Below are 144,179 nucleotides of genomic sequence, written 5' to 3'. Positions count from 1 at the left end.
CCTAAACCTGTAACCTAAACCTCATAACCTAAACCTGTAACCTAAATCTCATAACCTAAACCTGTAACCTAAACCTCATAACCTAAACCTCATAACCTAAACCTGTAACCTAAACCTCATAACCTAAACCTCATAACCTAAACCTCATGACCTAAACCTGTAACCTAAACCTCATAACCTAAACCTGTAACCTAAACCTCATAACCTAAACATCATAACCTAAACCTGTAACCTAAACCTCATAACCTAAACCTGTAACCTAAACCTCATAACCTAAACCTCATAACCTAAACCTCATAACCTAAACCTCATGACCTAAACCTGAAACCTAAACCTCATAACCTAAACCTCATAACCTAAACCTGTAACCTAAACCTCATAACCTAAACCTCATAACCTAAACCTCATAACCTAAACCTGTAACCTAAACCTCATAACCTAAACCTGTAACCTAAACCTGTAACCTAAACCTCATAACCTAAACCTCATAACCTAAACCTGTAACCTAAACCTCATAACCTAAACCTCATAACCTAAACCTCATAACCTAAACCTCATAACCTAAACCTCATAACCTAAACCTGTAATCTAAACCTCATAACCTAAACCTCATAACCTAAACCTCATAACCTAAACCTCATAACCTAAACCTCATTACCTAAACCTGTAACCAAAACCTCATAACCTAAACCTCATAACCTAAACCTGTAACCTAAACCTGTAACCTAAACCTCATAACCTAAACCTCATAACCTAAACCTCATAACCTAAACCTGTAACCTAAACCTGTAACCTAAACCTCATAACCTAAACCTCATAACCTAAACCTGTAACCTAAACCTCATAACCTAAACCTCATAACCTAAACCTGGAACCTAAACCTCATAACCTAAACCTGTAACCTAAACCTCATAACCTAAACCTCATAACCTCAACCTGTAACCTAAACCTGTAACCTAAACCTCATAACCTAAACCTCATAACCTAAACCTGTAACCTAAACCTCATAACCTAAACCTCATAACCTAATCCTCATAACCTAAACCTGTAACCTAAACCTGTAACCTAAACCTCATAACCTAAACCTGTAACCTAAACCTCATAACCTAAACATCATAACCTAAACCTGTAACCTAAACCTCATAACCTAAACCTGTAACCTAAACCTCATAACCTAAACCTCATAACCTAAACCTCATAACCTAAACCTCATGACCTAAACCTGAAACCTAAACCTCATAACCTAAACCTCATAACCTAAACCTGTAACCTAAACCTCATAACCTAAACCTCATAACCTAAACCTCATAACCTAAACCTGTAACCTAAACCTCATAACCTAAACCTGTAACCTAAACCTGTAACCTAAACCTCATAACCTAAACCTCATAACCTAAACCTGTAACCTAAACCTCATAACCTAAACCTCATAACCTAAACCTCATAACCTAAACCTCATAACCTAAACCTCATAACCTAAACCTGTAATCTAAACCTCATAACCTAAACCTCATAACCTAAACCTCATAACCTAAACCTCATAACCTAAACCTCATTACCTAAACCTGTAACCAAAACCTCATAACCTAAACCTCATAACCTAAACCTGTAACCTAAACCTGTAACCTAAACCTCATAACCTAAACCTCATAACCTAAACCTCATAACCTAAACCTGTAACCTAAACCTGTAACCTAAACCTCATAACCTAAACCTCATAACCTAAACCTGTAACCTAAACCTCATAACCTAAACCTCATAACCTAAACCTGGAACCTAAACCTCATAACCTAAACCTGTAACCTAAACCTCATAACCTAAACCTCATAACCTCAACCTGTAACCTAAACCTGTAACCTAAACCTCATAACCTAAACCTCATAACCTAAACCTGTAACCTAAACCTCATAACCTAAACCTCATAACCTAATCCTCATAACCTAAACCTGTAACCTAAACCTGTAACCTAAACCTCATAACCTAAACCTGTAACCTAAACCTGTAACCTAAACCTCATAACCTAAACCTCATAACCTAAACCTCATAACCTAAACCTCATAACCTAAACCTCATAACCTAAACCTCATAACCTAAACCTGTAACCTAAACCTCATAACCTAAACCTCATAACCTAAACCTGTAACCTAAACCTCATAACCTAAACCTCATAACCTAAACCTGTAACCTAAACCTCATAACCTAAACCTCATAACCTAAACCTCATAACCTAAACCTGTAACCTAAACCTGTAACCTAAACCTGTAACCTAAACTTGTAACCTAAACCTGTAACCTAAACCTGTAACCTAAACCTCATAACCTAAACCTCATAACCTAAACCTCATAACCTAAACCTCATAACCTCATAACCTAAACCTGTAACCTAAACCTCATAACCTAAACCTCATAACCTAAACCTCATAACCTAAACCTCATAACCTAAACCTGTAACCTAAACCTCATAACCTAAACCTCATAACCTAAACTTGTAACCTAAACCTCATAACCTAAACCTCATAACCTTAACCTCATAACCTAAACCTGTAACCTAAACCTCATAACCTAAACCTCATGACCTAAACCTGTAACCTAAACCTCATAACCTAAACCTGTAACCTAAACCTCATAACCTAAACCTCATAACCTAAACCTCATAACCTAAACCTGTAACCTAAACCTCATAACCTAAACCTCATAACCTAAACCTCATAACCTAAACCTGTAACCTAAACCTCATAACCTAAACCTCATAACCTAAACCTCATAACCTAAACCTGTAACCTAAACCTCATAACCTAAACCTCATAACCTAAACCTCATAACCTAAACCTCATAACCTAAACCTGTAACCTAAACCTGTAACCTAAACCTCATAACCTAAACCTGTAACCTAAACCTGTAACCTAAACCTCATAACCTAAACCTGTAACCTAAACCGCATAACCTAAACCTCATAACCTAAACCTGTAACCTAAACCTGTAACCTAAACCTGTAACCTAAACCTGTAACCTAAACCTCATAACCTAAACCTGTAACCTAAACCTGTAACCTAAACCTCATAACCTAAACCTGTAACCTAAACCTGTAACCTAAACCTCATAACCTAAACCTCATAACCTAAACCTCATAACCTAAACCTGTAACCTAAACCTGTAACCTAAACCTCATAACCTAAACCTCATAACCTAAACCTGTAACCTAAACCTCATAACCTAAACCTGTAACCTAAACCTCATAACCTAAACCTCATAACCTAAACCTGTAACCTAAACCTGTAACCTAAACCTCATAACCTAAACCTCATAACCTAAACCTGTAACCTAAACCTCATAACCTAAACCTCATAACCTAAACCTCATAACCTAAACCTGTAACCTAAACCTGTAACCTAAACCTCATAACCTAAACCTGTAACCTAAACCTGTAACCTAAACCTCATAACCTAAACCTCATAACCTAAACCTCATAACCTAAACCTCATAACCTAAACCTCATAACCTAAACTTCATAACCTAAACCTGTAACCTAAACCTCATAACCTAAACCTCATAACCTAAACCTGTAACCTAAACCTCATAACCTAAACCTCATAACCTAAACCTGTAACCTAAACCTCATAACCTAAACCTCATAACCTAAACCTCATAACCTAAACCTGTAACCTAAACCTGTAACCTAAACCTGTAACCTAAACTTGTAACCTAAACCTGTAACCTAAACCTGTAACCTAAACCTCATAACCTAAACCTCATAACCTAAACCTCATAACCTCATAACCTAAACCTGTAACCTAAACCTCATAACCTAAACCTCATAACCTAAACCTCATAACCTAAACGTCATAACCTAAACCTCATAACCTAAACCTGTAACCTAAACCTCATAACCTAAACCTCATAACCTAAACTTGTAACCTAAACCTCATAACCTAAACCTCATAACCTAAACCTCATAACCTAAACCTGTAACCCAGCGGTTCCCAAACTTTTTCAATCAGGCCCCCCTTGGGTAATTGGAAATATTTTCGAGCCCCCCCTAACCCGGTCCCCACCTAGATTGATATAATTAATTGTATTGTTACACAAAGGTGAAAAAGGAACACAATAGCCACAAACTGGTTTAGTCTGGTCTTAGAGTACTGGGTCTGGGGAAACACAAAAGTCAAAAACTGCTCTAGATGGCTTGGTCCATCTCGGGAGAAAAGAGTGCAATCAGGTCTTTGTAATCATTTAAATGTGTCTGTTGTCTAGCCAATGTCAAGCTTCAAGTAGAGAAACTGGTTTCATTGTGTGTTTACAAGAGGAAATTAGTTTCTATAGCTTTGCCCTAGATATCTGAAGTTTGAATCTTAAATGTAGAAAATGTCTTTTACATTTATTTTATTTTTTCCCCCTCCCATATTATTTCTGCGCCCCCCCTGCAGTACCCCCGCGCCCCACTAGGGGGGCGCGCCCCACAGTTTGGGAAACGCTGCTGTAACCTAAACCTCATAACCTAAACCTCATAACCTAAACCTCATAACCTAAACCTGTAACCTAAACCTCATAACCTAAACCTGTAACCTAAACCTCATAACCTAAACCTCATAACCTAAACCTCATAACCTAAACCTGTAACCTAAACCTCATAACCTAAACCTCATAACCTAAACCTCATAACCTAAACCTGTAACCTAAACCTCATAACCTAAACCTCATAACCTAAACCTCATAACCTAAACCTCATAACCTAAACCTGTAACCTAAACCTCATAACCTAAACCTCATAACCTAAACCTCATAACCTAAACCTCATAACCTAAACCTGTAACCTAAACCTCATAACCTAAACCTCATAACCTAAACCTGTAACCTAAACCTGTAACCTAAACCTCATAACCTAAACCTCATAACCTAAACCTCATAACCTAAACATCATAACCTAAACCTGTAACCTAAACCTGTAACCTAAACCTGTTACCTAAACCTGTAACCTAAACCTGTAACCTAAACCTCATAACCTAAACATGTAACCTAAACCTGTAACCTAAACCTCATAACCTAAACCTGTAACCTAAACCTCATAACCTAAACCTCATAACCTAAACCTGTAACCTAAACCTGTAACCTAAACCTGTAACCTAAACCTGTAACCTTAACCTGTAACCTAAACCTCATAACCTAAACCTATAACCTAAACCTGTAACCTAAACCTCATAACCTAAACCTGTAACCTAAACCTGTAACCTAAACCTCATAACCTAAACCTCATAACCTAAACCTGTAACCTAAACCTGTAACCTAAACCTCATAACCTAAACCTCATAACCTAAACCTGTAACCTAAACCTCATAACCTAAACCTGTAACCTAAACCTGTAACCTAAACCTCATAACCTAAACCTCATGACCTAAACCTCATAACCTAAACCTGTAACCTAAACCTGTAACCTAAACCTCATAACCTAAACCTCATAACCTAAACCTCATAACCTAAACCTCATAACCTAAACCTCATAACCTAAACCTCATAACCTAAACCTGTAACCTAAACCTCATAACCTAAACCTCATAACCTAAACCTGTAACCTAAACCTGTAACCTAAACCTCATAACCTAAACCTGTAACCTAAACCTCATAACCTAAACCTCATAACCTAAACCTGTAACCTAAACCTGTAACCTAAACCTCATAACCTAAACCTCATAACCTAAACCTCATAACCTAAACCTCATAACCTAAACCTGTAACCTAAACCTCATAACCTAAACCTCATAACCTAAACCTCATAACCTAAACCTGTAACCTAAACCTCATAACCTAAACCTCATAACCTAAACCTCATAACCTAAACCTCATAACCTAAACCTCATAACCTAAACCTCATAACCTAAACCTGTAACCTAAACCTCATAACCTAAACCTGTAACCTAAACCTCATAACCTAAACCTCATAACCTAAACCTCATAACCTAAACCTCATAACCTAAACCTCATAACCTAAACCTCATAACCTAAACCTGTAACCTAAACCTCATAACCTAAACCTGTAACCTAAACCTAATAACCTAAACCTCATAACCTAAACCTGTAACCTAAACCTGTAACCTAAACCTCATAACCTAAACCTCATAACCTAAACCTGTAACCTAAACCTCATAACCTAAACCTCATAACCTAAACCTCATAACCTAAACCTGTAACCTAAACCTGTAACCTAAACCTCATAACCTAAACCTGTAACCTAAACCTGTAACCTAAACCTCATAACCTAAACCTCATAACCTAAACCTCATAACCTAAACCTCATAACCTAAACCTCATAACCTAAACCTCATAACCTAAACCTGTAACCTAAACCTCATAACCTAAACCTCATAACCTAAACCTGTAACCTTAACCTCATAACCTAAACCTCATAACCTAAACCTCATAACCTAAACCTCATAACCTAAACCTCATAACCTAAACCTGTAACCTAAACCTGTAACCTAAACCTCATAACCTAAACCTGTAACCTAAACCTCATAACCTAAACCTCATAACCTAAACCTGTAACCTAAACCTGTAACCTAAACCTCATAACCTAAACCTCATAACCTAAACCTCATAACCTAAACCTCATAACCTAAACCTCATTACCTAAACCTGTAACCTAAACCTCATAACCTAAACCTCATAACCTAAACCTCATAACCTAAACCTGTAACCTAAACCTCATAACCTAAACCTCATAACCTAAACCTCATAACCTAAACCTCATAACCTAAACCTCATAACCTAAACCTCATAACCTAAACCTGTAACCTAAACCTGTAACCTAAACCTCATAACCAAAACCTCATAACCTAAACCTGTAACCTAAACCTCATAACCTAAACCTCATAACCTAAACCTGTAACCTAAACCTCATAACCTAAACCTAATAACCTAAACCTCATAACCTAAACCTCATAACCTATACCTGTAACCTAAACCTGTAACCTAAACCTCATAACCTAAACCTCATAACCTAAACCTGTAACCTAAACCTCATAACCTAAACCTCATAACCTAAACCTCATAACCTAAACCTGTAACCTAAACCTGTAACCTAAACCTCATAACCTAAACCTGTAACCTAAACCTGTAACCTAAACCTCATAACCTAAACCTCATAACCTAAACCTGTAACCTAAACCTCATAACCTAAACCTGTAACCTAAACCTCATAACCTAAACCTCATAACCTAAACCTGTAACCTAAACCTGTAACCTAAACCTCATAACCTAAACCTCATAACCTAAACCTGTAACCTAAACCTCATAACCTAAACCTCATAACCTAAACCTCATAACCTAAACCTGTAACCTAAACCTGTAACCTAAACCTCATAACCTAAACCTGTAACCTAAACCTGTAACCTAAACCTCATAACCTAAACCTCATAACCTAAACCTCATAACCTAAACCTCATAACCTAAACCTCATAACCTAAACTTCATAACCTAAACCTGTAACCTAAACCTCATAACCTAAACCTCATAACCTAAACCTGTAACCTAAACCTCATAACCTAAACCTCATAACCTAAACCTGTAACCTAAACCTCATAACCTAAACCTCATAACCTAAACCTCATAACCTAAACCTGTAACCTAAACCTGTAACCTAAACCTGTAACCTAAACTTGTAACCTAAACCTGTAACCTAAACCTGTAACCTAAACCTCATAACCTAAACCTCATAACCTAAACCTCATAACCTCATAACCTAAACCTGTAACCTAAACCTCATAACCTAAACCTCATAACCTAAACCTCATAACCTAAACCTCATAACCTAAACCTGTAACCTAAACCTCATAACCTAAACCTCATAACCTAAACTTGTAACCTAAACCTCATAACCTAAACCTCATAACCTAAACCTCATAACCTAAACCTGTAACCCAGCGGTTCCCAAACTTTTTCAATCAGGCCCCCCTTGGGTAATTGGAAATATTTTCGAGCCCCCCCTAACCCGGTCCCCACCTAGATTGATATAATTAATTGTATTGTTACACAAAGGTGAAAAAGGAACACAATAGCCACAAACTGGTTTAGTCTGGTCTTAGAGTACTGGGTCTGGGGAAACACAAAAGTCAAAAACTGCTCTAGATGGCTTGGTCCATCTCGGGAGAAAAGAGTGCAATCAGGTCTTTGTAATCATTTAAATGTGTCTGTTGTCTAGCCAATGTCAAGCTTCAAGTAGAGAAACTGGTTTCATTGTGTGTTTACAACAGGAAATTAGTTTCTATAGCTTTGCCCTAGATATCTGAAGTTTGAATCTTAAATGTAGAAAATGTCTTTTACATTTATTTTATTTTTTTCCCCTCCCATATTATTTCTGCGCCCCCCCCTGCAGTACCCCCGCGCCCCACTAGGGGGCACGCCCCACAGTTTGGGAAACGCTGCTGTAACCTAAACCTCATAACCTAAACCTCATAACCTAAACCTCATAACCTAAACCTGTAACCTAAACCTCATAACCTAAACCTGTAACCTAAACCTCATAACCTAAACCTCATAACCTAAACCTCATAACCTAAACCTGTAACCTAAACCTCATAACCTAAACCTCATAACCTAAACCTCATAACCTAAACCTGTAACCTAAACCTCATAACCTAAACCTCATAACCTAAACCTCATAACCTAAACCTCATAACCTAAACCTGTAACCTAAACCTCATAACCTAAACCTCATAACCTAAACCTCATAACCTAAACCTCATAACCTAAACCTGTAACCTAAACCTCATAACCTAAACCTCATAACCTAAACCTGTAACCTAAACCTGTAACCTAAACCTCATAACCTAAACCTCATAACCTAAACCTCATAACCTAAACCTCATAACCTAAACATGTAACCTAAACCTGTAACCTAAACCTCATAACCTAAACCTGTAACCTAAACCTCATAACCTAAACCTCATAACCTAAACCTGTAACCTAAACCTGTAACCTAAACCTGTAACCTAAACCTGTAACCTTAACCTGTAACCTAAACCTCATAACCTAAACCTATAACCTAAACCTGTAACCTAAACCTCATAACCTAAACCTGTTACCTAAACCTGTAACCTAAACCTCATAACCTAAACCTCATAACCTAAACCTCATAACCTAAACCTGTAACCTAAACCTGTAACCTAAACCTCATAACCTAAACCTCATAACCTAAACCTGTAACCTAAACCTCATAACCTAAACCTCATAACCTAAACCTGTAACCTAAACCTCATAACCTAAACCTCATAACCTAAACCTCATAACCTAAACCTCATAACCTAAACCTGTAACCTAAACCTGTAACCTAAACCTCATAACCTAAACCTCATAACCTAAACCTGTAACCTAAACCTCATAACCTAAACCTCATAACCTAAACCTCATAACCTAAACCTGTAACCTAAACCTGTAACCTAAACCTCATAACCTAAACCTGTAACCTAAACCTGTAACCTAAACCTCATAACCTAAACCTCATAACCTAAACCTCATAACCTAAACCTCATAACCTAAACCTCATAACCTAAACCTCATAACCTAAACCTGTAACCTAAACCTCATAACCTAAACCTGTAACCTAAACCTCATAACCTAAACCTCATAACCTAAACCTCATAACCTAAACCTGTAACCTAAACCTGTAACCTAAACCTCATAACCTAAACCTGTAACCTAAACCTCATAACCTAAACCTCATAACCTAAACCTGTAACCTAAACCTGTAACCTAAACCTCATAACCTAAACCTCATAACCTAAACCTCATAACCTAAACATCATAACCTAAACCTGTAACCTAAACCTCATAACCTAAACCTCATAACCTAAACCTCATAACCTAAACCTGTAACCTAAACCTCATAACCTAAACCTCATAACCTAAACCTCATAACCTAAACCTCATAACCTAAACCTCATAACCTAAACCTCATAACCTAAACCTGTAACCTAAACCTCATAACCTAAACCTCATAACCTAAACCTCATAACCTAAACCTCATAACCTAAACCTCATAACCTAAACCTCATAACCTAAACCTGTAACCTAAACCTCATAACCTAAACCTGTAACCTAAACCTAATAACCTAAACCTCATAACCTAAACCTGTAACCTAAACCTGTAACCTAAACCTCATAACCTAAACCTCATAACCTAAACCTGTAACCTAAACCTCATAACCTAAACCTCATAACCTAAACCTCATAACCTAAACCTGTAACCTAAACCTCATAACCTAAACCTGTAACCTAAACCTGTAACCTAAACCTCATAACCTAAACCTCATAACCTAAACCTCATAACCTAAACCTCATAACCTAAACCTCATAACCTAAACCTCATAACCTAAACCTGTAACCTAAACCTCATAACCTAAACCTCATAACCTAAACCTGTAACCTTAACCTCATAACCTAAACCTCATAACCTAAACCTCATAACCTAAACCTCATAACCTAAACCTCATAACCTAAACCTGTAACCTAAACCTGTAACCTAAACCTCATAACCTAAACCTGTAACCTAAACCTCATAACCTAAACCTCATAACCTAAACCTGTAACCTAAACCTGTAACCTAAACCTCATAACCTAAACCTCATAACCTAAACCTCATAACCTAAACCTCATAACCTAAACCTCATAACCTAAACCTGTAACCTAAACCTCATAACCTAAACCTCATAACCTAAACCTCATAACCTAAACCTGTAACCTAAACCTCATAACCTAAACCTCATAACCTAAACCTCATAACCTAAACCTCATAACCTAAACCTCATAACCTAAACCTCATAACCTAAACCTGTAACCTAAACCTGTAACCTAAACCTCATAACCTAAACCTCATAACCTAAACCTGTAACCTAAACCTCATAACCTAAACCTCATAACCTAAACCTGTAACCTAAACCTCATAACCTAAACCTCATAACCTAAACCTCATAACCTAAACCTCATAACCTAAACCTGTAACCTAAACCTGTAACCTAAACCTCATAACCTAAACCTCATAACCTAAACCTGTAACCTAAACCTCATAACCTAAACCTCATAACCTAAACCTCATAACCTAAACCTGTAACCTAAACCTGTAACCTAAACCTCATAACCTAAACCTGTAACCTAAACCTGTAACCTAAACCTCATAACCTAAACCTCATAACCTAAACCTCATAACCTAAACCTCATAACCTAAACCTCATAACCTAAACCTCATAACCTAAACCTGTAACCTAAACCTCATAACCTAAACCTGTAACCTAAACCTCATAACCTAAACCTCATAACCTAAACCTCATAACCTAAACCTGTAACCTAAACCTGTAACCTAAACCTCATAACCTAAACCTGTAACCTAAACCTCATAACCTAAACCTCATAACCTAAACCTGTAACCTAAACCTCATAATCTAAACCTCATAACCTAAACCTCATAACCTAAACCTCATAACCTAAACCTGTAACCTAAACCTCATAACCTAAACCTCATAACCTTAACCTCATAACCTAAACCTGTAACCTAAACCTCATAACCTAAACCTCATAACCTAAACCTCATAACCTAAACCTCATAACCTAAACCTCATAACCTAAACCTCATAACCTAAACCTGTAACCTAAACCTCATAACCTAAACCTGTAACCTAAACCTCATAACCTAAACCTCATAACCTAAACCTCATAACCTAAACCTCATAACCTAAACCTCATAACCTAAACCTGTAACCTAAACCTCATAACCTAAACCTGTAACCTAAACCTAATAACCTAAACCTCATAACGTAAACCTGTAACCTAAACCTGTAACCTAAACCTCATAACCTAAACCTCATAACCTAAACCTGTAACCTAAACCTCATAACCTAAACCTCATAACCTAAACCTGTAACCTAAACCTGTAACCTAAACCTCATAACCTACACCTGTAACCTAAACCTGTAACCTAAACCTCATAACCTAAACCTCATAACCTAAACCTCATAACCTAAACCTCATAACCTAAACCTCATAACCTAAACCTCATAACCTAAACCTGTAACCTAAACCTCATAACCTAAACCTCATAACCTAAACCTGTAACCTTAACCTCATAACCTCATAACCTAAACCTCATAACCTAAACCTCATAACCTAAACCTCATAACCTAAACCTGTAACCTAAACCTGTAACCTAAACCTCATAACCTAAACCTGTAACCTAAACCTCATAACCTAAACCTCATAACCTAAACCTGTAACCTAAACCTGTAACCTAAACCTCATAACCTAAACCTCATAACCTAAACCTCATAACCTAAACCTCATAACCTAAACCTCATAACCTAAACCTGTAACCTAAACCTCATAACCTAAACCTCATAACCTAAACCTCATAACCTAAACCTGTAACCTAAACCTCATAACCTAAACCTCATAACCTAAACCTCATAACCTAAACCTCATAACCTAAACCTCATAACCTAAACCTCATAACCTAAACCTGTAACCTAAACCTCATAACCTAAACCTGTAACCTAAACCTCATAACCTAAACCTCATAACCTAAACCTCATAACCTAAACCTCATAACCTAAACCTGTAACCTAAACCTCATAACCTAAACCTCATAACCTAAACCTGTAACCTAAACCTCATAACCTAAACCTGTAACCTAAACCTAATAACCTAAACCTCATAACCTAAACCTGTAACCTAAACCTGTAACCTAAACCTCATAACCTAAACCTGTAACCTAAACCTGTAACCTAAACCTGTAACCTAAACCTCATAACCTAAACCTGTAACCTAAACCTGTAACCTAAACCTCATAACCTAAACCTGTAACCTAAACCTCATAACCTAAACCTGTAACCTAAACCTCATAACCTAAACCTCATAACCTAAACCTGTAACCTAAACCTGTAACCTAAACCTGTAACCTAAACCTCATAACCTAAACCTGTAACCTAAACCTGTAACCTAAACCTGTAACCTAAACCTCATAACCTAAACCTGTAACCTAAACCTCATAACCTAAACCTCATAACCTAAACCTGTAACCTAAACCTCATAACCTAAACCTCATAACCTAAACCTGTAACCTAAACCTGTAACCTAAACCTGTAACCTAAACCTCATAACCTAAACCTCATAACCTAAACCTGTAACCTAAACCTCATAACCTAAACCTGTAACCTAAACCTGTAACCTAAACCTGTAACCTAAACCTCATAACCTAAACCTGTAACCTAAACCTGTAACCTAAACCTGTAACCTGTAACCTAAACCTCATAACCTAAACCTGTAACCTAAACCTGTAACCTAAACCTGTAACCTAAACCTCATAACTTAAACCTGTAACCTAAACCTCATAACCTAAACCTCATAACCTAAACCTCATAACCTAAACCTCATAACCTAAACCTCATAACCTAAACCTCATAACCTAAACCTGTAACCTAAACCTCATAACCTAAACCTGTAACCTAAACCTCATAATCTAAACCTCATAACCTAAACCTCATAACCTAAACCTCATAACCTAAACCTGTAACCTAAACCTCATAACCTAAACCTCATAACCTAAACCTGTAACCTAAACCTCATAACCTAAACCTGTAACCTAAACCTAATAACCTAAACCTCATAACCTAAACCTGTAACCTAAACCTGTAACCTAAACCTCATAACCTAAACCTGTAACCTAAACCTGTAATCTAAACCTGTAACCTAAACCTCATAACCTAAACCTGTAACCTAAACCTGTAACCTAAACCTCATAACCTAAACCTGTAACCTAAACCTCATAACCTAAACCTGTAACCTAAACCTCATAACCTAAACCTCATAACCTAAACCTGTAACCTAAACCTGTAACCTAAACCTGTAACCTAAACCTCATAACCTAAACCTGTAACCTAAACCTGTAACCTAAACCTGTAACCTAAACCTCATAACCTAAACCTGTAACCTAAACCTCATAACCTAAACCTCATAACCTAAACCTGTAACCTAAACCTCATAACCTAAACCTCATAACCTAAACCTGTAACCTAAACCTGTAACCTAAACCTGTAACCTAAACCTCATAACCTAAACCTCATAACCTAAACCTGTAACCTAAACCTCATAACCTAAACCTGTAACCTAAACCTGTAACCTAAACCTGTAACCTAAACCTCATAACCTAAACCTGTAACCTAAACCTGTAACCTAAACCTGTAACCTGTAACCTAAACCTCATAACCTAAACCTGTAACCTAAACCTGTAACCTAAACCTGTAACCTAAACCTCATAACTTAAACCTGTAACCTAAACCTCATAACCTAAACCTCATAACCTAAACCTCATAACCTAAACCTGTAACCTAAACCTCATAACCTAAACCTCATAACCTAAACCTGTAACCTAAACCTCATGACCTAAACCTGTAACCTAAACCTCATAACCTAAACCTCATAACCTAAACCTGTAACCTAAATCTCATAACCTAAACCTGTAACCTAAACCTCATAACCTAAACCTCATAACCTAAACCTCATAACCTAAACCTCATAACCTAAACCTGTAACCTAAACCTCATAACCTAAACCTGTAACCTAAACCTCATAACCTAAACCTCATAACCTAAACCTCATAACCTAAACCTCATAACCTAAACCTGTAACCTAAACCTGTAACCTAAACCTCATAACCTAAACCTGTAACCGAAACCTCATAACCTAAACCTCATAACCTAAACCTGTAACCTAAACCTGTAACCTAAACCTCATAACCTAAACCTCATAACCTAAACCTCATAACCTAAACCTCATAACCTAAACCTGTAACCTAAACCTCATAACCTAAACCTCATAACCTAAACCTCATAACCTAAACCTGTAACCTAAACCTCATAACCTAAACCTCATAACCTAAACCTCATAACCTAAACCTCATAACCTAAACCTGTAACCTAAACCTCATAACCTAAAGCTGTAACCTAAACCTCATAACCTAAACCTCATAACCTAAACCTCATAACCTAAACCTCATAACCTAAACCTGTAACCTAAACCTCATAACCTAAACCTCATAACCTAAACCTGTAACCTAAACCTCATAACCTAAACCTGTAACCTAAACCTAATAACCTAAACCTCATAACCTAAACCTGTAACCTAAACCTGTAACCTAAACCTCATAACCTAAACCTCATAACCTAAACCTCATAACCTAAACCTGTAACCTAAACCTCATAACCTAAACCTGTAACCTAAACCTGTAACCTAAACCTGTAACCTAAACCTCATAACCTAAACCTGTAACCTAAACCTGTAACCTAAACCTCATAACCTAAACCTGTAACCTAAACCTGTAACCTAAACCTGTAACCTAAACCTCATAACCTAAACCTCATAACCTAAACCTGTAACCTAAACCTGTAACCTAAACCTGTAACCTAAACCTCATAACCTAAACCTCATAACCTAAACCTGTAACCTAAACATCATAACCTAAACCTCATAACCTAAACCTGTAACCTAAACATGTAACCTAAACCTGTAACCTAAACCGCATAACCTAAACCTGTAACCTAAACCTGTAACCTAAACCTGTAACCTAAACCTCATAACTTAAACCTGTAACCTAAACCTCATAACCTTAACCTCATAACCTAAACCTCATAACCTAAACCTGTAACCTAAACCTCATAACCTAAACCTGTAACCTAAACCTCATAACCTAAACCTGTAACCTAAACCTGTAACCTAAACCTGTAACCTAAACCTGTAACCTAAACCTGTAACCTAAACCTCATAACCTAAACCTGTAACCTAAACCTCATAACCTAAACATGTAACCTAAACCTGTTACCTAAACCTGTAACCTAAACCTCATAACCTAAACCTGTAACCTAAACCTGTAACCTAAACCTGTAACCTAAACCTCATAACCTAAACCTCATAACCTAAACCTCATAACCTAAACCTGTAACCTAAATCTGTAACCTAAACCTCATAACCTAAACCTCATAACCTAAACCTGTAACCTAAATCTGTAACCTAAACCTCATAACCTAAACCTCATAACCTAAACCTGTAACCTAAACCTCATAACCTAAACCTCATAACCTAAACCTGTAACCTAAACCTGTAACCTAAACCTCATAACCTAAACCTGTAACCTAAACCTCATAACCTAAACCTGTAACCTAAACCTGTAACCTAAACCTGTTACCTAAACCTGTAACCTAAACCTGTAACCTAAACCTGTAACCTAAACCTCATAACCTAAACCTGTAACCTAAACCTGTAACCTAAACCTGTAACCTAAACCTCATAACCTAAACCTCATAACCTAAACCTCATAACCTAAACCTCATAACCTAAACCTGTAACCTAAACCTCATAACCTAAACCTGTAACCTAAACCTCATAACCTAAACCTCATAACCTAAACCTCATAACCTAAACCTGTAACCTAAACCTCATAACCTAAACCTCATAACCTAAACCTCATAACCTAAACCTGTAACCTAAACCTCATAACCTAAACCTCATAACCTAAACCTCATAACCTAAACCTCATAACCTAAACCTGTAACCTAAACCTCATAACCTAAACCTCATAACCTAAACCTCATAACCTAAACCTCATAACCTAAACCTGTAACCTAAACCTCATAACCTAAACCTCATAACCTAAACCTGTAACCTAAACCTGTAACCTAAACCTCATAACCTAAACCTCATAACCTAAACCTCATAACCTAAACATCATAACCTAAACCTGTAACCTAAACCTGTAACCTAAACCTGTTACCTAAACCTGTAACCTAAACCTGTAACCTAAACCTCATAACCTAAACATGTAACCTAAACCTGTAACCTAAACCTCATAACCTAAACCTGTAACCTAAACCTCATAACCTAAACCTCATAACCTAAACCTGTAACCTAAACCTGTAACCTAAACCTGTAACCTAAACCTGTAACCTTAACCTGTAACCTAAACCTCATAACCTAAACCTATAACCTAAACCTGTAACCTAAACCTCATAACCTAAACCTGTAACCTAAACCTGTAACCTAAACCTCATAACCTAAACCTCATAACCTAAACCTGTAACCTAAACCTGTAACCTAAACCTCATAACCTAAACCTCATAACCTAAACCTGTAACCTAAACCTCATAACCTAAACCTGTAACCTAAACCTGTAACCTAAACCTCATAACCTAAACCTCATGACCTAAACCTCATAACCTAAACCTGTAACCTAAACCTGTAACCTAAACCTCATAACCTAAACCTCATAACCTAAACCTCATAACCTAAACCTCATAACCTAAACCTCATAACCTAAACCTCATAACCTAAACCTGTAACCTAAACCTCATAACCTAAACCTCATAACCTAAACCTGTAACCTAAACCTGTAACCTAAACCTCATAACCTAAACCTGTAACCTAAACCTCATAACCTAAACCTCATAACCTAAACCTGTAACCTAAACCTGTAACCTAAACCTCATAACCTAAACCTCATAACCTAAACCTCATAACCTAAACCTCATAACCTAAACCTGTAACCTAAACCTCATAACCTAAACCTCATAACCTAAACCTCATAACCTAAACCTGTAACCTAAACCTCATAACCTAAACCTCATAACCTAAACCTCATAACCTAAACCTCATAACCTAAACCTCATAACCTAAACCTCATAACCTAAACCTGTAACCTAAACCTCATAACCTAAACCTGTAACCTAAACCTCATAACCTAAACCTCATAACCTAAACCTCATAACCTAAACCTCATAACCTAAACCTCATAACCTAAACCTCATAACCTAAACCTGTAACCTAAACCTCATAACCTAAACCTGTAACCTAAACCTAATAACCTAAACCTCATAACCTAAACCTGTAACCTAAACCTGTAACCTAAACCTCATAACCTAAACCTCATAACCTAAACCTGTAACCTAAACCTCATAACCTAAACCTCATAACCTAAACCTCATAACCTAAACCTGTAACCTAAACCTGTAACCTAAACCTCATAACCTAAACCTGTAACCTAAACCTGTAACCTAAACCTCATAACCTAAACCTCATAACCTAAACCTCATAACCTAAACCTCATAACCTAAACCTCATAACCTAAACCTCATAACCTAAACCTGTAACCTAAACCTCATAACCTAAACCTCATAACCTAAACCTGTAACCTTAACCTCATAACCTAAACCTCATAACCTAAACCTCATAACCTAAACCTCATAACCTAAACCTCATAACCTAAACCTGTAACCTAAACCTGTAACCTAAACCTCATAACCTAAACCTGTAACCTAAACCTCATAACCTAAACCTCATAACCTAAACCTGTAACCTAAACCTGTAACCTAAACCTCATAACCTAAACCTCATAACCTAAACCTCATAACCTAAACCTCATAACCTAAACCTCATTACCTAAACCTGTAACCTAAACCTCATAACCTAAACCTCATAACCTAAACCTCATAACCTAAACCTGTAACCTAAACCTCATAACCTAAACCTCATAACCTAAACCTCATAACCTAAACCTCATAACCTAAACCTCATAACCTAAACCTCATAACCTAAACCTGTAACCTAAACCTGTAACCTAAACCTCATAACCAAAACCTCATAACCTAAACCTGTAACCTAAACCTCATAACCTAAACCTCATAACCTAAACCTGTAACCTAAACCTCATAACCTAAACCTAATAACCTAAACCTCATAACCTAAACCTCATAACCTATACCTGTAACCTAAACCTGTAACCTAAACCTCATAACCTAAACCTCATAACCTAAACCTGTAACCTAAACCTCATAACCTAAACCTCATAACCTAAACCTCATAACCTAAACCTGTAACCTAAACCTGTAACCTAAACCTCATAACCTAAACCTGTAACCTAAACCTGTAACCTAAACCTCATAACCTAAACCTCATAACCTAAACCTGTAACCTAAACCTCATAACCTAAACCTGTAACCTAAACCTCATAACCTAAACCTCATAACCTAAACCTGTAACCTAAACCTGTAACCTAAACCTCATAACCTAAACCTCATAACCTAAACCTGTAACCTAAACCTCATAACCTAAACCTCATAACCTAAACCTCATAACCTAAACCTGTAACCTAAACCTGTAACCTAAACCTCATAACCTAAACCTGTAACCTAAACCTGTAACCTAAACCTCATAACCTAAACCTCATAACCTAAACCTCATAACCTAAACCTCATAACCTAAACCTCATAACCTAAACTTCATAACCTAAACCTGTAACCTAAACCTCATAACCTAAACCTCATAACCTAAACCTGTAACCTAAACCTCATAACCTAAACCTCATAACCTAAACCTGTAACCTAAACCTCATAACCTAAACCTCATAACCTAAACCTCATAACCTAAACCTGTAACCTAAACCTGTAACCTAAACCTGTAACCTAAACTTGTAACCTAAACCTGTAACCTAAACCTGTAACCTAAACCTCATAACCTAAACCTCATAACCTAAACCTCATAACCTCATAACCTAAACCTGTAACCTAAACCTCATAACCTAAACCTCATAACCTAAACCTCATAACCTAAACCTCATAACCTAAACCTCATAACCTAAACCTGTAACCTAAACCTCATAACCTAAACCTCATAACCTAAACTTGTAACCTAAACCTCATAACCTAAACCTCATAACCTAAACCTCATAACCTAAACCTGTAACCCAGCGGTTCCCAAACTTTTTCAATCAGGCCCCCCTTGGGTAATTGGAAATATTTTCGAGCCCCCCCTAACCCGGTCCCCACCTAGATTGATATAATTAATTGTATTGTTACACAAAGGTGAAAAAGGAACACAATAGCCACAAACTGGTTTAGTCTGGTCTTAGAGTACTGGGTCTGGGGAAACACAAAAGTCAAAAACTGCTCTAGATGGCTTGGTCCATCTCGGGAGAAAAGAGTGCAATCAGGTCTTTGTAATCATTTAAATGTGTCTGTTGTCTAGCCAATGTCAAGCTTCAAGTAGAGAAACTGGTTTCATTGTGTGTTTACAACAGGAAATTAGTTTCTATAGCTTTGCCCTAGATATCTGAAGTTTGAATCTTAAATGTAGAAAATGTCTTTTACATTTATTTTATTTTTTTCCCCTCCCATATTATTTCTGCGCCCCCCCCTGCAGTACCCCCGCGCCCCACTAGGGGGCGCGCCCCACAGTTTGGGAAACGCTGCTGTAACCTAAACCTCATAACCTAAACCTCATAACCTAAACCTCATAACCTAAACCTGTAACCTAAACCTCATAACCTAAACCTGTAACCTAAACCTCATAACCTAAACCTCATAACCTAAACCTCATAACCTAAACCTGTAACCTAAACCTCATAACCTAAACCTCATAACCTAAACCTCATAACCTAAACCTGTAACCTAAACCTCATAACCTAAACCTCATAACCTAAACCTCATAACCTAAACCTCATAACCTAAACCTGTAACCTAAACCTCATAACCTAAACCTCATAACCTAAACCTCATAACCTAAACCTCATAACCTAAACCTGTAACCTAAACCTCATAACCTAAACCTCATAACCTAAACCTGTAACCTAAACCTGTAACCTAAACCTCATAACCTAAACCTCATAACCTAAACCTCATAACCTAAACCTCATAACCTAAACATGTAACCTAAACCTGTAACCTAAACCTCATAACCTAAACCTGTAACCTAAACCTCATAACCTAAACCTCATAACCTAAACCTGTAACCTAAACCTGTAACCTAAACCTGTAACCTAAACCTGTAACCTTAACCTGTAACCTAAACCTCATAACCTAAACCTATAACCTAAACCTGTAACCTAAACCTCATAACCTAAACCTGTTACCTAAACCTGTAACCTAAACCTCATAACCTAAACCTCATAACCTAAACCTCATAACCTAAACCTGTAACCTAAACCTGTAACCTAAACCTCATAACCTAAACCTCATAACCTAAACCTGTAACCTAAACCTCATAACCTAAACCTCATAACCTAAACCTGTAACCTAAACCTCATAACCTAAACCTCATAACCTAAACCTCATAACCTAAACCTCATAACCTAAACCTGTAACCTAAACCTGTAACCTAAACCTCATAACCTAAACCTCATAACCTAAACCTGTAACCTAAACCTCATAACCTAAACCTCATAACCTAAACCTCATAACCTAAACCTGTAACCTAAACCTGTAACCTAAACCTCATAACCTAAACCTGTAACCTAAACCTGTAACCTAAACCTCATAACCTAAACCTCATAACCTAAACCTCATAACCTAAACCTCATAACCTAAACCTCATAACCTAAACCTCATAACCTAAACCTGTAACCTAAACCTCATAACCTAAACCTGTAACCTAAACCTCATAACCTAAACCTCATAACCTAAACCTCATAACCTAAACCTGTAACCTAAACCTGTAACCTAAACCTCATAACCTAAACCTGTAACCTAAACCTCATAACCTAAACCTCATAACCTAAACCTGTAACCTAAACCTGTAACCTAAACCTCATAACCTAAACCTCATAACCTAAACCTCATAACCTAAACATCATAACCTAAACCTGTAACCTAAACCTCATAACCTAAACCTCATAACCTAAACCTCATAACCTAAACCTGTAACCTAAACCTCATAACCTAAACCTCATAACCTAAACCTCATAACCTAAACCTCATAACCTAAACCTCATAACCTAAACCTCATAACCTAAACCTGTAACCTAAACCTCATAACCTAAACCTCATAACCTAAACCTCATAACCTAAACCTCATAACCTAAACCTCATAACCTAAACCTCATAACCTAAACCTGTAACCTAAACCTCATAACCTAAACCTGTAACCTAAACCTAATAACCTAAACCTCATAACCTAAACCTGTAACCTAAACCTGTAACCTAAACCTCATAACCTAAACCTCATAACCTAAACCTGTAACCTAAACCTCATAACCTAAACCTCATAACCTAAACCTCATAACCTAAACCTGTAACCTAAACCTCATAACCTAAACCTGTAACCTAAACCTGTAACCTAAACCTCATAACCTAAACCTCATAACCTAAACCTCATAACCTAAACCTCATAACCTAAACCTCATAACCTAAACCTCATAACCTAAACCTCATAACCTAAACCTGTAACCTTAACCTCATAACCTAAACCTCATAACCTAAACCTCATAACCTAAACCTCATAACCTAAACCTGTAACCTAAACCTGTAACCTAAACCTCATAACCTAAACCTGTAACCTAAACCTCATAACCTAAACCTCATAACCTAAACCTGTAACCTAAACCTGTAACCTAAACCTCATAACCTAAACCTCATAACCTAAACCTCATAACCTAAACCTCATAACCTAAACCTCATAACCTAAACCTGTAACCTAAACCTCATAACCTAAACCTCATAACCTAAACCTCATAACCTAAACCTGTAACCTAAACCTCATAACCTAAACCTCATAACCTAAACCTCATAACCTAAACCTCATAACCTAAACCTCATAACCTAAACCTCATAACCTAAACCTGTAACCTAAACCTGTAACCTAAACCTCATAACCTAAACCTCATAACCTAAACCTGTAACCTAAACCTCATAACCTAAACCTCATAACCTAAACCTGTAACCTAAACCTCATAACCTAAACCTCATAACCTAAACCTCATAACCTAAACCTCATAACCTAAACCTGTAACCTAAACCTGTAACCTAAACCTCATAACCTAAACCTCATAACCTAAACCTGTAACCTAAACCTCATAACCTAAACCTCATAACCTAAACCTCATAACCTAAACCTGTAACCTAAACCTGTAACCTAAACCTCATAACCTAAACCTGTAACCTAAACCTGTAACCTAAACCTCATAACCTAAACCTCATAACCTAAACCTCATAACCTAAACCTCATAACCTAAACCTCATAACCTAAACCTCATAACCTAAACCTGTAACCTAAACCTCATAACCTAAACCTGTAACCTAAACCTCATAACCTAAACCTCATAACCTAAACCTCATAACCTAAACCTGTAACCTAAACCTGTAACCTAAACCTCATAACCTAAACCTGTAACCTAAACCTCATAACCTAAACCTCATAACCTAAACCTGTAACCTAAACCTCATAATCTAAACCTCATAACCTAAACCTCATAACCTAAACCTCATAACCTAAACCTGTAACCTAAACCTCATAACCTAAACCTCATAACCTTAACCTCATAACCTAAACCTGTAACCTAAACCTCATAACCTAAACCTCATAACCTAAACCTCATAACCTAAACCTCATAACCTAAACCTCATAACCTAAACCTCATAACCTAAACCTGTAACCTAAACCTCATAACCTAAACCTGTAACCTAAACCTCATAACCTAAACCTCATAACCTAAACCTCATAACCTAAACCTCATAACCTAAACCTCATAACCTAAACCTGTAACCTAAACCTCATAACCTAAACCTGTAACCTAAACCTAATAACCTAAACCTCATAACGTAAACCTGTAACCTAAACCTGTAACCTAAACCTCATAACCTAAACCTCATAACCTAAACCTGTAACCTAAACCTCATAACCTAAACCTCATAACCTAAACCTGTAACCTAAACCTGTAACCTAAACCTCATAACCTACACCTGTAACCTAAACCTGTAACCTAAACCTCATAACCTAAACCTCATAACCTAAACCTCATAACCTAAACCTCATAACCTAAACCTCATAACCTAAACCTGTAACCTAAACCTCATAACCTAAACCTCATAACCTAAACCTGTAACCTTAACCTCATAACCTCATAACCTAAACCTCATAACCTAAACCTCATAACCTAAACCTCATAACCTAAACCTGTAACCTAAACCTGTAACCTAAACCTCATAACCTAAACCTGTAACCTAAACCTCATAACCTAAACCTCATAACCTAAACCTGTAACCTAAACCTGTAACCTAAACCTCATAACCTAAACCTCATAACCTAAACCTCATAACCTAAACCTCATAACCTAAACCTCATAACCTAAACCTGTAACCTAAACCTCATAACCTAAACCTCATAACCTAAACCTCATAACCTAAACCTGTAACCTAAACCTCATAACCTAAACCTCATAACCTAAACCTCATAACCTAAACCTCATAACCTAAACCTCATAACCTAAACCTCATAACCTAAACCTGTAACCTAAACCTCATAACCTAAACCTGTAACCTAAACCTCATAACCTAAACCTCATAACCTAAACCTCATAACCTAAACCTCATAACCTAAACCTGTAACCTAAACCTCATAACCTAAACCTCATAACCTAAACCTGTAACCTAAACCTCATAACCTAAACCTGTAACCTAAACCTAATAACCTAAACCTCATAACCTAAACCTGTAACCTAAACCTGTAACCTAAACCTCATAACCTAAACCTGTAACCTAAACCTGTAACCTAAACCTGTAACCTAAACCTCATAACCTAAACCTGTAACCTAAACCTGTAACCTAAACCTCATAACCTAAACCTGTAACCTAAACCTCATAACCTAAACCTGTAACCTAAACCTCATAACCTAAACCTCATAACCTAAACCTGTAACCTAAACCTGTAACCTAAACCTGTAACCTAAACCTCATAACCTAAACCTGTAACCTAAACCTGTAACCTAAACCTGTAACCTAAACCTCATAACCTAAACCTGTAACCTAAACCTCATAACCTAAACCTCATAACCTAAACCTGTAACCTAAACCTCATAACCTAAACCTCATAACCTAAACCTGTAACCTAAACCTGTAACCTAAACCTGTAACCTAAACCTCATAACCTAAACCTCATAACCTAAACCTGTAACCTAAACCTCATAACCTAAACCTGTAACCTAAACCTGTAACCTAAACCTGTAACCTAAACCTCATAACCTAAACCTGTAACCTAAACCTGTAACCTAAACCTGTAACCTGTAACCTAAACCTCATAACCTAAACCTGTAACCTAAACCTGTAACCTAAACCTGTAACCTAAACCTCATAACTTAAACCTGTAACCTAAACCTCATAACCTAAACCTCATAACCTAAACCTCATAACCTAAACCTCATAACCTAAACCTCATAACCTAAACCTCATAACCTAAACCTGTAACCTAAACCTCATAACCTAAACCTGTAACCTAAACCTCATAATCTAAACCTCATAACCTAAACCTCATAACCTAAACCTCATAACCTAAACCTGTAACCTAAACCTCATAACCTAAACCTCATAACCTAAACCTGTAACCTAAACCTCATAACCTAAACCTGTAACCTAAACCTAATAACCTAAACCTCATAACCTAAACCTGTAACCTAAACCTGTAACCTAAACCTCATAACCTAAACCTGTAACCTAAACCTGTAATCTAAACCTGTAACCTAAACCTCATAACCTAAACCTGTAACCTAAACCTGTAACCTAAACCTCATAACCTAAACCTGTAACCTAAACCTCATAACCTAAACCTGTAACCTAAACCTCATAACCTAAACCTCATAACCTAAACCTGTAACCTAAACCTGTAACCTAAACCTGTAACCTAAACCTCATAACCTAAACCTGTAACCTAAACCTGTAACCTAAACCTGTAACCTAAACCTCATAACCTAAACCTGTAACCTAAACCTCATAACCTAAACCTCATAACCTAAACCTGTAACCTAAACCTCATAACCTAAACCTCATAACCTAAACCTGTAACCTAAACCTGTAACCTAAACCTGTAACCTAAACCTCATAACCTAAACCTCATAACCTAAACCTGTAACCTAAACCTCATAACCTAAACCTGTAACCTAAACCTGTAACCTAAACCTGTAACCTAAACCTGTAACCTAAACCTCATAACCTAAACCTGTAACCTAAACCTGTAACCTAAACCTGTAACCTGTAACCTAAACCTCATAACCTAAACCTGTAACCTAAACCTGTAACCTAAACCTGTAACCTAAACCTCATAACTTAAACCTGTAACCTAAACCTCATAACCTAAACCTCATAACCTAAACCTCATAACCTAAACCTGTAACCTAAACCTCATAACCTAAACCTCATAACCTAAACCTGTAACCTAAACCTCATGACCTAAACCTGTAACCTAAACCTCATAACCTAAACCTCATAACCTAAACCTGTAACCTAAATCTCATAACCTAAACCTGTAACCTAAACCTCATAACCTAAACCTCATAACCTAAACCTCATAACCTAAACCTCATAACCTAAACCTGTAACCTAAACCTCATAACCTAAACCTGTAACCTAAACCTCATAACCTAAACCTCATAACCTAAACCTCATAACCTAAACCTCATAACCTAAACCTGTAACCTAAACCTGTAACCTAAACCTCATAACCTAAACCTGTAACCGAAACCTCATAACCTAAACCTCATAACCTAAACCTGTAACCTAAACCTGTAACCTAAACCTCATAACCTAAACCTCATAACCTAAACCTCATAACCTAAACCTCATAACCTAAACCTGTAACCTAAACCTCATAACCTAAACCTCATAACCTAAACCTCATAACCTAAACCTGTAACCTAAACCTCATAACCTAAACCTCATAACCTAAACCTCATAACCTAAACCTCATAACCTAAACCTGTAACCTAAACCTCATAACCTAAAGCTGTAACCTAAACCTCATAACCTAAACCTCATAACCTAAACCTCATAACCTAAACCTCATAACCTAAACCTGTAACCTAAACCTCATAACCTAAACCTCATAACCTAAACCTGTAACCTAAACCTCATAACCTAAACCTGTAACCTAAACCTAATAACCTAAACCTCATAACCTAAACCTGTAACCTAAACCTGTAACCTAAACCTCATAACCTAAACCTCATAACCTAAACCTCATAACCTAAACCTGTAACCTAAACCTCATAACCTAAACCTGTAACCTAAACCTGTAACCTAAACCTGTAACCTAAACCTCATAACCTAAACCTGTAACCTAAACCTGTAACCTAAACCTCATAACCTAAACCTGTAACCTAAACCTGTAACCTAAACCTGTAACCTAAACCTCATAACCTAAACCTCATAACCTAAACCTGTAACCTAAACCTGTAACCTAAACCTGTAACCTAAACCTCATAACCTAAACCTCATAACCTAAACCTGTAACCTAAACCTCATAACCTAAACCTCATAACCTAAACCTGTAACCTAAACATGTAACCTAAACCTGTAACCTAAACCGCATAACCTAAACCTGTAACCTAAACCTGTAACCTAAACCTGTAACCTAAACCTCATAACTTAAACCTGTAACCTAAACCTCATAACCTTAACCTCATAACCTAAACCTCATAACCTAAACCTGTAACCTAAACCTCATAACCTAAACCTGTAACCTAAACCTCATAACCTAAACCTGTAACCTAAACCTGTAACCTAAACCTGTAACCTAAACCTGTAACCTAAACCTGTAACCTAAACCTCATAACCTAAACCTGTAACCTAAACCTCATAACCTAAACATGTAACCTAAACCTGTTACCTAAACCTGTAACCTAAACCTCATAACCTAAACCTGTAACCTAAACCTGTAACCTAAACCTGTAACCTAAACCTCATAACCTAAACCTCATAACCTAAACCTCATAACCTAAACCTGTAACCTAAATCTGTAACCTAAACCTCATAACCTAAACCTCATAACCTAAACCTGTAACCTAAATCTGTAACCTAAACCTCATAACCTAAACCTCATAACCTAAACCTGTAACCTAAACCTCATAACCTAAACCTCATAACCTAAACCTGTAACCTAAACCTGTAACCTAAACCTCATAACCTAAACCTGTAACCTAAACCTCATAACCTAAACCTGTAACCTAAACCTGTAACCTAAACCTGTTACCTAAACCTGTAACCTAAACCTGTAACCTAAACCTGTAACCTAAACCTCATAACCTAAACCTGTAACCTAAACCTGTAACCTAAACCTGTAACCTAAACCTCATAACCTAAACCTGTAACCTAAACCTCATAACCTAAACCTCATAACCTAAACCTGTAACCTAAACCTCATAACCTAAACCTCATAACCTAAACCTGTAACCTAAACCTGTAACCTAAACCTGTAACCTAAACCTCATAACCTAAACCTCATAACCTAAACCTGTAACCTAAACCTCATAACCTAAACCTGTAACCTAAACCTGTAACCTAAACCTGTAATATAAACCTCATAACCTAAACCTGTAACCTAAACCTGTAACCTAAACCTGTAACCTAAACCTCATAACTTAAACCTGTAACCTAAACCTCATAACCTAAACCTCATAACCTAAACCTCATAACCTAAACCTGTAACCTAAACCTCATAACCTAAACCTCATAACCTAAACCTGTAACCTAAACCTCATAACCTAAACCTGTAACCTAAACCTCATAACCTAAACCTCATAACCTAAACCTGTAACCTAAATCTCATAACCTAAACCTGTAACCTAAACCTCATAACCTAAACCTCATAACCTAAACCTCATAACCTAAACGTCATAACCTAAACCTGTAACCTAAACCTCATAACCTAAACCTGTAACCTAAACCTCATAACCTAAACCTCATAACCTAAACCTCATAACCTAAACCTCATAACCTAAACCTGTAACCTAAACCTGTAACCTAAACCTCATAACCTAAACCTGTAACCTAAACCTCATAACCTAAACCTCATAACCTAAACCTGTAACCTAAACCTGTAACCTAAACCTCATAACCTAAACCTGTAACCTAAACCTCATAACCTAAACCTCATAACCTAAACCTGTAACCTAAACCTCATAACCTAAACCTCATAACCTAAACCTCATAACCTAAACCTGTAACCTAAACCTCATAACCTAAACCTCATAACCTAAACCTCATAACCTAAACCTCATAACCTAAACCTGTAACCTAAACCTCATAACCTAAAGCTGTAACCTAAACCTCATAACCTAAACCTCATAACCTAAACCTCATAACCTAAACCTCATAACCTAAACCTGTAACCTAAACCTGTAACCTAAACCTCATAACCTAAACCTGTAACCTAAACCTCATAACCTAAACCTCATAACCTAAACTTGTAACCTAAACCTGTAACCTAAACCTCATAACCTAAACCTCATAACCTAAACCTCATAACCTAAACCTGTAACCTAAACCTCATAACCTAAACCTCATAACCTAAACCTCATAACCTAAACCTGTAACCTAAACCTCATAACCTAAACCTCATAACCTAAACCTCATAACCTAAACCTCATAACCTAAACCTGTAACCTAAACCTCATAACCTAAAGCTGTAACCTAAACCTCATAACCTAAACCTCATAACCTAAACCTCATAACCTAAACCTCATAACCTAAACCTGTAACCTAAACCTCATAACCTAAACCTCATAACCTAAACCTGTAACCTAAACCTCATAACCTAAACCTGTAACCTAAACCTAATAACCTAAACCTCATAACCTAAACCTGTAACCTAAACCTGTAACCTAAACCTCATAACCTAAACCTGTAACCTAAACCTGTAACCTAAACCTGTAACCTAAACCTCATAACCTAAACCTCATAACCTAAACCTGTAACCTAAACCTGTAACCTAAACCTGTAACCTAAACCTCATAACCTAAACCTCATAACCTAAACCTGTAACCTAAACCTCATAACCTAAACCTCATAACCTAAACCTGTAACCTAAACATGTAACCTAAACCTGTAACCTAAACCGCATAACCTAAACCTGTAACCTAAACCTGTAACCTAAACCTGTAACCTAAACCTCATAACTTAAACCTGTAACCTAAACCTCATAACCTTAACCTCATAACCTAAACCTCATAACCTAAACCTGTAACCTAAACCTCATAACCTAAACCTGTAACCTAAACCTCATAACCTAAACCTGTAACCTAAACCTGTAACCTAAACCTGTAACCTAAACCTGTAACCTAAACCTCATAACCTAAACCTGTAACCTAAACCTCATAACCTAAACCTGTAACCTAAACCTGTAACCTAAACCTGTTACCTAAACCTGTAACCTAAACCTCATAACCTAAACCTGTAACCTAAACCTGTAACCTAAACCTGTAACCTAAACCTGTAACCTAAACCTCATAACCTAAACCTCATAACCTAAACCTCATAACCTAAACCTGTAACCTAAACCTCATAACCTAAACCTCATAACCTAAACCTCATAACCTAAACCTCATAACCTAAACCTGTAACCTAAACCTCATAACCTAAAGCTGTAACCTAAACCTCATAACCTAAACCTCATAACCTAAACCTCATAACCTAAACCTCATAACCTAAACCTCATAACCTAAACCTGTAACCTAAACCTCATAACCTAAACCTCATAACCTAAACCTGTAACCTAAACCTCATAACCTAAACCTGTAACCTAAACCTAATAACCTAAACCTCATAACCTAAACCTGTAACCTAAACCTGTAACCTAAACCTCATAACCTAAACCTCATAACCTAAACCTCATAACCTAAACCTGTAACCTAAACCTCATAACCTAAACCTGTAACCTAAACCTGTAACCTAAACCTCATAACCTAAACCTGTAACCTAAACCTGTAACCTAAACCTCATAACCTAAACCTGTAACCTAAACCTGTAACCTAAACCTGTAACCTAAACCTCATAACCTAAACCTCATAACCTAAACCTGTAACCTAAACCTGTAACCTAAACCTGTAACCTAAACCTCATAACCTAAACCTCATAACCTAAACCTGTAACCTAAACCTCATAACCTAAACCTCATAACCTAAACCTGTAACCTAAACATGTAACCTAAACCTGTAACCTAAACCGCATAACCTAAACCTGTAACCTAAACCTGTAACCTAAACCTGTAACCTAAACCTCATAACTTAAACCTGTAACCTAAACCTCATAACCTTAACCTCATAACCTAAACCTCATAACCTAAACCTGTAACCTAAACCTCATAACCTAAACCTGTAACCTAAACCTCATAACCTAAACCTGTAACCTAAACCTGTAACCTAAACCTGTAACCTAAACCTGTAACCTAAACCTCATAACCTAAACCTGTAACCTAAACCTCATAACCTAAACCTGTAACCTAAACCTGTAACCTAAACCTGTTACCTAAACCTGTAACCTAAACCTCATAACCTAAACCTGTAACCTAAACCTGTAACCTAAACCTGTAACCTAAACCTGTAACCTAAACCTCATAACCTAAACCTCATAACCTAAACCTCATAACCTAAACCTGTAACCTAAACCTGTAACCTAAACCTCATAACCTAAACCTCATAACCTAAACCTGTAACCTAAACCTCATAACCTAAACCTCATAACCTAAACCTGTAACCTAAACCTGTAACATAAACCTCATAACCTAAACCTGTAACCTAAACCTGTAACCTAAACCTGTAACCTAAACCTGTAACCTAAACCTCATAACCTAAACCTGTAACCTAAACCTCATAACCTAAACCTGTAACCTAAACCTGTAACCTAAACCTGTTACCTAAACCTGTAACCTAAACCTCATAACCTAAACCTGTAACCTAAACCTGTAACCTAAACCTGTAACCTAAACCTGTAACCTAAACCTCATAACCTAAACCTCATAACCTAAACCTCATAACCTAAACCTCATAACCTAAACCTGTAACCTAAACCTTATAACCTAAACCTCATAACCTAAACCTGTAACCTAAACCTCATAACCTAAACCTGTAACCTAAACCTGTAACCTAAACCTCATAACCTAAACCTCATAACCTAAACCTGTAACCTAAATCTCATAACCTAAACCTGTAACCTAAACCTCATAACCTAAACCTCATAACCTAAACCTCATAACCTAAACCTCATAACCTAAACCTGTAACCTAAACCTCATAACATAAACCTGTAACCTAAACCTCATAACCTAAACCTCATAACCTAAACCTCATAACCTAAACCTGTAACCTAAACCTCATAACCTAAAGCTGTAACCTAAACCTCATAACCTAAACCTCATAACCTAAACCTCATAACCTAAACCTCATAACCTAAACCTGTAACCTGAACCTCATAACCTAAACCTCATAACCTAAACCTGTAACCTAAACCTCATAACCTAAACCTGTAACCTAAACCTAATAACCTAATAACCTAAACCTCATAACCTAAACCTGTAACCTAAACCTGTAACCTAAACCTCATAACCTAAACCTCATAACCTAAACCTCATAACCTAAACCTGTAACCTAAACCTCATAACCTAAACCTGTAACCTAAACCTGTAACCTAAACCTGTAACCTAAACCTCATAACCTAAACCTGTAACCTAAACCTGTAACCTAAACCTCATAACCTAAACCTGTAACCTAAACCTGTAACCTAAACCTCATAACCTAAACCTCATAACCTAAACCTGTAACCTAAACCTGTAACCTAAACCTGTAACCTAAACCTCATAACCTAAACCTCATAACCTAAACCTGTAACCTAAACCTCATAACCTAAACCTCACAACCTAAACCTGTAACCTAAACATGTAACCTAAACCTGTAACCTAAACCGCATAACCTAAACCTGTAACCTAAACCTGTAACCTAAACCTGTAACCTAAACCTCATAACTTAAACCTGTAACCTAAACCTCATAACCTTAACCTCATAACCTAAACCTCATAACCTAAACCTGTAACCTAAACCTCATAACCTAAACCTGTAACCTAAACCTCATAACCTAAACCTGTAACCTAAACCTGTAACCTAAACCTGTAACCTAAACCTGTAACCTAAACCTGTAACCTAAACCTGTAACCTAAACCTCATAACCTAAACCTGTAACCTAAACCTCATAACCTAAACCTGTAACCTAAACCTGTAACCTAAACCTGTTACCTAAACCTGTAACCTAAACCTCATAACCTAAACCTGTAACCTAAACCTCATAACCTAAACCTGTAACCTAAACCTGTAACCTAAACCTGTTACCTAAACCTGTAACCTAAACCTCATAACCTAAACCTGTAACCTAAACCTGTAACCTAAACCTGTAACCTAAACCTGTAACCTAAACCTCATAACCTAAACCTCATAACCTAAACCTCATAACCTAAACCTCATAACCTAAACCTGTAACCTAAACCTTATAACCTAAACCTCATAACCTAAACCTGTAACCTAAACCTCATAACCTAAACCTGTAACCTAAACCTGTAACCTAAACCTCATAACCTAAACCTGTAACCTAAACCTGTAACCTAAACCTCATAACCTAAACCTCATAACCTAAACCTGTAACCTAAACCTGTAACCTAAACCTGTAACCTAAACCTCATAACCTAAACCTCATAACCTAAACCTGTAACCTAAACCTCATAACCTAAACCTCACAACCTAAACCTGTAACCTAAACATGTAACCTAAACCTGTAACCTAAACCGCATAACCTAAACCTGTAACCTAAACCTGTAACCTAAACCTGTAACCTAAACCTCATAACTTAAACCTGTAACCTAAACCTCATAACCTTAACCTCATAACCTAAACCTCATAACCTAAACCTGTAACCTAAACCTCATAACCTAAACCTGTAACCTAAACCTCATAACCTAAACCTGTAACCTAAACCTGTAACCTAAACCTGTAACCTAAACCTGTAACCTAAACCTGTAACCTAAACCTGTAACCTAAACCTCATAACCTAAACCTGTAACCTAAACCTCATAACCTAAACCTGTAACCTAAACCTGTAACCTAAACCTGTTACCTAAACCTGTAACCTAAACCTCATAACCTAAACCTGTAACCTAAACCTCATAACCTAAACCTGTAACCTAAACCTGTAACCTAAACCTGTTACCTAAACCTGTAACCTAAACCTCATAACCTAAACCTGTAACCTAAACCTGTAACCTAAACCTGTAACCTAAACCTGTAACCTAAACCTCATAACCTAAACCTCATAACCTAAACCTCATAACCTAAACCTCATAACCTAAACCTGTAACCTAAACCTTATAACCTAAACCTCATAACCTAAACCTGTAACCTAAACCTCATAACCTAAACCTGTAACCTAAACCTGTAACCTAAACCTCATAACCTAAACCTGTAACCTAAATCTCATAACCTAAACCTGTAACCTAAACCTCATAACCTAAACCTCATAACCTAAACCTCATAACCTAAACCTCATAACCTAAACCTGTAACCTAAACCTCATAACATAAACCTGTAACCTAAACCTCATAACCTAAACCTCATAACCTAAACCTAAACCTGTAACCTAAACCTCATAACCTAAACCTGTAACCTAAACCTCATAACCTAAACCTCATAACCTAAACCTGTAACCTAAACCTCATAACCTAAACCTCATAACCTAAACTTCATAACCTAAACCTCATAACCTAAACCTCATAACCTAAACCTCATAACCTAAACCTGTAACCTATACCTCATAACCTCAACCTCATAACCTAAACCTGTAACCTAAACCTCATAACCTAAACCTGTAACCTAAACCTCATAACCTAAACCTCATAACCTAAACCTCATAACCTAAACCTCATAACCTAAACCTGTAACCTAAACCTGTAACCTAAACCTCATAACCTAAACCTCATAACCTAAACCTCATAACCTAAACCTGTAACCTAAACCTGTAACCTAAACCTCATAACCTAAACCTCATACCCTAAACCTCATAACCTAAACCTGTAACCTAAACCTCATAACCTTAACCTCATAACCTAAACCTCATAACCTAAACCTCATAACCTAAACCTCATAACCTAAACCTGTAACCTAAACCTCATAACCTTAACCTGTAACCATAACCTGTAACCTAAACCTCATAACCTAAACCTCATAACCTAAACCTGTAACCTAAACCTCATAACCTAAACCTCATAACCTAAACCTGTAACCTTAACCTGTAACCTAAACCTCATAACCTAAACCTGTAACCTAAACCTCATAACCTAAACCTGTAACCTAAACCTCATAACCTAAACCTGTAACCTAAACCTGTAACCTAAACCTGTAACCTAAACCTCATAACCTAAACCTCATAACCTAAACCTGTAACCTAAACCTCATAACCTAAACCTCATAACCTAAACCTGTAACCTAAACCGGTAACCTAAACCTGTAACCTAAACCTCATAACCTAAACCTGTAACCTAAACCTCATAACCTAAACCTCATAACCTAAACCTCATAACCTAAACCTCATAACCTAAACCTGTAACCTAAACCTCATAACCTAAACCTCATAACCTAAACCTGTAACCTAAACATGTAACCTAAACCTCATAACCTAATCCTCATAACCTAAACCTCATAACCTAAACCTCATAACCTAAACCTGTAACCAAAACCTCATAACCTAAACCTCATAACCTAAACCTGTAACCTAAACCTCAAAACCTAAACCTCATAACCTAAACCTGTAACCTAAACCTGTAACCTAATCCTCATAACCTAAACCTCATAACCTAAACCTCATAACCTAAACCTGTAACCTAAACCTGTAACCTAAACCTGTAACCTAAACCTCATAACCTAAACCTGTAACCTAAACCTGTAACCTAAACCTGTAACCTAAACCTCATAACTTAAACCTGTAACCTAAACCTCATAACCTAAACCTCATAACCTAAACCTCATAACCTAAACCTGTAACCTAAACCTGTAACCTAAACCTCATAACCTAAACCTCTAACCTAAACCTGTAACCTAAACATGTAACCTAAACATGTAACCTAAACCTGTAACCTAAACCTGTAACCTAAACATGTAACCTAAACCTGTAACCTAAACATCATAACCTAAACCTCATAACCTAAACCTGTAACCTAAACCTGTAACCTAAACCTGTAACCTAAACCTGTAACCTAAACCTCATAACCTAAACCTGTAACCTAAACCTGTAACCTAAACCTGTAACCTAAACCTCATAACCTAAACCTCATAACCTAAACCTCATAACCTAAACCTGTAACCTAAACCTGTAACCTAAACCTGTAACCTAAACCTCATAACCTAAACCTGTAACCTAAACCTGTAACCTAAACCTGTAACCTAAACCTCATAACTTAAACCTGTAACCTAAACCTCATAACCTAAACCTCATAACCTAAACCTCATAACCTAAACCTGTAACCTAAACCTCATAACCTAAACCTGTAACCTAAACCTCATAACCTAAACCTCTAACCTAAACCTGTAACCTAAACCTGTAACCTAAACATGTAACCTAAACCTGTAACCTAAACATCATAACCTAAACCTCATAACCTAAACCTGTAACCTAAACCTGTAACCTAAACCTGTAACCTAAACCTGTAACCTAAACCTCATAACCTAAACCTGTAACCTAAACCTGTAACCTAAACCTGTAACCTAAACCTCATAACCTAAACCTCATAACCTAAACCTCATAACCTAAACCTGTAACCTAAACCTGTAACCTAAACCTCATAACCTAAACCTCATAACCTAAACCTGTAACCTAAACCTCATAACCTAAACCTCATAACCTAAACCTGTAACCTAAACCTGTAACCTAAACCTCATAACTTAAACCTCATAACCTAAACCTCATAACCTAAACCTCATAACCTAAACCTGTAACCTAAACCTCATAACCTAAACCTCATAACCTAAACCTGTAACCTAAACCTCATAACCTAAACCTGTAACCTAAACCTCATAACCTAAACCTCATAACCTAAACCTGTAACCTAAATCTCATAACCTAAACCTGTAACCTAAACCTCATAACCTAAACCTCATAACCTAAACCTCATAACCTAAACCTCATAACCTTAACCTGTAACCTAAACCTCATAACCTAAACCTGTAACCTAAACCTCATAACCTAAACCTCATAACCTAAACCTCATAACCTAAACCTGTAACCTAAACCTGTAACCTAAACCTCATAACCTAAACCTGTAACCTAAACCTCATAACCTAAACCTCATAACCTAAACCTGTAACCTAAACCTGTAACCTAAACCTCATAACCTAAACCTCATAACCTAAACCTCATAACCTAAACCTCATAACCTAAACCTGTAACCTAAACCTCATAACCTAAACCTCATAACCTAAACCTCATAACCTAAACCTGTAACCTAAACCTCATAACCTAAACCTCATAACCTAAACCTCATAACCTAAACCTCATAACCTAAACCTGTAACCTAAACCTCATAACCTAAAGCTGTAACCTAAACCTCATAACCTAAACCTCATAACCTAAACCTGTAACCTAAACCTGTAACCTAAACCTCATAACCTAAACCTCATAACCTAAACCTGTAACCTAAACCTCATAACCTAAACCTGTAACCTAAACCTAATAACCTAAACCTCATAACCTAAACCTGTAACCTAAACCTGTAACCTAAACCTCATAACCTAAACCTCATAACCTAAACCTCATAACCTAAACCTGTAACCTAAACCTCATAACCTAAACCTGTAACCTAAACCTGTAACCTAAACCTGTAACCTAAACCTCATAACCTAAACCTGTAACCTAAACCTGTAACCTAAACCTCATAACCTAAACCTGTAACCTAAACCTGTAACCTAAACCTGTAACCTAAACCTCATAACCTAAACCTCATAACCTAAACCTGTAACCTAAACCTGTAACCTAAACCTGTAACCTAAACCTCATAACCTAAACCTCATAACCTAAACCTGTAACCTAAACCTCATAACCTAAACCTCATAACCTAAACCTGTAACCTAAACTTGTAACCTAAACCTGTAACCTAAACCTCATAACCTAAACCTGTAACCTAAACCTGTAACCTAAACCTGTAACCTAAACCTCATAACTTAAACCTGTAACCTAAACCTCATAATCTTAACCTCATAACCTAAACCTCATAACCTAAACCTGTAACCTAAACCTCATAACCTAAACCTGTAATCTAAACCTCATAACCTAAACCTGTAACCTAAACCTGTAACCTAAACCTGTAACCTAAACCTGTAACCTAAACCTGTAACCTAAACCTCATAACCTAAACCTGTAACCTAAACCTCATAACCTAAACCTGTAACCTAAACCTGTAACCTAAACCTGTTACCTAAACCTGTAACCTAAACCTCATAACCTAAACCTGTAACCTAAACCTGTAACCTAAACCTGTAACCTAAACCTGTAACCTAAACCTCATAACCTAAACCTCATAACCTAAACCTCATAACCTAAACCTGTAACCTAAACCTGTAACCTAAACCTGTAACCTAAACCTCATAACCTAAACCTGTAACCTAAACCTGTAACCTAAACCTGTAACCTAAACCTCATAACTTAAACCTGTAACCTAAACCTCATAACCTAAACCTCATAACCTAAACCTCATAACCTAAACCTGTAACCTAAACCTCATAACCTAAACCTGTAACCTAAACCTCATAACCTAAACCTCTAACCTAAACCTGTAACCTAAACCTGTAACCTAAACATGTAACCTAAACCTGTAACCTAAACATCATAACCTAAACCTCATAACCTAAACCTGTAACCTAAACCTGTAACCTAAACCTGTAACCTAAACCTGTAACCTAAACCTCATAACCTAAACCTGTAACCTAAACCTGTAACCTAAACCTGTAACCTAAACCTGTAACCTAAACCTCATAACCTAAACCTCATAACCTAAACCTCATAACCTAAACCTGTAACCTAAACCTGTAACCTAAACCTCATAACCTAAACCTCATAACCTAAACCTGTAACCTAAACCTCATAACCTAAACCTCATAACCTAAACCTGTAACCTAAACCTGTAACCTAAACCTCATAACTTAAACCTCATAACCTAAACCTCATAACCTAAACCTCATAACCTAAACCTGTAACCTAAACCTCATAACCTAAACCTCATAACCTAAACCTGTAACCTAAACCTCATAACCTAAACCTGTAACCTAAACCTCATAACCTAAACCTCATAACCTAAACCTGTAACCTAAATCTCATAACCTAAACCTGTAACCTAAACCTCATAACCTAAACCTCATAACCTAAACCTCATAACCTAAACCTCATAACCTAAACCTGTAACCTAAACCTCATAACCTAAAGCTGTAACCTAAACCTCATAACCTAAACCTCATAACCTAAACCGCATAACCTAAACCTGTAACCTAAACCTCATAACCTAAACCTCATAACCTAAACCTGTAACCTAAACCTCATAACCTAAACCTGTAACCTAAACCTAATAACCTAAACCTCATAACCTAAACCTGTAACCTAAACCTGTAACCTAAACCTCATAACCTAAACCTCATAACCTAAACCTCATAACCTAAACCTGTAACCTAAACCTCATAACCTAAACCTGTAACCTAAACCTGTAACCTAAACCTGTAACCTAAACCTCATAACCTAAACCTGTAACCTAAACCTGTAACCTAAACCTCATAACCTAAACCTGTAACCTAAACCTGTAACCTAAACCTGTAACCTAAACCTCATAACCTAAACCTCATAACCTAAACCTGTAACCTAAACCTGTAACCTAAACCTGTAACCTAAACCTCATAACCTAAACCTCATAACCTAAACCTGTAACCTAAACCTCATAACCTAAACCTCATAACCTAAACCTGTAACCTAAACTTGTAACCTAAACCTGTAACCTAAACCTCATAACCTAAACCTGTAACCTAAACCTGTAACCTAAACCTGTAACCTAAACCTCATAACTTAAACCTGTAACCTAAACCTCATAATCTTAACCTCATAACCTAAACCTCATAACCTAAACCTGTAACCTAAACCTCATAACCTAAACCTGTAATCTAAACCTCATAACCTAAACCTGTAACCTAAACCTGTAACCTAAACCTGTAACCTAAACCTGTAACCTAAACCTGTAACCTAAACCTCATAACCTAAACCTGTAACCTAAACCTCATAACCTAAACCTGTAACCTAAACCTGTAACCTAAACCTGTTACCTAAACCTGTAACCTAAACCTCATAACCTAAACCTGTAACCTAAACCTGTAACCTAAACCTGTAACCTAAACCTGTAACCTAAACCTCATAACCTAAACCTCATAACCTAAACCTCATAACCTAAACCTGTAACCTAAACCTGTAACCTAAACCTGTAACCTAAACCTCATAACCTAAACCTGTAACCTAAACCTGTAACCTAAACCTGTAACCTAAACCTCATAACTTAAACCTGTAACCTAAACCTCATAACCTAAACCTCATAACCTAAACCTCATAACCTAAACCTGTAACCTAAACCTCATAACCTAAACCTGTAACCTAAACCTCATAACCTAAACCTCTAACCTAAACCTGTAACCTAAACCTGTAACCTAAACATGTAACCTAAACCTGTAACCTAAACATCATAACCTAAACCTCATAACCTAAACCTGTAACCTAAACCTGTAACCTAAACCTGTAACCTAAACCTGTAACCTAAACCTCATAACCTAAACCTGTAACCTAAACCTGTAACCTAAACCTGTAACCTAAACCTGTAACCTAAACCTCATAACCTAAACCTCATAACCTAAACCTCATAACCTAAACCTGTAACCTAAACCTGTAACCTAAACCTCATAACCTAAACCTCATAACCTAAACCTGTAACCTAAACCTCATAACCTAAACCTCATAACCTAAACCTGTAACCTAAACCTGTAACCTAAACCTCATAACTTAAACCTCATAACCTAAACCTCATAACCTAAACCTCATAACCTAAACCTGTAACCTAAACCTCATAACCTAAACCTCATAACCTAAACCTGTAACCTAAACCTCATAACCTAAACCTGTAACCTAAACCTCATAACCTAAACCTCATAACCTAAACCTGTAACCTAAATCTCATAACCTAAACCTGTAACCTAAACCTCATAACCTAAACCTCATAACCTAAACCTCATAACCTAAACCTCATAACCTTAACCTGTAACCTAAACCTCATAACCTAAACCTGTAACCTAAACCTCATAACCTAAACCTCATAACCTAAACCTCATAACCTAAACCTGTAACCTAAACCTGTAACCTAAACCTCATAACCTAAACCTGTAACCTAAACCTCATAACCTAAACCTCATAACCTAAACCTGTAACCTAAACCTGTAACCTAAACCTCATAACCTAAACCTCATAACCTAAACCTCATAACCTAAACCTCATAACCTAAACCTGTAACCTAAACCTCATAACCTAAACCTCATAACCTAAACCTCATAACCTAAACCTGTAACCTAAACCTCATAACCTAAACCTCATAACCTAAACCTCATAACCTAAACCTCATAACCTAAACCTGTAACCTAAACCTCATAACCTAAAGCTGTAACCTAAACCTCATAACCTAAACCTCATAACCTAAACCTCATAACCTAAACCGCATAACCTAAACCTGTAACCTAAACCTCATAACCTAAACCTCATAACCTAAACCTGTAACCTAAACCTCATAACCTAAACCTGTAACCTAAACCTAATAACCTAAACCTCATAACCTAAACCTGTAACCTAAACCTGTAACCTAAACCTCATAACCTAAACCTCATAACCTAAACCTCATAACCTAAACCTGTAACCTAAACCTCATAACCTAAACCTGTAACCTAAACCTGTAACCTAAACCTGTAACCTAAACCTCATAACCTAAACCTGTAACCTAAACCTGTAACCTAAACCTCATAACCTAAACCTGTAACCTAAACCTGTAACCTAAACCTGTAACCTAAACCTCATAACCTAAACCTCATAACCTAAACCTGTAACCTAAACCTGTAACCTAAACCTGTAACCTAAACCTCATAACCTAAACCTCATAACCTAAACCTGTAACCTAAACCTCATAACCTAAACCTCATAACCTAAACCTGTAACCTAAACTTGTAACCTAAACCTGTAACCTAAACCTCATAACCTAAACCTGTAACCTAAACCTGTAACCTAAACCTGTAACCTAAACCTCATAACTTAAACCTGTAACCTAAACCTCATAATCTTAACCTCATAACCTAAACCTGTAACCTAAACCTCATAACCTAAACCTGTAATCTAAACCTCATAACCTAAACCTGTAACCTAAACCTGTAACCTAAACCTGTAACCTAAACCTGTAACCTAAACCTGTAACCTAAACCTCATAACCTAAACCTGTAACCTAAACCTCATAACCTAAACCTGTAACCTAAACCTGTAACCTAAACCTGTTACCTAAACCTGTAACCTAAACCTCATAACCTAAACCTGTAACCTAAACCTGTAACCTAAACCTGTAACCTAAACCTCATAACCTAAACCTCATAACCTAAACCTCATAACCTAAACCTGTAACCTAAACCTGTAACCTAAACCTCATAACCTAAACCTCATAACCTAAACCTGTAACCTAAACCTCATAACCTAAACCTCATAACCTAAACCTGTAACCTAAACCTGTAACCTAAACCTCATAACCTAAACCTCATAACCTAAACCTCATAACCTAAACCTCATAACTTAAACCTGTAACCTAAACCTCATAACCTAAACCTCATAACCTAAACCTGTAACCTAAACCTCATAACCTAAACCTGTAACCTAAACCTGTAACCTAAACCTCATAACCTAAACCTCATAACCTAAACCTGTAACCTAAATCTCATAACCTAAACCTGTAACCTAAACCTCATAACCTAAACCTCATAACCTAAACCTCATAACCTAAACCTCATAACCTAAACCTGTAACCTAAACCTCATAACATAAACCTGTAACCTAAAACTCATAACCTAAACCTCATAACCTAAACCTGTAACCTAAACCTCATAACATAAACCTGTAACCTAAACCTCATAACCTAAACCTCATAACCTAAACCTCATAACCTAAACCTGTAACCTAAACCTCATAACCTAAACCTGTAACCTAAACCTCATAACCTAAACCTCATAACCTAAACCTGTAACCTAAACCTCATAACCTAAACCTCATAACCTAAACCTCATAACCTAAACCTCATAACCTAAACCTCATAACCTAAACCTCATAACCTAAACCTGTAACCTATACCTCATAACCTAAACCTCATAACCTAAACCTGTAACCTAAACCTCATAACCTAAACCTGTAACCTAAACCTCATAACCTAAACCTGTAACCTAAACCTCATAACCTAAACCTGTAACCTAAACCTGTAACCTAAACCTGTAACCTAAACCTCATAACCTAAACCTCATAACCTAAACCTGTAACCTAAACCTCATAACCTAAACCTCATAACCTAAACCTGTAACCTAAACCTGTAACCTAAACCTCATAACCTAAACCTGTAACCTAAACATGTAACCTAAACCTCATAACCTAAACCTCATAACCTAAACCTCATAACCTAAACCTCATAACCTAAACCTGTAACCAAAACCTCATAACCTAAACCTCATAACCTAAACCTGTAACCTAAACCTGTAACCTAAACCTCATAACCTAAACCTCATAACCTAAACCTGTAACCTAAACCTCATAACCAAAACCTCATAACCTAAACCTCATAACCTAAACCTCATAACCTAAACCTCATAACCTAAACCTGTAACCTAAACCTCATAACCTAAACCTCATAACCTAAACCTGTAACCTAAACCTCATAACCTAAACCTCATAACCTAAACCTCATAACCTAAACCTGTAACCTAAACCTGTAACCTAAACCTCATAACCTAAACCTCATAACCTAAACCTGTAACCTAAACCTCATAACCTAAACCTCATAACCTAAACCTGTAACCTAAACCTGTAACCTAAACCTCATAACCTAAACCTGTAACCTAAACCTCATAACCTAAACCTCATAACCTAAACCTGTAACCTAAACCTGTAACCTAAACCTCATAACCTAAACCTCATAACCTAAACCTCATAACCTAAACCTCATAACCTAAACCTGTAACCTAAACCTCATAACCTAAACCTGTAACCTAAACCTCATAACCTAAACCTCATAACCTAAACCTCATAACCTAAACCTGTAACCTAAACCTCATAACCTAAACCTCATAACCTAAACCTCATAACATAAACCTGTAACCTAAACCTGTAACCTAAACCTCATAACCTAAACCTCATAACCTAAACCAGTAACCTAAACCTGTAACCTAAACCTCATAACCTAAACCTCATAACCTAAACCTCATAACCTAAACCTGTAACCTAAACCTCATAACCTAAACCTCATAACCTAAACCTCATAACCTAAACCTCATAACCTAAACCTGTAACCTAAACCTCATAACCTAAACCTGTAACCTAAACCTCATAACCTAAACCTCATAACCTAAACCTGTAACCTAAACCTGTAACCTAAACCTCATAACCTAAACCTCATACCCTAAACCTCATAACCTAAACCTGTAACCTAAACCTCATAACCTAAACCTCATAACCTAAACCTCATAACCTAAACCTCATAACCTAAACCTCATAACCTAAACCTGTAACCTAAACCTCATAACCTTAACCTGTAACCATAACCTGTAACCTAAACCTCATAACCTAAACCTCATAACCTAAACCTGTAACCTAAACCTCATAACCTAAACCTGTAACCTAAACCTCATAACCTAAACCTGTAACCTAAACCTGTAACCTAAACCTGTAACCTAAACCTCATAACCTAAACCTCATAACCTAAACCTGTAACCTAAACCTCATAACCTAAACCTCATAACCTAAACCTGTAACCTAAACCTGTAACCTAAACCTGTAACCTAAACCTCATAACCTAAACCTGTAACCTAAACCTCATAACCTAAACCTCATAACCTAAACCTCATAACCTAAACCTCATAACCTAAACCTCATAACCTAAACCTGTAACCTAAACCTCATAACCTAAACCTCATAACCTAAACCTGTAACCTAAACATGTAACCTAAACCTCATAACCTAAACCTCATAACCTAAACCTCATAACCTAAACCTCATAACCTAAACCTGTAACCAAAACCTCATAACCTAAACCTCATAACCTAAACCTGTAACCTAAACCTCAAAACCTAAACCTCATAACCTAAACCTGTAACCTAAACCTGTAACCTAAACCTCATAACCTAAACCTCATAACCTAAACCTCATAACCTAAACCTCATAACCTAAACCTCATAACCTAAACCTGTAACCTAAACCTCATAACCTAAACCTCATAACCTAAACCTGTAACCTAAACCTCATAACCTAAACCTCATAACCTAAACCTCATAACCTAAACCTGTAACCTAAACCTGTAACCTAAACCTCATAACCTAAACCTCATAACCTAAACCTGTAACCTAAACCTCATAACCTAAACCTCATAACCTAAACCTGTTACCTAAACCTGTAACCTAAACCTCATAACCTAAACCTGTAACCTAAACCTCATAACCTAAACCTCATAACCTAAACCTGTAACCTAAACCTGTAACCTAAACCTCATAACCTAAACCTCATAACCTAAACCTCATAACCTAAACCTCATAACCTAAACCTGTAACCTAAACCTCATAACCTAAACCTGTAACCTAAACCTCATAACCTAAACCTCATAACCTAAACCTCATAACCTAAACCTCATAACCTAAACCTGTAACCTAAACCTCATAACCTAAACCTCATAACCTAAACCTCATAACCTAAACCTGTAACCTAAACCTGTAACCTAAACCTCATAACCTAAACCTCATAACCTAAACCTCATAACCTAAACCTGTAACCTTAACCTCATAACCTAAACCTCATAACCTAAACCTCATAACCTAAACCTCATAACCTAAACCTCATAACCTAAACCTGTAACCTAAACCTCATAACCTTAACCTGTAACCATAACCTGTAACCTAAACCTCATAACCTAAACCTCATAACCTAAACCTCATAACCTAAACCTCATAACCTAAACCTGTAACCTAAACCTCATAACCTAAACCTCATAACCTAAACCTGTAACCTAAACCTGTAACCTAAACCTCATAACCTAAACCTGTAACCTAAACCTCATAACCTTAACCTGTAACCTAAACCTCATAACCTAAACCTGTAACCTAAACCTGTAACCTAAACCTCATAACCTAAACCTCATAACCTAAACCTCATAACCTAAACCTCATAACCTAAACCTGTAACCTAAACCTGTAACCTAAACCGGTAACCTAAACCTGTAACCTAAACCTGTAACCTAAACCTCATAACCTAAACCTGTAACCTAAACCTCATAACCTAAACCTCATAAGCTAAACCTCATAACCTAAACCTGTAACCTAAACCTCATAACCTAAACCTCATAACCTAAACCTGTAACCTAAACCTGTAACCTAAACCTCATAACCTAAACCTCATAACCTAAACCTCATAACCTAAACCTCATAACCTAAACCTGTAACCAAAACCTCATAACCTAAACCTCATAACCTAAACCTGTAACCTAAACCTCATAACCTAAACCTCATAACCTAAACCTCATAACCTAAACCTGTAACCTAAACCTCATAACCTAAACCTCATAACCTAAACCTGTAACCTAAACCTCATAACCTAAACCTCATAACCTAAACCTCATAACCTAAACCTGTAACCTAAACCTGTAACCTAAACCTCATAACCTAAACCTCATAACCTAAACCTGTAACCTAAACCTCATAACATAAACCTCATAACCTAAACCTGTAACCTAAACCTGTAACCTAAACCTCATAACCTAAACCTGTCACCTAAACCTCATAACCTAAACCTCATAACCTAAACCTGTAACCTAAACCTCATAACCTAAACCTCATAACCTAAACCTGTAACCTAAACCTCATAACCTAAACCTGTAACCTAAACCTCATAACCTAAACCTCATAACCTAAACCTCATAACCTAAACCTCATAACCTAAACCTGTAACCTAAACCTCATAACCTAAACCTCATAACCTAAACCTCATAACCTAAACCTGTAACCTAAACCTGTAACCTAAACCTCATAACCTAAACCTCATAACCTAAACCTCATAACCTAAACCTGTAACCTAAACCTCATAACCTAAACCTCATAACCTAAACCTCATAACCTAAACCTCATAACCTAAACCTGTAACCTAAACCTCATAACCTTAACCTGTAACCATAACCTGTAACCTAAACCTCATAACCTAAACCTCATAACCTAAACCTCATAACCTAAACCTGTAACCTAAACCTCATAACCTAAACCTCATAACCTAAACCTGTAACCTAAACCTGTAACCTAAACCTCATAACCTAAACCTGTAACCTAAACCTCATAACCTTAACCTGTAACCTAAACCTCATAACCTAAACCTGTAACCTAAACCTGTAACCTAAACCTGTAACCTAAACCTCATAACCTAAACCTCATAACCTAAACCTCATAACCTAAACCTCATAACCTAAACCTGTAACCTAAACCTGTAACCTAAAATGAAAAAATCTGGCTATGTCTATGCTCACTGCCCTCCTCATCTCTGCCACGGTGTTGATCCTGTTTGGCTGCTGTATTGTCCCTTGCATTAGAGGCCTGACCCAGCGACTGATTACTGCGGCCCTAACCAAGGTTGATGCTGGAACACAGATGCAATTACAAATGCTTATTGCTGAGCAGCAGCAGTCGCTGTTAGAGGGTGAGGAGATCATGGATCATGATACAGGAGTTGAAGATATGTTGTGATTATGGAGGTTTGTGAAGTAATGGTGTAAATAAAGGCATTTGCGGTCTACGACCCATCTCACCATGTCTGGCTACAAATTCTCTGTAATGGTCATAATTTTGTTTAATGACCAAAGGGGGGATTTGTTGGGAATTTGTATTAAAATAACTAGAAGTGATAAATCATGTACTATGTGCTCATTTAAATAATATGTGACTGAGGTCAGTTGAGAACAATAGGAAGGTCACGCAAAGCCAAAAGAGAGGTTCTGTTTTTGAGCGACAAGAAAAAGACAAGCTCCTGACTAAAAGAAAGTTTTATGATTCAAACTGCCTGTAAAATTACTTATTTTTACCTATGTGCTAACAACCATTTTACACCTGCTGTTATGATATTCTATTTTTCGGTACTGATTTTATACTTTCATAACTAATGATTAATGATAAGTCTATTCTTCTATACTATATTTTAACTTGTTAATCGAATCCTAAACTCATAGGACTGTGTTCAAATGTTTTCACAAGCTATTCTGATACACTGAGGCCACATACCTAACTAAAACACTTGCTCGCAGCTGCAACGGATTTTGTGCTGAGAATTGGAAAACTACCAGATAGGGGGGGAGGGACAACCCAGCCCCAAATGTTAAATCAAATGTATAAAGGACTATGTACCAAGGCTAGACGGGGCTCTTGTCCGGTGAAGCTTCGGCAGTTAACCAGCTATACTGGCCTGCGGACGTGAAGCTAGATAGGACCCCTTTCCATGGAATGAAATGCTATCGTTTGCTGATGCTATTGTTTGCTGATGTGCTCGAATAAATATTCTCTTAAAGAACAGTTCAGTAGTGGTGCCGAATATATGATTGGATCATTTTATCTTAGGAGATATATCAAGGACGTCTCGTTGAGATTAAACGAACTCGCTTGTGAGTGACAACTCAATTAAATCAATTCTGGAGAAGTTGATCGCCTTACATTAGGGTTAGGGTTAGGGTTAAGGTTAGGGTTAGGGTTAAGGTTAGGGTTAGGGTTAGGGTTAAGGTTAGGGTTAGGGTTAAGGTTAGGGTTAGGTTAGGGGAATAAAAGGCTCTGCTTGCCCGAAGGCTCGCAGAATGCACGGGCACACTAATCTTTTAGTTTTTTTCTCTACTTTCAGATCTTTGTTCAGATTATGTCGTCGACCATCCACAATCCAAGGATCTCCGGCTTCAGAATTTCAGTACGTATCCAGGTAAGCACCCATTTTAACTGTATTTTTTATTTTATTTTATTTACTTTTTTCAGGTTCTATCGGATCGCAGGTAAGTGTTTATTTCCTTTACAGATTTTTTTCAGGACTGGACTGTACATATTAAATGAGAGGTAAGTTTTTATATTTCATTTAAACCACTGGGTGAAATTGTGTTTAGTTCTTTAATCCAGTGTCTTTCCCTCATCATTCTCTGTCTTTTTGACCAACAGGTTTCAGATTCCAGGCCTACAATCAGGAGATTCTCCCTACCATGATCTCTAAAATGTTCATACAGTAGGGTGGATTCCTCAATACGATTTACCCTGTAAAGGTGCTGTTTTAAACGTTCACAAAGTTTGTTCTTAGTTTCACCAATGTACCATTTAGAACAGACCCCACATTTTATTCCATATACCAGGTTTGAGGACTCCAACTAAATGGAACATTCCAGATTGGAGCCCCTTTGTCTGTATATATGTTCGTAATGTATTTTGGTGTTTTTAAATGTCTTTTTAGTTTATTTTGTTTATCGCTTTTTAATGCTACATGTACTAGCAAATCTTTTATATTTGTATTCCTCCTAAAGGCTGCAATAATTTTAAAACCCACCAACGGTTCGACGATATCTTGAGTCCTTTTAAAATTACTTTTAATCATTTTATTAAGTTCCATCGAGGATGGGGAGAACATGGAAACAAAAGGAATTATCCTGCAATTGTCCCCTTCTTTTGCAGGTCTATCCCCCCTGCTGAAGTTTTGCTGGACCTCAGCTTTGATGGTCCGGAGGAAAGTTCTCCCATAACCCCTCGATCTGAGGACCTTGAAGAGGGTCCTCGTGGCTGACTCCGCATCCTCCTCTGCTGTGCAAATTCGCTTGAATCTGATAAGCTGCGATTTCACTATTCCCCTAAAGGTATGTTTGGGGTGATAGCTAGACTTGTGCAACAGCGCATGGGTATCTGTGGGTTTAAAATATACTCTTGTGCCCATACTATAACCCCCCTCTCCTCTCTTAATAAACACCTCTGTGTCCAAAAACTCGATTTTCTCAGGTTGAATATTGAATTTTACAGTGATTGCCTGATGATGCGTGTTCAGCACATTGATAAAAACCTGGAAGTCCTCCCTTGTGTGGCTCCAGATGCCAAAAATATCGTCCAAATAACGGACATACAGTGCTGGGAGTTTCGGGCATTTGGGGAAGACAGTCCGCTCCCAATCAGCCATATAAATGTTGGCATACGCAGGGGCGAACTTCTTCCCCATGGCTGTCCCATGTACCTGAAGGAAACATCTGGAATCAAAGACAAAATCGTTTCTAGTCAACCCTAACTCTAAGAGATGGAGAAGAGCCTCATCTGGTCTAGAAGGGTCTGGATGGTCGTTAAATAGCTCCCGCACCGCTTTGAGCCCCAATGGGTCTCTATGGTTAGGGTTAAGGTTAAGGTTAGGGTTAAGGTTAGGGTTAAGGTTAGGGTTAGGGTTAAGGTTAGGGTTAGACTGTCCCTGTAATCTCTATGTGTGATGTGTGGGACCAGGCTGTTTATTCTGATAATAACCAGCTTGTTAACATTCAATTTCTTTAGGAGTTGTTTAAACTTGAACTCTGTATTTACACTGTGTTGCCCAGTCAATAAACATGTTTCCTTATGACTTCTAACTTCTCTGGGCGTGAGACACACGCATTTCAACCCGTTCACAGACCGTAAGCCCAATATTGCTAGCTTATAGCAAAGAGTCTGGCTAATTAGATGGTAGACTCGCCAGCCAATGAGGGGGCTCTTCAGTATTGCCCTGCCTTCCCCTACCATCCTAGGTTTCGCAAATTCACGTCCGGGAGCGGGGATTTTAAACCTCCCTGGCTAAAACCTGTAATTTTGGCTCTACAAGTGTTAACATGTCACACCTGAGCAGTGCCACAGACTGATGGACTCCATGCCACGCCGCATTGCTGCAGTAATCCAGGCAAAAGGAGCACCAACTAAGTATTGAGTGCTGTACATGCTCATACTTTCCATGTTCATACTTTTCGTTTTCTGAGATACTGAATTTGGGGTTTTCATTAGTTGTCAGTAATAATCATCAAAATTAAAAGCAACAAACACTTGAAATATATCAGTCTGTGTGGAATGCATGTATACATTATACAAGTCTCACTTTTTGAATGGAATTACTGAAATAAATCAACTTTTTGATGATATTCTAATTATATGACCAGCACCTGTATATATAACACTAGTCCAGTGGGAATATATATATATATATATATATATATATATATATATATATATATATATATACATGTATAATAGTGCTTAAGAGAGTAATTCACCCTCAAAGTTTTCACACTTTTCACAGGCAGGTAAAGGATGGGAACAACAGCTGGTTAACTCCACCCCCAACCACTCCCCCAGGACAACCACTCCCCCATTACACTACCTGTCATTATCTACCTGTCATCTGTTAGAGGGGTTGTCAAATAACCCTCAGGAAACAAACTTGCAGGGCTGACATGTTTAAATTGCTAAATAATAATAATAATAATAATAATTCAAGATTCATTCTTTTTTATTGCCATGTGTGCCAGAGGTTTATTACATCCCATTATACAAATACAAGAGAGTGACATTCTTATGGCTTTAGTTCCAGTCGACATTGCAGCAGCAAGAGAAAACATAATGGCAATATTTATAATAGGAAACAAGGCAAGATGCAATTGAGCAATACTACAATATTAGCAATAATAATAGAATAGTACAAAATGATAACGTTGTGTCCGTGTGTACGCATTTATCATTCCAGTCTATAAAGTATCTAGTGGGACTTGGAGGGCGTGTGATGTTTTGTGTTTTGTGTCTCATCAGAACAGAATTCTCTGATCTTCTCCAAAAGATATTTCAGCCTGGCCATGTCCAGATGTCTGGGTATCAAAGCTGTAATAAAATAGAATTGCTAATACAGTGACCATGAGTGCTGCTCACTCGTAGTGCTGCTAACTCGTAGTATGTGGGAGCCTTCGTAAGTAGCCACCCAGATGCTTTTGCCAGTCGTAGCTTTCGACATGCACTGTGCCATCCTCCAGTCCTATAAGCTGAAAATACTATCCTATAAGCTGAAAAAAGCTGATTTGAAGGTGTCCAGGGTAGGGGCGTTGAAGGTGTCCAGGGTAGGGGAGTTGAAGGTGTCCAGGTTAGGGGCGTTGAAGGTGTCCAGGGTAGGGGAGTTGCGGATCACTGTGGGGAGAGAGTTCCAGAGGGTGGGAGCTGCCACACTGAAGGCTCTGTCTCCGAAGGTCCGTAGGTTGGTGCGGGGGGGTGGAGAGCAGACCCATGTCTGAGGACCGCAGGTTCCGGGATGGGGTATGTTGGCAGAGAAGGTCAGATAGGTACTGGGGGGCGCAGGCATGGAGGGATTTGTAGGTGAGTTGGAGAACAAGACGGTGGATTTGGTGACGGATTTGATGTGTGACTGGAAGGAGAGGGTGGAGTCAAGGATGACACCCAGGTTGCAGACTTCGGGAGTTTACGGGAAAAATTGTGTGACTTTAGTAAATAAAATAGATAGTTCAAGTAGTAAAGTGGCTGTGAGGTTAAGTTTTAGGTAGTCTGTATACATGGGGTGTGCTTGGGGATGATAGTCAATTGTCTACAGCAGGCTTGTTCATGAGCCTGATCGCCTGGGGGAAGTAGCTGTTGGTTAGTCTGGGGGAGGGATATGGCCTCTCTCCTGTGTGTATTCTCTGGTGTCTCTTTAGGTGTCCTGCATGATTGAAACTATGCCCACACTGGGAGCAGTGATATGGCTTCTCTCCTGTGTGAATTCTCTGGTGTCTCTTTAGTTCATCTGCCCGACTGAAACTCTTCCCACACTGGGAGCAGTGATATGGCTTCTCTCCTGTGTGAATTCTCTGGTGATGTTTCTTTAGGTCTCCTGCATCACTGAAACTCTTCCCACACTGGGAGCAGGGATATGGCTTCTCTCCTGTGTGTATTCTCTGGTGAATCTTTAGGTGTCCTGCCTGACTGAAACTCTTCCCACACTGGGAGCAGGGATATGGCCTCTCTCCTGTGTGTATTCTCTGGTGACTCTTTAGCCGTCCTGCCTTACTGAAACTCTTCCCACACAGTCAGGGCTCGACAGTGCGACCATTTCACTCGCAATTGCGACTAAAAATACATCTGTGCGACTAGAGAAATAAATTCACGAGCACACTGTGCGAGTACAGTTTTTCTTTTCTTTTTTTATTCTAAAAATAAATCTGCGCGAACCGTGTGGCCACATTTTAAGCCGTCAGCCAGCCCGCTACGACCACGGGAAGTCATGTTAAAAGTGAAGTTACTTCTGTTAAACTGGCGCTAAGCTAACATCGCTAATCGCTAACTCCCTCCTGGGCCTTAAAGAGACAAGCGCCCTTTTCTCATCTCAAGCTTCATTAGCTTCATTAGCTCACCACATCTACAGATTTGGTCCCACACACTCCAGATTTGAACCCAAGGTTACAACCAGGGTTAACTACCCAGGGTAGAAAGTAGAAAGCTCTCAGACCTTCAGAACCCATTGAAAGTAGTGGAGGTACTCCAGAAGTCCAAATGCATCTCTAACCCTAGGAAACCCTAGGAAGCAAGTTGCCTAATGGCATGAAAATGCAACATGTTGTACTTGAGTGTGGCAGAGAGGTGGGACCCCCGGGGATGGTGGTGTGCTAACAGCTAGCCGCCGCAGAGGCACCGTGCTGGGCTGGCCACCTCCACATGTCACCACCCCGGGCAGCATGGGGCTGGGGACTGGTCATCTGGATGTGGGGTAGTTTAATACCCCTAGATGTGGAGTTGTCTGGCCACCGTGTGTGACTGATGTAGCCTGACCCAGCAGCAGGGAGGTGGGCAGCATGGAGACAGACCTCTGCATGGCCTGGCTGGGCTGCTAGCTGACAGACCTAGCCCTAAAGCCTGGCTGGGCTGCTAGCTGACAGGCATGACATGGATGAATGAATGAACATGCTGCTAACCAGGAGAACTTGACACAGCTAGTTACCATAATACAATGCCATCAACTCTGCGTCTAGTAGGGCTGTAGGCATGGGCCAATGTGTGATTTTGGTGCAAAAATGGCAAAATCACTAATAAAAATGTGTTATAATAAAACATTTCACTGTGCTCCTAAATGTCTTTGTGTGCCCCTAAATTTTTTCATTTAGGAGCACATGTGCTCCTAGTGAAAAAGGTTAGCGTAGAGCCCTGGGATATGGCTTCTCTCCTGTGTGTATTCTCTGATGGAGTTTTAGGTTTCCTGCCTGACTGAAACTCTTCCCACACTGGGAGCAGGGATATGGCTTCTCTCCTGTGTGTGTTCTCTGGTGACTCTTTAGTACATCTGCCCGACTGAAACTCTTCCCACACTGGGAGCAGGGATATGGCTTCTCTCCTGTGTGTATACTCTGATGGAGTTTTAGGTTTCCTGCATGACTGAAACTCTTCCCACACAGGGAGCAGGGATATGGCTTCTCTCCTGTGTGTATTCTCTGGTGAATCTTTAGGTATCCTGCCCGACTGAAACTCTGCCCACACAGGGAGCAGTGATATGGTTTCTCTCCTGTGTGTATTCTCTGATGGAATTTTAGGGATCCTGCATCACTGAAACTCTTCCCACACAGGGAGCAGTGATATGGCTTCTCTCCTGTGTGTATTCTCTGGTGAATCTTTAGGTATCCTGCCTGACTGAAACTCTGCCCACACAGGGAGCAGTGATATGGCTTCTCTCCTGTGTGTATTCTCTGATGGCTCTTTAGGGAATCTGTCCGACTGAAACTCTTCCCACACTGGGAGCAGGGATATGGCTTCTCTCCTGTGTGTATTCTCTGATGGAGTTTTAGGTTTTTTGCCTTACTGAACCTCTTCCCACACAGGGAGCAGGGATATGGCTTCTCTCCTGTGTGTGGCTTCTCTCCTGTGTGTATTCTCTGATGGCTCTTTAGGGAATCTGTCCGACTGAAACTCTTCCCACACTGGGAGCAGGGATATGGCTTCTCTCCTGTGTGTATTCTCTGGTGAATCTTTAGGTGTCCTGCCTCACTGAACCTCTTCCCACACAGGGAGCAGGGATATGGCTTCTCTCCTGTGTGAATTCTCTGGTGATGTTTCTTTAGGTCTCCTGCATCACTGAAACTCTTCCCACACTGGGAGCAGGGATATGGCTTCTCTCCTGTGTGTATTCTCTGGTGTCTTTTTAGGGATCCTGAGTGACTGAAACTCTTCCCACACAGGGAGCAGTGATATGGTTTCTCTCCTGTGTGTATTCTCTGATGGAGTTTTAGGTTTTCTGCCTGACTGAAACTCTTCCCACACAGGGAGCAGGGATATGGCTTCTCTCCTGTGTGTATTCTCTGATGGAGTTTTAGGTTTTCTGCCTTACTGAAACTCTTCCCACACAGGGAGCAGGGATATGGCTTCTCTCCTGTGTGTGTTCTCTGATGGAGTTTTAGGGATCCTGCCTGACTGAAACTCTTCCCACACAGGGAGCAGGGATATGGCTTCTCTCCTGTGTGTATTCTCTGATGGAGTTTTAGGTTTTCTGCCTGACTGAAACTCTTCCCACACAGGGAGCAGGGATATGGCTTCTCTCCTGTGTGTATTCTCTGATGGAGTTTTAGGTTTTCTGCCTTACTGAAACTCTTCCCACACAGGGAGCAGGGATATGGCTTCTCTCCTGTGTGTGTTCTCTGATGGAGTTTTAGGGATCCTGCCTGACTGAAACTCTTCCCACACAGGGAGCAGGGATATGGCTTCTCTCCTGTGTGTATTCTCTGATGGAGTTTTAGGTTTTCTGCCTTACTGAAACTCTTCCCACACAGGGAGCAGGGATATGGCTTCTCTCCTGTGTGTGTTCTCTGATGGAGTTTTAGGGATCCTGCCTGACTGAAACTCTTCCCACACAGGGAGCAGGGATATGGCTTCTCTCCTGTGTGTATTCTCTGATGGAGTTTTAGGTGTCCTGCCTGACTGAAACTCTTCCCACACAGGGAGCAGGGATATGGCTTCTCTCCTGTGTGTATTCTCTGATGGCTCTTTAGGTGTCCTGCCTGACTGAAACTCTGCCCACACAGGGAGCAGTGATATGGTTTCTCTCCTGTGTGTATTCTCTGATGGAATTTTAGGGATCCTGCATCACTGAAACTCTTCCCACACTGGGAGCAGGGATATGGCTTCTCTCCTGTGTGTATTCTCTGATGGAGTTTTAGGGATCCTGCATCACTGAAACTCTTCCCACACAGGGAGCAGGGATATGGCCTCTCTCCTGTGTGTATTCTCTGGTGAATCTTTAGGTGTCCTGCCTGACTGAAACTCTTCCCACACAGGGAGCAGGGATATGGCTTCTCTCCTGTGTGTATTCTCTGGTGAATCTTTAGGTGTCCTGCCTCACTGAACCTCTTCCCACACAGGGAGCAGGGATATGGCTTCTCTCCTGTGTGTATTCTCTGGTGAATCTTTAGGTGTCCTGCCTGACTGAAACTCTTCCCACACAGGGAGCAGGGATATGGCTTCTCTCCTGTGTGTATTCTCTGATGGAGTTTTAGGGATCCTGCCTCACTGAAACTCTTCCCACACAGGGAGCAGGGATATGGCTTCTCTCCTGTGTGTATTCTCTGATGGAGTTTTAGGTTTCCTGCATGACTGAAACTCTTCCCACACAGGGAGCAGGGATATGGCTTCTCTCCTGTGTGTATTCTCTGATGGCTCTTTAGGGAATCTGTCCGACTGAAACTCTGCCCACACAGGGAGCAGGGATATGGCTTCTCTCCTGTGTGTACACTCTGATGGATTTTTAGGTTATGTGCCCGACTGAACCTCTTTCCACACTGAAGACAAGAGTGAGTCTCCTGTCTTGAGCTCCTCCGTCTGTGTTGTTTCTGGCTTCCTGATGCGGTGGAGCTGGGCTCCATGTCTGAGTCTGGGTTGGATCTCTCTCCTGTAAGAATAGGAACATATACAGGATGAGAAACAACATGAGAACAAGTGCTGCTTCCATAGACTCAGCAGTAGGGATGTAACAATGCATCGCGACACAGTTAAATATCGCTACAAATATGAGACAATTCAAATCTGTGAAATTAGAAATTAACCGCTACTCTAATTCAATATTATTTTAATCCTTAAAAACTGACAGCACACGTTCTCATTACCGTAATTCCTGAACTACATGTGCTATAAAAAATTCCAACGGTTCCTGAAGGCAGAGAAGCTGCGCTTTCTACCCATATAGGGTTTATTACGGTAACTCAAAGCACGAAGCTCGTGGAGAGCTGAGGAAGAGAGAAGCGGCATTACGAGCGAGCATATTTTAGTGGCGTTTTACGAGCGATGTTTTTATACTGTTGTGAGTTTGTGTACATACAGTATATATGTCAAATGTCACGTGTGAAATTTCAGGAAGATCATCTAGGGTTACCAAACCACCCAAAAGGCAAAACCCAGAGAGCCAGTATGGGGCGACGACAATGCCCTCTGCAGAAGGAGCACTCCCTGGCCGTGTGAGTTGGGGAATGTGGACGTGTCTGCGGTTTAACTGAAAACCGGGGTTTTATTTGGGAACAGTTTAACAATATAAAAATGGGAAATCGTCCAACCCTACTTGAAACCCCTCTACAGTGTTATCTACGTGTGCCATGCATGTAGGTAGAACTTGGTAATATGACACGATCTAATGCTTTGGTCCTCATATCAGCAACCAATCAAAATGTTCAGACTTTTCTTTTGAAACATGGAACTACGTTTCAACGTTATTGAGAATCACAACACTAACTCGCTAGTCAAGTCAAAAATACCGCAACAACGCAACGGATTAGGTGAGTAATCCCCACTGCTACCTAGTTAACCAGAACACTGCTACCTAGTTAACTAGAACACTGCTACCTAGTTAACTATAACCAGTGGTACACATAACAGGTGCGCATGCGGTCAAAATAACGGATGCGCACCAGAAAATACGAAAAGAGGCACTTTTGCGTACCAACATTTTTGGGACACAGTTACTGAAACATTCTGATTTTCTCCATACAGTACATCAATGGCAAGATGACAAATGTGTTAACGTTAATAATTAGTTAGTTAGTCGTGTAACTTTTAGCCATCGTTCTTGATTAAGTACATGTTTTTTTTCAAGTTAGCATGGTGTTAAACCTAGGGTTGGGTACTGAAAACCGGTAACGGTATGGTACCGGTTACTTTACATTCGGTACCTACCGAACCGAATTGCAACAGAGATTTCGGTTCCTCGTTTCGGTTCCTCTCTCGCCCCCTGGTGTCCGAAACGGACGTTACATGCAACCGCACGTGACATCGCCTGTTAAAGTTCCACTCAGTGTAATCGAGACTGAATCGCTCTCAACAAGTGCAAGGCGCGTGCTTGCAAAACAGTTTTGTGATTGGTCTGAATTTAGCGGGAAATATGGATTTCAGGAAATCCCTCTCCTTTGCGTCTCTCCATCACTTTAACAACGTTTTATTGGCAGGGGAAAATATATATATAATTTTTTTATTTTTTATTTTTATTGACAACGGATTTACATGCTGGAAAAACATGCAGCTAAAATTCAGGGAACATTTGGACAATAAGAGACACAAGGAAGCTGTGGTCGCATGGTCTAATTACAGGGCAATATGCGCTGGGCAAAAATAATCTAAAATCATCACGAACAGAACGGCGGAGGTACGGGAAAACAGGGCTCATGTCGGTGTCATCAAAGGTAAAAGTTGGTTGTCTTTAACTCAGCTGATGCATTACCTTGCTGTTGATTGTTTACCGAATGCTTCATCTGACTGTCACACTGTGATTTTACTTGTGTAAACAGTTAATGAGTAACGTTAGCCCGTTTTGTGCGTGTACTGTCATATAGGCCTACTTCATATTGATGAGCTGAGTCAGTGACTGTCAGTCACAAGTTTATATTCTACGGATGTTGTTCAGTGCTGTATGCGCGTTCCCGGTTCTGTGTGTACTTCAATGAGCTGATTATCTTTCACTGTGTGTGTGTGTGTGTGTGTGTGTGTCTTGGGCGTATCTGTCATTCACATGTATATTATACGGTAACCGATGTTCAGTGCTGTAGTTCCCCATGTTCTGCTGCAGCTGTAGCATCAGGATATGTTGGTTTGATCACCTTTTATAAAACATTGCCGCTCGGCATTAATGGCGTGCACTCGGAAAATCGCGTCAGTGACCACCCCGCCACTGATGTGAAAAATCCTGGATTTCTATATATAATTATTTTTTAATCAAAAGTAACGATTTAAGTACCGTACCGGTACCGTTTTTAAAGTATCGATTTGGCACCGGTATCGAATAAAACCAAACGGTACCCAACCCTAGTTAAACCTTTAGTGGTGGCGATCGGGGATTCCCTTGTGCATATTCTGGCCGCGTTCGTAAATTCGCCGGAGCGCACACTTGGTTCAATGTCATAAACAAGATAGTAGCGAGATAGAACAGGAGCTGTCCTATCAGAGGACACCGCGCAGTACAGTACATCAAATCAGCTTTCGGGCGGTAAAAGTCTACACCAGTAGCCTAGAGAGATGGACAAACACAGCAGTCTACAGTAGAGACAAACACAGCAGTCTACAGTAGAGACAAACACAGCAGTCTACAGTAGAGACAAACACAGCAGTCTACAGTAGAGACAAACACAGCAGTCTACAGTAGAGACAAACACAGCAGTCTACAGTAGAGACAAACACAGCAGTCTACAGTAGAGAGACAAACACAGCAGTCTACAGTAGAGAGACAAACACAGCAGTCTACAGTAGAGAGACAAACACAGCAGTCTACAGTAGAGAGATGGAGCTTGTCGCAAAACAGGACACGACCGCACCCATTTGGGAACACTTCTGATTGAAGCCGAATCAGAGAGGAGAACCCGCAAATGTGGATGAGTCAGTTTGCCGAATTTGAAAAAATTCACTGTAGAAAATGCAAACACAACTAATTTGAAACAACATCTAAAAAGTCACCATCCCACCCAATTTGCTGTCGTCAACAAATCGCTCAGTGCCGCTGCAGTGGCTCGTCCCTCCCGACAGCTGGGTCTTGCTGAGTCGTTAAGCCGACGGACGAAGTCTAACCGGGACAGTCCCAAATGGTGTGCGCTCCCGGGCAACGTTGACGCGTTACATGGCGAAAGAGATGCGCCATTCAATACAGTGGAGAAGCCAGCATTTAAAGACATGCTGAACTCTTCTGATGGACAATACGAGTTGCCTAGTAAGACTTCCACATCTAAAACTGCCATTCCTAATGTGTATGAGAAAGTGAAGGGTGACATCCTCAATGATGTAAAAAACATCCCCTTCTACTCTGCTACAGCTGACATGTGGTCAAGCTCCAACACCACTCCCTACGAGTCTGACCTCCACTACACAGCCACTGACTGGACTCTGCAGGCTAGCTACTTAGAAACCAGACATGTACCTGACTGGACTCTGCAGGTCAGCTGCTTAAAAACCAGACATGTACCTGAACTCTGCAGGCTAGCTGCTTAGAAACCAGACATGTACCTGACTGGACTCTGCAGGCCAGGTGGTTAGAAACCAGACATGTACCTGACTGGACTCTGCAGGCCAGGTGGTTAGAAACCAGACATGTACCTGACTGGACTCTGCAGGCTAGCTGCTTAGAAACCAGACATGTACCTGACTGGACTCTGCAGGCTAGCTGCTTAGAAACCAGACATGTACCTGACTGGACTCTGCAGGCCAGGTGGTTAGAAACCAGACATGTACCTGACTGGACTCTGCAGGCTAGCTGCGTGTTGGAAAGAAAGGACTGTGTTCTAATTATGTGTAGTTACGTGTTTTTAGCATGTTGATGTTCTATCACCGTGTTGTGATGTGTTAAACATGCAGTTAGATGTTAGTACACAGCAATGTTTTATTTTTTAGTTGCTAGGTAGCTACCATTGGTTGATTCAGAGGGATTGTCTCAGACCCAGATCTCCTGCCTACCAACCAGTCTGTTATCATATTCTATTTTTCTGTAATCTTGTATACTGTTCTGTACTCTCGATACAATATTCTGTTCTTCTAATGTTTTATGGTGCAGAGAAGTCAGTTGCATAAATGGCCTGAACTTGACCTGACCGTTCTGCAGCCGTACATGATCTTGTGATCCAGTAGAAGCTTCCTCTTTTAAAAGGACACTGCTGCCCTTGCACAATGACAGAGAGCAGACCTACACAATTATTGTGATCTCATGTTAATCAACCATTTTTCTGTACTGTTTTAATACTGTAATACTAATGAATGACTGTAATACTAATGAATTACTGTTATACTAATGAGGTCTGGTAGTCTATTTCTAATGTGCTGCAGTACTAACAGTGCAACAGTCAGCCTAAGTCAGCAGAATCCCAACGGTCATGAGACTCAGAAACAGGAAGTGGGTCTTGTGCCTGTTGTGTGACAGGAAGATGCAGACAATGTGAACAGGAATACACGCCAGGGTTCCTACAAGTTTCAACAAGTCAAATGTAGGACCTTTTTAGACCTATAGAATAGACCGATAGAATTTTAGACCTATCACCATGTGATAGCTTTTTGTCATCCTCGAGGTGATGAAATCAGGGATTTCACTGCCATACAGACAAAAAATGATTTTTTTTTTGGTTCCAGCTTGATTAATTTCCGCATAGAGATGTGGTCGGACTGATTTCCTTGCAGGATCTCATTTTTAAGACCTAGCACCTAATTTTTAGACTTTATAACTGACATTTTGGAGGTTTTTTATGCCTTACAAATTGGACTGTTGGATTTTAGACTTTAAGGCTTTTTAAGACCAGCGCGGAAACCCTGACACACGCCTGACCATCATCAACACTTCTGCTGTCGCAAGCTTTTGATAAGAATATACTTAGAATAATATACCTAATCATGATCCCAGGAAATGGGTTTGATGATCAAATAACTGGCCCATCAGTGTTTTAGAACACGGAGAATAAGCCCAAAAGAAATTACATGTGACCAAAGGAAATGACACATGTGAGTCATAAGACATATGTGACGGTGTATAAAAATGTAAAACATAATTCTGGTGTTCATTCTCTGCCACCTGTCCTTGCTGACACTGTGTTGACTGAGTCCAGCGCTGTGTAAGCTACTCTGTAACTACTCTGCAACTACTCTGTAACCAAGATGGCGGCGCGCTTAGACGCGAGGCTCGGAGTGGCTTCCACGCTGGTGTTTTTTAGTGTTTTTAAGAATATTTGTATGTACATTTTTATTTTAATACTTATAGGGAACGGTTGTGTCCTTTATTTATGTAAACCAGCTCCTTACCTTACCTTGTTATTTATTTATTTATTTTTCCTTTCCTAACAACAGGGGAGCCACCCCTCCTAAATTTCGTTGTTTGGTACCTGTACTGTAGCAATGACAAATAAAGTCCATTCCATTCCATTCCAACTACTCTGCCTGAGATCTTCAATAAACTCCAAGTGTGAAATAGAGCGAATCCTCTCCAGTCTTCTTCAGAGCTGTTCAACAACATTACTGAGGTCTTCAAACCACACTAACCACAACCCCAAGAGAGTTAACTAACCACACCCCCAAGAGTTAACTAACCACACCCCCAAGAGAGTTAACTAACCACACCCCCAAGATAGTTAACTAACCACACCCCCAAGAGAGTTAACTAACCACACCCCCCAAGAGAGTTAACTCCCTAACCACACCCCCCAAGAGAGTTAACTAACCTCAACACCAAGAGAGTTAACTAACCACACCCCCAAGAGAGTTAACTAACCACACCCCCAAGAGAGTTAACTAACCACACCCCCAAGAGAGTTAATTAACCACACCCCCAAGAGAGTTAATTAACCACACCCCCAAGAGAGTTAACTAACCACACCCCCAAGAGAGTTAACTAACCACACCCCCAAGAGAGTTAACTAACCACACCCCCAAGAGAGTTAACTAACCACAACCCCATTCCAACCTCTCGGGAGAATTCACAGCAGAGGAACTCAATGAGGCCATGAGCAAGCTCAAGCCAGGCAAATCCCCTGGCCGTGACAACATCCACCCGGAGTTCGTCATCCACCAGAGCACAACAACATCTGGCTGGCTCTGTGCTTTCTATACATCATGCTACCGGAGATTAAAGCTCCCAAAGACTTGGCGCCGTGCCTCTGTCATAGCTCTGCCAAAGCCAAATAAACCTGCAGAAGACCCCAAGTCGTACAGACCAATCTCGTTGCTCTGTGTCCCATTTAAGATCTTGGAGAGGATGATCCATAGCCGCATCGAGCCAGTGGTGGACTCACAGCTCCCACGGGAACAAGCTGGTTTCCGTCGTGGAAGATCAACAGCAGACCAGGTAACACTACTCTGTCAGGACATCGAGGACAGCTTCCAGGACAATGAGAAAGCTGGGGTGGTGTACCTGGATCTGACTGCTGCATACGACACCGTGTGGCACCGGGGACTTCACCTGAAGCTGCTGAGGACAATACCGGACCGCCACATGGTGAAGTTCATCATGGAGACACTTTCCAACCGCAGCTTCATCTTACAGACCAGCAGTGGCCAGTGCAGTAGGCTCAGAAGACTGAGGAACGGGGTACCGCAGATGTCTGTTCTCTCGCCGATGCTGTTCAACATTTACATCCACGACCTACCTGATACAGCATCTAGAAAGTATGGCTACGCAGACGATCTTGCCATCATGCTGAGACGACCAACGTGGAAGGCGATGGAAGAGGGTCTTAACGAAGACATAGGCACACTGGTAGCATACCTTCGAAGGTGGCGTCTACAACTCAGTGTCGGAAAGACAGTCGCAGCGGCATACCACCTTAGCACCAGAGAAGCCAGGAGGGAACTTGAGGTGCGCGTTGACAACAAATGTCTGGAGGTCCAGCAAGCCCCGAAGTACCTTGGAGTGCGCCTGGATCGGACATTATCCTTCAAACAACACCTGGAAGAAGTCAAGGCCAAAGTGACATCCAGGGCTGCGCTGATCCGCCGCCTTGCTGGTACAACCTGGGGAGCCTCCGCTAAGACGCTAAGAATATCCACCCAAGCCCTGGTCTTCTCTGCAGCGGAATACTGCGCCCCAGTCTGGAGCAGAAGCCCTCATGCGAGAAAGGTCGACGTGGCTATCAATACCTCCCTCAGAATAATTACTGGATGCTTGAAGCCTACCCCTGTGTCCCTCTTGCCAGTCCTCGCGGGAATAGCACCGGCCGGCCTCCGACGGGAGGCTGCCACCCTCGCCCTGGCCAGGAAGGCACAAAAGCATGACTGGCACATCCTGCACAACACCACCATAACACCAGCACCTCCAAGCCGACTCAAGACCCGCCACCCTTACAACAAGGCAGCACAAGCCATGCTCAACTCCACCTCTGAGGACATCTCCAGAGATGCATGGTTGGCAGCAGCTTGGAAGCAGGAGTGGGAGTCAGCCGGGCCCTCCCGAATCCACCGCTACATCTGGGACCCAGGAGATGGCGCCATTGGAGGAGACGACCTACCACGCCGGCAATGGACCACACTGAACCGTCTACGAACTGGTGTCGGTCGCTTTAAAACATCAATGAAGGCGTGGGGCATGGCGGACAGTGCGGCATGCGAGTGCGGTGACCCAGAGCAGACCGCCGACCACATAATCACCATCTGCCCCTTATATAGACCACCCTCAGAAGCCAGCCTCTTCGACCTAGAACCAGAGATGCGGGCATGGCTACGTGACACCGAGTTGGACCTCTGACGTTACACGAAAGAAGAAGACAACCCCAAGAGAGTGAACTAACCACACCCCCAAGAGAGTTAACTAACCTCAACACCAAGAGAGTTAACTAACCTCAACACCAAGAGAGTTAACTAACCTCAACACCAAGAGAGTTAACTAACCACACCCCCAAGAGAGTTAACTAACCACACCCCCAAGAGAGTTAACTCCCTAACCACACCCCCAAGAGAGTTAACTAACTAGCCACAACACCAAGAGAGTTAACTAACCACACCCCCAAGAGTTAACTAACCACACCCCCAAGAGTTAACTAACCACACCCCCAAGAGTTAACTAACCACACCCCCAAGAGTTAACTAACCACAACACCAAGAGAGTTAACTAACCAAAACACCAAGAGAGTTAACTAACTAATCACACCCCCAAGAGAGTTAACTAACCACACCCCCAAGAGAGTTAACTAACCACACCCCCAAGAGAGTTAACTCCCTAACCACACCCCCAAGAGAGTTAACTCCCTAACCACACCCCCAAGAGAGTTAACTAACCTCAACACCAAGAGAGTTAACTAACTACACCCCCAAGAGAGTTAACTAACCTTCCCCCCCAAGAGAGTTAACTCCCTAACCACACACCCCAAGAGAGTTAACTAACCTCAATACCAAGAGAGTTAACTAACTACACCCCCAAGAGAGTTAACTAACCACACCCCCAAGAGAGTTAACTAACCACACCCCCAAGAGAGTTAACTAACCACACCCCCAAGAGAGTTAACTAGCCACACCCCCAAGAGAGTTAACTAGCCACACCCCCAAGAGAGTTAACTAACCACACCCCCAAGAGAGTTAATTAACCACACCCCCAAGAGAGTTAACTAACCACACCCCCAAGAGAGTTAACTAGCCACACCCCCAAGAGAGTTAACTAGCCACACCCCCAAGAGAGTTAACTAGCCACACCCCCAAGAGAGTTAACTAACCACACCCCCAAGAGAGTTAACTAGCCACACCCCCAAGAGAGTTAACTAGCCACACCCCCAAGAGAGTTAACTAACCACACCCCCAAGAGAGTTAACTAACTACACCCCCAAGAGAGTTAACTAACCACACCCCCAAGAGAGTTAACTAACCACACCCCCAAGAGAGTTAACTAACTACACCCCCAAGAGAGTTAACTAACCACACCCCCAAGAGAGTTAACTAACCACACCCCCAAGATAGTTAACTAACCACACCCCCAAGAGAGTTAACTAACCACACCCCCAAGAGAGTTAACTAAACACACCACCAAGAGAGTTAACTAACCACACCCCCAAGAGAGTTAACTAACCACACCCCCAAGAGAGTTAACTAACCACACCCCCAAGAGAGTTAACTAACCACACCCCCAAGAGAGTTAACTAACCACACCCCCAAGAGAGTTAACTAACCACACCCCCAAGAGAGTTAACTAAACACCCCCCCAAGAGAGTTAACTAACTACACCCCCAAGAGAGTTAACTAACCACACCCCCAAGAGAGTTAACTAACCACAACCCCAAGAGAGTTAACTAACCACACCCCCAAGAGAGTTAACTCCCTAACCACACCCCCAAGAGAGTTAACTAATCTCAACACCAAGAGAGTTAACTAACCACACCCCCAAGAGAGTTAACTAACCACACCCCCAAGAGAGTTAACTAACCACACCCCCAAGAGAGTTAACTAACCACACCCACAAGAGAGTTAACTAACCACACCCCCAAGAGAGTTAACTAACCACACCCCCAAGAGAGTTAACTAACCACACACCCAAGAGAGTTAACTGCCTAACCACAACACCAAGAGAGTTAACTGCCTAACCACAACACCAAGAGAGTTAACTAACCACATCCCCAAGAGAGTTAACTGCCTAACCACAACACCAAGAGAGTTAACTAACCACATCCCCAAGAGAGTTAACTAACCTCAACACCGAGAGAGTTAACTAACCACAACACCAAGAGAGTTAACTAACCACTACCCCAAGAGAGTTAGCTAACCACAACACCAAAAGAGTTAACTAACCACAACACCAAAAGAGTTAACTAACCACACCCCCAAGAGAGTTAACTAACCACAACACCAAGAGAGTTAACTAACCACAACACCAAGAGAGTTAACTAACCACAACACCAAGAGAGTTAACTAACCTCAACACCAAGAGTGTTAACTAACCACAACACCAAGATAGTTAACTAACCACAACACCAAGAGAGTTAACTAACCACAACACCAAGAGAGCTAACTAACCTCAACACCAAGAGTGTTAACTAACCTCAACACCAAGAGAGTTAACTAACCACAACACCAAGATAGTTAACTAACCACACCCCCAAGAGAGTTAACTAACCACAACACCAAGAGAGTTAACTAACCACAACACCAAGAGAGTTAACTAACCACAACACCAAGAGAGTTAACTAACCTCAACACCAAGAGAGTTAACTGCCTAACCACAACACCAAGAGAGTTAACTAACCACATCCCCAAGAGAGTTAACTAACCACATCCCCAAGAGAGTTAACTAACCTCAACACCAAGAGAGTTAACTAACCACTACCCCAAGAGAGTTAGCTAACCACAACACCAAGATAGTTAACTAACCACAACACCAAAAGAGTTAACTAACCACACCCCCAAGAGAGTTAACTAACCACAACACCAAGGGCCGGTTTCACAGACAAGGCTTAAGCCTAGTCCTGGACTAAATCACACTTTCAATGTAAAATCTCCATTGAAGATGCTTTTTAGTCCAGGATTAGGCTTAAGCCTTGTCTGTGAAACTGGCCCCAAGAGAGTTAACTAACCACACCCCCAAGAGAGTTAACTAACCACAACACCAAGAGAGTTAACTAACCACACCCCCAAGAGAGTTAACTCCCTAACCACACCACCAAGAGAGTTAACTAACCACACCCCCAAGAGAGTTAACTAACTAACCACAACACCAAGAGAGTTAACCAACCACACCCCCAAGAGAGTTAACTAACCTCAACGTCAAGAGTGTTAACTAACCTCAACACCAAGAGAGTTAACTAACCACAACACCAAGAGAGTTAACTAACCTCAACACCAAGAGTGTTAACTAACCTCAACACCAAGAGTGTTAACTAACCTCAACACCAAGAGAGTTAACTAACCACAACACCAAGATAGTTAACTAACCACACCCCCAAGAGAGTTAACTCCCTAACCACACCACCAAGAGAGTTAACTAACCACACCCCCAAGAGAGTTAACTAACTAACCACAACACCAAGAGAGTTAACCAACCACACCCCCAAGAGAGTTAACTAACCTCAACGTCAAGAGTGTTAACTAACCTCAACACCAAGAGAGTTAACTAACCACAACACCAAGAGAGTTAACTAACCTCAACACCAAGAGTGTTAACTAACCTCAACACCAAGAGTGTTAACTAACCTCAACACCAAGAGAGTTAACTAACCACAACACCAAGATAGTTAACTAACCACAACACCAAGAGAGTTAACTAACCACAACACCAAGAGAGTTAACTAACCTCAACACCAAGAGTGTTAACTAACCTCAACACCAAGAGAGTTAACTAACCACAACACCAAGATAGTTAACTAACCACACCCCCAAGAGAGTTAACTAACCACAACACCAAGAGAGTTAACTAACCAAAACACCAAGAGAGTTAACTAACCACAACACCAAGAGAGTTAACTAACCACACCCCCAAGAGAGTTAACTAACCACAACACCAAGAGAGTTAACTAACCACAACACCAAGATAGTTAACTAACCACAACACCAAGAGAGTTAACTAACCACAACACCAAGAGAGTTAACTAACCTCAACACCAAGAGTGTTAACTAACCTCAACACCAAGAGAGTTAACTAACCACAACACCAAGATAGTTAACTAACCACACCCCCAAGAGAGTTAACTAACCACAACACCAAGAGAGTTAACTAACCACAACACCAAGAGAGTTAACTAACCACACCCCCAAGAGAGTTAACAAACCACAACACCAAGAGAGTTAACTAACTGATAAGATGAATGTCAGATGAAGGGCGGCAGGCCGAGATGTGTTGCTTCCTTATGATAATTAATTAATGCTCGAGGTAGACAATTAAGATAGATTTATTCCCATTACACAGCGCTGGGCAGCCTCTCAACACACGGCAAGCAAGGAGGAGAGACCCGCGCCGAATGACATCCTACAGTGGCTTGATATAGGCAAAAGTTGCTGATCAAGCAGCCAGCTGTTTGTCATGCAAATCATTCCCAAAGACAGGGCTCCGTTGAGTCTAGGTAGGGTTGTTGACGAGAAGTCCCCATCTCCCAAAAGTGGCTGATTATCCTGACAACCCAGCTACCTGACCCTGGTCAGCTGACTGGCTGGTCCTAAATATACTGATCTATTGACCCCAGTACCCATATAAGTCCACCACCTGGTTGACCACCACAAGGCTCCACTGTCCTTAGATCCCAACTGGTCCCGTGGTCTCTATATTTGGCTCAGGTCCAGTTACAGACAGAGAGTTTGCAGCCTGTTTGCAGTTTGTGATGATACAGCAAGAGAGGTTGGCTCACTTCAATAGTCAGATGTTATAACCTGCTGATAATCACTAATGATACAGTATTCATGGTTTACCTAAGCATACAGATAAAATGCATCCTATCACTAACCATAACACCAAGAGAGTTAACTAACCTCAACACCAAGAGAGTTAACTCCCTAACCTCAACACCAAGTAGGGCTGCCACAAACGATTATTTTCATAGTCGACTAGTCACCGATTATTTTAACGATTAGTCGACTAATCGGATCATAAATTACAGCTTATCGCACAATTACTCAATCGCTCTTATTTAGCTATCATCTTCTAAATCATCTTCTAAATTTAGCTTGAAGTTGTTAGTTGTTGTTGTAGGCATGTGCTAACTAAAAATAAAGACAATTAAAATGATTGTTCACTCAAAAATAGATATTTTAATGAACTTTGCAGATTTATTTCTGGCATCACTTGCATTGTAATGTAATGTAAAGAGTAGTAGAGAGTGCAAACTGCTGAGTAAAATGAGGTAGGCTAGGCACTAGGCAACCAAAAGAATACAAAAACAAAAATAAATACTTGTACAGAGTACAAAAGTTTTGCTTTGCTTCACTCATCTCTGGCATCAAACATACATTTTAATGTATTGAATAGTGCTGCAAAATAAAATGAGGTAGGCACTAAGGCAACTAAAAAATAGCAATTATCCACAAAAAGAAATGTTTGTAGAGAAAAGGTTTGGTCTCAATCAAATAACATAACAAAGAAAAGTGCAGGAGACTGAGCAAAGAAATTGTTTCTCTCCTGTGTGGACTATTCATTCATAGCGAGGAAAGTCAGCATTTCCACATGTTCTGGAGAGAGGCTTGCTCTCTTTTGAGAGCAGATGTTCCCTGCTGCAGAGAAGATCCTCTCGGATGGGGTGGAGGTTGCAGGGATGCACAGAAAAGATTTTGCCAGCTTAGATAGTGTGGGGAAACGCCCCTAATCAATCCTGAACATGCTGGTTAAGGATATGAGACCCTTGTTAACCAGCATGTTCAGGATTGATCCAGTCAGGACGGTGGCTTGCTGGGGTGTGCACGTTGGCATCTTGACAAGATAACTATCCATAGAACGCGCCTTCTTAGCACTGTAACGTTAAGACAACATTTTTAGCTATTTGATAAGTATCGCTTTGATGACAACGTTTTTTAACGTAAAATAATGAAAGAAGGCTTTTAACGTAACGATATCATTAGCCAATATCAAGCTAACGAGCTTACCGAGACGAGCCATCGTCTTCCTCGTCATCTGCCACAAACGTGCTTCCTTTTTAGATGCTCGCGCATCATAGACGTGCTGCCATGATAAGCGAGTTCAGCTTTGCAAATTTTACATTTTACATTGTTTTTTTCAACGTTGTGGTTGAAATGCTCCCACACTTTAGACGTACGAGGACGGGAAGACATTTCTGTTTGTTTTTCCAGGGATGTCACGTGTGCCCCGGATGACCGACACTGCGCATGTACATCAAAGACACTGGGAGACGCTCGCCAGTGGCAGCTTCAGGGAAGAAAAAACATGCGACGACGTCGATTACCAAATATGTCGGCGACGATTTTGGTAATCGACGTCGTCGCGACTAGTCGACTAATCGTGGCAGCCCTAACACCAAGAGAGTTAACTAACCACAACCCCAAGAGAGTTAACTCTCTAACCACAGCGCCCTTATACTCATTAATCTGGCCTGGCCTTCGCCAAAGACACAACATGAACTCACCATCCTCATCATCTTCATCATCCTCATCATAATCCTCATCATCTTCATCATCCTCTCCATCTTCACCATATTTCTCCTCCACTTCCTCTCCTCCTTCTTCCTCTTCTTTCACCATCACATCTTCCTCCTCCTCCTCTTCCATCGCCACATTGAGTTTGAGTGTTCTCCTGCAGTCCTCCTGCTTCACTGCCACCATCCAGCGGCCGTGTGGGCTTTCCTGGGATGGAGAACCCCAGCCAGAACCAGAACCAGAACCAGGGGCCCGTGTGGACCTGGGGTCAGACATGGTAGCTGGGCCGTGAGGTGGATCTGTGCAGTGGAAACAAAGGAAGCATAAACAATGAAGAGCATATTTCACAAATACTCCAAATACAACACAATGCTCCATCAGGGTATATGCAGGAATCTTGAGGTTAATCTCAAAACCTTTTAAAAGACCTTGTCAATATTTTTCAAGACCTCACCGCTCTCGGTCACCAACAGCGGCCTTGTGGCTAGCGCCATGCATGTGAGACTTAACTAGGGTTGGGTACCGAAAATCGGTACCGGTAGGTACCGGTTACTTTACATTCGGTATGTACCCGTACCGAATCGCAAAGGAGATTTCGGTACCTCATTTCGGTACTTTTCGCCTGTTAAATTTCCACTCAGTGAAAGCAGCGAGTACGGAAGGATACCGAGAAGGTTGCTAATAGCAACTTCCGCTAGCGGGTTGGCGTAACGCGACTCTCGACTTATGGGTGCGTTCGGTAAACTCGTTCTGGAATTCTGATCACCACTCGTGGAATGCCTTCTGTCCAATCAAATGACTTGCTCCCCTTATGACGTCGGGCCCAGTGTGCGCTGCGACGCTCTCAGAGCGAGTTTACGAACGCAAGCCTTTGATTGGACAGTGCACTCCAGGATTCGACGCGTCTGTTGATGACGTAGTGCGGATGTGTGTCTGCGTCTCTGCGAGGTGGACAACATGATCGGGGATCTCTTGATATTCGGGTACTGTCCTTATCCTACTACTGTGTCTGAAAAATCAATCGTCATGTCTTAATGTTGTCGACCGTGTTATATATATATATATATATATATATATATATATATATATATATATATATATATGTCATTTTAAAAACTCAAAAGTACCGAATTAAGTACCGTTTTGGTACCGGTACCGTTTTTAAAGTATCGGTTAGGTACCGGTACCGGATAAAACCCAAACGGTACCCAACCCTAGACTTAACCCTGTTGATCCCCATGGATGCAACACTGATCTTCTTCCTACATAGTGTACAATATGCCTCCTTGATGTTATCAGCGACTGGCTGCAGCCATGGTTTAATGTCCGGCACATCCAACCACGACTCTGCAAATGTACACTTTCCCACGCAGGGAAATCTACTTGCCCCATCTAACTTTCTACTTGCCCTGCCTAGGGGGTACCGTTGCCGGCTGTGCGGCACATAGATTTCTCTCACAACGTACTTCTAACTAAAATCCATTGCCGTTGATTGTGTGTAAAACACTACAGAACATGAGTTTCTTAAAAAAAAAAAATGCTGCTAAACTTTAGACGGGATACTGTCATTTGCCTACCTTGTTATTACCAGGCAGTGACAGTCTATGGCTGCAAAAGGCACGGTCGCCCCTAAGCATTAGCAAATAAATTGTGGTTTACTTAATACTGTTCAGCACTTGAGGTTACATGCAATGCATGACTTGTGCTATATAGGCTAAATAAAATTATGAAAGCGGCAAGTAGCAAGTGTGCGCATCAAAGGCATTAGGCACGTAACATCCATGCGGTTTAAACACATGACAACCGTGCGTTATTTCCCGAACTTTGGACCCGGGGAACAACGGTATGCCCATACAGGCTCCAAGAGTAGCTGTTGATAAGGTGACAGTTTCCTTTATCGTGGTGCCCCACCCCTCCACCCCTCCAGATAACGTACACACACACACACACACAGCTCGCGGAACCTTATGTTCCGGACGGACAAATGAGGAACGGATGATGTAACTGCTTACAATTGGTTCCAACTATTATCTTATTTGTAGCATGGACAGGTAAAAGCAATATGGCAGAAATGTAACATGTCAATCAGTAGTAATTTCAGACCAGTGAAATGATAAGCGCTATTTCAGAGTATTCAGACAGGGCCAGTCACACCCTCTGTGCCTCTCTGAACAGATGAGCCACCTGTTTAATGCCCGGTCACAACGCCCTCCCACACCATACCATAACCTTACCATATTTTGCCCCTGATACCGATGGTATCACGATAATGCGATAATCGATACATAGTAAGACAATTCATCAACAATACATCACAATATCTGTATTAACTGAAGAAAAAATACCATTACAAAAGGCAAAAAGCAGGAATTATGTTTTTTATTCATTCACTTTGTTGCTGGTTGTGAACAATGAAACAAACAATAAATTAGGCCTAGCCTATATCTCTTAGCTTAGTGTCTCTAACATACACACACACTGACTGTCACTTGTCCATGTGTGCCTGCCATCATTCATACAACATAAAGTGCCAAAAGGCCGAACTGCCCAGCAAGCTGGAGATAAAGTATTTAAAGGAAGGACTCTACTGTAGATAGTATCTATGTGAAGACTGATGTACATGTCCTATTTAGAAAAGAGTGCAGCCAGCAGTATGATGCTATACCTACTGATAATATTAAACTATGCATTTTACTTGTTAAAATATAGCCTATTAAACATATATTTTAATGTCTCATTAATTGTAAGAGTAACTTTATAATATAATTACCATATAATAAATTAGGATTTTCTTGTACCTGTGTACTCAAACCGCCGGTTCGACCTGGAGCATGCACCGTTTAAGGTGACCAACCATCATTTTATAGCCGGTATTTGGGTAATACTCGAGGATTTCCTGGATTACTTCATCCAACTCGGCATCCCCCATGTTGACATACATGCCAGAAACCCTAAAGAAGAGTTTTTATGGTCAGACTCAGGACTTTTTGGGATAGGTAAATAGGTAGCCTACGTTATTGATTTACATAGCAAGGCCAACTGTAGGCTATTTATCCATAGTATGATAGTTTATAGCATAAGCTAGCACCGTACGCCTTCAGATGAGATTAGATGGAGCAACAGTGGTTCATCTGAAGTCACTACGGGGCTAAACGTGAGCTACTCGTAAATCGGAATATCATACCGGTAAACAAGACTTACCATAGGCCAATGTCTGCCATTCGTCGGTGATATGTACAGTCACTGACTCCAAAAAGCCTGGCAATGTCGCGTACAGACAACCCCGATGATAAATAACCATCAAGTGTCTCCACGGGCAGTACATACGAGGGCCTACCCACTGTCGTGGTGTTAGCTGAATGCAGCTGAGCAACATTCAGGTCATGGACGACTTCATTCAAGATGAGGAAGATGTCAGTGTTAACTTCTTCATCGGTCGATGCAGCAAACTCCGCCAAACGATCAACAACAGCCTCCATGTGGAAAAGTACATAATCAAGAGGAGCAGTGTCGGACAGGTCAGCTAAGACGAACAATTCTCTGGCCAGCAAGGCTCTCTGATTCTGATTCTCAGGCAAGGTGACAGCCATAGTGCTCTTCCCTTCTGTGGTGGACTTTTCAACTTTGTCGCTTTTACCACGTCACGCGCGGTATCAACCAATGAAAATGCGTGGGGCGAGGACAACATGCAAGACACGCCCCTATATTTGCATACATTACTGATAATCGGGGAAAGAATGAAAGCATGAATGTGGAAAAGAAAGAATGAATGTGGAAAACAATGTGGAAAAGAAAGAATGAATGTGGAAAACAATGTGGAAAAGAAAGAATGAATGTGGAAAACAATGTGGAAAAGAAAGAATGAATGTGGAAAACAATGTGGAAAAGAAAGAATGAATGTGGAAAACAATGTGGAAAAGAAAGAATGAATGTGGAAAAGAAAGAATAAATGTGGAAAAGAATAAATACATATAGAAATGTATTGTGTTATACTGTGTGTATTCATTGATTTATTTGTTCATACATTCATTTATGTGTCTATATATTTATTGTTAATTTTGGCAGACTTGGCAGAAGTAACACAACCTCTCTGGAGTCTGCACACGCTGTTGGAACTCAAGGTTGTCAGAGGCTGTTGACTGTTCTTGTTCCCTGGTTCTACCATGTTGTTACTCCCCATATCCTCTAGGGGGCGGCAACCCAAGGCATGCCTGCCAGCAGTGGCACGTGGCAGCTTAACCAATGGCACGCAAGCAATACGTGTGCAAGAGTGTTTTATTTTTTTTATGTTTTAATGTTGTCTCTCATCCGCACGCCTCGTTTTCCCACGCAGTGGTTCTGGCGACAATAATACATTTTCTGGTCCGAATCTTTCAAAATAAAATCGAATCAAATTCTAGGCAAGTCTAAAGCACACAGAACGACACAGAAACCATTAAAAAGGTTTATTTTGAAAGTATCAACCTGCGTCTGATCCTGATGTAGCAGAAGCGTACCCCTAAAAGGGGCGACACAAGCCAGTCTAGGGCTAAACCACTCGCAGACTCGAAAATGTACAAGTTATTCGAGAAGATTAATTAATTAATAAAAAAAAGAATTAATTAATTATAATTAATAGAGAATTAAAATCCCCACTCGATATAATAAACAACAATAACTAAATACTAATTTGTGGATTGGATTCACTGTTCTCGTTTGCTGTAGGCTACTGCTAAGGGAGACTTTGCTAGTAAATATACTTTCGTTTTGGGACGTGTTCAAAAGCAAGGACTGTGTGATCATATAATTATGTGTAGTTATGTGTTTTTAGCATGTCTATGTTCTATCAGCATGTTGTGATGTTATAGAAATGCAGTTAGTCGTGCGTAGCGATGTCCCAACAGCCGGTAGCTGTTAGCAGCGTTTGTTTGCTCTTTCATTCGTCACTTTTCTCCCATTCTGTGTTTGAGATGGACCAACATTGAAATACGCGATTTCGACGTATGACATCATTTGAAAGCTTACAATCTGCAGTTTCAGAATATGTAAAACGTTCAGACCCCAGGAAGACTAGCTAATGTCATGGCATTAGCTAACGGGGATCCTAATAAACAAACAAACAAACAAACAAACATTGCACTGGCTTTGCTGACAGTCTTCGTATCAACCTGTCTGTGTGAGCAGATATTCTCACACATGTAGAGCGTGCTGAGCCGTGTGACAGCTGACCACTCCCAAACTTGTGTGCAACTTAACGTGACCAAGTCCCCCCAGGTAATGGAACTGAGCAGGGGAAACAGGGCCAGGATCACTTTGACTGGTAGGCCTGTTTATTTAGCCTACATGGCTTTGCATACATAGCTCTTTGATGAAACATTGTGTTCATGTAGTGCATGGGTCACCAACAGGCGGCCCGCGGGTCGGATGCGGCCCACCAAAGCTTCCCATCGGGCCCGTGGAATATTAATGTTTTTTAAATATGAATGAATTCAGAAAATATGAGGACGGAAATACCGTTTAGAACATATAGGGCGCGTTCGTAAATCCGTCGATGCGCACACTGGATTCAACGTCGTCATGGAACCAAGTGATTTGAATGGACTAGAGGCAGTCACGTGGACGCTCTGACTCTCTCAGAGCGAATTTACGAACGCGGCCATAGCATATATAGTTCTTCCAATGCAGGACGATTCAGACCTAACTCATTCACAAAGCTGCAACCTTGCATCTAAATAGCCGTATAGTAGTATAGTATACTAGTATATAATAGTATAGTATAGTAGCAAAGCTGAAACTAATTCCCATCTTTTAAATGGAATGCGGCAGACGTCGCGCCTATTCGCATGCAAGAATGAGGGGACACTCATAGATCTCATTTAACATTTCGTGTTTTTTTTTCTCCACATGCTCTTGTTTAACATTTCGTGTTATAGCCTATTTTTTCACATGCACACATTATAGTGACTTAAATAACAACTAACTTCTCAGTCAAAAATGTAATGAGGTAAATGGCTTGTTATGCTTGTAGAACCCAGACAGCCCGGAGAGATGCACTAGTTGCCCTCTCGGTCAGATAACGTTCTGCTAATAATTCCACTGGCATATCCATATCCAGCTTTTAAGTTGCTTTTAAGCTTGCCATTTTTCTGTGACGGGTCTCAGGGTATGACTTCTCAGGGTATGATTCTCTGAAAGCTGCATGCCTTGTATAATTTTAACGGCGAAGATTGTATCGTTTTTCAACAGCTACCGTTTCAGTGCAGATGAGGCATACAGGTTTTGCTTTGCTAAATATTGGCAAGATGAATGCGTACTTGTCAGTCCATTCCTCATTAAAGTTGCGGTTTTCCACGTGAATTTTACGCTTCAGGTTGTTTGAGAGTGATATTTTGCATGATTGATAACTGAAAATTATTACAATGTGTAATAACAAAGTGAAGCCAAAATATGTTCATCACCCCCTGGTGGCTGGCTGCAGTATAGGTGTCAGGAGTCTGTTAACACTGATAATAAGCCATTAATAACATACATTTTGAAAGAAAGTGAAAATATTAAACAATAATATGCTAATTATTCGCTGAAGACAAAACTAAAGGCCACGAACTAAAACCCACGAACAAACAACAACTGAAGACAGCTGCAGTAAAGGCCTGGCAAAGCATCACAAAGGAGGAAACCCAGCATTTGGTGATGTCCATGGTGCAAGCTAAACCCGAGGTGCCTTGTAGATCAGATAGGATCTTATGGACCTCCCATAAGCCAGATGATGCTTGCTGCCCACCTGATCATAGATGGGTGCAGCCTAATTCTGTCATGTTTAGCTTGCACCTATTAAGTCTTTCAGACCAGTAAAGGTTTGTTTTACTTGTTGGTTGACAACTGGTTCTTTTTTATTCTTTTGTTTGTGTGTTTTTATATGCGTGTTAACGTTTTCTGTCTTTCAACAGGGTTTATCAATCAGAGAGATTAGGTTTATGTTAGATGGACAGCCCATCAAGGAGACGGACACACCTGCGCAGGTTAGTGAACATATTTCAGGGGGGGGGGGGTATTCCATCAATGTCGCTCAAGGTAAATCCAGGCTTATTATGATAGATTTCACAAGACTTATTAATATAGGCAAAGGATGAAGGTAGAAACTACAAATACAGTAGCTTACAATTATAGTTTTTTTTCTTTCAAAATACTGACCACGGCCCTGCAAATAGTATAGTCATATTCATCAGATCATTCATTCTCATCTACTGTCTCCCATGATCTGATTGCAGTACCAAAGATTACCAGAAGATGTCCCTCTAACATAAAAGTAGACAGGCATTTTACATTGGACATTTTTCTGGCTGAAAACCAAGCCGGCCACACTCAAATATTAAACTATCCTACATTATTGCCCCTTGAGGCACGCCACACTAGTCTAGGAGCACACAAAGCATTACAAAGCATGTAGTCCCATAGAAAACAATGAAACTCAACACTCAGGCAATTTCAAAACAGGCGCCATGTGAACACAATGATCTCTCTCACACAAAGCAACTGTGAACCGTTGCTCTTAAGCACTGCATTCATACTACAGAGTTCTCTTTCTGTCAGTCGCTGTTGAACAGTCATTCAATCACCCTGCTTGTAGGTCTGCATTAGTTTGGACTGTAAGAGAGGAGGGGAGGGGAGGGGAGGGGAGGGGAGGGGAGAGGAGAGGAGAGGAGGGAGGGAGGGAGAGGGGGAGGGGAGAGGAGAGGAGGGAGGGAGGGAGAGAGGGAGAGGAGGGGAGGGGAGGGGAGGGGAGAGCAGAGGAGAGGAGAGGAGGGGAGAGGAGAGGAGAGGAGAGTTAGAGCTTCAGTGCTAATTGAGAAAGGAGTGCAGTACGGATCCTCTGTCTGACGCTCCTCAGTGTTTACACAGACCCACAGACCAGAGCCAACTCACACAGTAGGGACAAACCACACAACCCTCCACTGAGCTCTCTCTTTCTCTCTCTCTCTCTCTCTCCCTCCCTCCCTCCCTCTCTCATGAATCATTCTGCCAGTCTGTCGTTCCAGCTCTCTCCCCCGTGTTTACATTAAACAGCAGAATGGCCAGCCTGGTTACACTTCAGGAATTTAACCCCGTCCCTGCTCTCTGTCCTCCCTCTCGTTCTCCCCTCCCTCCCTCATTCCTCCCTTGTCTAACCCAAACACACCATAAAGAGAGGGAGTCTCCTACCAGTAGACACGCACCATATGTCAGACTTGGTTTAAGCATAAACACAAGTAAATCAACCAGTTAGGTCTGGAGGAAAGGACGCACACACTCTCACACTCACACTCACACACTCACACTCACACACTCACTCTCACTCTCACTCTCACTCTCACTCTCACTCTCACTCTCACTCTCACTCTCACTCTCACTCTCACTCTCACTCTCACTCTCACTCTCACTCTCACTCACACTCACACTCACACTCACACTCACACTCACACTCACACTCTCACACACACACACACATATACACACACACACACACACACCTCACACACACACACACACACACACACACCACACACACACACACACACACACACACACACACACACACACACATTCTTGAGATCACCCAGATCATCCGCTATTGCTTACTTCCGTCCCCTGCAAAAGATTCCCTTTCTCTATTTGAGATACATACTGTATAGGGCATAGAGAAAACCATAAACAGTACATTGGTGTTGTGTTACACAAACCAATTAACTAACATAGTGGAACTAACAAAGTGGCTAAAATACTGACAGCATTGTCACAAAAAGGAAGGAGAACCAATATGCTGGTAAAGTGATTGCATCATAATCAAAGGATACTATGATATAAGTTATAACAACTGTCTGGGGACAAACACAGCCAGTTTGTATTGGAAAACATAGCAAGTTTGTATTGGAAGCTCCACAAGACCGGGTTCCAGACTTCAGGCAGTCATTGCCTGCAAAGGATTCTCGACAAAGTATTACAAATTAAAATCTTATTTATGATTATGTTAATTTGTCCAATTACTTTTGAGCTCCTGAAAATAGGGGACTGTGTATAAAAATGGTTGCAATTCCTAAACGTTTCATACAATATTTTTGTTCAACCCCTTGAATTAAAGCTGAAAGTCTGCACTTCAATTACATCTCGATTGTTTCATTTCAAATCCATTGTGGTGGCGTACAGAGCCAAAATTATGGAAATTGTGTCACTGTGCAAATATTTCCGGAGCTGCAAAAGTGCACTGTACAGGGAGGGCTATTGGCTGAGTGCCAGGTGAGTGTGTGCAGGAACAAAGTGGGAAGCGCAAAAGTGGGGGTTAGGTTCTGAGTGTGTTGTTATAAAGGTGGGGGTTAGGTTCTGAGTGTGTTGTTATAAAGGTGGGGTTTAGGTTCTGAGTGTGTTGTTATAAAGGTGGGGGTTAGGTTCTGAATGTGTTGTTATAAAGGTGGGGGTTAGGTTCTGAGTGTGTTGTTATAAAGGTGGGGGTTAGGTTCTGAGTGGAGTGTACAAATGTTCTCTCTCTCTCTCTCAGTCTCTCTCTCTCTGTCTCTCTCCCGCTCTCTCTCTCTCTCTCTCTCTCTCTCTCTCCCTGAGTAAGAGGGGGAGAATTCTGTATACATTGTGTTGTTTATAGTTAGTGTTGTTCCGATACCGATACTAGTATCGGCATGGCCACCGATACGCACAAAAATGCTGGTATCGGTATCGGCGAGTACTAACACAATTTTATTATTATTTTTTCTTTATTTTTTTTAAGTACTAAAGTTATTTTGTTTGTAAATGTTCACTTGCTGTTGCACTACTACTACGACTGTTTTATATCTTAAATGGATATTGCACTGATTGGCATCTGTGAGAGCCACATTTCAGGTTTTATAAGGGGTTGATTTTCTTGTCACCATACCAGGTAGACAATAAAAAAAAGTTCTATAGTATTCACTAGTGATGGCGAGATGAAGCTTCTTGAACTGTTGAAGCTTTCCATCAAATTGCGTCACACTTGGACCGAAGCTTCATGTTGCTTCATTTGCTCTACTGCGCCATCAAGTGGACAATAAATGTATAGCAGGCAGAGTGATAATGACACCGTGGATTTGGTGTGTGAAGCTTTGAATTGAATAAATGTGCTTGTGTTACTAGGAACAACAACATTTTATTCATTTTTATTTAAAAATAACAATTTCCCCACAGTGCTGGGCTTCAGGCGGTTTCTTTTTTTTGAGACGATTTCACCTGCTTTTAAAAATATCCTTTCACAGGGCACAGATGAAGCTGGGGTACATAGATAATTAACGGCAAGTTTATACAAATTAGGATACACATGTTTGTGTTCTTCCCAATACTGTAGGGGGTTCTGCATCCTTTCGATGTTTGGTTCAGCCAGGTAGGTATGGACCTCCACTGTTGCATCTGCAGTTACATTTTGGGTCCTCGCCTGCAGGACTGTGGTGTCTAAACGACGCCACAGTTTGTTACCTAAAACAGACAAACAGGCTGTCAGTGTCAGTGAATATATACAATAAGACAATTAGAATGTATCCAGTACACATTACCTTGAGTCACAGGCTGCGAAGCTTCTGATATGGGGGGTTGTGATGACGAGGAGGAGGAGGAGGAGCCAAATCCGAGCCACTTCCCGAATCGTACGTCATCAACACACGCCTCGGTACGCGCTTCACAAAAATCTGCCTCTGTTACTCGATACACGCTCCGAAGCGTCGGCTTCATCTCGCCATCACTAGTATTCACTCTCTGTTGGTATTTTTTCCTGTTTTACAAAGGTTTTGAGCAGTGCCAGACTAAGTGTTAGCAATAATTTTACATCGAGGTGAGTATGCGGCTCAAAAAACATGTTTTTTTGTTTTGTTTTTTCAAACGCCGTGGTATCGGATCGGTACTCGGTATCGGCAAGTACTGCATGGTCAGGTATCGGTATCGGGATCAAAAAATGGTATCGGAACAACACTATTTATAGTGTGAACATTGTGTTGTTTATAGTGTGGAAAATGGACAGACTGAAGGAACAAAGTGTAAATAAGTGAGGAATACAAATAAACTAGAGGGTTTTGACTAAAAATGAAAACGTTTAGAGTGTGTGTGAAGTGAGGAAGTGATCAAAAACAATAAATAAATAAATAAAAGACAAGTTTAGTCTAAAAGGGGACATGAGGGGACGGGCATACGCAGTGCAGATAATAATAAAGGCTGTGGCTGAATCTGGAGAAACGGACAGGATTGCGTAACTTTTTAGCAACTGGGAATAGAGGGACAAAAGTGGGTTCAGTCTATCACAGGGTATCCTGGCTTCAGTCTATCACAGGGTATCCTGGCTTCAGTCTATCACAGGGTATCCTGGCTTCAGTCTATCACAGGGTATCCTGGCTTCAGTCGATCACAGGGTATCCTGGCTTCAGTCTATCACAGGGTATCCTGGCTTCAGTCTATCACAGGGTATCCTGGCTTCAGTCTATCACAGGGTATCCTGGCTTCAGTCGATCACAGGGTATCCTGGCTTCAGTCTATCACAGGGTATCCTGGCTTCAGTCTATCACAGGGTATCCTGGGTTCAGTCTATCACAGGGTATCCGCGGTGTCTTGAAAAGTATTAAACGTTGATGAATCAATTTTGGGAAAATCAAGACCCTTAATAAGTATTAAAAAGTATTATCACGATTTTATGAGGTCTTGAATTTTGTTGGTATTTTTCTGAATTAGACTCTGTCCAAAGAGTTTGAGTCCTAAAAACTTTTAGTAAAAGTTCGTGAATTTATTAGTTTTATTAAAAAACAAAGGAACAGGAAATTGTGTTGTATGATAGTGGTCTAGTCTATTGCAAACTAAAACTGTCAAGTTAAAGGTGTCACTGATGTAAACGGTTACAGCTCGAAGTGGCGGTGAGGTCTGGAAAAATATTGACAAGGTCTTTAAAAAGTCTTAGAAAGGTATTGAAATTAACCTCAAGATTCCTGTATATACCCTGTATTAGATGTTTAGGAAATAAGTGGTTCTTTCACCATAAGAATGGGAACAAAGTGGGAGTTTTGAAATGGAATGAAGCATTTATGAACTGTGTTGGTTGATTGGGTGAGGTCACGGGTCAATGACTCATGTATGCATGTAGTTTAATCACATAGGACAAATAGTCAACTATATGCCGTCTTATAGATATAGTTAAAATATGTAAATAAATACATATACTTATGGAGGAACGGCGGGGGGTGTGGCGCTAAGACAAACAGACTGAAGAACAGCTTCTACAGCAAAGACCTAAGTTCTGGGCCCTGGACAGTCTGGACGGATTGTATGGCAGCTGCTGGACTGAAAAAATCAGGTGTAGTGCTGAGGCACAAACATGTACATTTCAAGCCTGCAAACTGTGACACTTTAAATAACGTGAAACAATACTATTGTGCAATATGACAACCCTAGTCGTCTATCTGTACAGTATAGTACAGTGGATTGTGTACATAGCCTTTATTTATGTAAACCAGCTCCTTCCCTTCTTGTGAATTTTTTTTTAAAGTTTTTTTAAAGTTTTTTTTTTTCCCTTTCCTAACACCAGGGGAGCCACCCCTCCTAAATTTCGTTGTTTGGTACCTGTACTGTAGCAATGACAATAAAGTCCATTCATTCATTCATTCATTCAAAAACGTTTAAAAACGTTGATAAGTGAGACAAAAGTTATTTCGGAGAAGAATCTTGTTTCCTCTGTGTGTTTCACCTTCTGCAGTTAACCCCTTCTTCATCTCAGACAGCAGGAGAGTGAAGTTGTGGCTGACTTAGTGGATCTTTTAAAATAGAACTGTGTTTAAACCTGTAATATTGACTGGTCTATGAAGGGAGATGTCCTGGAGGTGGAAGACAGGGCATGTTAAGGGCAAGAGGGTGTTTTTAGTGTTGGTACATTTTGGGAAGAAAGAGATAAGATGATAATGTTGGGTGAGGAGTAAAGTGATTGAGAACGTCTATGTTGAATTGGAGAGAGGAGAACTGTAGGTGGTTCTGTGAGTCGGGACCATAGAGAGAGTCAGTGGAAAAGAGGAGACAGAGGAGACAGGCGCAGTAGCAGCAGTTGGTTTGTCCGTGCGTCTGTCCTTGGGGACCTGGGTGTGGCTTCCAGCAATTGTCTTAGGCCAGGCGCACATCCGGCCTCATACGCACTTAGAGACACATGCGCGTGCGCTCGCCCCCACCCGCACCAGACGCTTAAGACAGAGACCAACTTGCACATTAGGGATTCACCTACTGCCCCTAGACTCTATATGGTGTTATGCACACCTTGAAACTGGAAAAAGCCAAATGTGGTGGAACCCCAGAGAAACAGAGACAGAGGCCAGGAGAATATATAATGATTTATTATGGATTATATAAACAAAGAAATAGGCCCTACACTAACTAGTGGAAAAATAAACATAATGTGTGATGCAGGCGATAGTTATGGGGTGTGTAATTATACTATGTGTGTGTGCGTGTATGAGGTCAAGGGTGTTGTATTATGTGCTGCGATACTACCCTAGTGAGCAAAGTCCGAGATCCTTTTCGGGCCAGGGAGAGTGATCCATGAGAGAGTAGTCCAGAGGGGAGTCCAGGGGTCGAGCCAGGGAGGGAAATCCAGATGAGAGTAGTCAGAGGGGGTCCAAACAGAAAGTTATGTCCAAGCGTTGGATCTCCGTCTGTAGCAGGGTTAAGTAGGCGGCTGTCCAGGTGGTGATTGGGACAGCTGGGCTGAAACGTAATAGCCCACACCTGCTGCAAACAGAGCCAGAGATCCAGCCCACTCAATCCGGCCGGGAGGGGGCGCCAGAACGAGGCTCACGGGGGCGTGTCGGATTAGGAGGCACAACAGTACCCCCTTCCTCAGGGGAGGCACCGGACGACGGACCCAGGGCCCCGGGGTTGGCTCGGTAGAAATCCTCCAATAAGGACGGGTCGGCGAGATAGGACGCAGGCACCCAAGTCCGGTCCTCGGGCCCGTAGCCAACCCAGTCCACTAGGTATTGAAACCCGCGACCCCGGCGGCGGACCTCCAGTAGTTTGTTTACCGTCCATACCGGGTCCCCATCATCCAGGACACGGGGCGGCGGCGGAGCCGGGCTGGGGGAAGACAAAGGGCTGGCGGCCACAGGTTTAAGCTGGGAGACATGGAACACCGGGTGAATTTTGAGGGAGGGAGGAAGGGTCAAACGTACCGCCGTGGGGTTGACGATACGGTCCACGGGATAGGGACCAACGTACCGGGGGTTGAGTTTCCGGGTGGAGGTTTGGGAGGTCTGGAGGGGCAGGTCCCGGGCCAACAGCCAAACCCTCTGACCTGGCTGGTAGTCAGGGGCCGGCACCCTCCGCCGGTTCGCGCTCCGCCGGGCGCGCTCGGTGGCGCGGAGCAACGCCGCCCTGGCGGTCCTCCACACGTTGCGACACCGGCGGAGATGGGCCCTGGTGGTTGGGACCGCCACCTCCAGCTCCTGTTGGGGAAACAGAGGGGGTTGGTAACCCAGGGAACATTCGAATGGGGACATACCAGTGGCGGCGCTCTCCATAGTGTTGAGGGAGTACTCCACCCACGGCAGGTATTTCGCCCAGGAGGAGGGATTGTGGGCGGAGACACATCGGAGAGCGGCTTCCAGAGCCTGGTTGGCCCGCTCGGCCTGCCCATTGGACTGAGGGTGGTACCCGGAGGTGAGACTGGTGGTGGCCCCAATGCCTCTGCAGAAGGCCCGCCAGACCTTGGAGACGAACTGGGGGCCCCGGTCAGAAACCACATCCGAGGGGATCCCGTGGAGGCGTACGACGTGGAGAGTTAGGAGGTCCGCCGTCTCGGCCGCTGTGGGCAGTTTCGGGAGGGGAACGAAGTGGACCGCCTTGGAGAACCGGTCCACGATGGTGAGAATGGTGTCGCACCCCTGGGAGACAGGGAGCCCAGTAACAAAGTCCACGGCGATGTGCGACCACGGTCGGCTGGGCACCGGGAGAGGCTGCAGGAGACCCGCAGGAGGCCGATGGGAGGCCTTACTACGGGCGCACACCGTACAGGCGGCCACAAACTCCCTGGTGTCCCCCCTGAGATTGGGCCACCAGAACCTCCTCCCGATGAATGCCGCCGTCCGCCGCTCGCCGGGGTGGCAAGCGAAGCAGCTGGAGTGGCCCCACTCCAACACCCTGGCTCGGACAGCTGTAGGCACAAACAAACGGTTAGGGGGTCCGGTCCTAGGGTCTGGTTCGGCCCGCTGAGCCTGTCTCACCAAAGCCTCGACGGGCCAGGTTACGAACCCCACCACCCGGGACGGGGACAGGATGGTATCTCCCCCCTCAGCGACACCCGAATCCGCCTTGGGGAACTGGCGGGAGAGAGCATCAGCTTTGACGTTCTTGGAGCCGGGACGGTAGGTAAGGGTGAAGTCGAAACGACTAAAAAAAAGAGCCCAGCGGGCTTGTCGAGAGTTGAGCCTCTTGGCGGACCCAAGGTAAGTGAGGTTCCTATGGTCAGACCACACCAGGAACGGTAGTTTGGCTCCCTCCAGCCAGTGTCTCCACTCCCTCAGGGCCTCGTGAACCGCCAGCAGCTCCTTGTTGCCCACGTCGTAATTTTGGGCCGCGGGTTCGTAGCGCCGAGAGAAGTAGGCGCAAGGGTGTATCTTCTGGTCCTCCCCCGACCGTTGAGAGAGGACCCCCCCGATCCCCGTGTCCGAAGCATCTACCTCTACGATGAACTGTCTCTCGGGGTCGGGGTGGATCAGGACTGGCGCGGAGGAGAACAGGTGTTTTAGTGTGCCGAAAGCGGTCTCAGCAGCGGCGGTCCAGCAGAAGGGCCGTGAGGTGGAGGTAAGCGCAGTGAGCGGCGCTGCGACCTGGCTGAACCCTTTAATGAACCGCCTCACAAATCCCGCGAACCCCAGGAAGCGTCTAAGTTGGGTCCGGTCCGTGGGCTGAGGCCACTCCACGACGGCCTTGACCTTGGCAGGGTCCGCCCGCATCTGTCCGTCCTCCACCACATTACCCAGGTAGGTGACCGAGCTGGTGTGGAAAACGCACTTCTCCCCCTTCACGAATAAGCGGTTCTCCAGGAGCCTCTGCAGGACTAGCCGGACGTGCTGGTGGTGCTCCTCCACGGACCGAGAAAAAATAAGAATGTCGTCAAGGTACACAACAACAAAAATGTTTAACATGTCCCGAAGGACATCGTTGACCAGGGCCTGGAAAATAGCAGGGGCATTAGATAGACCAAAAGGCATGACACGGTATTCGAAATGGCCGAGGTGGGTGTTAAACCCGGTCTTCCACTCGTCCCCCTCCCTGATGCGGACTAGATGGTAGGCGTTACGTAGGTCCAGCTTGGTGAATACCTTGGCATGGGTGAGGGGTTCGAAGGTGGAGCTAATGAGGGGAAGGGGATAACGGTTCTTTACAGAAATGTCATTCAGAGCCCGAAAATCAATGCAAGGTCTGAGCCCACCGTCCTTCTTGGATACGAAGAAGAATCCAGCCGCGAGGGGAGAGGAGGAGGGCTGGATGATACCAGAGTTGATGGACTCCGTAATGTAGTTACGCATCGCCTCCTTTTCAGGGAGTGAGAGGCTGTAAAGTCTACCTTTAGGAAGGGTGGCACCAGGCAGGAGGTCTATAGGACAGTCATACGGGCGATGGGGTGGAAGGGAGAGTGCCTCGTCCTTGCTGAACACCTGGGCTAGGTCGTGGTAGATGTGAGGAACCCCGGTGAGGTCAGGCGGAGTGATCTTAGACTTGGGGTCGCTAGAGGGAGACAGGGCGGAGCGAAGGCAGGAGGCGTAACACGTACCTCTCCAGCCTAGGATCTGGCCCGAAGCCCAGGAGATGTGAGGTTCATGTCTCTCGAGCCAGGGTCTACCCAGCACCAGGGGAGACGTGGGGATCTGAAGGACAAAGAACCGGATCTCCTCGGTATGATTCCCGGAGATCGTAAGAGATATAAGCCCAGTGGTGTGGGTGATAGTTCCTAGGGAACGGCCATCAATGGCCCTAGGCATGATGGGGCGGTCTAGAAGGACTAGGGGGATGCCCGCCTGGTGGACTAAGTTTTCATCGATTAGACAACCATCAGCCCCGGAGTCGATGAGGGCGCTGACAGACAGGGTGTCCTTCCCCCAGGTGAGAGTGGCAGGGAATAGGCGACTGGGGGTGACCTGGGGCTGAGAGAGAGAGGTGTTGCTCACCAGTATGCCCCCTACTGGTGAGCTGGGTCTTTTGGCCGGACAGGACACGCCCGGATGATGTGCCCCTCCTTGCCGCAGTACAGGCACTGCTTGTTGAGAAGCCTCCGTTCTCGCTCCTCTCGCGAGAGCCGAGAGCGGCCGATCTCCATGGGCTCCCCAGCCCCGGAAGTAGCCACGAGAGGAGGCAGCATGGGCAGAGAAGGGGGCGGGGTCGTTCCGGCGCGATCGGTAGTGGGGCGCGTGACAGCTCGCTGGACGCGGTCGGTGCGTCGTACCTGGAGGCGTGCATCCATCCTAAGGGCCAGGGTAATCAGCTCATTAAGGGTGCCGGGATCGTCGCGCACCAACAGGTCCTTGATGGAATCATGTAACCCCTTGTGGAAAAGGCTGAGGAGGGCTCCGTCATTCCAGCCTGTCTCCGTGGCTAGAGTACGGAACTCGACCATGTACTCGGCTACAGAGCGGGAACCCTGGGAGATGGCTAACAAGCGGCCGGTTACATCCTGCCCGTCCTGGGGGTGGTCGAACACGAACCGGAACTCCGCTTTAAACAGGGGGTAATCCGTGGAGTATCTTGAACTGCTCCCGACAGCGGCTATGGCCCATTTGAGCGCTTTGTCAGCGAGTAGAGACATGATAAACGCTACCTTGGCCCCGTCGGAGGAGTACTTGGAAGGCTGGTGCGTAAATACTAATTCGCACTGGGTCAGAAAACCCCGACAACAATCAAAGTCACCATGGAATGGAGCGGGGCTGACTAACCTGGGTTCCCAGTGAGCGACAGGAGGATAGAGCGAAACGGGGTTCACAGGATCGACCGGGGGATTAGTCATCTGCCCAGATATGGAACTCGTGTCAGGGGGTGGTCTGCTGCCAGCGGCGATAAGGTCCAGAGAACGCTGGATGGAGGCGAGAGACCCGGACAGGGCGTCCATCTTCGTCTCGAGACTATTTACAGCCCCGACGGTGGCACGGGTGGTATTCTCCAGTACGGCTATCTGGCCTTGGACCGTGGGGAAGGCCTTCTGGAGCTCGGCCTGCAGACTGGTAAGTTGCGTAGCATGGCTATTTACCTCTCTGCGTAAATCTACGACTAATGGGAGAACCCCAATACCCGGGGAACCACCCTTGTTCTCTGGAGTTCCACCTTGGCTCATAATGGCTTGGACATACTGTTATGCACACCTTGAAACTGGAAAAAGCCAAATGTGGTGGAACCCCAGAGAAACAGAGACAGAGGCCAGGAGAATATATAATGATTTATTATGGATTATATAAACAAAGAAATAGGCCCTACACTAACTAGTGGAAAAATAAACATAATGTGTGATGCAGGCGATAGTTATGGGGTGTGTAATTATACTATGTGTGTGTGCGTGTATGAGGTCAAGGGTGTTGTATTATGTGCTGCGATACTACCCTAGTGAGCAAAGTCCGAGATCCTTTTCGGGCCAGGGAGAGTGATCCATGAGAGAGTAGTCCAGAGGGGAGTCCAGGGGTCGAGCCAGGGAGGGAAATCCAGATGAGAGTAGTCAGAGGGGGTCCAAACAGAAAGTTATGTCCAAGCGTTGGATCTCCGTCTGTAGCAGGGTTAAGTAGGCGGCTGTCCAGGTGGTGATTGGGACAGCTGGGCTGAAACGTAATAGCCCACACCTGCTGCAAACAGAGCCAGAGATCCAGCCCACTCAATCCGGCCGGGAGGGGGCGCCAGAACGAGGCTCACGGGGGCGTGTCGGATTAGGAGGCACAACATATGGGGCTGTAACAGCCATATATACTCCCCATATCCCCTAGACTCTATGTGGGGCTGTAACAGCCATATATACTCCCCATATCCCCTAGACTCTATATGGGGCTGTAACAGCCATATATACCCCCCATATCCCCTAGACTCTATATGGGGCTGTAACAGCCATATATACTCCCCATATCCCCTAGACTCTATATGGGGCTGTAACAGCCATATATACTCCCCATATCCCCTAGACTCTATATGGGGCTGTAACAGCCATATATACTCCCCATATCCCCTAGACCAGTGGTCACCAACCTTTTTAAGCCCAAGATCCCTGACCTCGGCCTTGGTGAAGGCAAGATCTACCTATTGAAGCGTTGAGAGAAAAAGACAGCCAAGATAGTACTTTCAACTTAATGACGTTTATTTGCCTGTATTTTAATTAGATGCAATGCATTGGTCCAACATTAAAATTGATGCAGCAACAACAAAAAAAGACTGTATCAAGCATATCAGGCAGCTGTCTTGCTTTAAGAATTGTACATAACTGAAATTCAATTCAAAGTTTGATTATGTCATTTCATTACAACACAAAAAAATAAAGGCATGGAATGGAGGAATGTATGATAAAATCATTTTGTTCATAGTAACATTAGCCAACGTTAACAAATTGACATTCTTGACATTTTGACACTTGACTGACTTAATTATTATTCTTACTTATTAACATTGACAAACATATTTACAATTAGCATTTTATAAAGTAGAACTGTAATGTGTACTTTCTCAGTCAGTGCTAAGTGCAGTCATCTTATGCAGCATCACTTTTCACATCAAAACAAAAGTAAAACTAATGTGTACTTTCTCATATTATTAACATTGACAAACATATTTACAATTATATCATTTTATAAAGTAGAACCTAATCCACCAAAAAAGACAAATCCAAAATCCACTGGGGGTCTGACAGCTGCGGATAGTCCTTGTTCTTATCCTCCATGAACAGCCTCACAGCATCCAACAGCTCAAGGAAGCAAGACAGCACTTTGCCTTTAGAAAGCCACCTCACAGTGCAGTGAAGTGGCAGGTCTCTGGGAAGGTCTTGGTCAAGTTCAGCAATCAGATTTTTGAATTGCCTGTGGTTAAGAGCATGTGTGCGGATATAATTGACGATTTCCATCACAGGCTTCATGACGTGGTCTAAATTCAGGGTTTTAGACACAAGCTGCTCCCGATGAATGATGCAGTGGAAATTCCAAAACTCTGGAAAAGTGTTGTCAGCTTTACAGAGCCCCACTAGCCCGTTTGCAGATCCAACCATTGAGGGTGCTCCATCCGTGGCTATTGCTGTCAGTTTCTGGATTGGCAGATTTGCTTTTGCAAACACGTCAGTCATGTTTTTTTCACATCTATGCCACGGGGCCTGTCCTTCAGAGGTTGAATATCAAGGAGCTCTTCTTTGATCACAGTCTTTTGAAACTGACCGTGCAAATATTGCCAACTGTGGTATGTCTTGTATGTCACAAGACTCATCCAATGCAACACTGAAATATTCACAATTCTGAAGATCAGAATGTAATTCTGTTTCAATGGCACTGTTTATGTCCGATATTCTGTGTTCAATGGTGTGGCGTGACAGTTGGATGTCTGAGGCCATCTTTTTCAGTGTTTCATTTGGAAAAAATATTTCCATCACATCAGTGATGCATTTCTTAATAAACTCTCCTTCATTGTATGGCTTTTTAGCACGTGCAATGTTCCAGGCCACTTGATAGGACGCAAGTGTCACTGTCTCTGATTGCTTAACCAATCTTTGGAACAACTTGGTCTGTGTTTGTGTCTGGCTTTTCAAGCTGTTTAATTTACCATTGCGAAGTTCGGTGTCTTTTGGAAACTCCTGGTCAATGTTAGCATGCGTTGTGCTGAAATGGCGCTGGAGATTGGAAGCTTTGTAATGTGCCAACGATGTTTGGCATATCAGGCAGAATGGCTTTCCATTGCGCTCCACAAAGAAATATTCACTCTCCCACTCGGCTAAAAACTTCCTGTGCTCATCTCCATACTTGCGTTTAGATGTACATTTCTTCCCAGACATTTTTATTTTGTTGTTGTTATCCGTAATTTGTCAATAAATGAACTGTCAAAAAGCCGTGTTACGTGACAGCTTCTCCTCAGAACGGACAATTAGGGAACAGTGTTGCCTGATTTGGCCGATTCCAGCCCAATCGAGTTACTTATGATCACTCTGGTTGGGCTGAAAAATCAATCCAATCTGGCAACACTGTTAGTGACTCGAGATGATCCTTGAAAAAAAAGTATCGGGTTACAGCAGCGTGCAGCAAGACAGAGGCCGCGTTCGTAAATTCGCTCTGAGAACGTTGGTGCCTCCACGTCTCTTGTCCAATCAAATTACTTGGTTCCATTATGACGTTAAACCCAGTGTGCGCTCCGGCGAATTTACGAACGCGGCCTGTCAGAGCGCTACACCAACACTTTTAATGAATGGATTGAAGAGCCGCACACAGACAGCCAAAGAGCCGCCGCGGGTTGGCCACCCCTGATCTACAGGGAAAGTCTCAAAGATCTACCAGTCGATCTCGATCGACGGGTTGGTGACCACTACCCTAGACTCTATATGGGGCTGTAACAGCCATATATACTCTCCATATAATATACATGTAAATACATGTTTGATGCTTTGACCCTACACCCTGAATATCTGACCCCTAACCCTACACCCTGAATATCTGACCCCTAACCCTACACCCTGAATATCCGACCCCTAACCCTACACCCTGAATATCTGCCAGCCCCTTTGATCTACTCATTAATCTGGTCTGGCCTTCGCCAAATACATAACATGAACTCACCATCATCATCATCCTCATCTTCCTCATCATCTTCATCATCCTCACCATCTTCATCAACCTCACCATCATCTTCATCCTCCCCATCTTCACCATATTTCACCATCCAGTGGCCGTGTGGGCTTTCCTGGGCTGGAGAATCCCAGCCAGAACCAGAACCAGAACCAGAACCAGGGGCCCGTGTGGACCTGGGGTCAGACATGGTAGCTGGGCCGTGAGGTGGATCGATCTGTGCAGTGGAAACAAAGGAAGCATAAACAATGAAGAGCATATTTCACAAATACTCCAAATACAACACAATACTAATATAATAAAATATTATATATATAAAAAAACACTAAAAACCTAATCAGACACTTAACTCAATTTTTTATTTGATCATTTTCTACATTGTAGATCAAGCTGCAACGTTTGCAGGAAAAGTGCTATACAAATAAAAGTTATTAATACTGAAGACATCAACACTATGAAAGAACACATATGGAATTACGTAGTTTGTTGTCGCTTTGGATAAAGGCATCTGCAAAATGCCAACAATGTCAATCTAAATGTAACTAATGACAATAACTAGATAATATTATTATATATTATTAATATTATTATAGATAGTAATAAGTAGATAATATTATTATATATTATTAATATTATTATAGATAGTAATAACTAGATAGTATTATTATATATTATTAATATTATTAATATTATTATAGATAGTAATAAGTAGATAGTTGTCTGCTACTCTGCAGTGACTCCTGCGACGCTGGGCAGGTTAGCGGTGTTCAACATGAACCTCAACTGAAGATATCCAACATGATCTGGGCAGCGATATCTGAAGTCTCTTAATTTAACTGTACAGTATAGATATCTATATATGTTGGTCTACAATGTAGAAATGACTGAACAGTTCAATACCAAAAACCCCTTGTATTGAGCAGGGCGACAGACCAGAGAAAAGAGGAAGCGAAGCACGAAATAAAATACAACTATTTGTGAGTTTAGAATGATAAGGTTCTATCTCCGTTTAGAATGATAAGGTTCTATCTCCGTTTAGAATCATAAGGTTCTATCTCCGTTTAGAATTATAAGGTTCTATCTCCGTTTAGAATGATAAGGTTCTAACTCCGTTTAGAATGATAAGGTTCTATCTCCGTTTAGAATCATAAGGTTCTATCTCCGTTTAGAATCATAAGGTTCTATCTCCGTTTAGAATGATAAGGTTCCATCTCCGTTTAGAATGATAAGGTTCTATCTCCGTTTAGAATGATAAGGTTCTATCTCCGTTTAGGGTAGTTCAGAGATATTGAGCGTCAACGTTTTTACATTCCATTATGTTCTTTTTTATTTTATTTTTATTTAACCAGATCGGTCGGTTGAGAACCAATTCTCATTTGCAATGACGATCTGGCCAATTGGAGAGAGGCAAGTCAGTACAGAGGCAAGTCAGTACACAGAACACAACACAGTATATACGATACAAAACACGATATATACAATATAAAACATGAGTGCAATACACAAGTATCAAAAATATCTATACATTACAGCAGGGGGAAGTTATCTTAAAAGCAAGTGCAGTGATCCGAGACAACATCTGAAAGTGAGTGTTTAAAAGTGGGTAATGCTATAAAAATTGTGAGTTTTAATGACAACTGCAACGCATTCCAGTCAGTGGGGGCAGCAAACTGAAAAGAATGACGGCCAAAGGAGGTGCGGACTTTGGGGGGGACCAGAGTGATATATTTGTTGGAGCGGAGATTGCGTGTGCTGGATGAGAAGTTCAGTAGTAAGCAGAGGTAGGGGGGGGATTTGCCGATGATGGATTTATAGATGAACTGATACCAGTGGGTCAGTCGCCTGGTGTGGAGTGATGGCCAGTTGACTTGGGAGTACAGGTCGCAGTGATGTGTATTGAAAGGGGCACCGGTGACAAAGCGGATGGCAGTGTGATGGATGACGTCCAGTTTATTGAGAAGGTTTTTGGGGGCAATCCTGTAAATGATATCTCCATAGTCCAGAATTGAGTGTGTTTTGCAGAGTGGGTGAAGGAGGCTTTGTTGCGGTACAGGAAACCAATTCTTGTTCTGACTTTAGTGAGTAGGTTATTGATGTGGGTTTGGAAGGAGAGTGAACTATCAAGCCAGATACCTAGATATTTTTGTATGTGTTGACAAATTCTAGTACTGACCCATCCAGTGAGGTGATTTTTGGGGGACAGGAGGCTTGGGGTAGGGTCCGATTGAAGATCATGCATTTAGTTTTATCTGTGTTTAGGAGAAGATGGAGGTTGGAGAAGGCATATTGGATGCTATTAAAGCTGTGTTGGAGATCGGTCAGGGCGGTGTTCAGAGAGGGGCCAGACGTGTAAAGAATGGTGTCGTCAGCGTACAGATGGATGTTAGAGTTTCCAGCCGCGTGAGCAATGTTATTTATAAAAATATTAAATAGTGTTGGACCCAGAATGGAGCCCTGGGGGACACCCATGGACAGGGACATTGGGTCAGACAGCAGGCCTTCAGCTCTCACAGACTGCACATGACCAGAGAAGTAGTTGTTATATTATATATTATGCAAATAAGCTATTTGAGACAGTCCTGAGGGATATGTGATGTCTTGTTTACCGATAGGCTATGTTTGTAGCCCCTTTATTTACATTGGCTGCAGTAAAGCACGTTAACAAGCACTTTTTGTAGTGTCTGATTTAGCAAAATGTTGGTCAATGATGTTAATTTATGTTCCAATAAGAAGTACATTCATGTAACTGCTCTGGAGTCAATTCTTAATGTAAACATTGATATGTTTAACAATGCTACATGTTATAGGGTTCCTTGAACCATTTATAGCATTAGTTCTGAAAATCTCTTCATATTCAAGGACAATTGATATTGTAACTAAATCGAATCGGAATCGAATCGAATCGAAAGCTGTGAATCGGAATCGAATCGTTTTGGGAAATTAGTGGCGATACCCAGCCCTAATATATGTTATATACAAAATAAAAATGTGCAAAACTCAAACGAAAATAGTGCAATAGATGAGGGTATTTTGGGGAACAAAAAAACACATTGTAAACCATAATGTCCATGAAACTAAAGCCCTTCATTACTGCTTTCTCACTTTTTGGAGATTGGAAGATTTTATTCAGGAATAAACATAATTGGAAAATCAATGATTATTAAAATACTGTAGTATACAGTAACAATAAGTTCGTGGAAACATCACAAATCTACGGAACCACTTATTGAGGCATCACCCTGACGTGAAACATGGAAAAGCGGATCCGAAACAAGCCTCGCTGATAAAGTGGCAAGTGATTGTCAGGTACGAGTCCATTGCTCTGGATGTCCAGCTGTCACACGTTATGGCAACTCTCTCTGCTGGCTGGAGTGAAGTTGCGATGTCACGTTTCACCTGCGCGGACATGTCTGGGACTATCACTTCACTCAACTATTTGCGTGTCGGTAACACGTAGCATGGTTCTAGTACACTGACGAGGCTTCGAAAGCCAGCATTTTCGACAACGCTGTACGGGCGTATATCCTTGCAAATACAATTTGCTACAGCCTCGGTAATTTGTTGGGCACGCGGAGAATTTGATTGTAATTTGCAACCAAACGTCTTTATCAGCGAGGCTTGTTTCAGATCCGCTTTTCCATGTTTCACGTCAGGGTGATGCCTCAATAAGTGGTTCTGTAGATTTGTGGTGTTTCCACAAAATTTAACCTCCACTGCGCACAGCTTGCATATGGCTTTGCTTTTGTCATGCTCATCTCTATCGTCATAATTTGTACATGCAAAATGCACCCAGACATCTGCCTTTAAGCCTGGTGGTGACTTGAGTGTCCCTGCCATCGCCATGTTTTTAGATTTTACAGTGAGACCTCTCGTTGCGTGAGATATGATAAATTCTTGTAGCGTGAGATCTGGCCACGAGATCTCGTTGCGGGTTGAAGCTGCAAGCAGGAAAATGCATGAAAGATCGATCTCGGGATTTATGAATCGATAATCGCTCATTCAATGAAGATCGATTCAGAATCGGGAAATCGATTTTTTTAACCCAGCCCTAATGGTCACTAAGGTCTCGGCAAAAAAACGCAGGGTTATACTTGGCCGGCGTATTGGTGAGAATGACATCAATGAGTGTGCCGTTTTCCATAGATGTAGTGTTGAATCTGGTAGGAGTCTGTACAATCTGGGAGAGATTTAAAGCGTCCAGCTGGAGTTGTACAGAATGGGGAGGATTAAGCATGTCCCAGTTAAGGTCACCTAACAGCACAAACTCAGAGGAAGTATGAGGGGCAATTAATTCACTGAGAGCTGTCAGGGAGCAGGCAGGGGCAGAAGGTGGTCTATAACAGCCAGCAACAGTGAGATAGACATTTTAGATAGATTAACCTTTAAAATCAACAACTCAAATAGTTTGGACACAGATTTTGATAAACTGACAGAACATTTGTCGGGTTGTGGTTCTGGTCTTAAATGCTATATTCTGGTCAGCCCGGTTGTAAATCAGGCCATGCTAACCCGTCGCTAGTTCAAACAGACCGTAGTAGACTTTAAACAACAAAGAGACACGGAATCAATCATGGTTATTATTTACTTGCAAGGAGGACGAATATGAGGCCTCTCCTGTAGGAAGAGACGCCATATTGGTACTAATTTCTTCTCCTGTAAGCCAGTTTATTTATTCTCTCAGAATGGAAAAGAGGAGGCAGTTGGTTATCCTATCAGAGTAACAGACGTGGCCGTGGCGACTCAAAACCTGTTTTATCTGAAGCAGGGGCATAACCAGAGTCCAGAGTTACAAGGTTCACACAATCATTAACAGAGCTAAGAGACAGGCTGCAGAGTTCACACAGTGATACACAGAATTATTATAGAGTATCCTGTTTTAACCTTATTTAACATTGTGAAAACCTCATTCAGCCCTATCAACATTGCAAACTGTTCTTACAGTAAATAGCAACCCCCCCCTCCCTTAGTGAGCCTGTCCTGGCGGAAAATGTTATAGCCAGGAATAGATACAGCAGAGGTAGTGACAGATTTCTTAAGCCAGGACTCTGAGATGACTAAAACATCAGGATTTGATGTATGCATATATGCCATCAGCTCATCAAGTTTGGGGAGAAGGCTTCGGATATTTAAATGCATAAGACCCAAACTTTTGCGGTTACAAAAGCTGTCAAAAGTTAACGCACCAGCATCAGAGGACTGAGAAAAGGAGATATAATGATTGCCAAGGGAAGGGCCAGGGTTTAAATGCACATTACCAGAAGTCATCAATAATAAAATAATAAAACCACGGCTGAACACGGTGCGTTTAGAAAGTTGTGCGCGGGAGACAGCGTGCACAATCGACTTGAAGGGTGACACATGACATAGTTGACTCAATGGCAAACAAGCAAGCATCGGGGCAATGTACAAAATATTCCAAATAGGTAGTCCGAGCAACTGAGTTACCATAAATGAAATAACGTCCCTACATTGATAAGGGGGAGGCATTGTTTCACCCCAATGAAGGGGCGATGACAGCCCGGGAGGCAGTTCGGGGTGAGACATGTCTTTGACAGAAACAGCGCAAGATAACAGCAAGACGGAGAGTAAATAATGACACCCCATTGGAGTAGAGTACCTTTAGCGTGCGCAGAGTTCCACTTTTCCGAGTACAGCACTGTACGCGCTACGATGATTAGATGTAAACGGAGATGGAGAATAGTCCCGTTGGAGTCCAGCTGACGTGGTCCTACAACGTGGGTGCGTTGTCGATTGGTTAGCCGGCCTGGCAGAGCTGGAGCTGGGGGACGAGGCGTTCAGGAGGCCGCTGGAAGAGCAGCGGAGATCTGCGCTGGGGATGGTGAGTAGCGGGGGAGCGCCGGTGATATTAGGGATAACCGAGGTCTCTGGTTTGCTGGATTGTTGGGAGGTGAAATCCGTAAATTTAGGGAGTTGGTGGACTTGGCGTCTTGGCTACAGTGGCTGCTTAATTATTAGCGAGTAACGAATCGTTACTAACGATTGTAAATCCTGTTTATCAGCAGATTAACTTCATGTACTACGCACAACTGAACGATTAAGCAGACAGCGCACTGATTTGCTATAAAACAAACAGTAAACGATAAACAAACTAAGATGTCATACACTGACATGGACAAGACATGGACGAGACTTGCAACGTATCGCCATCATGGATGTTCTGTGAGATGGAACCTTTGTATTTTATTAATTACTTAAAAATAACACCACACAGGCATTAATAAACATCTAATGGATCAGATTATGTAAAACACTCAAAAATGGAGATAGAACCTTATAATTCTAACGTCACCTATTGAAGAATCTAGACGTTGGTTGGTTCTATACTCAAATCTACCTTGGTTTACAGCTGCCTGCGTTTCATATAGATACTAGAGGCCATGCTTACCTGCGCTCATACAATATTCATCGTTGATGGAAGTTTATAAAGTTGTTAAGATCGACCGGTTCAACTTCCTCACGTCTCCCAGTGTTTCCACAATCTCCTCCTGACTCCTCATACCATTATGGGCTGCGTTCTTAAACTCGCTCTGACAGCGCCGGAGCGCACACTGGGTTCAACGTCATAAAGCGACCGAGTCATTTGATTGGACAAGAGGCACTCCGCAAGTGCTGATCAGAGTTCCAGAGCGAATTTACGAACTGGAAATGCAGAGCTGGAACCTCCCCGAATCGTAACGGAGTTTAGACGAAACCACGCCCACTTCCGCATGACGTGCGCGTCCGGGAGGCGAATTTGCGAAACCTAGGATGGTAGGGGAAGGCAGGGCAATATTGGGCTAACGTAAACGTTATGTGAACCAGCTTCATAAAATAAACCAGAAACACTCATTCTGCAGTCTGCACGTTTTATTCTGATATTAACCAGCTTGTTAACATTCAATTTGTCACATTGTATACCCACAAACCATATAACTGCATAAGCAACCACACAGGGGAAATACAGTATCAAAGTGCTGTTATATATATTCCTGTATATCGGAATGCCTCTTGTCCAAGGAGGGAATTGTTCACAGAGGGTGGAATTCTACATCTGCGTGTGCCGTAGGATTCCACCCATAATTGTTCTTCCAGAGCCTACATCCCACTGTCCACACTTGGCGTGCTGTTATTAAGTGGGCACGGCCAGCTCGCTTCGTACTCGGTAGTGTGCGAGTGTTGGACATTGGGACGTAGACTCTATAGCCTTATGCATATTGTGTATGCATGTCAAAACACAGTGTATTTGTGGTGTCGTAGTGTATGTGTGTGTGTGTGTGTGTGTGTGTGTCTGTGTGTGTGTGTGTGTGTGTGTGTGTGTGTGTGTGTGTGTGTGTGTGCGTGTGTGCGTGTGCACGTGTCGAATGGCTTTGAGCGAAGGATTTTAGTCAGGCACTGGTGTATAGTGTGCTTGTGTGTACGCATGAGCATGTGTATGAGTGTGTGTGTGTGTGTGTGTGTGTTATGAAACCCATGTGTGAGGGATTACACACACACACACACACACACACACACACAGGCCTGCCGTCTCTCTGTGAGACAAAGCACAGAGAGACACAGGAGCTTGTTGTTGATTGGTTATTCGCCTCAGGCAGTCGCCACAGACGTCATAATAATGTCATTCAGGCCCACCAGTGAACACACACACACACACACACACACACACACACACACACACACCCACACCCACACCCTTAACCACATTACTGAAATGTGTTGATGTGGAAAGCTTCGACTGGCTGGCCTAGAGGTTGTTCCTAAGTACTGGTCTGGTTTCGGCGAATGAGTGTTTCTGGTTTATTTTATGAAGCTGGTTCACATGACCAAGGTCAGGCTAGTACTGTATTTACACTGTGTTGCCCAGTCAATAAACATGTTTCCTTATGACTTCTAACTTCTCTAGCCCAATAGTGCTAGCTTATAGCAAGGAGTCTGGCTAATTAGATGGTAGACTCGCCAGCCAATGAGGGGGCTCATCACGAGTGCTTCGCCAACCAATCAGGTAGCGGTATTGCCCTGCCTTCCCCTACCATCCTAGGTTTCGCAAATTCGCGTCCTGCCAAATGCTGCTGTGTCGGTCTGGCAGGGAGATTAGAATAGTCACATGATTTATTTTAACAGCAACAGGGATGTGTAATACAACATTCCACCTGTAGAGGTGCATTTTGAGCATTTTGATTTTCGATCGACGTTTTATGAAAAGTAAACTTACGATCCATAAGTTAATAAGGAGAATGATTGGGGCTACTATGCCGCTAACCAATCAAAACCCGTTAAAGCGTCACCTGATTTGACGTCTGCCAATGATATTCCTTCAAAATACGTAAACAAGGAAGTAAACAACGTATTATCTGGAAAGACGAGAAGACTGAGTTGTTTCGGATAACTTTACTGTCAAGTAATGTTTCAGGTAAGAGTTGCATGTCATACTAATTCATATCACATATTAATGAACACGTCCATGTCATGTGTCAATACAAACATGTTCTAATATGCTATTTTAGTGAAAAATCCGACCTAACCTCACCCGCGATTGTGAAGCTAATTAATTAACAAGCTAGTTATCTAACTTTAAAGGGTACAACAGCTAATTTACCTATGTCAACTATGTCTATTCTCAATAATTTCAGTAATAATTGTGCCAAATTGGGACCAGTAACATTAACTTGTGTGTGAGTATGTTATATGTGTGTGCAAGCATGTTTTTGATTGTCAATCATCTCACTTTTACGAGGTGAGCTGGTAAGACAAAACCCAGATTAAGTGTATCTTCACTTGCCTTGCCTATAATTGACGAGACTAGACAAAGATTCAAGTGTTAGAGAACATTTATAACACTAGTGTGTTTTCGCAGTGCAAACACAGACACATGTCTGTACATGGTAGGTTGTTAGATTTGCATGTGCATCTCCCTTTCACACATTTAGTTTTTTTGCAGGAGCAGTATACAAGCTCTAAAACTGCGACTGGGGCTGGGGGAAGTGACATCCAGTCAATCTCAAAGAAATCTCCCTCTATCTTCCAGCCATGGCTCATTGGCGGAGGGATGTCTGGCTGGCTCTCAAGGGACCTCCTGTATATGGCTGCCTGGTAGTTTGCCCGCTGAGTATGTTTGTGCAAGGCATCCTTATTTGGTGGTAGACTTCGGTCATTGCACTTCCCACTCTTAAACATTTGACACCTAGCTAAATGTACATCCCTACAGCCTTTGTGGTCGTAGAGGTCGCATGTAAATGCCTCAATTTCCTCATAAAGCTCTGTTGGCAGTTGAAAAGCTGTTCCCAACTTTTGGAAAGTAGCACAATGCTCTTTGTTGGACAGGAGTGTTTTTACGGCCTTCACTTTTCCATTGCCGTGCAGTGCACTCACTGTATCACAGCCGGTGAAACAGTGAAATCCAATTAGCGCATCAGAGACTTCATCTCCAAGATGGCTGTGTATTCTCTGTACGTGTATGGTGCGTTTGTTTGTCCCTTTCCCTGTGTGGAAGTACAGGTTTGCTCCTATTTCCTTACAGAAAGCGATAGCCAGTACAAACACATCTGTGTCAGGACTGCTGATCAGCTGTCATTGTTTCACACAAGAAAAAAAAAATCGCTGCTGAAAAAAACACTGCTGTGCCCCACCCAAATTTTTGGGCACCAGCCGCCACTGGTAACGATTGTAAATCCTGTTTATCAGCAGATTAACTTCATGTACTACGCACAACTGAACGATTAAGCAGACAGCGCACTGATTTGCTATAAAACAAACAGTAAACGATAAACAAACTAAGATGTCATACACTGACATGGACAAGACATGGACGAGACTTGCAACGTATCGCCATCATGGATGTTCTGTGAGATGGAACCTTTGTATTTTATTAATTACTTAAAAACAACACCACACAGGCATTAATAAACATCTAATGGATCAGATTATGTAAAACACTCAAAAATGGAGATAGAACCTTATAATTCTAACGTCACCTATTGAAGAATCTAGACGTTGGTTGGTTCTATACTCAAATCTACCTTGGTTTACAGCTGCCTGCGTTTCATATAGATACTAGAGGCCATGCTTACCTGCGCTCATACAATATTCATCGTTGATGGAAGTTTATAAAGTTGTTAAGATCGACCGGTTCAACTTCCTCACGTCTCCCAGTGTTTCCACAATCTCCTCCTGACTCCTCATACCATTATGGGCTGCGTTCTTAAACTCGCTCTGACAGCGCCGGAGCGCACACTGGGTTCAACGTCATAAAGCGACCGAGTCATTTGATTGGACAAGAGGCACTCCGCAAGTGCTGATCAGAGTTCCAGAGCGAATTTACGAACTGGAAATGCAGAGCTGGAACCTCCCCGAATCGTAACGGAGTTTAGACGAAACCACGCCCACTTCCGCATGACGTGCGCGTCCGGGAGGCGAATTTGCGAAACCTAGGATGGTAGGGGAAGGCAGGGCAATATTGGGCTAACGTAAACGTTATGTGAACCAGCTTCATAAAATAAACCAGAAACACTCATTCTGCAGTCTGCACGTTTTATTCTGATATTAACCAGCTTGTTAACATTCAATTTGTCACATTGTATACCCACAAACCATATAACTGCATAAGCAACCACACAGGGGAAATACAGTATCAAAGTGCTGTTATATATATTCCTGTATATCGGAATGCCTCTTGTCCAAGGAGGGAATTGTTCACAGAGGGTGGAATTCTACATCTGCGTGTGCCGTAGGATTCCACCCATAATTGTTCTTCCAGAGCCTACATCCCACTGTCCACACTTGGCGTGCTGTTATTAAGTGGGCACGGCCAGCTCGCTTCGTACTCGGTAGTGTGCGAGTGTTGGACATTGGGACGTAGACTCTATAGCCTTATGCATATTGTGTATGCATGTCAAAACACAGTGTATTTGTGGTGTCGTAGTGTATGTGTGTGTGTGTGTGTGTGTGTCTGTGTGTGTGTGTGTGTGTGTGTGTGTGTGTGTGTGTGTGTGTGTGTGTGCGTGTGTGCGTGTGCACGTGTCGAATGGCTTTGAGCGAAGGATTTTAGTCAGGCACTGGTGTATAGTGTGCTTGTGTGTACGCATGAGCATGTGTATGAGTGTGTGTGTGTGTGTGTGTGTGTGTGTGTTATGAAACCCATGTGTGAGGGATTACACACACACACACACACACACACACACACACAGGCCTGCCGTCTCTCTGTGAGACAAAGCACAGAGAGACACAGGAGCTTGTTGTTGATTGGTTATTCGCCTCAGGCAGTCGCCACAGACGTCATAATAATGTCATTCAGGCCCACCAGTGAACACACACACACACACACACACACACACACACACACACACACACACACACACACCCACACCCTTAACCACATTACTGAAATGTGTTGATGTGGAAAGCTTCGACTGGCTGGCCTAGAGGTTGTTCCTAAGTACTGGTCTGGTTTCGGCGAATGAGTGTTTCTGGTTTATTTTATGAAGCTGGTTCACATGACCAAGGTCAGGCTAGTACTGTATTTACACTGTGTTGCCCAGTCAATAAACATGTTTCCTTATGACTTCTAACTTCTCTAGCCCAATAGTGCTAGCTTATAGCAAGGAGTCTGGCTAATTAGATGGTAGACTCGCCAGCCAATGAGGGGGCTCATCACGAGTGCTTCGCCAACCAATCAGGTAGCGGTATTGCCCTGCCTTCCCCTACCATCCTAGGTTTCGCAAATTCGCGTCCTGCCAAATGCTGCTGTGTCGGTCTGGCAGGGAGATTAGAATAGTCACATGATTTATTTTAACAGCAACAGGGATGTGTAATACAACATTCCACCTGTAGAGGTGCATTTTGAGCATTTTGATTTTCGATCGACGTTTTATGAAAAGTAAACTTACGATCCATAAGTTAATAAGGAGAATGATTGGGGCTACTATGCCGCTAACCAATCAAAACCCGTTAAAGCGTCACCTGATTTGACGTCTGCCAATGATATTCCTTCAAAATACGTAAACAAGGAAGTAAACAACGTATTATCTGGAAAGACGAGAAGACTGAGTTGTTTCGGATAACTTTACTGTCAAGTAATGTTTCAGGTAAGAGTTGCATGTCATACTAATTCATATCACATATTAATGAACACGTCCATGTCATGTGTCAATACAAACATGTTCTAATATGCTATTTTAGTGAAAAATCCGACCTAACCTCACCCGCGATTGTGAAGCTAATTAATTAACAAGCTAGTTATCTAACTTTAAAGGGTACAACAGCTAATTTACCTATGTCAACTATGTCTATTCTCAATAATTTCAGTAATAATTGTGCCAAATTGGGACCAGTAACATTAACTTGTGTGTGAGTATGTTATATGTGTGTGCAAGCATGTTTTTGATTGTCAATCGTCTCACTTTTACGAGGTGAGCTGGTAAGACAAAACCCAGATTAAGTGTATCTTCACTTGCCTTGCCTATAATTGACGAGACTAGACAAAGATTCAAGTGTTAGAGAACATTTATAACACTAGTGTGTTTTCGCAGTGCAAACACAGACACATGTCTGTACATGGTAGGTTGTTAGATTTGCATGTGCATCTCCCTTTCACACATTTAGTTTTTTTGCAGGAGCAGTATACAAGCTCTAAAACTGCGACTGGGGCTGGGGGAAGTGACATCCAGTCAATCTCAAAGAAATCTCCCTCTATCTTCCAGCCATGGCTCATTGGCGGAGGGATGTCTGGCTGGCTCTCAAGGGACCTCCTGTATATGGCTGCCTGGTAGTTTGCCCGCTGAGTATGTTTGTGCAAGGCATCCTTATTTGGTGGTAGACTTCGGTCATTGCACTTCCCACTCTTAAACATTTGACACCTAGCTAAATGTACATCCCTACAGCCTTTGTGGTCGTAGAGGTCGCATGTAAATGCCTCAATTTCCTCATAAAGCTCTGTTGGCAGTTGAAAAGCTGTTCCCAACTTTTGGAAAGTAGCACAATGCTCTTTGTTGGACAGGAGTGTTTTTACGGCCTTCACTTTTCCATTGCCGTGCAGTGCACTCACTGTATCACAGCCGGTGAAACAGTGAAATCCAATTAGCGCATCAGAGACTTCATCTCCAAGATGGCTGTGTATTCTCTGTACGTGTATGGTGCGTTTGTTTGTCCCTTTCCCTGTGTGGAAGTACAGGTTTGCTCCTATTTCCTTACAGAAAGCGATAGCCAGTACAAACACATCTGTGTCAGGACTGCTGATCAGCTGTCATTGTTTCACACAGTTGAAGATTCTCCTTGACTCTCTTCCGGCTGTGGTGAACTGTGAAATATTTGTCCCGTCTGCATATTATGCACTGGGCGGGAAGAAGATGTGGTTTTTTATTTAGGCTGAACGTAGTGGTAGTCTTTGAGCGGAGAAGTCAAGGCTTTGGTGGTGTATCATTTTCAGTTTGACCTGGGAGAGAGAGAGAGAGAGACATATGATACTCTATGCATTGTAATAAATGCTTCCAAAGTTATAGCCTAGTTTATTTACAACTCTCCAAATCTGTTTCCCCAGGTAACCCCAGATGCTCAGCCCTGGACTGCACTGCCATTGATGCCTTGTTCATATCTTGTTCATGTCATATCTTAGCTTGTTTATATCATATTGTTAATAATGTTCATGTCATATCTTAGCTTGTTTATATCATATTGTTAATAATGTTCATGTCATATCTTAGCTTGTTTATATCATATTGTTAATAATGTTCATGTCATATCTTAGCTTGTTTATATCATATTGTTCTTATAAATAAGTTATATTGCTATAAAACACACCTGCAGCCTCCTGTACTGATTTTTCCCTTCTCTTGCGGGCTCTTACAATGTTTCGTATGTTGGCATACTGCATATAGCATTGTCTATGATAGCCAATATTAGCTGGCACATCTGGAATGTAACTGTCTACTACTAGGTTATATTTTTTTACAGCCCTTTCTGCAATTTGGCTTTCTGCAGTGTGAAGATTCACCCACTGTAGAGAACAATGTACAAATTTGGTCCAACTTGCATCTGAAAATGCTATAATATTGTCCGTTCGGTTTGTTAAATGCATACAACACTCCATCATTCATCACATCTCGTTATTTTCCCGCGGGGTTAACAGCCAGTGTTTACATTTCGGGGTCCTAATGAAGCCGTACTCGAATTCTGATTGGTTTATCAACTAGAGCGACCAGCGATGTGCCTGAGCAGACAGACTATTAAAAAATAAGTTTGTGAAAATCTCCGACATAAATACAGCTGAAAACAAATTGTTATAGACTTAAGAGAATTACTTAATATCATATGTAAGAGATCGTTTACTCTGTAGATGGAAAAAGATAAACATCGCGATAAACGCATTCGGCCCACCACCTAGGTGTGTTGGAGAGCAGCAGGACATCAGCTGAGCTCAGCAGGGGAGCAGAGATGTTGTTTTACTTCAGCCTGTCTGAACCTGAACCTGTTAGGCTTCATGATGATGATGATGTCAAGATGAAGGATTTACTCTGCATGTGAATCACCTGATAGTCAGAAACGCATCTCACTAGTCTGGCCTTGCCGTGGTGCCGAGCCCCTCAATGCCCCAGTAATGACACTGGTGGTAATACCAGCAGTGACCAGTAGATGTTAATACCAGCAGTGACCAGTAGATGTTAATACCAGCAGTGACCAGTAGATGTTAATACCAGCAGTGGCCAGTAGATGTTAATACCAGCAGTGGCCAGTAGATGTTAATACCAGCAGTGGCCAGTAGATGTTAATACCAGCAGTGACCAGTAGATGTTAATACCAGCAGTGACCAGTAGGTGTTAACACCAGCAGTGACCAGTAGGTGTTAATACCAGCAGTGACCAGTAGGTGTTAATACCAGCAGTGACCAGTAGGTGTTAATACCAGCAGTGACCAGTAGGTGTTAATACCAGCAGTGACCAGTAGGTGTTAACACCAGCAGTGACCAGTAGGTGTTAATACCAGCAGTGACCAGTAGGTGTTAATACCAGCAGTGGCCAGTAGATGTTAATACCAGCAGTGGCCAGTAGATGTTAATACCAGCAGTGGCCAGTAGGTGTTAATACCAGCAGTGACCAGTAGATGTTAATACCAGCAGTGGCCAGTAGGTGTTAATACCAGCAGTGGCCAGTAGGTGTTAATACCAGCAGTGGCCAGTAGGTGTTAATACCAGCAGTGACCAGTAGGTGTTAATACCAGCAGTGGCCAGTAGATGTTAATACCAGCAGTGGCCAGTAGATGTTAATACCAGCAGTGGCCAGTAGATGTTAATACCAGCAGTGGCCAGTAGATGTTAATACCAGCAGTGGCCAGTAGATGTTAATACCAGCAGTGGCCAGTAGGTGTTAATACCAGCAGTGACCAGTAGGTGTTAATACCAGCAGTGACCAGTAGGTGTTAATACCAGCAGTGACCAGTAGATGTTAATACCAGCAGTGACCAGTAGGTGTTAATACCAGCAGTGACCAGTAGGTGTTAATACCAGCAGTGACCAGTAGGTGTTAATACCAGCAGTGACCAGTAGGTGTTAATACCAGCAGTGACCAGCAGGTGTTAATACCAGCAGTGACCAGTAGGTGTTAATACCAGCAGTGACCAGTAGGTGTTAATACCAGCAGTGACCAGTAGGTGTTAATACCAGCAGTGGCCAGTAGATGTTAATACCAGCAGTGACCAGTAGGTGTTAATACCAGCAGTGGCCAGTAGATGTTAATACCAGCAGTGGCCAGTAGATGTTAATACCAGCAGTGGCCAGTAGATGTTAATACCAGCAGTGGCCAGTAGATGTTAATACCAGCAGTGGCCAGTAGGTGTTAATACCAGCAGTGACCAGTAGGTGTTAATACCAGCAGTGGCCAGTAGGTGTTAATACCAGCAGTGACCAGTAGGTGTTAATACCAGCAGTGGCCAGTAGGTGTTAATACCAGCAGTGACCAGTAGGTGTTAATACCAGCAGTGGCCAGTAGATGTTAATACCAGCAGTGGCCAGTAGGTGTTAATACCAGCAGTGACCAGTAGGTGTTAATACCAGCAGTGGCCAGTAGGTGTTAATACCAGCAGTGGCCAGTAGGTGTTAATACCAGCAGTGGCCAGTAGGTGTTAATACCAGCAGTGACCAGTAGGTGTTAATACCAGCAGTGGCCAGTAGGTGTTCATACCAGCAGTGGCCAGTAGGTGTTAATACCAGCAGTGGCCAGTAGGTGTTAATACCAGCAGTGGCCAGTAGGTGTTAATACCAGCAGTGGCCAGTAGGCGTTAATACCAGCAGTGGCCAGTGGGTGTTCATACCAGCAGTGGCCAGTAGGTGTTAATACCAGCAGTGGCCAGTAGGTGTTAATACCAGCAGTGACCAGTAGGTGTTAATACCAGCAGTGGCCAGTAGATGTTAATACCAGCAGTGGCCAGTAGGTGTTAATACCAGCAGTGGCCAGTAGATGTTAATACCAGCAGTGGCCAGTAGATGTTAATACCAGCAGTGGCCAGTAGATGTTAATACCAGCAGTGGCCAGTAGGTGTTAATACCAGCAGTGGCCAGTAGGTGTTAATACCAGCAGTGGCCAGTAGATGTTAATACCAGCAGTGGCCAGTAGATGTTAATACCAGCAGTGACCAGTAGGTGTTAATACCAGCAGTGGCCAGTAGATGTTAATACCAGCAGTGACCAGTAGGTGTTAATACCAGCAGTGGCCAGTAGGTGTTAATACCAGCAGTGGCCAGTAGGTGTTAATACCAATGCTCAGTGTTCTCTGTGTGTTGCTGTCTGACTGACATGGTTTGGGGTTTATAAAAGGGGTTCATTAAGGTGTTTCATGTTGGAAGCTGCAGTGTTCAACCCTAGTTAAAGAGACAGGCATGACTGATACATTTCCCCTGAAATGCTCCAACAGTAAAAACATTATTATGAATATGATTATTATTATTATTATTATTACGAATATGATCAGGGCTGCCAAGTTTCACCAAAAGTTTGGAGTGAGATTTGGCGGTGGAGCGACCCAAAACTGTGCACGTTTTGGCAGCGGCGGCCCCTCTCTCCCACCCAATTATTTGTGCTAGTTTCCTGCAATTTTACATGTTGTTCATAATAAACCAGCACAATAAATTAAAATAATGAACATTTTATAAAACAAGACAAAATATGAAATCTTAATAAACAGCCTACAGACTCTAAAAGAAAATTGGGCCCCATCAACAGGACACAGCCCCTTGGTCAGGAGCAGAAAGACCCTTGGTCATCATCTTATATAGTGCATTGCTCATAGATGGTTATCATGTTATACAGTACATACCAGGGTTTTTCCTGGGTCAGAATGAGGGCTTGGTGGTTGGTCTTGTGATTGCGCAGCGCTCCCAACATTTTTTTGAGGGACCCCCAATTGTTGTATTTGTATTGTAAATTGTAATTATTATTATTAATGTACCATGTACCTGGTTATGTTACAGTAGAGAAACAAAAAACAGTTACCAAAACGGAGTATTTACTAGCTAATTGGCAAAAGATTGGCGTGGTGCAACTGAAATTAGTAAACAACTAAGAAAAAGGGGGAACCAAGGCACTCTTATTGTAGAAAAAATTAAAAAGCCTTTATTAGGAGTGGCTATGCCGACGCGTTGCGGTCTTCTGACCTTCCTCAGGGCACATGGAGTACTGGTACAAACATTTCACTTATGAAGACAATGAGTGGAAGTGACATCATAATCAATGGGTGGAGGTGACTACCCTAGTGGTCAACATGGGTTATACAGGTAAATATGTACCATGAAACACCAATTATGTACAATAAAACCAAACACCACAATATACAGATATGATTGAAAACAATGTCAAAACAAAATTAAAAACAGCTGTATGGCCATACAAAAATTACAGAAATGGAGAATAATCAATTTCTTCATTTAACCCAGGGGAAACCATGGCATTGAGTTTAAAAATCCAAAATGTTTCCCTTTGTAGGAGCAGTTTGAGCCTGTCCCCTCCTCTGCGAGAGCAGTGGACCACTTCCAGAACCACCACTTTTAAAAAACTGGGGCTGCTATGGCCAGCCTGTTGGTAATGCTTAGCCATAGGATATTGGTCATTGGATGTTCTGATGGCATAAACATGCTCTGCGAATCTGTCCCTCAGTCTACGCTTAGTGCGTCCCACATAGAAGCAACCACATCCACATTCCAGCCTGTAAACAACATATGTGGTGTTGCAGTTGGAAAAAGACTTTAGCTGGTACCTGAAGCCACTTGTATCTGTGAAGTGCTTGGTTCTGATCATGTGTTGACAATAATTGCAGTGTCCACACTGGTAATGGCCTTCAGGGGCTGATAGCCAATGCTGTTTGGTTTTAGGCACCATGTCACTACGCACCAGTATGTCCTTGAGGGTGGGTGCGCGTCGGTATGAGACAGACGGGGGCTCTGGGAGTGCATCATGCAAAGCTGGGTCACTTTCTATGATGCTCCAGTTCTTTTTTATGATGTTGTTGATGCGAGCCGCCTCCCTGCTGTATCGAGTGACAAAATAGATCTGTTTGGGTTTTTGGGCTCGGTGTGATGGTCTGAGGAGGTTAGTTCTCTCCAGAGCTTTGGTTTTGGTGAGGGATTGATCAAGAAGGCTGGGTTGGTAGCCCCGTTGTTGGAACCTTTGATGCATATCACATGCCTTTTCCTCAAAATCCTCTTTCCTGTCACAGATGCGCCGCAGCCTTTGGAATTGCCCAAATGGTATATTTTTGATCAAGCTGGAGGGGTGAAAACTATCCGCTCTAAGGATGGTGTTGCGGTCTGTGGTCTTTCTGTAAATAGTGGTATGAAGTGACCCTTTGTCAGTTTTGATGATTTTTAAATCATTTATCATAATTTAGTTAGTAAACAACTAGTTTGAAACTAGCTAGTAACAACTAGGGGTTTAGTAAAAAAATAAAATAATAATCACATCCCAGAGAATGACCGCAAGCCCGCAACTATTACGGTCACGTTGCGGTCAAATGCCTCGCCACTTCGCTGGCAAACTAGACAAGTACATGTACATACTTTCCTACAGTGAGTTCTTCGGGGGACTGCATTGTGTGGGGGGTTGTCTAAGTTATCTGGCAACACTGAACTAGCTAGCTCGCTCCTCTTTCCCTGCAGTCAGTCTTTATTATATTGTAATGTGAAATTACCATAGCTAAGTAAATGAGTATTGGTGAAGAAGTTAGTTGTCTCTCTTGTAATATGTCATGATTGAAATACAAATGTAATGCTTTTTCATCCATTGTGGCCTATCTTGTATCACTACTTCCAGATGCTGATCAAGGTGAGGTTCAATGGTGAACAAAAATGTCAAGATCATTGACCTGACACTTGACAACCTTTTGACTGAAGGTAAGCTTTTAATTTGCGATTTAGTCTGATTACTTTTACCATTATGATTGCAAATCTAATTGTAGGCTGTTGTTTTAATGTTTGTCACAGCTTTCCTGACATTTGGAATCCCAGTTACCAGTTTATCAGATGCAAAGCTGTATGATGGATCTGGAACTGAAGTTGATGGGGATGTGTTTGAGGAGGTGGTGAAAGAGCCAGATCTTGGTGTGTTCAAGCTCACACTGGGCAATGAAGGTATGTGCTGGTCTGATAGAGGTGAGTCTGGAGTCAGTCTTTACCTCAGTCTGGTAGGGGTTAGTCTGGAGTCAGTCTTTACCTCAGTCTGGTAGGGGTTAGAGTCAGTCTGATAGGGGTTAGTCTGGAGTCAGTCTTTACCTCAGTCTGGTAGGGGTTAGAGTCAGTCTGATAGGGGTTAGTCTGGAGTCAGTCTTTATCAGTCTGATAGGGGTTAAGTCTGGAGTCAGTATTTACCTCAGTCTGAACCACCAGGGGACGACTCAGTCTTATCGTGCGTATGAAGGCAGCGATGTTCACCTTCCTCTCCCTCTCTAGCTTCTGCAGCATCACGTCCAGGGCTATGGTGGTGCCGGTTCAGTGTAGTGTGTGAAGTTCAAACTGCATAAATGTATGAACTGTAAAATCAGGATATAGTGGTTGGAACTATAGGGTGGGAACCATCTATGTTTTCAAGTCTTGGTCACTTGTGGCATTACTTTCAATATAACATGTGTGTATTGTGTATTTTAGCATCTCCCCTGATGAGTCCTTCCTCTGCCGGTTCTGAGATGAGTGCCTCAGGCCTTGAGTCGGATGATGCAATCATTTTGAGCAAGGATGGAAGCCCTTCAAGAAAAGGTCAAAGATCTGATGACGAAGCAAAAAATGTATGTTTGTAATTCATTTTGCAATTCATGTGCCAGAAAATTGATTTTAAAGGGCAAGTTCACTATTTTGAACATTAGACCCTATTTGCGGTTCCTCTACCATGAACCTGAAACATAGAGACCATCATTTCACTGATCGCTCCATTATTGAGCTAGCAACAGCTTTTCTGCAGGGCTACAATAGAAGTCAATGGTACCAGTAGCAGCCACTACCAAACTCAAAATTAAACTCTCGTTTTCAAAGTGACGAAACTCAGAGTGGTCACTGGTGTCCGTTGATGTTGAAAATCTCTGCAAAGTATGCTTCTTATCAGGTTTTATGTACCATTTAGCATGGAACTATTTTCAGTGGAAGCATATGGCTGTACTGCGACTGAATGCTAAATGATACATAAAACCTGATAAGAAGCATACTTTTTTTGTCAGAACATCAACGGACACCAGTGACCACTCGGTGAGTTTCCTGACGTGGCTGCTACTGCTACCATTGACTTCTATTGTAGCCCTGCAGAAAAGCTCTCTTTGTTTCAGGTTCATAGAGGGACCGCAAATGGGGTCTAACGTTCAAAATAGTAAACTAACCCTTCAACACTGCTGTTTTCTTACAGCTGATAGAGAGCATACTCAATAAGAAACCTGGTGGAGAGGTTGTCATCAAGGAATACTCCAAATCTAAAAGCCTCACTGACAGCACCAGACGAATGATGATCAACTTTCTTGTTTCAGAGATGACAGAGACTCATGGGTAAGTTTAAAGGAAAGATTCATAATGAACATTGTAGAGCAGTACTTGCTCTGCTGTTTGTTAAGAATGATTTCTGTATCAGTATCTCAGTCAAATAATTGGTTAGGCTACTGCTGGCCATCCACTGCTATTGGGAGAAGATTTCTCTTGTATCAAACTCGATTGGCATGATACAGCTTCTAAAATCACTCCTGATATTTAGCTGATAGAGTAGGAATGCTGCTTGTGTATATTCATTTCAGGACAGCACCACCGCGCAGTGTGAGGGAAACGTTTGCACGAGGCATCGTCTCCTTGTTCCCATACTTGAAGGATCCCTACACTGAAAATGGATATGTAAGTATATATTACAATTTACAACTGATAAAGAGCATCTGTGTTTAATTTGTCTGGTATGGTATCTGAGCAAATGAGACTTGGTTAACTTTTTCTTTAAGATTAGTAACCACGTTCATCTTCTTAAGGAACATTATTTCGACCCCAAGAGTGGAGATGGATACCTCGCAAATAGAATCAAAACCATTCAGAGGAAATCGGCTTCATCTGAGAAACGACCCACTCAACTATACTCTGGAGGGCCAACTGCCTCCAAAACGGTGTTTGAGAAAAACTAAAATATTTTGTGAGAAAGAAATTGACTTGAAACTCTAAACTAATGTTTTGTTTGTTGTCTTGTCTTATTTTTATGCGGTGCAGCTGCTTCTACACGTGTCATGTGTCCATCTCTGTCCGTTCGTAGCATGGCAATACTGTTGCAGAACAGCAGAAGGCAAGTAGAACCTGTACTGCTTACTTCACCACCTGATTTTTTTCAGATTGAACAGGATTTTGGGCTGCTGTTTGGAGAGGAGACATCAGCCAAGTTTTTGGAGAGGTGGCCAACTACATTCAAGCAAAAGATCTTCACGCTAAGCAAGACCCTTGCCAGTCAGGGAGCTGAACTTCAGGAGCTGATCGAGATGGCTGAATCTACAGTTGATGAGGGAGCTGACACAAATGCTGATGGTTAGATGCTAAAAAATTATCATTTATATTATTATTTAAAATGACTCTGAAATGTTAATGTTAATGTCACTGATGATGGGAATGAACCATTTTACTCAGGATATCTTCTTTGTTTAGGATGGGACAGTGACCTTTCCTCTATCTTTCTCCTGCTCCATTTGATTCCTCCTGCATCACAAGGCCGCAAAAGACCAGGAAAGATGTCTGCATCCCAAGCTGAGCAGCATCTTGTAAAATTCCAAAAGGTTTGTGTTGCCATTCTTATAGATAGATAGATAGGTCGTGCTGCTGCCGTTATTATGAACTAATGATGGTCTTCATGTTTGTCATCTTCAGGCAGGAACCAGTATCCAGCAGCACCTTGATGCGATTGACCAGAGCCAACAACCATATCTTCTAGCAGTGGGGACCAGGAGGAGCATCATCCATCCGTACTTCATCATCCTGGACAAGCGAGCCTTGCCGTGCAAGTCAACAAGTGCTCTTGGTGCCTTTGATGAGCTGTTCAAGACTCACTTCGTTTTTTGTACTGCTTACAATACATCTCTGCGCAGCATGTACACCTTTATCCAGACAACTGTGTACAACATAGACATAGGGAAGGTGAAGGAAACTCCAAGGGTTGCTGAGCTTAGAGCCAAACTCCTGCACTAATGCCTTAGAGGTAAACTGCACTGATGCCTGTTATATGTTTTATTTGCCATGCTACTCATGGAAGTACCAACTTGCTTGTGAGGCATCTCAAGTTGGTACATGGAATGTGCCCTGGTAGAACTCTTAGACTAAAATGTGGTCAAGCAGATTGTTGTCGTGTATTTGGTACCTTTTCAGGCTTTAGGAAGCATTTGAACAAGACACATGCAGGAGACTGTCCAATTTTGTTAAACGCTAACTTTGATGCTATTGCAGATAATCCAGCTATTGATAAACACTTAATAGCTGAACATCATAGGCTTTTCAAGTATTTGTTTCCTGATAGAAATCTCTTACCGAAACACCACTTCATGATACATTATCCTCGTTGTATACCGAATATTGGGCCCATTCTTCACTCATGGTGTATGCGCTATGAGGCTAAACACTATTTCTTTAAAAAGCAACTGAAGAGTTTTAAGAATGTCACTATGACCTTAGCCAACAAACACCAAAATTACATGGCATACAATTGGGAAACATTCAGCCAGGATAGATTAACTATAGGTCCAGGAAAGATGTCAAGGGTCAATGACCCAATTGCTGTCAAGTTGAAGTGCACACACATGTTTTGTCAGTTAAATGGGTGAAGTACCATGGTACAGAATATCGTCTTGATTTGGTCATATGTGGTGAATTTGTCAGTGAAATGCCATTATTTTACAAAATTAAGGATATTGTTGTGAAAGAGGAGACTGTTTTTTGGTTGGGTCAGCTCTTGAAACCATATGTTTTGATGATCATATGTATGCATTTAAAGTTGTTTTGAAGCAAAGTCCACCATGCAAGGTATTTCATGTGAGTGACATCATGTACCACAAACCTTTTGGTCTGCTCATGTCATATGGAGCAAGGGATTCTTTTGACTACATTGTCCCCTACTGTCAGTTTAAAGGTTAAACAGTCTCCTGCATGTGTCTTGTTCAAGTAAAAGGTAGACATCCTGAGTTTCAGCCCTGGCTAAAAGCTGTAGGTCTACTATGGACACATTATTTTTATTTATTTTTGTCTGTCCATAGAAACCAAAATTGTTATTTTATTTACTTTTAAATTGGTCGGTGCGATTTGTATAGGCCTATAGGTCAAATGTTATGTTTGAATTGTTTGTTCTTAAATAAACATTTTAAGAACATATTTTAATATTTTAAACATTTTTCTTGAATGTATTGTGAATTCCAAGTGCTTTGATTTCCATTTACAAGGGAGATAGTAATTACATTGTAATTTACAACACTGGACAGAGTTAAAAACCAATTTTTACACTAATAAGAGTCGCCCCAGATCAGCACTAGTGAGTAATTACATTAACACTGGACAGAGTTAAAACCCATTTTTACACTAGTAAGAGTCACCTCAGATCAGCACTAGTGAGTGTCAATATAACACTCTAAAGTGTTGATTACCCCTTAGTGTTAAATGTGATCAACACCGGCCAGTGTAGTGCAGTGTTAATTTTTTGCACTATTTGGTGTTAAATCAACACTAGAAATGTAACACTTTGATCAGTGTACTTTTTACACTGTGTAGGGTGGGAGTGGGACCATACTCGCTGTCAGTGTTAAATGTAACACTTAAAGTGTTGATTTAACACTTTCAAATTTACTGTGTAGATATTATATAGACGAGAGAAGAGAGTTTCATCGTACGCAAAGCAAGAACATTTACGCACACAAGATTCTGATTTATAAAACGGTGCGCCGCAAGTGGACTACTGTATCGAAAGCTTTAGATAGATCGACAAACAGTGCAGCACAATGCTTCTTCATGTCTAAAGCAGATATAATGTCATGTGTAACCAAGGTGACAGCAGTGATTGTACTATGCTTTGTTCTAAAAACAGATTGAAGAGGACTAAATAATTAGGATAACTCGAAAGGTATGACTTAAGTTGAGTGTTCGCTAAGGTTTCTAGAAAGGTATGACTTAAGTTGAGTGTTCGCTAAGGTTTCTAAAATCTTTGCCAAATATGAAAGCTTGGAAATTGGGTGATAATTATGCTGTGGAGTCAGCTGACAAGCAAAGTGAGTGAATTGATGGGCTGGGAATACATCCTGCATTTTAAAAGCAATAATACACTTGAATCCATGGGTGCGTTCATACGCTCTATTCTGCTCATTGTCAACCTTCGAACAATTAAACGATAAATTCAACATAGGCGAAGATTAAGAACAATATTTACAATAGGCCTACATCCAAATAAAACATAATCAAAGCAAACATTTAAATAATTAACAACCCCCTGACACCATCCTCATTAATAAAAAAAAAAGAGTCCACAATATCAATAGAGAAATGGGAAAAGGACCTCGATATCGATCCAGATAACAACTTCTGGTCACAAATATGTCAAACCACTTTTCAAACTAATCCACTGCAAAGTAATACACCGCACACATCTCACAGGCCACCGAATGTACGCTTAGATGGGATGTCCCGCCTCACAGTGTGAACCAGACACTCACGACAATCACCTACACGCCTTCTGGTCCTGTCCCCCGGTTCAAACTGTTTGGAAAGATATAACTATAACGAGAGCTGCCAATACTTTTTTATAAGACTTAATAGAATGGCTTAATATGATATGTAAAACATCGTGTACTCTCCAGATGGTGATCGATCAACAGCGCGTTCAGCCCACCACCTCTTACTACAACGTTGTAATTTCACTGGATAAAACATTATCCAAGCAGAAATGTATTAATATCCAATCTTTTACAGTTGACATGATTACTCTAGCAATAAGCGACCAGCCAATGACACGAAACATTCAAGCAATAGCAAAAGGCAGTTGTTACTTATTATAATCATGTTTATAATCATGTTTATCATCATTATCAACCAGGGATTTCACTGGTTGCGATCGCAGTTGGAGTGGCACTTTCCAGTTTGGACGCGCTTGACGGGTTGCCATATCGGATTGACAATATCCAGCCTAACCACAGTCTAAAAACCGCAAAATCCACCAAAAACCAGCAGCCCAAAACCTATATTGTCAGAAAACCGCTAATTACCATTGGGCAGGTGCCCATCTCCTGCCCCTAAATTGTATGGCTGTTGCCAATGATGTTTGTAAAAATTTTAAAAAACGGCACATTGTATGTAGCTACTAGGGTGTGTGTTTTAACTTCACACATTTTGTAACTTTCAGGCACTGACATTTTGATACCGCATAAATCCTATCTATCCAGCCCAACCGGCCAATTGCTTTTTTTCTAGCACAGCGTGATCAAAAGTAGCCCATTCGGCGGTAACCCGCCGCATCTGGCAACCCTGCACTTCACCCCTGCCATCGGAGTCTGCAATTCTGACGTCACCTGAATGCTAATTATGACATCATCAATCATGTCTGATCACTGATAAGTGATCGCTGGGCACCTCTCGTTATCAGATTGGCATGCCTGTCGAAGACGACACGGGCAAAACCAACATCCATCCTTTGGTAAGGTTATACGTTTGTTTGATTGTTTTGAATGTGAAGGACTAGCGAACTCAAAGCAAAGCCTATCTGTCTTGTAAGATGATTTCAGTTAGAAATGTCTACGTGCTACTAGAAATGTGCTACCTGATCTAACCAGTAGGCAGTAGGCTACATTGCACTTGGAAAGGATCAGATATGTATTAAAGGACAGACTTGCACGATATAATGTGATCTGGCAACCTCGCATATCACATCTGACGCTCCTAAATTATAATATACACTTACACTGTTTCAATCTTATTTGGTGAATAGATGGGTGAGTGGGGGATAGGGAACGGAGAAATAGAGGAGTCTAAAGGGGTAGACAAAGACAGAACTGCGGCTCTTTTGTTTATTCTTAATTTTTCTTTCTCTTTTTGGTTTGTCTGTTTTTTGTTTTGTTTTTCTTTCTGTCTTGATTCTGTTCAAAGTATATTTGAAAATACATTAATATATTTTTGTATCTCTTTCATGTAAATAAAAATGAGCGTTGATGGAACATAATCTATGTGAACATTGTTTTGGCTCAATAAAAAACATTAGAAATATAGAAATCCTGTATTATAGGCTAATGGCTATATTATATATTTTTCAGTGTATCTAGAAAAACACTTTTATGCTACAAAATGACATCTTCTGACATATCCTAAAATGTTCACCATGTACCTACAGAATTACCCCGAGCCGAGAATACAGGTAAGTATAGGCTACAGGTGAGTATGGGCAGGCGCCAGGGCACTCTCAGCCAGATGGAGAATGAGAGTGACCCTGACTGGCTCCCTCCTATGGAGACTAGAGCCAGTTGTAGGGTGGAGCCTAGACCTCCCCAACCTCCCAGGTTGGTGGACCGCTCCACCCAATGCAGCTTGGGCTCTCCTCAAAAGAGGAGAGGTAAAAAGAGGCACAGGGATTCGTCTTCCCCAGACGAGGAGGAGGAACCCCGTAAAAGGCTTAGGAAGGTCAGCTCAGAAGAGCATAGCTCAGACTCCAGCTCATCTGACTCATCGACGAGCAGCCAGAGTGGTGAGGGCCCTTCTACAGGTAAAAAGAGGCGCAGAGATGCGTCCCCAGACGAGGAGGAGGAACCCCGTAAAAGGCTTAGGAAGGTCAGCTCAGAGGAGGATACCTCAGACTCCAGATCATCGGACTCATCGACGAGGAGCCAGAGCGGTGAGGGCCCTTCTTCAGGCGTCTCCCCCAAACTGAAGCCAAAGGTCCGGCGAAACCCACCACGGAGAGGTTAGAATATTTTGTTGAAATCTTCTGTAGGTTTGAGTGACTCACTACCAAAGTCTCTGATATAATGGAACATAGTAGGTTTGCAAATAGTTGTAGAATGTGCTTACTATTCACTAAAACCTTGATCAGATTGTACTGTATGAAGCCATCTTTCAGATTATCATATTTGTGTATGATGTCTGCTTGTACTGTTTGGATCAACTTGTCCTGGGTGGCACTGAGCTGTGTTCTAAACATTGTATTGCAGCAAATTTCACCTCGTTCTACACTGTGGGAAAGATGCTGGGCAAAGGAGGATGTGCGTCTGTCTATCACGGAAAGCGCAAGGCAGATGGAAGAGAGGTAAACATCTCTCCTTCCTCTGTTCTCGAACTTTTTTTATTTCTGTTCACCCACAACACTATCAATTGTTTTCACCACGTGTCATTAGTATAGCTAATTTAGTTCAAACAATGTTGTTGAGTGTCAAATCTAGCTATGCGTCTCAAAGCGACGGCATAGAACTGTATAATGTACTGTGGTTTATAACAATGGTAGATCATATTCAGAATGTGCCTCTCTTTTCCCTCAGGTGGCCCTCAAGTTCATCGATAAGAATGACGAAGACCCCTTCCTCACAATCGTAAGTTCATGATTCCATTTGGAATTCCAACTTGTAGGCCTAGAAATGCTAGGCCTTTAAATCCTCTCTCAAACTGTCCCCTCTCAGCCTGGAACATCACGCAAGCTGCCCCTAGAGGTGGCCCTGATGCAGATTGTGTGCGAGTCTCCCAAATCTGAAAATGTGCTGGAGCTGGTGGATTGGTTCGATCAGTCCAAGAGGTACATCTTGGTTCTGGAGCATCCGTCCCCATGCGTGGACCTCTATGACTACATGGAGCAGATGGGCGGCAAGATGGAGGAGTCTCTTGCTCGGGGTGTGATGTTCCAGGTGGTTCTGGCTGCGCGCCACTGCCGCGACCGTGGCGTCCTGCACCGCGACATCAAGTTAGAGAACCTGTTGGTGACAACGGACACACTTCGTGTCAAGCTCATCGACTTTGGTTGCGGAGATCTGCTGTGTGACAAACCATACAGGACCTTTGCGGGTAAGAGAGACAGAATGATATTGGTATGTTGAATCAAGAAAACAACAACATTTAATGTGAATTTACATATCTATCTCTCTCTCTCTCTCTCTCTCTCTCTCTCTCAGGCACTGTTGAGTTCTCTCCACCTGAGTGGGTGTTGGATGGGAAGTACCAGGGTCGCAAGGCAACCGTCTGGTCCCTGGGTATGCTGCTCTTTAACCTGGTCTGTGGAAGCCTGCCCTTCGAAAAGGAGACTGAGATCGTGGCTGGACGCCTGCGCTTTAAGAGAGGGCTGTCCAAATGTAAGAACAAGCTTGAGCCCTCTGAACACTAAGGAACCATACACTCTCTAGGCAAATCCCAAGGCAATATGTAGCCACACAGAATCAGATTTTTTTTCCAGTAGCCAAAACTATTAAATAATGGTAGTACAACTGAACTGACAAAAAAGTGTCCATCTACTATGTATGTTATCTTTTTTTCTTCTGCATAGCTTGCAAGGACCTGATTGGCTGGTGCTTGGCACAAAACCCCCGCAAGAGACCGGTTCTGGAGCAGATACTCCTCCATGACTGGTTGTCTGACGTGACTGCTTAGGTCAGTGCATGCAAGTGTTATGTAATATGTCATTGCTTCATTGTCAAAGAATTCCAGGCTGTACTCTTAACTGAGACTTTTTTTTCTGCTTTATTTTACAGATCCCTTAGCAAGGTTAGTGGATTCTCATTCTGAAGAAAAAAGACATCGAAACAGCAAGAAGAAAAATAAAACGTCAAAAGACATCTAAAAACAAACCTGACGTATTACCTCCCATCGGATAAAGGCTTGAAGAGATATTTGAAGAGGGATGAGTTTGCGACAAATCCCTTTACATCATCTTACCTTCTCCTGTAAACTGAACAGGGGGTGATACTAAAACTTACAGTGCTTATTGAAGAGAGTATAATATCCCTTATATGCAACAAGGCCAATGGTGGAAGACATTCAGGAAGTGTGTCACTCTTTGCTAAAGAGGGCATGAAGAGAGATCGTAACTGGGATGATTGCTGGAGCTGGAGCTGTTACAACAGTGTCCCTCCAACAAACCCCATACAGCACCTCAGGGACAGCTAACAGTTCAACAAACCCCATACAGCACCTCAGGGACAGCTAACAGCAAACCCCATACAGCACCTCAGGGACAGCTAACAGTTCAACAAACCCCATACAGCACCTCAGGGACAGCTAACACTCCTCAGGGACAGCTAACATACAGCACCTCAGGGACAGCTAACATACAGCACCTCAGGGACAGCTAACATACAGCACCTCAGGGACAGCTAACATACAGCACCTCAGGGACAGCTAACATACAGCACCTCAGGGACAGCTAACATACAGCACCTCAGGGACAGCTAACATACAGCACCTCAGGGACAGCTAACATACAGCACCTCAGGGACAGCTAACATACAGCACCTCAGGGACAGCTAACATACAGCACCTCAGGGACAGCTAACATACAGCACCTCAGGGACAGCTAACATACAGCACCTCAGGGACAGCTAACATACAGCACCTCAGGGACAGCTAACATAGTTTTATTTTGACCCACTAGATAGAAAAGGTTATGACAGAGAATGTCTATGTGTGGCGGCCTGGGAAAACCCGTCGGATGTTGCTGGCGTTCGTTTGTGGGAAAGAGCAAAAATAGATGGACATTTATTATTTCTGCGATTTTGATATTATGTGGTATTTTAGTACTTTGAACTCCGTACTACATTATGGTGAATAAACATTTTAAGAAAACAAAAGGAAAAGTACTTATTTTTATGTTTTTGTGGCGGGTAGTTTGCTAGCAAAACAATGTCACGTTGAACGTGTCTCATTCTCAGTTAAGCAACGCACACGAGCGAAAGGAGAGACGACTTCCACCTGTGTTATTCCCAGTTTACTGATGCTCACAACATAAGCATAAAGTAGGCTAATAAAATCTTAACTAGAAGATACTTAATTAGCTAGCTGCCTAGGGTTGACTGGCTGCAACCATGGAAACAACATGAACCCTTCCTTCACCTGCTGCAGTTCTGGGAGGTGATCATGATGAACACGGCATCGACCCCACAGGGACCTACCACGGGGACAGTGACCTGCAGCTAGAGAGGATCAACGTCTACTACAATGAGGCAACAGGTGGGTGACATGCACAGAGATCTGTGGAAAAAAGAATAAAAACTAATCTTTTTAATATTGCCTTTAAATGACTATTATTTTCTAAATGTATCTTTTAATGTTAGTTGATGAATATATTTACATTTGTGTTCCAACAGGAGGAAAATATGTCCCCAGAGCCATCTTGGTGGATCTGGAGCCGGGCACTATTCGGTTGTTAAGTCTGACGTCACGCGTGACGCTTAGGAATTTCCGGGTCCAAATAAAACATTCCCCGTACCACTGTACTAAAGCGGTAGAATGATATATGTATAGTGCTCGGAAAAGCACTATACATATATAATTCATTATTATTATTACTGCGGCATTTCGAAGAGAGCGCCTCAGCCAACGTTGGACCCGGAAACACGTCACGACTTAACAACCGGATACAGACACTGAGCTCCCATCACTCCTGCACTTAGACCACTGGACTGTCTTTTCTCATTGTGTGGTGACAATAAATTGAAACCCACAGATACATGTACATGATACAAATAAACTTTTCTGTTGTGTTATACACAAACATTGCATATTCTCCTTATGCTCATTAACGTTTTATTCTTAGTATGTTATCTTGGCCTGTTTAGACTGTTCAATGCTAATGATAGTTACCTCATCTCACACCACATACATCCTGTGTGACTTAAGGCACAGAGATAAACAAGCTACTTGGCTGTGGTTCAGACCTATGTACTAATGGTATGGTAGTGTGAGGCTCACTGGAGCAGGGCCAGAATGGATCTACTGCCACCTATCAGTGAGTAATGGTAAAGGTTTCACCCTTAAAGGGAACCCTGGTTATTAAGACATGTAGGCCTTAATACGCTCTAATTGCTATCTCCTACTAAAATATGTTGGTAGAAAGACATGAAATATGTTCATAGACCCACAATGGTGTAGTGGTAACACCCTCTGGTGGCTTTAAGCAGTAACTGTAGGAGTATTTCATACTATGATTAAATCCAACTGTGAATTGACAAAAGGCAAAGAATACAATAGACTGAATGCAGAAACAGAAACACATTTAATGAATCATTTAGGTGGGCTTCTGGGTCTTCCTTGAGGCCTTCTTGAAGGGCTTACACAGGCCCTTGCTGACAGCTGATAACATCCTCCTGAAGACGGCCGCTAGAGACGGAGGAGGAGAGGGAAAGAGGAGAAGAGAGAGAGAGATGGTTTTTCAAGGATAACATTTTGTCTCATAGTGGATTGACGCTTGTAGTAATGTTGAGGATTAGCTGATTCATGCAGTATCAACCCTATAGCAGAAGGATCTTCCTATCAGTAGATTTACAGATGCAGCCTTCAACCTTCGGCTCCTGTGCTTCCTCTGGGGCCTAGCTGTCCTTCCTCTTACTCTTCTTGGAGCTCTGTGAAAGAAACAAGTATTACAAAACAAAGTAACATGTTTACATGATAGACCTATCTATAATTAATGGAATTGGTAAGACACTATAACTACTAAAATGAGAGGAGATTGTGTATATAGATGACAGATAACATTGAATGGTCTTAATGTTTACAGAGACTATTAAATGTCAAACTCGGACTGGAATGTATAAAGTATAGTCAAATCTGGTTTACCTTGAAGCCGGCTTTGAGCTGGCTGAGCTTAGGGAGGAACCTGAGGAACCTGGACCTCCTCTTTCCTTTGGGCTCAGCCTGGGTCGCCTCAGCCTCAGACCCGGCCGGCGACACACACCTACTAACAGACCCTGATTCTAGAGAGCCACTTGACTTGCCTTCACGCTACTCTGGCACCCACCGGTACCAAAGAGCGTGGGGCAGGGGGTCAACATGTGACAGGCAGACAGTCATCCCTTACCTCACCTAAAGCTGTCACCCTCCCTGGCTCCTGCAGACAGACCGTGACTTGCTGGACCCAGTACCTTCGTGAACAGGTTCACAGTCTGGTTGTAGATCTGTGAGCTGGTCTCGGAGACCATGGGAGCTTCTGCGGCTGGAGGAGGAGGCTTTTTGATCTAAGCCCCAGGACGTGGGAGGGATGAGGAGAGTAGCCGACAAATGCTTCACCGACTCCTCAGGGAAAGCGTAGTTCAGCTCAGAGGGAGCACAGAGCTCCCTTCTTGCTCTCCCTCCTTGGGTGTGTTTTAAGAGAGCAGAGTCTGAGAGACTTCTGCCAGCTCTCCGCATGGTGCACAGAGACCTTTCCGTGTTCTATCATCAGGCTCTTCAGTCGGTCAACCAGGTCACGGGACAGAGCCTGGACCTTCCCTTGGGAGAGGAGCTCCTCCAGTCTACCCAGAGGGGCAGTGAGGTCTGACGATGGGGAAGAGGCCTTCTGCAGCTCAGCAGGATTGAACATGGCGTCCACAATGGCAGCCATGGGGTCCCTAAGAGTCTGATAAGCTGGAGTCCGATGAGCTTTGCCTTGAGTTATATTGATAATAATAATAATAATAATAATAATAATAATAATACATTTGACTTATATAGTGCTTTTCTAGACACTCAAAGACACATTACAAACTGAAAAAAATAAAATCATAATAAAATAAAGTATAGAAGGGGCCTAATTAAAGTAGTGCTGTGGACACATGGGAAGGGGAGGGGGAGATGGTTAACTGGTGATGGTAAGCTTGAAGAGGTGGAAGAGCGGGGTTCGTCCTCCTTACCTGGGGAAGACAAATCCCTGCCCCTCTTCTCACCTCTCCTCTTTTGACTTGAGCCCAGGGCAGGCTGCATTGGGTGGACTGGTCCACTAACCTGGGAGGTCGGGGAGGTCTAGGCTCCACCCTCTGGTCTCCAAAGGAGTGAGCCAATCAGGGTCAATCTCACTCTCAATGCAGAGTGTGCTCTGGCTGGGTGAGGGCCATCATTTTGGGGACACCTTGATAGCCTCTCTTGAGTTGGGTGAGACTTTTTGAAGGCCCCCTTCTGGTCATCCCAGCTGGACTGTAACTTACATTTACCCATACTTATCTGCAGTGAATTCTTGGTGGAAAGTAAACCTACATTTACATTTACATTTTTGGCATTTAGCAGACGCCTTATTCCAAAGCGATACATTTGACTAAGCAAGTGAATCATCAATTCACCAGTTGTAGCAGGAAGAGTAATCTAGCTCAGGACAGGGGCCATTGGCAGTCTTCATGATAGAATATATATTTTTATTTATTTATTTATTATAGACACTGGAGAAACAGTGCAAGGGGGGCAGTAGAAGTCTTAGGAGACACAGTATAGAGGAAAAGCAGGATCCCTATGTTAGACCATAGACCGTTACCGTGGTAACCGGGTGTCAAAGCCACTGTGTTAGCTAGCCAACAAAAAAACGGCCAGAACAGAAAATAAAAAAACTATTAATGTTAAGGCTTAGATATTCAGATATGGAGTGACAGTGTGAAGAGATGAACATGTTGATGTAAGATTTCTGTGTATTGTTTAATCTGTAGAAATGGCACAAACATGTTTTGTGTTTTTCATGTTTTCCAAGTGGTCTTGTCTTGTCAGAGAAAGAAAGGGGCCAGTTCCCGTGTCTCAGTGGTGCTCTTAAAGTCCTGTCGGACACGTGTAGTCCTGGTTGACTTTGCTTACAGCAAGCACACTAATTAAACATTTTTTAGCACGCTTTTATTAAAATTACCATTTTTTATTTTTACACCATGTTGTTTTCTGATGTTTCCACCTAATAGATCATGATAATGAGAGGTGCCTAGTGCCACTTCTCAGTTTAACACAGGTGATGTCAGAGTTGCAGACCCCTGTGGCAGGGGGGTCAAGTTGGGTCAAGTTTGGCCAGTGCCACTCCAGCTGTGGTCTCAACCATCCATCTATTATGATGATAATAAACATAAATATAATAAGAAATAACAGCCTTTTGTTATCGTTGCTTGTACTTGTTCTTATCATTGGCTTGTTCATCGCTTTATTGTTATTAATCATGTCAAGTGTAAATAAACACTGTGATGGGATATTAATACATGTCTGCCTGTGCCTGGATAATATAACTATACACATTTTGTCCAGTGAAATTACAACATTGTCCCTTACTTGCTACATTGCCACGACGTCATCAACGTAACCCGACACTGTTGGGGGAAGAAAGAGAACCAGCTAGCCGGCATCTGGTGGTGACGCACTCTGAGTGTGGGCTGTGTTCGAAATGGCATACTAGCATACTCAATTAGTATATACTGCATACTGCCTACTAAATTCATAATAAGTATGCCAATACCAGCCGACCGAAAATCTAGTTACATACATTTCTTGCATACTAAAATTTCACATAATCTACAGTGTGAACGCACTGTCTGCATACTCAAAATCTACGTCATATCTAGTATGAGTAGTATGCTAGTATGCCATTCCGAACACAGCCTGTGTGTGTGCGTGTGTGTGTGTGTGTGTGTGCGTGTGTGTGTGTGTGTGTGTGTGTGTGTGTGTGTGAGTACAGTCAGTCAGTCCAGGTGGCCTTGGCTTTAGTGCTTCGGAGGCTGTTCCCTACGGTGGCCGACAAGGGCAAACGCGCTGCAAATACAAATGCAAATAGTTCCCTTACTATACGTAGTGAACAGTGTCAAACAGCCTCATTAGTTAACTAGCTAGTTTACCGAGCTGAGACGGTGCTTTGCGGGCTTGATAACACCGTTAGCACGCTAAGCTAACTTCAATACTAGTATGAGCTAGCTGGGTAGCTGGCTAGCTGCTGACTTGGCTATCGCATGTGTGTGAATCAGGAATGTTTAGTTAGTGTCACGTTTATTTTATTGATGAAATGTTCATGTTAGCCACTAGCCAGCCTAGCTGTGTGAAGTCTGCATAGACAAAAGAAGCGAGTCTGACACACCAGTGTATGGAGGCTGATCCACGGTGTTTGCTTATCCACGCTGACTCGCTGGTCTTTCTGGGTCGGACACTGGTGCATATGGACCTTGTTATTGCATCTTAGGTATATAAAGCCATCCAGAGCCAGGCTAGTGGAGTTAGCTAGCATCGCCCTGGGAGACAGACTGCTGCTGCCATCCCCCTGCCTGCAGACCAGACCTCGGGGATCTTAACACCGACGACATGGGTCTCATATTTGCCAAACTATGGAGTTTCTTTTGCAATCAAGGTGAGTGTTATTGCAAAGTAATAGCTATGCTAGTTAGTTAGCTACATAATTAGCAACATCGTTGGCTTCTTGTGTCGTCTGTTTGTTTGTGTCCCAGACCAGTCCTACAGAGTGTTTGTAAAGTCAAGACAGTGTGCCCTGGAATAACAGAATAACAGAATAACAGGCCTGTCTGGCTCCCAGCTGTTTCTCCACTGACTGTTTCTCGCCTGGTGTAACTCTACTTGGCTAAACTTGCTAATAAAAACAGTGTAGCTGCATTCAAAGGCGATTCGTTAAGGCTAGGAGGTACTAACACTATTAGTAAGTAAGTAAGTAAGTAAAGCTTTATTTATATAGCACCTTTCATACAAGAAATGCAGCTCAAAGTGCTTTACAACAGGAATAAGAACATAAAGTGAATATAAAAACACAGTAAGTAACACACATTAGTAACAGTAAGCAATGTGTTGACATGATGATTTATATCTGCTGATGTTTGTTGTTAACGTGTCACTGCCACTTGTTGACGAGTAGCGGACTTGGGGAATCGGGCTGTCTCTATTTATTCGTGAATGACTTTCTTTCTTTTATCAGACAGTGGCAGAAGTTTGACATCTTTGTCGAGCTGTTTCTTCTTTCCGAGTTGTTTCGTTTCGGAGCCCAACATTGTAAAGATCGGCAGTCCGGAGTGCTTGAGTTTAGTGATCACAAAACGTTTTACAATGGCCAAGCATGACACCCCTTTGTCTCTTCAGTCCAGAGAAAGAGCCTTGATACGCACCGATCTCTACAGCAAAGAGCATGTTTGTCACACAAAGCAACACAAATGTCGTGAGGTTAGAATTATAAGGTTCTATCTCCATTTTTGTCAAAATTGAATTTTTTTTAACATAATCTGATCCATTAGGTGTTTATTAATGCCTGTGTGGTGTTCTTTTTAAAATGTTGACATTTTTGAGTTAGTAATTCATAAAATAGAAAGGTTCCATCTCACAAAACATAATGGAAAAACTTTGACGCTCAATATCTCCGAACTGCCCTAAACGGAGATAGAACCTTATCATTCTAAACGGAGATAGAACCTTATCATTCTAAACGGAGATAGAAACTTATCATTCTAAGCTCACCAATTGTGGCTCCAAAATGTCCAAATGCCAAGCCTCGTGAAGGAGCATACACTAACTTCATAACATGGACTATTGGTGTTGAAGGGGAGTCTTTGCTCAGTTTATTGTTATGTTAGAAGTCGCCTTTTGGACTATGTGGTCAGTCTGTGGCCTAATCCCAGAGTGGTGGGGAAAGCCCAGGCCTATCTGTGTGGCCTGCTAATCCCAGCCTCCTAATACCCTGGATTACTGTCTTTAGACTTCTCCCCATGTCCGGCTTTACTTACTTCAAAGACATGTTGGTGTTTGTGGTGTAGATAGATACGAGTAGAAGGGGTATCTTTGCCTGGTCTGGTCAACCTTGCCCATCCCCGTGATGTTTTGTTGTTATGTTGACATTAGATATTGTTTGAAAAGAACAGCTGGAGGTTGAGGACGTCCACATTGTGATGAGGGCTGGGGGACATGGAAATGTCGGGTGGTGTTTTTGCATTTTATGACTGTCTCCACTGAATCCTATTCTCTGGGCTTTTTTTTTGGGCTAGGCAGACCCACATTCAAGCAGACCCACATTCACCACAGGATAGCTTTTCCCCTCAGGAAGCAATAGCGACGCAACATCCTCTGTCGCACGCCCAAAGCCTGTCAAAATCACGGGCCCTCTGACAGGACTTCCTTCCTGCCCCGTCGCCTGTAGGCTCGAAAGGTGGAAAAGTCAAAACACTCTTGTGGCGTATACTAACATGGACGTGCCAGCTCTGACTCAGGCTTTGGTCTCTCCTGCGCCCCTGTTTGACAGCAGAGTGTTAAAGGCCCTACAGTAGCACAGTAGGAGTTAAAGACCCTGCGTGGTGTGATATGGGGGTGGGCTTAAAGCTTTGAAACTAGGAAAAGAAGTTCAATGTCTCATGAATAGGGCCCCATTTAGGTCATTCAACTTATGAATGACAGGAAGGTAATCCCAAGAAGAAGGGAAACTTGCCACAAACTTCGGCATTTGACTCCAGACTTGGTGCTGCTTTTGTTTTTAACAATGTGTCTTTGGCCATTGAACCAAAGGCCATTGTGTTCCATTCTTTCTCACCATAGACAGATCCAATCATATTCAAATGAATTCAATTGTACTACTACAGTATTTAAAAACCCCTTCATCAGACCCTCATTAAGGGAGTAGGAATCTCAGCTAATTCCAGTATGCTTTTTTCTTTTCCTTTTTGCAGAACACAAGGTGATAATCGTTGGTCTTGACAATGCTGGGAAGACCACCATACTGTACCAATTGTGAGTAGTTTTCTGTTTATACAAAGTTTATTTTTTCTTCTATCACGGCGTCTGCCAATGGCCCCTGGCCTGAGCTAGATTACTCTTCCTGCTATGACTGGTGAATTGATTATTCACTTGCTTAGTCGTGTATCGATTGTCGCTTTGGAATAAGCGGCGTCTGCTAAATGTCAAAAATGTCATGTAAATGTTTTATTGTTGCTCTCTCAGTTCGTGTAGTAGCTATAATGACTGTGGCTCCTTGAACAGCGTTCCTGCACTGGTCTTAAAAAGCCTTAAAGTCTAAAATCCAGCAATCCAACCTATAAGGCTTAAAAAGGTCTCAAATTCCAGTTATTTGGTCTAAAAATGGTGCTAGGTCTTAAAAACGAGATGCTGCAAGGAAATCAGTCCGACCGCATCTATTTACGCGAAAATTAATCAAGCTGGAACCAAAGAAATCCCCAATTTCATCACCTCGAGGATGACAAAAAGCAATCATATGGTGCTGTGAATAGGTCTAAAATTCTATTCAAAGAGGTCTAAAAAGGTCTTAAATTGGACTTGTTGAAACTTGTAGGAACCCTGTTGAAGTAGATGAGTGTAAAGTGACCTCTTTCTCCTCTGTAGTCTGATGAATGAGGTGGTCCACACGTCACCCACCATAGGCAGTAATGTGGAGGAGATTGTGGTGAAGAACACTCACTTCCTCATGTGGGACATCGGGGGACAGGAGTCTCTGAGGTCCTCTTGGAACACCTACTACTCCAATACAGAGGTGAGAGCAGCTGTTACACTGTCCAAAACAACACGCCAACACACACACACAACACAAACCATCCCCCCCCCCCACACACACACACACACACACACACACACAATACAAACCATCCCAACACACACACACACACACACACACACACACACACACAATACAAACCATCCCAACACACACACACCACGCCTACACACACACACAAACACACACACACACACACAACATAAACCTCCCCAACACACGCACACCATCCCAACACAAAACACCCCAACTCTCACACACCATCCTAACACACACACACAACACAACCCACCCCAACTCACACAACACACCCAACACACACCATCCCAACCCGTACAACAAAACACACACCACTCCAAACCACACCCCAACTCCACCACCCCAACACAGATCATCGAAACTCCTCACAGCCCCATTCCAACACACTCAAGAAACGGCATGCAGCATTGCTGGCATGGCAGTGGGGAGAGTCTCTGTAGGAGGATTTAACAGCAGCTGTCAGCTTAAAGCTTCATTGATATTGACGCCATAGGCCTAATTATCACTGTGGATCTGCTAGTGGTGGTATAGCAGGCCTGCGGCAAGAGTGTCCCAATAGCCCACCGCTGTGCGTTTCAAAGGTAGTAACAGTGCAGAGACCTTCAGTGGCGTCTGCTGTGCTGTAATGTTAGCTGTAACTCTATAGTAGGGGGTCCTTAATCCCTAATAGATGTTGTCAGCGAGGGGAACAAAAGTTCTGCCCAGCGGCAGTCCCCCCCCCCCCCCTTTCCCCCACCAGAGCACAGCAGCTGGCATGTTTGTTCAGAGCACAGACATGTACAGAGGCTTCCCAGTTCAAAGGTCACCCTGACACAAAGAGGCCCATGTGAAAGGCAGGGTCAGGGTCAGCCTCCACAGTGTATGGTCAGGGTGGGAGGAGGTGGAGGAGGAGATGGAGGAGGAGGAGTAAGAAAGGGAGCCTTTAAACACATTCTGTTTTAAACCCCTGAAATCTACTTCAGCCCGTATGCATATCTCACGCTGTCCAAGTTTATACATGCCATACGGTTGGCTGACATCTGCCATGTGCTCCCCCACCTCCACAAAGAGAGGGAGAGATAATCGCCTTTCCCTTAAACATATTAAAATAACAGAGAGACATGCAATTTATCCAGTAGGTCACAGTATGATCGTGTTTATAGTTTCCATATTGGAAATATATATCGATTATAGCTCTCTCTCTCTCTCTCTCTCTCTCTCTCTCTCTCTCTCTCTCTCTCTCTCTCTCTCTCTTTCTTTCTCTCTCTCTCTCTCTTTCTCTTTCTCTGATTAGTTTAGTGTCTTTGGCCAAGCTGTGTCTTCTTCTCCTCTGTCAGAGATCAGCAGCCTTCCTCCTGTTGTGACTGCTGTTGTCCAATGTCAGGACATTCTCTCCATATTTAGTCAATTATTTCGAAACCCCATTTGACACTGTTAAGACAGGATGCCGATTTAAATGTGGCTTTTTACTAATAGCCTCAGTTAAGGCTTAAAACAGCCTTTGTGAGCCGTTCTGTCAGGAATTACCTACCGTTTTATCGAGTTGCCTGCTGTAAAATGCCATTTGAAAAGGGTGAGTGAGTGAGAGAGTTAATGTTTTGTTTAATTTGATCCCCAGTTCATCATATTGGTGGTGGACAGCACAGACAGAGAGCGACTGGTCATCTCTAAAGAGGAGCTCTACAGGATGCTGGCTAACGAGGTGGGTTACCCCCCTCCTGTCTTCATGTGGCTGAGAAAACGACACAGAAGAACTATGTCTTATCTCAGAAATCTCAAGACTGAAAAACAGGAGGTTATCTCATCACCACCACCACCATATGAATGGGTCTCCAACCTGTCGCATTGTTCACCCTGTCGGATGTTTACGTCACGGCGGGGTTGTGACTGTGTAGGCTAGAGGTTACATATTTCCTTCTCTCCTCTCAGGACCTGCGCAAAGCAGCTGTGTTGATATTCGCCAACAAGCAGGATATGAAGGACTGCATGTCGGCAGCGGAGATCTCCAAATACCTCAGCCTCAGCTCCATCAAAGACCACCCCTGGCACATCCAGTCCTGCTGCGCCCTCACCGGAGAGGGGTAAGAGTTTATCCTTCATTCATCAAATGCCGCTCGAGAGAGGACGCTGGCGTTGCTTGTTCGCCGCTTCTCTGCCCAAAATCTAGGTGTAAGTGCAGTATACAGAGTAGATCGTCCTACAAAGACTTAGATTGAGTAATCTAAAAATGTATTAGACCCCTATACTTTCTTTTATTTCTTTTTTGTTTCTTTTTATTATTACTACTCGATCTTTTCAGTTTGTAAAGCGTCTTTGAGTGTCTAGAATGTATTATTATTATTATTATTATTATTATCATCCCTGTTTCATGCTCGTTTGGAACGTTATTGGAAAGTGACAAATCTAAAAGTCCATCTGCCATGTCTAGAATGTGATATATTTCAGTCTGTGTTCCCAGAGGTGCAAACTGCTAAATTAGCCTCAAAATAGGTCATCCATGTGAATCGTGTAGATCTGCAAAGAAATAAATTGGGGAGGGGGGGGGGGGGGGGGGGGGGTGTCTAAGTGTCATCCAAGTCACATGATCAGGGCATAAAGTTCTCCGGCACGGTGCCGGATTTCCGGCGCGGGGGAATTTTGAGCAATAAAAAAAAAAAAACACATGCTATTTGTTTACATCGTAATTTAAACAGTCATCTTCAGCAAAGAGACAGTTCCGCCTACCAATGGTATCACATTGCTCAAGCCAACCAACGACTTCTAGTCAATCGGAGGCAGAGTAGTGGGGCGGGCCTTAAGAAGTTTGAATGAGTGTAATGTTAGCTTGTAGAGACGTTCGCTTTTAGCAGCCCGCTATCTCGCTAACTTTAGTAAGAGTCTATTAAAATGGAAGGCAAGTTTCTTAAACATGGCGAAGACACAGCTATACTAGAACGAGGAGTAAGGAATAAATGGCGCTGGGCATGGATAGAGGAGAGTAGTGAGGGGAAGCCTTATGGGACGTGGTGCCTCAAACTGAGGGAGCCAGGTGCTTGTTTCTGTACGCCGTGCTCAAAGAAACTCGTCTACGGCAGTATAGTATATACTATATACATATATATAGTATAGTATAGTAGTGGGAAGAAGGTTATTGCTCGACATGCCTCAGATCCCGGTCACCAAGCTTCGGTTCGAGCGCTTGCTCATTTAACAACCTTGCCGGGAGCGACGGCTACAGGTACCACTTAATCTTCAATGACCGACCGTGTTTGCGAGCAAAAGATCCGAGTGTGCGCGTTTATAGCTGAACATGATCTGTCTTTCACAATGTCTCAGCCACTCGTTGATTTGTGCAAGAAGCTATCAGAAGACAAAAATGCACTGACAAAGCTGTCCGTTTCCAATCAGCACGCCAGCTATTTAAACACACATGGCCTTGCCCCGGAATTTAAAAAACGGCTGTGTGAAAAGCTTAAAAAAGCAATGTTTTCAATGAATATCGACGAAGCTACTAATCTTAACATGGACAAAATCCTCAATGTCCTTGTTCGATTTTTTTATGATGATCTGGCCAAAGTAACAACACAACACCTAGCCAGCAGGAAAGTAAACATTGCCAACTCGTCAGCCCTCATGCATGACTGGTCACTAGTCATCAGTATTCTACTTGATGGAGATCTATTGATCTATTGTTTTAGTGATAGTGGCTTAATAAGTGATGCAATCAGTTTGGCCTTAAGTGATTTAATCAGTTTGTGACCCCCCTCCCCAAGAAAAAGTTTCAGGCACAGGATTTTTTCCCACTTTAAGCCCTGCATGATGCATGAGCTAACTAATCTTCCTGTCTGCTAAACTCCGCTGCTGTTGAAATAACTTCTAGCTTCAGGCAGCTAGGTACAATCACTTATCGGTAGGGTCACTTATAGGTACGATCACTTATCCCCCTATTTTTATTTATATCCCCCCTAATTTATGTCTATTTATGTCTCATTCTTGTTTTTTGATTATCTTACGACTGTGTTTGTTTGTTAGCACCTAGGGTTTGCATTTACATTTTGTTGTGCCTGTTACAATAAAGATCATTCATTCATTCATACATACAATTCCATACAGCGTGGAGAAAAAAAAATGTGTCACCTTTTTGGGCCATCACCAGTTTGCACCCCTGGTTCCGTAACTAAAATCATCTAAATTATTTCTCCACAGCTTATGCCAGGGCCTGGAGTGGATGACCTCGAGGGCGGGACTAAGATAGCCCCTTCCCTCCTCTATCAATGGACTCACTCAGTACCTGCCCCAACAACCAGGTGGCATCACAGCCTCTCCCCATTGGCTGCTTTTTTTACAAACACATGTTCAGCATTGACCTCTCAAGGATGCACCGGAAGCATGTGCTGCCTCCTCCTCCTCCACCCCACCTGAGCTTGACCTTTGACCTTACCTGTTACAGGGGAGCTCTGTCGCTCCCAACTACCTTATTGGTCAAAATGGAAACCTTTACGTGACCACACCTGTTCTGCCTGCCACTCAACCCCATGGACTACCTGTTACCTGGGCGTGGGGAACCTCCAGTCCCATGGAGAACGGGTTGGGGATTAACATAGTGCCCAAGGCAGGGCATTGATGGACACACACACACACACACACACACACACACACACACACACACACACCCATCACCACTACATATATCATGTCATATCATTATGCCATATTATTATTATTATTATTATTATTATTATTATTATTATTATGACCTCCCTGGGCTGTGAGGTGCTGCAGTGTTTCATGTGCTTTTATTATTATTTTTTTCTTTCTTCTGTACATTGAATGCCTAGACAGGCCCCCCCCATCCATCCAGTGTCTGCTCACTGTTTTCTGTTACAGTCAGGTTTAGAATTAGGCCAAGAAAGGGGGTAATGGTGAACGTGCACAGAGTGGTGTTATCAAAACAATTTATTTATACCACTTACGGTATTATCAAGTTCTCTGTTACACTACATAGCCTTGGTCTGGTTATCCAGCTTTTTTTTTTGTAGACTGTTTATTTTTTATTTTTTATCATTTGTACAGAAAGTTCTCGTCAATCAGTGACTGATAACACACAGTCATGCTTTCATATTAAGCTATCAGTGGTGACGCGTGTTCTGTTCTGGATTCACAGAGGGACGTGGTATTATTTAGACTTGTGATGGACTGTGGTTGGAGCACTCAGTTACTCTGAGTAGACATCTCATTGCTACTTCTTCTTTGTGACTGAGCCCACAGGGTGATTTGGAAATGGGCTCAGGGCCGGTTGCATAAAGATAGATTAAGACTGGTCTAAACCTTAGACTAGTTTTATATTCTCATAAACATAGATTAAGACTGGTCTAAGCCTTATACTAGTTTTATATTCTCATAAACATAGATTAAGACTGGTCTAAGCCTTAGACTAGTCTTATATTCTCATAAACATAGATTAAGACTGGTCTAAGCCTTAGACTAGTCTTATATTCTCAGGTTAGACCAGTCTAATTAAGACTGCCTGTTGCATAAAAAATAAGACTTATTTTGAGGTTAGAAAGTTAGCCTCCTTCCCCCCTGGCTAAACTTGATTTAAGAGCTGTGTTGCTATGGGAACGAGTCGGGGCTAGTGGCTACTGGCTAGCTAACACTGTAACTCCAGCGCGGTAGACTACTTCACCGGTTAAAACTGCTAAGCAGTGTACTTCCACATTCTCCACAATATATTCATCCAATATTCATACCTTTTCAGCAGAAGAAAATGTTGTTTATCTCATATCTTCCGCCGCTAGGTGTAGCTGTTTCGCCTTTTTTTTTTTTTTTTTTTGTGTCTTATTTTACCTAGAATGCATTGCGTGACAGGCTATCTAAATGAGTCTTACTTTAGTCACTCATAAGCTAGCTTTATGCAACAGGAACATTTAAGAGTCTATAGCAAGACTGACTTAAAGTGAGATCTAAGTCTAAGACTGGGTCTACCTTTATGCAACCGGACCCAAATGTTCCAGAGGACAGAGCAGTAGTGCTGCACTTCATGTCACCTCAGCCATGCAGCCTTTATGTCCCTGGATATATTTGGCAGTTTTTTTTTGCAAAGAGCTCTATAACTCTCAAAGGAAATGCACAAGGGGGTTGTGAGCATTACCATTGGAAATATCAGTATATAAAGCGGTTTAACAGTATTGTTGTATGCACTACACAAATGCTGCATTTTAGATTTTATTTGATGTATATTTTAGCTTTGCTTTTTTAAAATATTGTTTTTATTGACGGCATATGTGGAACTGAATTGCAGCTGAATTTTGTAGCATTGAAAGATGACCCCCCCCCCCCCCCCAGAGACAGATATGTTGCTCTACATGCATTATTGGCTGCTGTGGCGAGTCAGTGAACATCTCACCCAACCTCTCAAATACCCTTTTCACAACTGAGCTGAACTGGGCCGTACTGCACCGACGTGGTTACGCATCTACCAGAGTTGTTGTTAGGCGTTGTCTTGAAACATTTGAGGTGTAGCCTAGCCCACGTTTCATCGACGGGGAGATGTGGGGAGTGTTAGCTGAGTTTCTGGTTGACGAGTGGGAGCTTGCGCTACATTGATGGCGATGCGGTAGATGGTGATTTTTTAAATGTATTTTTAAATTTGATGTTTTTTTCAGGATCCTGGGCAATTCACAAAACATTATGCCCAGGCCTAACAACGTCACTGGCATCCACCATAGTTGCTGGAACATTCAATGTGGAAAGAAACTAGCATATGTACGGTTTGGACCAACAGCACAGTAGTGAGAAAAGGGAAATAGTTTTACTGCTCGCTTAGCCTGGAAACAGCCCCATGACTTAGGCCTTATAGGGCCTAATTGACCTCAATGGATTCAGTCAGGGTCGGGGCATCTCCCATGTCAAATGTGCCACATCATTACGACTTGAGTGTGAATGTGTTGTCGATGTTCTCCATGTCTGTTTGACTGGGTGGTCTGTGTGTGTGTGTGTTTGTATTGTACCGATGTTTCCCTTTGAAGATCAGGGTTTGTTACTCCATTAACCTGATGTAAGACTTCCTTTAACTTGCTAACAGATCTATGCACGTGTCACTTTTAAACCACTACTCCACCAAGTTCCATAATGGCCAAAATTGTTGTGAGGAAGCAGGTGCATGAGTGTGTGTGGTGGAGTCAAGGGAACTACTTAAGTCTGTTATGGGATTCAAAGTACCAATCATGGGTTTCAGGAGGATGATGGTGATGAGAGCTGTGGTGTCCATTCTGGTCCTAGAGAGCTTCTGGGTATGGGTTTTTAAATTACGCTCAATCAAGTCTGCATGAAGATGATCTGTACAATTTCCCTAGCTAAACACAGAGGGAACTAGCAGACCCTGTATCTCTCTACAGGACCATGGTAGGATGTCTTGTATGGTGCTTACTCACTCTGACGTTGTCAAGCTGTGGAATGGGTCAGACACTTCAGACACTTCAGACCAGTATGATCTGGGTCGTGCATTTCCTTCGTTTCTTTTTTTTCTTTTAATAAAATGTTATTTTGAGACTTGAGTCTGAAATCGTCTGTTCACTGACTGTTCAGATAGATCCCAATGTGTAAAAATCTAGTACAATTTGACTTCTGGAGATAAATCATAGAAGACTATAGTCATTCTCCCAGCCTGGTGGACAGCCAGGCCCCACCACTTCCATTAGTAAAGTGGGACTTAGTGTGGCTTAGTAATTGAGAGAATGGCTTTGCAATGTTAATCATCGAGGGCTTGCGTCATCACTGTCACACGATATAGCAGTTTGTAGAGGATAGAGGAGAGCAGGGTTCCCACGGGTCCTTGAAATCCTTGAAAGTTTGTGAATTTGCGGGGAAAAAATCAAGGCCTTAAAAGTTTTTGAAAATAGACATGGGTCACTGAAAGTGCTTGAATTCCCCTCTCTTTCTCAAAATAAAATAAAAAATACAGTATATATATATATATATTTGTTTTTACATAATTATAGTAGATAAGTCTCTGTATTGCTTAACTTAACACAGTAACTTTACACATATTTTCACAATATATTATTTGATTTTTTTCCCAAGAGACCATCACTAGATGGTTCACACATTCAAAAGCCTCTCTTTTTAATTGTTGTCTGTGAGTACATAGTTCCTATTATATCAATTCTCATCTAGATCTGTCTCAAACTATGTTGGGTCCTTGAATTTGAGGGAATTGAGTCTTGAAAGTCCTTGAAAGGTGCTTCAATTTAATGTTTCAGAAGGTGTGGGAACCCTAGGAGAGGTATGACGCTAAAGAGGCCATGCATGATGGCTGACACCTGCTTCAATGTGATCTGACCTCGCCGCACCTGCTGTATGTCATCCGTTTGAAACAGATACTTGATATGATTCATCTGGTTTTTTTTCTTCCTGTAGGCAGGCACAGTTAAGTGAATTTTTCAAAAGAGCTGACCTACTGTTCACACTCTCAATAGATAACCGCCCTGTTATTTTCGTAGCCAAACCAGCTAAGATTTCATCAAACTTCCTCCTACCCTGAATTTACATTACTGGCACAGACTGAAGGCTGAGAAATACCACACCTCCCAGCTCCTCCGGGCTTGTTTCTGGGATGCATTGGGTTCACTTGTGTAACCATACTTTGTGGTGGTTACATAGAAAGTCTTTTTTTGGCACTACTAATACTGATTGTGTCATCCTGGGGCCCTGACCCTGTCTAGGACTGAGACCTAAATGGGTCATCATCACGTAGCATAGCTTCCCTGTCCTGATGTAACTGAAAGCTTCATTAGATGTCTAACTATTATCCCCTTAGAATTGGGTTTATAGATATAGTGTAAGGCTAGATAACGGTGTCCTTTTACAGTCTTTAACACAGTTTGAAACTAATGTGCTGTTAGTTTAGGGACGTGGCAGGCGCCTTTGAAACGTTAAAATCAGCTACCACTAGGTGGCGACATTGCACATCAATCAGTCTTGAGAGCACCAAGTCAGTATACAGTATGTACAAAGCTAAACTTTGACTGCCTGTTAAAACAGTTGCTCTCTGATGAGGCTTTCATCCACTTCCAATACGTCCACATAAAACCATGTTGAGTGTGCATGCGTGTGCACTATTTTCGCAATTTTCATGGAGCTAATTTAGCTTTATTGGGTGGCTTTAGACTAGAGAAACGCCATACAATCACACACCATCCATAGCCTGAGTCTGAATAAGGCGTTCTGACGAGCTGAGCTAAATTATTTCTCTGATCGATGGGGGGCCACTTAAGGCATTTATTACAGCCCACTTCGAGGGCTAAGGCTTTGAAGAGGCAGTTTTTTACTGGGTCTCTCCTCTAAGGAATGAGTACTAGTCAGCATTACTAGATGGAGATCTTACGGTGCTAGTGTGCTCCATAACACTACAGGCATGATGCCATTGTTTTCACCATTGAAATGCTGTTGTTTCCACAGGAGCTATCTATCTGCCGATGCCTGCTTTGTATGCACGCTGTGCAGTTATTTTGCTGTACAGAGATGTGTTGCAGTATGTTTTACCCAGTAGTCCTTCTGACAGTTTTGATTACCTGATATTACCTGATATTGAAGTTCCCCTGTGTTCAACTAAATGAAAAATGCCATCTTCTTGCGTATAGCCTCTCTCTCTGCGCACACGCACACACACACACACACACACACACACACACACAAACATACATATACACACACACACACACACACACACTCCCTCGAATTTCGAGTTCGAGTTGGAAAACTCCCGTAGAACTGGTACAGTTGATGTCGGAGGTTTACATACACCATAGCCAAATACATCCTAGTAAACATTCTCTGTCTTAGGTCAGTTAGGATCACTAGTTTATTTTTAAGAATGTGAAATGTCAGAATAATAGTAGAGTAATAATAATTAATTGCTTTATTTCTTTCATCACATTCCCAGTGGGTCAGAAGTTTACATACACAAAAGTTAGTATTTGTCATTTGGAAGTCCCATTTGCGACCCAGCTATAACTTCTTTCGTGTAACGTCAGAGGTCCAACTCGGTGTCGCGTAGCCATGCCCGCATCTCTGGTTCTAGGTCGAAGAGGCTGGCTTCTGAGGGTGGTCTATATAAGGGGCAGATGGTGATTATGTGGTCGGCGGTCTGCTCTGGGTCACCGCACTCGCATGCCGCACTGTCCGCCAGGCCCCACGCCTTCATTGATGTTTTAAAGCGACCGACACCAGTTCGTAGACGGTTCAGTGTGGTCCATTGCCGGCGTGGTAGGTCGTCTCCTCCAATGGTGCCATCTCCTGGGTCCCAGATGTAGCGGTGGATTCGGGAGGGCCCGGTTGACTCTCACTCCTGCTTCCAAGCTGCTGCCAGCCATGCATCTCTGGAGATGTCCTCAGAGGTGGAGTTGAGCATGGCTTGTGCTGCCTTGTTGTAAGGGTGGCGGGTCTTGAGTCGGCTTGGAGGTGCTGGTGTTATGGTGGTGTTGTGCAGGATGTGCCAATCATGCTTTTGTGCCTTCCTGGCCAGGGCGAGGGTGGCAGCCTCCCGTCGGAGGCCGGCCGGTGCTATTCCCGCGAGGACTGGCAAGAGGGACACAGGGGTAGGCTTCAAGCATCCAGTTATTATTCGGAGGGAGGTATTGATAGCCACGTCGACCTTTCTCGCATGAGGGCTTCTGCTCCAGACTGGGGCGCAGTATTCTGCTGCAGAGAAGACCAGGGCTTGGGTGGATATTCTTAGCGTCTTAGCGGAGGCTCCCCAGGTTGTACCAGCAAGGCGGCGGATCAGCGCGGCCCTGGATGTCACTTTGGCCTTGACTTCTTCCAGGTGTTGCCTGAAGGATAATGTCCGATCCAGGCGCACTCCAAGGTACTTCGGGGCTTGCTGGACCTCCAGACATTTGTTGTCAACGCGCACCTCAAGTTCCCTCCTGGCTTCTCTGGTGCTGAGGTGGTATGCCGCTGCGACTGTCTTTCCGACACTGAGTTGTAGACGCCACCTTCGAAGGTATGCTACCAGTGTGCCTATGTCTACGTTAAGACCCTCTTCCATCGCCTTCCACGTTGGTCGGCTCAGCATGATGGCAAGATCGTCTGCATAGCCATACTTTCTAGATGCTGTATCAGGTAGGTCGTGGATGTAAACGTTGAACAGCATCGGCGAGAGAACAGACCCCTGCGGTACCCCGTTCCTCAGTCTTCTGAGCCTACTGCACTGGCCACTGCTGGTCTGTAAGATGAAGCTGCGGTTGGAAAGTGTCTCCATGATGAACTTCACCATGTGGCGGTCCGGTATATAATATATATATATATATATATAACTTCCTGGCTGATGTCTTGAGATGTTGCTTCAATATATCCACATCATTTTCCTTCCTCATGATGCCATCTATTTTGTGAAGTGCACCAGTCCCTCCTGCAGCAAAGCACAAGATGATGCTGCCACCCCCCGTGCTTCACGGTTGGGATGCTGTTCTTCGGCCTGCAAGCCTCCCCCTTTTCCCACCAAACATAACACTGGTCATTATGGCTAAACAGTAAAAAAAAAAAAAAAACATCGGACCAGAGGACATTTCTCATGGAATGACAATGAGGGAAGCAGGACAAAGTGTCCAACCCAATTTGAGCAGATTCTCTGTGGCCAGCATCATCAGGACATTCAGAGTTTGTAAGTGCATATTCCCCTTTGTAGAATTGAAAGACGACCAAATGGGCAGGACTGCACTTTTCTCCCAACAACAAGAAGCACACAGTACAATTCTATGCTCATAGGCCAACTGTTACTGTAGGCTAGTAGTTGCAGTTGCTACGTTTACAGTACTGTAAACTATAGTATAATGTACGTAAAACTGGAGTGCATATACTGTAAATGCACTATTGCAGAAGTCTGTCTTTCTGTATCACTTACTGTACTAAACTACTTTTTATCTATTTTTATAGAGAGTGTTTGAATACATGAATACATGAATACATTTTCATAGATGAAGCAGGGTTCAATCTGGCGAAAAGGAGGCTGAGAGGCAGGAACCCAATTGGTCAACGTGCCGTTGTGGAAGTCCCTGGCCAGCGTGGCGGCAATGTCACCCTTTGTGCAGCCATAAGTAACTGGGGGGTTCTCCACCGTCATGCAACCCTGGGGCCATGTAACACTGAACATCTCCTTACATTTCTGGGTGGTCTACACAGGATATTATGGCTGCGCGTGAGCAGCTGCATCAGCAAGCAGTTCATCCTGTATATGTCATAGTTTGGGACAATGTGAGCTGTCACCGTGCTGTCCTGATACGTGAGTGCTTCACCAACAACCAGCGCTTCATAATGGTTTTCCTTCCACTTTACTGTCCCTTCCCGAGTTTTTCTCTGCGTGGCGGT

The 144,179-nt window shown here is 41.9% G+C and overlaps 3 protein-coding genes and 1 long non-coding RNA gene across 4 annotated transcripts; 3 read left to right on the top strand and 1 right to left on the bottom strand.

Annotated features, from left to right (window-relative positions):
• Window positions 1–51,664: 51,664 nt before the first annotated feature.
• On the top strand, window positions 51,665–54,926 carry LOC308168168. The gene is made up of 3 exons (XR_013937726.1): window positions 51,665–52,252; window positions 52,301–52,849; window positions 54,548–54,926. It is a non-coding gene; the product is annotated as an uncharacterized lncRNA (long non-coding RNA).
• Window positions 54,927–54,977: 51 nt separating this feature from the next.
• On the bottom strand, window positions 54,978–99,454 carry LOC308168992 (uncharacterized protein; the record flags this gene model as incomplete). Its single annotated transcript, XM_080543630.1, has 5 exons — window positions 99,345–99,454; window positions 92,930–93,155; window positions 71,153–71,461; window positions 55,063–57,060; window positions 54,978–54,988 (listed from the first exon to the last, which is right to left on the bottom strand). Exons 2-5 carry the CDS (start codon window positions 93,126–93,128, stop codon window positions 54,978–54,980), a joined length of 2,517 nt encoding a protein of 838 aa, XP_080399756.1. The 5' UTR covers window positions 93,129–93,155; window positions 99,345–99,454.
• LOC308168991 (uncharacterized protein) lies at window positions 98,710–113,936 on the top strand (the record flags this gene model as incomplete). The annotated part of the gene is made up of 5 exons (XM_080543629.1): window positions 98,710–98,777; window positions 112,221–112,300; window positions 112,391–112,537; window positions 113,051–113,187; window positions 113,796–113,936. The coding sequence occupies exons 2-5, from the start codon at window positions 112,243–112,245 to the stop codon at window positions 113,934–113,936; spliced, it is 483 nt and encodes a 160-aa protein (XP_080399755.1). The 5' UTR covers window positions 98,710–98,777; window positions 112,221–112,242.
• Window positions 113,937–128,597: 14,661 nt separating this feature from the next.
• On the top strand, window positions 128,598–136,102 carry arl8 (ADP-ribosylation factor-like 8). Its single transcript, XM_080542808.1, has 6 exons — window positions 128,598–128,666; window positions 130,975–131,035; window positions 131,645–131,792; window positions 133,450–133,533; window positions 133,761–133,912; window positions 136,017–136,102. The coding sequence occupies exons 1-6, from the start codon at window positions 128,621–128,623 to the stop codon at window positions 136,063–136,065; spliced, it is 540 nt and encodes a 179-aa protein (XP_080398934.1). The 5' UTR covers window positions 128,598–128,620; the 3' UTR covers window positions 136,066–136,102.
• Window positions 136,103–144,179: the final 8,077 nt, after the last annotated feature.

This window comes from Nansenia antarctica, assembly GCF_963989245.1.
Source record: "Nansenia antarctica genome assembly, chromosome: 12".
In the NCBI taxonomy this organism is placed as follows: Eukaryota; Metazoa; Chordata; class Actinopteri; order Argentiniformes; family Microstomatidae; genus Nansenia; species Nansenia antarctica.
The sequence above is the reverse complement of the archived record's forward strand: the minus strand, read 5'-3'. Positions and strand labels throughout refer to the sequence as shown.

Coding starts and splice junctions, on each gene's coding strand:
- arl8 (XM_080542808.1), top strand. CDS start 128,621: ATGGGTCTCATATTTGCCAAACTATGGAGTTTCTTTTGCAATCAAG. Junction 131,036..131,644: donor ACCACCATACTGTACCAATT/GTGAGTAGTTTT, acceptor TCTCCTCTGTAG/TCTGATGAATGAGGTGGTCC. Junction 133,534..133,760: donor ACAGGATGCTGGCTAACGAG/GTGGGTTACCCC, acceptor CTCTCCTCTCAG/GACCTGCGCAAAGCAGCTGT.